The sequence below is a fragment of the Quercus lobata genome, chromosome 3, assembly GCF_001633185.2.
Source record: "Quercus lobata isolate SW786 chromosome 3, ValleyOak3.0 Primary Assembly, whole genome shotgun sequence".
Taxonomy (NCBI): Eukaryota; Viridiplantae; Streptophyta; class Magnoliopsida; order Fagales; family Fagaceae; genus Quercus; species Quercus lobata.
This window is the reverse complement of record NC_044906.1, coordinates 597,906-720,337: the sequence shown is the minus strand read 5'-3', so window position 1 is coordinate 720,337 and position 122,432 is coordinate 597,906. Positions and strand designations below refer to the sequence as shown.

Sequence of the window (122,432 nt, the reverse complement as noted above, 5' to 3'; positions counted from 1 at the left end):
GTCGTGCAGAACGAAAACATCGTCACATCCTTGATGTTGTCCGCACCCTTCTCATTTCTGCCTCTCTTCCTGAGCGCTTTTGGGGTGAGGCTGCACTCACTGCTGTGTACACCATTAATCGTATTCCTTCACCAACTAGACACAACAAATCACCCTTTGAGCTTCTTTATGGTCAAACTCCTGACTACTCCTCTCTTCGGGTTTTTGGTTGTGCTTGTTTTGTCTCTCTTCCTCCTCATGAACGAACAAAGCTCCAACCTCGTACTCGTCTCTGTTGTTTCCTTGGTTATGGTGTGTCTCAAAAGGGGTTTCGTTGCTATGATCCCATTTCTCGTCGCCTTCGTGTCTCCCGTCATGTTGAGTTTTGGGAGCATCGTCCTTTCACGAGTCTTCAGCAGTTTCCTGCATCTTCTTCCTCAGAATCTCCTATTTTTACTGATCTTTTCCTTCCTCTCTATCCTGAACTTGTGGAGGATTCTTCAACATCGGCTGCCTCTCCAGACGACTCATCTCCGGTTCTGTCTCCGGCATATGACCCGCCTGTATTGGATCCTGTGGCACCACCCTCTCCTGAGTCTCCTGTTAGTCCTGAACTTCGTCGTTCCACTCGGGTAAGCATTCCTCCCTCTTATCTCACTGATTATCACTGCTCTTTTGCTCTTGCCACCCTCTATGAACCTCACACCTATCGTGAGGCCCATACTGACCCTCTTTGGCAGCAAGCTATGAACGAAGAACTAGATGCCCTTCATAAGAATCACACTTGGGATATGGTTGATTTGCCTCCTGGTCAGTCTGTAGTAGGTTGTAGGTGGGTTTACAAGATTAAGACCAAGGCTGATGGATCTGTTGAACGATACAAGGCTCGCCTAGTTGCCAAGGGCTTTACTCAGGAGTATGGTATTGACTATGAGGAAACATTTGCTCCTGTTGCTCGCCTTACATCTGTCAGATGTCTCATTGCTGTGGCTGCTGTTCGCCGTTGGCCTCTTTATCAAATGGATGTGAAGAATGCTTTCCTCAATGGAGACCTCCATGAAGAAGTGTACATGCAACCACCCCCTGGCTATCCACACTCAGGCAGTCAAGTTTGCCGCCTTCGCCGTGCTCTTTATGGCCTCAAGCAGGCTCCTCGAGCTTGGTTTGAAAAGTTTAGCTCAGTTGTTGCTCAGCAGGGTTTCACTTCGAGTCCTCATGACACTGCTTTGTTTGTCCGAAGATCCTCTGCTGGTATCACTCTCATTCTTCTTTATGTTGATGATATGATTATTACTGGAGATGATTCTGCAGGTATCCGCTCTCTTCAGCACTTTCTTAGTCAGCATTTTGAGATGAAAGATCTGGGCACTCTCAGCTATTTTCTTGGGCTCGAGGTTACCTCATCCTCTGATGGATACTATCTTTCCCAGACTAAATACGCTTCTGATCTTCTCTCTAAAGCCGGTATCACTGACAACAAGACTGTTTCCACTCCTTTGGAATACAATGCGAAGCTCACACCTTTGGATGGTGAACCTATATCCGATGCTACTCGCTATCGTCAGTTGGTTGGCAGTTTGATTTATCTCACTGTTACTCGTCCGGATATTTCACATGCTGTGGGTATGGTTAGTAAGTTCATGGATGCACCTCGTTCTGTCCACTATGCTGCTGTTCTTCGGATTCTCCGATATGTCAAAGGCACACTTTATCATGGTCTGCATTACTCTTCTCGATCTTCTCTCGAGCTTCATGCTTATTCAGATGCTGACTGGGCAGGTGATCCGACTGATCGATGTTCTATCACAGGGTTCTGTTTCCTATTAGGTACTTCTCTTGTCTCGTGGCGCAGCAAGAAGCAGGATGTGGTTTCCCGTTCCAGTACTGAGGCTGAGTATCGTGCCCTTGCCGACACCACTTGTGAGCTTGTTTGGCTTCGCTGGCTCTTGGCTGACATGGATGCTCCACAGCCTACTGCCACTCCTCTTTATTGTGACAATCGTAGTGCTATCTACATTGCTCATAATGATGTCTTCCACGAACGCACCAAGCATATTGAGATCGACTGCCACATCACTTGCCAGCATCTCAAGAAAGGAAATCTCAAGTTGTTCTCCATCTCCTCTGCTGACCAGCCTGCTGATATCTTTACTAAGACTCATCCGCCTAGTCGTCTTCGAGATCTTATATCCAAACTCCAGTTGGCTTCCTCCTTGCCACCTCGAGTTTGAGGGGGGATGTTAGTGTATAGCTTAGTCTAGTTTAGTCCATTGGGCTTAGCCACAATGAAATTGACATTTCTAATACTTATAGAACTTGAAGTTCTAATAAAATATTTAATAGTTAATTATCATAAATTGGCTCCTAGAAAGGTCAAAAAAAATTGAGAAATGAAGAAAAAATTGAGAAATGACAAAAAAAAAAACCAAACTTTTAGGCTCCTAGAAAGGAAAAATCCCTAGAAAATGCTTATCTAAATTGGCTGAAGATAATTCTGAATCGTATTCTGTTCATATTTTATACATCCAAATACTGTTTCTTAACATACAAGACAATACTAAACTGAAGGCGAAGGATTATCCAGAAGAGGTCAATTGAAGATAAATCAAGAAATAATGGAATGATAATCTATGTATATTCTAACCACATGTACCATAAAAGAGTGTGATGAGCCCACCTCCTACCGATTTGATTTATCCTGGTGAAATAGGACAACTTGAATTTATTTAAATAGTTCTGGATTTTAAAGATTTGGATATCCAAAAAAATCTTTAGAACCGATATTACACACACGCACAGAGAAACACCTAGCAAAGACAAATTTGTGTAAAAGCATTGGTTTATGTGGAAGATAGATGGTGATTTAAAAAAATGAAATAAAACTCTTGGTGCTCCGCTGACAGTCCCAACAGGTAATGCAGCACGCAGAACATCCCAACTGGTTAAATGGTCAAGTAACTCTCCAGTGACCTAAAAAGACAAATCTTGTCATCAAATGAGATAAACAAGAAATTTTTACTAAATGCATTTAGTCAATAAGAATGCACCAAGTGCTTGGAGATCTAGGGGGGGAGGGGAGAAGAAGGATTTGAGTTGCGGGATTAGCAGCATGTTGCAATCATCTCTCAAAAAAAAGTCAATAAGAATGCAATAAATGTTTTGAAGATTCTGTTCTCAAAGTGGTGCAGATACCAGAAAGTCACATGGTTTACTGATATAGGCCACTACCCATTGAGCTCAAGCCAGATTAAATATAAATATATAAAGATTAAAAATATATAGGAGTAAATCTTGGTTATAATAATGTTGTTTTTACTTAAAGTTAGTTTATAGGTATCTCAGTTCATCAAGGTCCGCACCTTGCTTGATTATAAAGAATGCTTCATGACATACATCCCCCTTATTCAACATTGTAGTCTAGTGTAATCATAAATGAAAACAAACCTTTATGTCAAAGTACATAAAATCAGTCTTAGGATAAGATCCAGATGTGAGAAATGAAGCATTTATTTGATTTTGTGTAGTTCACATGGGTTCTTTAAGACCTCTGGATTCTTTAAATGTCAAATGTCTTACATCTGGATTAAAATTAGAGAAAATTGGGGGGATTTAAATGGAAGGGGATCCTTTTCCATCCCATCAAATCTATATGCTAAAACAATCTAGAATCAAATTCATGGTCTTCTCATATTTGATATTCAAATTTTATTATGTTAAATAGACCAGAACCATCTCATGGTCTTCTAATTTTTTAAGTATTGAAATCTTTAAACCTTTCACTTAGTAATAAATCAATTGGCTTAGAAGAAATTATCCTCCTTTTTTAATGAAAAATAAGACATTATACTTCTACAAAGTATTCAAAGGCTATTTGCAATCACTTCATTATCTCGGACAGTGAACTTCTGAATAAATAAACTGTGCCACTTCCTTTATATGAAATAACAAGATATGACTAGACGTGATCAGAGGTGAGTTTTCCCAACTAACAAAAAATTGTATCAGGGAAAAAAAGACTATATTTAATTTGCAAGCACTGTTGATAAAAATAAAAATTTCAACTAAAGAGATGAAGTGCTAGACAACCAACCTGTAATAAAGCTGTTGGAAACAGCTTCCACATATCCTGTCATTGACTGTGCCTTTGTTCTGATTATCTTAGCTTTTTCAACAGAATCCTCAGGCCAGTCAATTTTGGCAATATCCTCATCAGCAACTTCATCCTGAACTTTGCTAGCATTAGAAAGAATGGATTTACCAAGCATCAACAGTTGAGAAACAGCAAAACAGCACATTTCTGAGAGTCTCTGCAAAAAATAGATATATAAATAATAATTTCATTTTTAACTACCAACAATAAAAATTAAGCAACCATATTGAAAATAAGAGATTAGGGTCACATGTTTCCAATAAAATCCCTAATATCTACATACATGAACTCCCTCTGAGTGAAGCGAGTCTATTCTGCCAGCAGTCCTTTGGATCATATCATTAACAGCTACTCCTGCTAATGCATTAGTGAACCTGGAATATTGAAAGCAATAATTGCAGCATAGTGAAAACGGTGTTTACCAAGGTCATGGAGAATTTCATTAACAGTAACCCAGCTGGTATCACCAATACTACAGGACAGAAAACTACACACCCTAAAATCCCTTATGTATGACACAGGATTGAATAACCACTAGACTAAAAATAGCTTCTTCTTTTTTGATAAATTTGATAGTTAGAATGGGGGCTCTTGGCACTACAAAGCTAGTCTAAAACTAACATTCTTGCACTATCTAATTTCTAAAGCATTCAACTGTCCCCAATTCCACCATTTAACTATATGTTTCCTGTATGTGTTGATCCATGCCAAATGTCAAATCAATGTGATGTTGAAACAGACTGAATCCAAAGATAAATTTCTTTAAAGAAACTTCAATTTTGAGTACAATATGGACAAGACAGCTCCCAATTCCAATTACCTAATAGTTGAGAAGGGAAATTGGCACAGAGTAATGACATATTCTAAAAATGGGCTTAGTGCAAAATGTATCACACAAAAAGTCATTTACTGGTATCAAAATATCCACAGATTTACAGCTGGTATAATTTGATCCTGGCTTTGTGTTTGCACAAAATGTAGAACTTGAGGGGAAAAGAAGTCAGAATAAACAAGAGACTTAGAGGTTTTTTTTTTTTTTGATAAGTAATAAGAAAAAGAGACTTAGAGGATTTTATAAAGCAACAGTGATTACAACATGCAGTCATATCAGCTATACAAGATTTGGAAATTAGATAATGGGAACTAAATGAAAAATCATATATAAGTGCAAGCTGAAGCAAGACAACTAACAAACCAATGCAGAATCACATGCAACAGCCATTAACTGTTGAGAAGATGATAACTTTACAAGAAATTTACCCCACAGCCATGTCAGCAGCCGTGCTAACACTTGAGTCGTGTAATTTCTTCATCTCATCATCACTTCCCTCAGCCCCAGTCTCTACTTTCTTCCCTTTGTCTGTCTCTACACCATTTCCATCCATTTCAGTACTCAAACTAAAAATTTGCTGGACCTGTTTAAGCTTCCCATCAAATGCAGGTCTCTGTTCCGATGATAATTTTGCTTTTCTTCGATTACATAACAGGCCATGATGGTTAGACAATGCCTCCAGCTCCTGCCAGTATTAAACTTTAACAATTTCAATGATACTATTGTTTTAACTATCAAAATTCAACTCCAAAGTTAAGAAAATGACCTCCAACTGTTCTGGACCTCCATATATGTAGAAGCATCGATCAAATGTCACTTCCTCGTACAACTGATCCTCATCAGTTTGTTGTTCAGTTTCTTTTGAATTCTTCTCAACTTCAATACCAGTTTCAGTAATTAGTAGATCAATAGTCTCCTTGCCTACAAGTTCAAGCACTTGCATTCCCTTTGCTGTAAAAGCTTTTCCAGTCTGTAACATTGAAGGTAAGGAATAAGCAATTGGGCAACATTGATAAGCAACATGGTATGGATCATCACACTCATGCAAGCCTCTAATATTGACGGTGCAACAGAGCCAGGTGCTGGTAATCCACCATGCTGAATAGATTCTGCCAGGTTAACAGCAGAATGCTCAATCCTGAAGAAGATAAAACATAAAACTCATTTGATCAACAAATGAAACAGCTGGTTGTGACGAGCATAATAACAAGAGACTATCATAAATTCTAATCAAATGGAACATAATTTACTATCATCCAGTGAAAGAAATAAAGAGCTGAATTCAGAAATTGTCAAAATGAAATGATATTAGAAACAAGGCACCTTTAAATCTAAGCAGAATTTACTATCATAAATTCTAATGGAATGGAACTACTCCAAGGGTTTTCCATTTTCCTTCCTTCCTTCCAACCTCCCCAATAGATAGAATATATTAGAAAATAAATAGAGCTGGGGATGCCCAAAATACACCCAAGGTATGGAATGTAAAAGGCACTAACAAACAGTGTTGGTAAACGCATCAAGCATACTTAAAACGCATAGGCCTCTTGGAGTCTAGGCACAAAGCGCAAGTGCTTGCCTTATTAAAGTAAAGCACACATTTTTCAGATATAATATCTTATAACCTCTATTAGAAATATTCATGACATATGATGAAAATTCAAATTCAAATTCAAATTTTTTTTTTATATTTGACCCATTATTAGTGCAATTGTATAATTTGTAAGTTCAAACTTTACTTTAAGTTATTTCAATTTTTTAATATTTTTATATAGTAAATTGAAAACAATTATCAATGAACAATATAGTAATAAACTAGTCGTAAAAAGTTTTAACATTACGTTTTCTATAATTCTCCTGTGCTTTATAAAAATATGTAACCATACTAGTTATGATCAAATGATATATATGGTTTAATCAACATACATCTAAAAGGCAAAGACCAAAAAACATAAGAAGGAATAGTACATTAGCCTTTTTTGCATCTTTTGACATGTAAATAAAAATAATAATACAACACCTTAAGATTGGTGTATGTATAGCAAATCAATGGTCCATGTCATTTCCTTCAAGATCATGCAATTAATTTTATGAATAAATATCTTTTTTAGCAATAAAATCAAAAGGTGTGTCTAGGCATGCTTTGTGCATCTTCAAAAAGCACCAAAAAAAGCATTCCTAAGGCACACTTCTTGAAATGAGCTTCACTTTGGCCAAGCAAAGCACTTAGACCCTGGGCCTCTGAGCTTTTAGACACGCTTTTAATAACATTGCTAACATAGTCAAAACATCTAGAGATGTATCTAACTTCAATACCTGTAAAGAATCCCCACAGAAACTTGAATTCTAATACAACACATTCTAGCCTGATTGTACCTGATTGTACAAGGCCCTAAATCCTACATTTTCACAACTTCAAAATGCACAGATAAAGACACAGAAGCAAGCAACACTGCATCTGATCACGACATACTTGTCTTAAGAGGCATAGAAGTAGCAAAGAATGCCATTAAATTTTTTTTCTAACACAAACTGACTATTGTGTTATGCTTCCCACAATATCTTATATTTCTTCTTTCAGATACATCTAACCTACTTACCAAATTAGCCAAAACAATTATATCTTTTTACGTTACCAAACTTCATAAGATATTGGCTATATCCAGACACACAGATTTCAAAAATCATGAAACATAGAAAGAATACACTCTATCAGCACAGACTTGTTCCCATAATGTGGCAGCAAGTCGAGGGGCAGTAACATCATTTTCAAACCTCTATAAGTCAACATTATTTTTTTTTTGATAGGTAAGAAAAAATATATTCAAAAAACTACTAGATGCCAAATAGCACCAGCATAATAAAGTACAAAAAAGAAAAGCAGAGAACAAAAACAAAAAACATTAATTACAAGGAAAGAGAGCTAAGGAAAAGAGGAAGAGAGTCACTAGATGTGAGCTAAGGTTTCAAAACACAGTAATGCATATTGAGAAGTCAATATTATGGTCCAATTCCATGACTTTAGCACTTACTCAAGGTTCACCAATTTTGTGTTTTTTAGCCCTCGTGTAATGTTTCGGTGGGGGAGGAGGCTGCGGGGCATCAACCTTAGGGTCATCATCATGCTGCAAATTCCATTAGATGCATGCAATCAATATTCGATATAATGGTAAGAATAAAGTGAAGTAGAAAATATATTATTACATTCAAATTAAAGTTATCATACCATAGCAGGGCCTTGGTGTCCTATTTTGTGTCCACTTGTCCCACAAGTCGGTGCTTTTCTACTGCGTTGCGGTCTACCTCGTGGGGGTGAGGGCTCATGAGGGGGATGCTCGTCCGGTACATCAGTATGTGGCTCTATAGTGTAAATCCCAACCGGAGGTCCTAGAGGGTCAGATGAGGATGCGGTAGGTGGGTAATCCTGCTCCATGTAGAGGCCAGGAGTGGGTGTACTAGAGCCGGTGTGTGGGTATGAGGGTGTCTCGGGGAGTATAGGAGGGGTCACATTTTGGTCAATACTGACATCAAAATTGGGCTGCGAAGGTGGGCTGGGTGAAGGGACCTCGGGCTAAGGAGATGCATATGGGATGGGTGAAGGGACCTCAGGCTGAGGAGATGCCTGCGGGATGGGTGGAGGCATCTCAAGAGTAGTTACAACCCGAGGGGTTGTTGCACGCCGACCACGGCCCCTGACTGCACTTGTGCTTGGGGTTGCTGTAGCAGGCCGAAGACGACCCCTAGCTGCGCTTGTACTTGGGCTTGTAGTAGCACGATGACCACGGGTCGGTGTACTTACGGGTGCTGCACTTGTGCTTGGGGTTGCAGCAGCTGCTAGTTCAGTCTCATACCCATTGTTTGCATGCTCATTTACTGTAGGACCACCACCAAGGCCAGCCACATTATTTAGGACATGCCGGACATGGTTGTGAGCTTGGCTGCCTTCAGGAAGCATCGCCAACAGCGCTAAATGGCTTTGAATCTGAAACGGAGAAAGAACTAGTACAATTAGACTTGAGACATTTATGTATCAATTAATGAATGAATAATATAATACTTATGAATCTACTCAAAACTAACAGTTCTATTAGAATACTATATGTATCAAAAACTATTTTATTACATGTCAGTCAAATCAAACCAGATTTGCTGAGAAATTCATAGAAATTGATTCTATGTTCATACATGTACTCAAGTAAAACGAAGTAGGCAATCAAATGTAAGTAGAACACATTACCATAATATCTAATTTAGCGCTGTTGCGGTCGACATACTTTCGACTGACCGGACGATACCAGACGTAATAGGCATGATTGCGGGGCATCTCACCAATCTGAGGAGGTGCATGACAAAGTTGTTGTCGTCTCATTTCCCAGGAAATGATATATGGTCGATGCTCCTCCCTCCAATTCTTTTCCACCTTCCCATGTAAGTCGATTTTATGCAGCCTATCATCATAGACAACATGGTCAGGCCGCTCCTGCGCCAAGCCAAACTGTCGAAGGACACGGTCTGGGTGGTGTCTCTCTACTATACAAAAACACACAAGCGGCACCCTTGCTGTCCACGTATCCCTCCCTGCAACGCAGAACTCAGGAAGGTGGTCGAAGTGTGCCTCGTATGGCTGCCACACAATCTACGATAGAAAAAAAAAAACAATTATCATAGCATCTTCAAAACTAAAATTATAACAAAAGATATGTTAAAGGATGAAGCAATCATATTATTAACGAAGATGATCATAACCAAACAAATTTTTTGAATATTATTACCTGCTCTGGCTGCATTGTAACTAATAGCTCACGATAGTGGACCAAGGCCATGCCGGATGGCCTACTCTTCGAGCTTGGCACCCGCACCCATCTACAATTACAAGCAAGAAAATAACATAAGAACAATAATACAATTTAGTTACTAAGAAGAGTATATTGCAGAACACACTTGGTATCAGGAAAAGACTTACTTAGATGCAAGTGGAGCATATGGCCATGGGCCATAATCACATCTAGGTGGGGGCTCTATCCTCGGGCATAAGAATGGCAACCTTGCCCATGCCCAATTCTGGACCAACGTGCACGCCCCACCAATCTGCGATGCCCCTTTCTCGCTTGCCCGACACAACTCCCTATATAACCAGGCCAGGCAACCACTACCCCAACTATACTGTGGCGGATCACGAAGATTACGCATGAAGTCCAGGAACATCAAATGCACCCTATCTCCTGACTTGTCCATGAAAAGTTTGTCCCCTATTAGCGCTAAAATATAGCACCGGGCATACCGGTGTATCTGCATCTCCGTTGCGTCATGAGGCAATGGCGCTGCAACGGCCTCAACAAGTCGGCTGATGAGAATTCTTTGCCCCACCAATGTTTTATTGTCATTTGGCGGACTAAAACCCAACAACTCCGTACACATACGCCTCCAACCCCCATCATCCACCACAGCAGATGCCCAACCAAGATGTCACCGTCTATAGGAAGTCCGAAAATTACCTCCACATCTTGTAGGGTGATTGTCATCTCACCATGTGGAAGATGGAAAGTATGAGTCTCCAGCCACCATCGCTCAACTAGGGCCGATATTAGGCAATTATCTATCTCTCTTGAAGGAGCTCTAAATAATCCTTCTAGCCTTAGCAATTTGATAATATCAATGACTCGATTATCTTGCATCTAAACGTTTGCCATCTCCTTAGTGCGACCACGGCACGTAAGTGGGCTCGAGTCCTACAAAATCGATCAAAATTATAGCAGTTGTTAGAACTAGAAATACAACATTGAAAGAACTTGCTAACTAACAGTCAAAGACAACGTAAATATTAAAGCAGTTGTTAGAACTAGAAATTTCACCTCGCCATTCCAAATGGCCTTTGATCGATGATATGGCTGTCGTGTCAACAATGACCTCTGACGCGGACCGGGGTCCAAGACCTCTAACTCCTCATCAATCTGAGGCTCCATACTGCAAACAGTGCAACTGTGAGATCATTAATAGTGTAGGGGCAAAGGAGTGCTATTGTAAAATAGAATTTTCTTCAAAAAAGGTAAGTTCGCAATCATACCAAAAAACATGCAAATCGATGATGTTTACACAATCAAAGAAATTAGAATTGGTAAGTTAGAAAAAAACATAATGAATTTTTTGGAGTTGGAATAATTTTGTAAACTTTTACAATTAAAAGAAATTGAATTATGTACCAAATAAAATGATTACTTTCATTAATTCTGCTTTTTTTTTGAATCAATGTACTTTAGAATTGAGTTTATACCCCCACAAGAATAAGCTTGTTCATTTAGACAGAGAGGTAGAGAAGTGACAAAGACACCTACAAGAATGAAACAATGCAACTAAAGGAGACATATCTATACTATCCAAAAAAATAAAAAAAGAGGAGACCCATCTTGACATTAAACAATGCAGTTGTAACAAAACAGGAACAACACAAAAGAAAATTATTTCAAATTTTTCATTGTGGTACCTTCGCATATTTATTCAAAGAATGAGATTAAGAGGTTCTCATTCTCTTTCTCCTCATTCTCATTTCGAATTGGTTAGGGGATATATATATAATTCATTCGGTTATGGTAGCCTATGGTTTTGTCATGTAACACATTCAAGTGAAATTGTAAAATAGTCCGTGTATCGCACGGAACATCATCTAGTTTAAATTAACTATAAGAGCATTATAGCTAAAGTTAATTTTCACAATGATGATGGACAAATTGAAGCTCTCAACATCGAAATCAATCATGAGTCTCAACAGAATTGGTTTATTCCTAACAATATGAAGAAAGGAATGAGGAAGCTACTTTAGCTCTTGAATTAACATCAATAAGCCTATAAAAACAAGAGCAAATTACACTTTTCCACAGTAAACTATTATCTTCATTACACTTAACCCATTGAACTATTAGAAATTGAGTTTTATCAATTATTTCTTTGTTTTCTTTGGTCTCTTTCTGTTTAGAATGATAAAGATTGACAGATATCAATCTATGGAAACCAAACAATGACTCATTCCTTATTCCCATGGCTGAACCAAATGGGGCACAACCCCAAAACCCTGTCCACGCTCAAATACAGATGTTCTGGTGTAAGTTCTCATTTTTTTCAAATGAATATTCTCACTTATTACTTCACAACTCATACACCGTTCATAGAAGCATTTCATCAAACCCATAATTTGCTTTACAAACCCACAAACGAAAATACAATCAGAAAATTAAAACAAACCCAAAACAAATCAGTGAAAATACCATGAAACAAGATACACAAACAAATCAAACAAAACCCACAAACAAATCAAACAAAACCCACGAACAAATCAAATGAAACCCCAACAAACTAGATTAAATATCAATGTAATCCAGATATTAACACTTTTTACACTAATGAAACCCAATCAAATGCTCAATCAGTTAAAAAAATTTAATTTCCCAAACAACCAAACAGAATAATATACATGCATTCACTGAAATGACATGAACCACCAAAACCCAGAAAGATCCGAAATTGAAAAACGAAATAGGAAACATCATGAAATTCCAAAACCTAAGATTGAAGTTGGAGAAAGAGAGAGTACCTTAGGCGCACGGTGGTTCAATGGGAGCAGTACTGACTTTGAGTGCCTGACTGTCAATGGAAGCAGAACTGAGTTTCGGTGGCTGAGTGTCAATGGCAGCAGCACCTTCGGCACGGCGAGTTTGAGAGCGGAGTGTCTGAGAGTGAGTTGTTTTTGAAATTTTTACAGTGAGGGGAAGAGTTTGAGAGAGTTGAGAGAGTTTGAGAGAGCGGTGTCTGAGATTGAGAGATTTTGAACCGGGTCTCTGTAGATTGTTTTAAGTGGGAAGGGAGAAAAAGCGTTAAAGCGAAAGCGAGTTTATAAAACTCGATTTTGGAAATCGAGTTTTATAAACTCGCTATCCAACTGGAAACTTTCGCCATGTCAGCAACTGAAAAACAACAAAAACGAGTCTTAAAAGCTCGATTTTTTAATTGAATCTCGAGTTTAAGAAACTCGAGATGCTATTATTACAAATACTTTCGCAACAGGACAACTAACAAAATACTTAGCATATTACAGTTATTTAGCAACGAAAATCAGGAATGGAATCTGTGCTTTCTTTCTCCGTGTGTTTGTGTTCACAACTTCGTTATCCTCTATTTTAAGTCAAGTCAAAAACTCATCTGCGTCTTAAATGCCTATTTTCCTTTGTTACTGGCTACTGTTACTTTCTCAATCCATTCATTTATCTTTTTTACTTTCTTTAGAAATATATATAAATAAATAAAAGGACAGAGTAATTTCGTGGTGGCCAGCATGAATCTTAGTGGAAATTTCCTTTTTACTAAGAAGTTTCCTTCCTATTCTTCTTGTTCGGACTTCGGATAATTGGTCTTTTTCCTTTTTTATTCCTTTAGAAAAGATATACGGTTTATGGTTCAATTTTTTTTTTAAGAGTTTCATCCTATAGGATCCGTTTTTTATAATAACACTTATCAGTAAACCAAGACATCAATTGGTTTTTGGTGTAGGCAGGGATTGAATCTCATATCTCTTATTCAATTATCAAAGGTTTTACTAGTTGAGCTAACTAGAACCCACATTTTATTTGAAATATGCTATGCTATGTTATGTATACAAACTTTTAACGATATTTTTGTAATAAATTATAAGTGATAGGTTTTTAAGGTTTATTATTAGTGGGTAAAAAATAATTTTAATGGTGAGTTCAAATTAAAACTAGTAACCACTAACAAATTATATTGTGGACGTAACACTTCTTTTCCTATTTTTACCTTCCTTATTTGGAAAACTATTAGGTACTTCTAGTAATATAGTGCTCTATTTTCTCACATTCATAATCTATATATGAAAGTTCAAAAACGTGTATAAACACCTTTGAACGTTTAGACCCCCCAAATAACAACTAGACCAATTCAAGCAATATGTCAAACAACTAGTGTGCAGAAACTTAACATATGCTATAATATGGAATTGGTAAAAACTATCTAAGCCAAAACAAAATATAATCCATAGCAGATAATAAAAAGGCAAAGATAGAGAGGAAGGAAGATGCAAACACAAAGACAACACGCGATGTGTTATCGAAGAGGAAACCGAAGCCCTCAGCGTAAAACCTCTCTGCCGCCCTCCAAGCGGTAAACAATCCACTAGAAAATACAGTTGGGATACATGGACAGCAATAGACCCTCCAAGCCTAATCTACCCAGTGTACCTAAGCCCTCCAAGCTTCTTGCTCCAACGAGGTTGTGCCGAACCTTTTTCTTTTCTAGCTTTCTGGATTCCGCTACTAGACCGTAGTATCAACCAATGAAGATTGGTTCCTTCCTAACTGCTTCCTAGAAATCCAAACAACTGTCTCACAGTAATGATGATGGTGAGAACCAGGTTTGGTATAATGCCTCTCAAGGATTTAACAATGGAGAGGAAGAGAGTTGAGGAATTTGAAGAGACTCTAAGGTATAGATTGTGGGTGAATCAATCTTGTTTTTCTTTAGGGTTTCTCTCTCAAAATTCTCTCTCGAAGCTCTCTTTCAATCGTGGGTAAAAGGGGTATTTATACTAGAGTGGGAGAGGAATGTGAAACGTCAGATTTTACAAAACAGGGGTGGCTCGCGGCTTGATCTCGCAGCTTGACTAAGTCGCGAGATCCAGTCGCGAGATAATCGTATGGCCAGTTGTCCTGTTTTGTCCTGTAGTGCTCTAGCTTGCATGACTGTTCATCTTCCAGCATGCTTGGCACGTGTGCTACGTCTGGCGGCTTGCAACCGCGAGTCACCCGCGAGTCCCAACTGCGAGTCTCTGTTTTCTTGTACACTCTTGAGCAATCTTCACTCTATCTCACTCACTACCCTTACATCAAACCCACCTAAATACAGGGTTACTAAATGCTGAATTACAAGCAAATTTGGCACGGAATAAAGCCAATTAGATGGTTGAATAAATTCAACCTTACAATCTCCCCCTTTGGCTATTCCGTGACAAAACCCTAAAACAGACTCTAGACTTAACATGTGAGTTGGGAACAGTTGAACAAAACTCACTCACACCTAACTCTAGAAGCTGTGAAGCACTTGAATCATATGGACATAATACTCTTGAAACACAACAATACACCATGATCATTGTAAAGCAGAAAAACGTAAAATGCATATGAAACAGGCAATATGTGATCAAGCAAAAATTGGAGTTAAGAAACAAACCATGGCTTGATCAACCAAGTGAACACCACAAGGTAGTGATCACAGTGCTCATTCACACTTGGAATGAACACAAGGACATACAAGTTAACAAGCACAAGGCAAGACACTTGTATGTTCAACACTCAACCAATGCATAATACACAAGGTATATGCATCTAGGAACAATCCTACAAGGGCACAAGAGTGACAGTACATAAATCAAAATGCAAGACATTTATCATTAAAGTACTGATTTCAACAAAGCATAAAGGCTGCAATAAGCAAGGTACATACCATAAAGCCTATAAACTATGCATAACACATTAACCCTAAAAGCTTACAAAAGCACATGGGTACAAACTACAAAGCATCCTGAATAACATCATCAAAATATATTAAAGATTAAACCAAGAGTATAGGTTAGGAGTTAAAAACAACTATACACCAAAAACACAGTGTCTCAAACCCATAAAAAAAAACAAAATACCCAAAACATAAGCATATATAAACAAAGTTTCTGATTTTGATAACTTTGACAACTCCCCCTCAACACAATACTCCCCCTTAAGATTTACTTTTCTGCTTTTCATCATCAATGACATCTCCCCCTTTTTGACCGAAATGGCCAAAGGGTCACTGTTCATGCTGAGTGGTGAAGCTGTCAAGTTTTGCAGACAATACATCAATCTGGTCCTGCATGGCTCTCATCCTGTCAAAGTGCTCAGTCTGGACTTCTCTAATCCCATCAAGTCGTTCCAGAATGATTTGGAAAGCATCTGGAGGTGTATCTGAAGAAGTTGATGCTCTAGACCTTTTGCCACTCCTCCTGGGTGTTGAGGTTGATGCATGTCCTGCTGCCTCTGCTTCAGTCTCCATTGGGACACCCTCTCCTTCATCACCTTCATCTTCTTCTCCAGGAAGCCTAACACTTATCCTTTTGCAGGTAAGCTTGTTAATGGTAGAGGGTGTGGACATGGAACTGATGTCTTGAGGGATTGGAACACCCTTCCTTTTAAAAATCCTCATTAGCAAACTGGGAAAGATTAATTTTGGCCTAGAGGTTGTTCTTGTCTCATCCACAATGGTGTCATATATGTGGGAACTTATGTCTATGAAATTCTTTTCTTTGAGATCCATCAGAAAAACTGCTCTAGCACAGTTGATTGTAGTCAACTTCTTAATGGGATAGAGGTTAAACATCATGATTATTGTTAGACACCTCATGTCCACTGGAAAGGCAGTGGTATTCAAACATTTCCCTTCTCTCTGCCCACCTATCCTTTGTTGAACTGTTTCAATAGAAACACTCCTATTCTTGTAATTGATAAATTCCTCATCTTCTAATCCTTCAAGCCCTAGTACATCATCTATGACATGCGCATCCAAAGTGAATTCTTTACCTCTAACCCAGCAACTTAACTCATTCTCCTTTATCACAGCATTTGAGTAAAATTCCCTAATCAGGAGTTCACACACTACAGGGAAATCACTAAGAAGCTTTTCCCATCCTCTTACTTCAAAACAGCTGGGGATAAAGGTTTGTCTTAAGTCCTCTAAATCTACAAATCTTTCTTGAATAATTCTTGCATTCAAGAAGTTATCCTTGTATCTCTCAAAGTGATGAACTGACCTAAACAGTTTAGAATCCATTTTCAACCTTTTGTCAACCTTCTTTGCAGTAGATTTCTTCTTCGGAGGTGAGGGAGCCATCTGTGAACAATCAGAAGAGGCCACAACAACATAGAACAATATATGTGCAGAACTAGTCAGTACCATGTAATTAACAAAGTGATATCATCCATACAAATGAACTTTGAACACTTAAACAATAAGCTACTTAGATCAATTTCATGGATAAACCAAGCCTAAGATAGGAAACACATGAACAACATGGAGAACAGGCACATTAAGCACAGTAAAACACACAACTTCCAACGGAACATTTTGAAACAACACAACAGCTCAAGATCAGATAAAATAAAAGACACACTAAGCTAAGCACAGGATGAAGACCAAAAAGGAAACAACCATCATCAACACAAACTGTAGCAACAGCATCCGCAAGCTAAGCATGAACAAAGAACAATAGCCAAAACACAAACCCATTTCTAAATCAAGAACATATGCGAAAGATCTAAGGGAAAAAACACAAAATCAAGTAGAAATGATTTCAAAATTGAAAACCCATACCTGAGACTTGAAGAATTCGAGCAGAAAGTATGCAACAATGGAGAATGGAAATGGGAGCACGGAGTGTTTGAGAGGGAGATAGTTTAGAGAGAAGATGAACAGTCACAAAAGTTCGAGGGAAAACTGAAAAAGATTTAAAAACTGCTCCTGTTTCTGCCAAACACGTGTTTTTCGCGACTTGATTAAGTCGCCACACAGTCGCCAGTTCAAGCCGCCAAAACACTCAAGGACAAAAATTTGAAAAATTTTTCTAAGTGTTTTTCGCGACTGGAAGATCTACCCACGAGTGAGTCGCGAGATGAGCCACGAAAATCTCTAAGTAACCCTCGCGACTGGACCTTCCACTCGCGAACAAGTCGCCAAAAATGACCCGCGAAGACGCGACTGAGGCCCGCGACTTGACATACCTGCGACTAAGCCGCCAAAACAGGGCAAAACTGGATTTTTGAAATTTTCAGATTTTTCAAACAAAATACTTTCCAAAAACACCTAAAACACTCAAAAATCTTTTTGTGCTTGAATTAACAAAGATTGAGCATGTGAAAACACATTTCATCAAGTACAATCACACAAATGAATATGGCATTTATTGAACATAAACTTGTGTGTTGTGTGTGGATATCAACAATGAGATAGTCCTTAGTCTAATGTGAAGCTTCAATGATCAATTCAACCAAGGAATACACAATTAGCACTAGATCAAGTGACCCATCTCAATTATAGAAATATGTATATATGACCTCCCACAAAACTTGATAACATAATTTGGAGCTTTACATTTGACTCCACTTTTAATCATAACATTTGATCTTTTTGATCGATTGAAGCAATCACCTCTCATTGTGAGAGTGATGTTTGACATTTCACTTTAGAGAACAAGCCTTTGGCTTTTTGAATAAACATTCACATTAATATAAGGTCGCTTACCCTTTTTCCTAGTCAAATACTAGAATGTGCGACAGGCTTTTGCAGCTCAATATCTCTTTTCATTTGGAGATTTACATTTGGTGAGCTCTTTTTAGCAAAAAAATAAATAGTGGGAAGATATATAGACACAAGTCTATGCATGTCTCAAGATCAACATAACCATTCACTAATCATTCATGACAAGTTTGAAGATCTATTTACAACAATCACATAGATTTCAAGATTTTTCCCACAGTGATATGAGTGCATGAAAACAAGCAATGCTCGAAAATGCACAAAGCCATTAGCACAAAGGTACAAGGCAAAACAAGTTTTGAGACAAAAACTCAACAAAGTCAATCAAGCTTTTTGATTTTCTAATTTTTATGTGATTTTTGGATTTTTGACACAAGAAACAAAAAGATTAATAAGACAAAATTAAAAATATGCACAAGAAGACAAGCAAACAACCAACAGCAAAAACAGCAAGCAAAACAAACAAACATTGTCACAAAGCATAGGAAGTATTAATGCATGGACATGTTGTAATGCTTATGCATGAGTACCCTTTTTCACCCACACGTCATTTGCGTTTAGGGTGATTTCCTTATAGGATTGGGTACGGGAGTTAGGGCTTTCAAACCTTCGTGAGAAGCTTTCCAAGCAGTTGGTGAATGCACCAATCATCTTCATCACGTTCATCATTCCAGGATCGCCATTCTGATCTCTAGATTGATCACCTGCCCAAATTCTTCTATCATTTCTAGATCCTCCTGACCTTTGAGGAGTTGCACTATTCTTTGCTCTCAGCTTTTGGCAATTTGGTCGAGTATGCCCTTGAATTCCACAATAATGACACACGTAAGTTGCTCTAGGACCTCTTTGTGGTCGTGGACGTGACTTAGCACGAGATTCAGACCTGCCCACAGATTGATTACGGGGATTCAACTTCCGTTGATTCACCACATTCTTCTTCTCCTCAACCTCGAGCTTCTCACCAGTAAGGTCAGCTACAACTGGATCTTTGGCCTTTACAAACTTCACTTCTTTAGTGACATTTCTAGATGAAATACTTCCTCCGGTATATCCTAATCCGGATTTGTCTGAAAGGCTCTTTTGAGATGAGATAACATCATCTAGCTTCTTGGTGGTGACCCTCTCTATTTTAGCATTTGCTTGCACAACCTCATTCTCAAGAAATCTTACTTTTGTGTAAGCTTCGGACAACTCACCATTCAGTGTTTCTATCTCACATTTGGCCTCCCTATATCGAATTAGGAGACTTTTGTAGTCCTCCTCAGCCTTCTTCATTTTTCTCACAGCAGCCTTGGCCACCCTTGTGTACTCTCCCGACTTCTCCAAGAGTGAGTTATAATTCTCTTGAAGATTTGCTGTGCTTTCATCTTCTTCAGCTTCTGATTCTTCAACAATTCCTAGTGATTCATCATCACTATGTTCTCCAAGGTCTCTTACAAGCAAATTCAACTCATCCAAAGACTCAACATGAGCAATAGTCATAAAAGCCGAATAGTTCCCTTCTCCGTCACAGCTCTCTTCAGATTCTGAGTCAGACGAATCCGAGTCACTCAAAGTCGTGGCATACACTTTACCTTTCGATTTCAAATAATTCGGACATTCCTTCTTAAAGTGTCCATGCCCGTTACATTCGAAACAAGTGACACCTTGTGTAGGTTGGGATTCTTTTCCATCTTTCTTTTTGAATTCCCTTTTCTCCCTTCCAGAACTTTGGAATTTTCTTTTATCATCAAATTTGCCATTATTTTTGAATTTCAAGAACTTTCTGAAATTTTTGACAAGGTAAGCAACATCTTTGTCAACCACATCTTCTCCCGATGAGTCTTGATCTTCCACCTTCTCATTGATGGTCTTTAGAGCAAGAGATTTACTCTTCCGTTGATTGGGCAGAGACATTTCATAAGTCTGTAGAGAACCAACCAGCTCCTGTACTTTGATGTCATCAAGGTCCTTGCTCTCTTCAATTGCTGTCACTTTAGCACGAAAACTTTCCAGCAATGATCGAAGGATCTTCCTTACAATCTTTGAGTCCTTCGTTTTCTCCCCCAAGTTGAACTTGCTGACAACCACCTTATTTAGCTTCCCATAGAAAGAGTCAAAAGACTCATCCTCACTCATTTTGAGCTCCTCAAACCGAGTGGTCAGCATTTGCAACTTGGTGTCTTTCACTTTCTTCGTGACTTCATAGGTGGTTTCCAAAATCTCCCATGCTTCTTTGGCAACGATAATATGAGAAATCCTGTGAAATTCATCCGGAGATACACCATAGAAAATAGCATTGAGTGCTTTACTATTAGCATTAGATGCAGCAAGTGCTGCCTTATCCCATGTGGATTTGGCTACCTCAAGTCTGGTCAAACCAATCTCAACAGCATCCCAAACAGATTCATCAATAGAACACAGAAAAGCTCTCATGCGAACCTTCCAAAAAGCATAATTACTACCATCAAAATATGGAGGTGCATTTAGGGATTGAGACCTATCCATCTCAAAAGGGAGTCAATGATCACACAATGGTAATGAAACCAATTAACAGTGTACCCGCTCTGATACCAAATGAAAGTTCAAAAACGTGTATAAACACCTTTGAACGTTTAGACCCCCCAAATAACAACTAGACCAATTCAAGCAATATGTCAAACAACTAGTGTGCGGAAACTTAACATATGCTATAATATGGAATTGGTAAAAACTATCTAAGCCAAAACAAAATATAATCCACAGCAGATAATAAAAAGGCAAAGATAGAGAAGAAGGAATATGCAAACACAAAGACAACAAGCGATGTGTTATCGAAGAGGAAACCGAAGCCCTCGGCGTAAAACCTCTCCGCCGCCCTCCAAGCGGTAAACAATCCACTAGAAAATACAGTTGGGATACATGGACAGCAATAGACCCTCCAAGCCTAATCTACCCAGTGTACCTAAGCCCTCCAAACTTCTTGCTCCAACGAGGTTGCGCCGAACCTTTTTCTTTTCTAGCTCCCCGAATTCCGCTACTAGACCGTAGCATCAACCAATGAAGATTGGTTCCTTCCTAACTGCTTCCCAGAAATCCAAACAACTGTCTCACAGTGATGATGATGGTGAGAATCAGGTTTGGTATAATGCCTCTCAAGGATTTAACAATGGAGAGGAAGAGAGTTGAGGAATTTGAAGAGACTCTAAGGTATAGATTGTGGGTGAATCAATCTTGTTTTTCTTTAGGGTTTCTCTCTCAAAATTCTCTCTGGAAGCTCTCTTTCAATCGTGGGTAAAAGGGGTATTTATACTAGAGTGGGAGAGGAATGTGAAACGTCAGGTTTTACAAAACAGGGGTGGCTCGCGGCTTGACCTCGCGGCTTGACTAAGTCGCGAGATCCAGTCGCGAGATAACCGTATGGCCAGTTGTCCTGTTTTGTCCTGTAGTGCTCCAGCTTGCATGACTGTTCATCTTCCAGCATGCTTGGCACGTGTGCTACGTCTGGTGGCTTGCAGCCGCGAGTCACTCGCGAGTCCCAGCCGCGAGTCTCTGTTTTCTTGTACACTCTTGAGCAATTTTCACTCTATCTCACTCACTACCCTTACATCAAACCCACCTAAATACAGGGTTACTAAATGCTGAATTACAAGATTTGGCACAGAATAAAGCCAATTAGATAGTTGAATAAATTCAACCTTACATATATATATATATATATATATATATATAACCAAAGCCTCTGCTAGCTCCACAATTTTCCATGTCACCTTTTTTTTTTTTAATTATTTTTGATGTTTTATTTACATAGAATTTTTCCATTTATTCCCCCCATCAGCTTTCACGTCACCTTTTTTTTTTTTTTTTAAAACATTTTTGCTAAATAAAATGTTTTTTTAATTCTTCTTAACGTTTTTTAGCTAAAACGTACAATAAGTGTTTCTTTTCTTTTTTTTTTTTCTTTTTTTTTTTAAAATTCTTCTTAACGTTTTATTAGTATTATATTATATTAGAATTATCAATTTAGAACCCTAATTCAAGTTACAACTCTTTCTTTAGCCTTCACGTCTAAACCCTACAACCTCTCTGTTTTCTAATATACACTGGCACGCCAAAACTCGATCCTCCCACCGCCACCGCCACCATGGATCACTGCCACTGCATCGATTTCTCTTTGCCTCTCCATCGTCACTCAATCCAGCCCATCATGTTTTATTTTGAGGTAATTAAAACATGTTTTTTACTCTCCTTAATTTCTATATATTGTTCTCTCTTTATCCGCTTCAATTGTTCATGGAATTTTGTTAGTTTGTGTTGGGTTGCTATGGATTTAAGTTTTTTTGTTTTTGTTTTCATGGAATTTTGTTGGTTTGTGGTTGTGGGTTGCTCTAGATTTAAGTTTTTTTTTTCTTTGCAGATTTCCACGTTTTCTTCTTCTTACTTTGTTGTCAAATCTATGGCAAAGAAGAATCACGAAATTTTTGTAATTAGATTTTCTTTTTCCCTTTTTTTTGTATGCAATTTTTATTGGATTTTTGGTTTCTTGGGATTCTTCTATTTGGTTTTAATTCTGGGTTTGTTTTAGTTGACATATAGTGTTTTTCTCATCTTCATTTTACATTGGTTTGGATTTTCTTTTTCCCTCCTTTTTTTGGTTATGCAATTTTTATTGGATTTTTGTTTCCTAGGATTCTTCTATTTGATTTCAATTTTGGGTTTGTTTTGGTTTGATATATAGTGTTACTGTCGTCTTCATTTACATTGGTTTTCCCTTTTTATAAATTATTATAATCTCTGGGTTGTCTTATATGATAGCCTACGGAATGTTATGTTAGGGCTACCGCTATTTTGGATTCTTTGGGAATTTTTTTTCAAGGTTGGGGTTGGTTAGTATAGTTGTTTGAGAGTTATATAACTCATTTATATATGATTATGAAAGATGGGCATGGTATTAGATATTATAAATTTGAGGCAGAGATTTAGAGAAAGGGTTAAGAGAAACTTAACAAATAGCAAGCTTTAACAAATACCTCTATCATTATGCAAAATCAAAAGGCATATTACATATTTTTAATCTGTTGACTTCATAACCGAAAAATACATAGGTACCTACAAAAACCTCATTTTATGTTTTCAATTTTTAGGCACAAAGGAGCCTGCACAGGCCTTGAGAGAAAAAACAACCCTTGGTTATATTGATGCTGGTGTTGCTTCAACATGGTACTCTCTTTTCTTTTTAAAATTCTCTCTTTTCATTAAGTTTTTTTTTTCTTACACGTCGTTTGATAAAATTTGTAAGTGATTTTTTGTTGTTGTTCTAGAAGTCATAATACATGGAGAGTGGTAAGGAGGAAGATAAGTAGGGAATGTGATGCTGTGTTGTTGATTTAATCAGGGTGAGATGTATTTGTTGGCCTTATTTTCTCAATGTCATTTTTTGTGTGATGTAAAAACATGACTGTCATTTTTTTATGCTTTTTCAATTGAACTAGAATGGATTTTTTCTCCAACTTAAATGAATGACTAGCTTTTATGTACTACACCTATTCTTTGAACTTGCTTTCAAGTTTCATATGATTATATTCTTTAAGAAAACATGTACATACTCCAAATTAAAAGGTAGACTCTAACTATTTGTGTTAAAAATTTGTTTTTTTTTTCCTCTTGGAATATACTTTTAAATCCTTTATGAGATTTTGTGTTACCAATATTTGCTATAGCTCAATTTGTTGTATAATTTATAGTGGTGGAACTACTGAATGTGTATTTTGGTTTCTACAATGAAAATGGTTGGTTTGAGATCTCTAAATGTGACAAGACTTATTTGCGAAGTTTTGTTTAATGGTGGGGAGAAGAATTTTGTGTTGGGTAGGAAACATAGGCAACCACAAAATTTCAGAGGGTGGTTAGAGATGATCACTAACATCCTATTGCTACCTCGAGTAGAAAACTTACTACCACAACCACGTAATTGCTCCGAGTCCATAGACTACTTCTTTCTTAGATTCCCAGTAACCACAAGTACTCCCACTTGTGTTTTTCTTTAAGCTCTTTATGCAGCAACTGAAACGATCACCAAGCTTTCAACATCAATCTTGATCTTGATAACCCTAAATATGTATGAAGACCTCTAGATCTCACAAGAGATTCATACACACAGCATGAACAACAACAACAGAACGTGGTTAGGGTTTTTCCTTTTATACTTAAGGCAAAATATAAAACCCTGCACGTCATATGGGGTTGGGCTGAGTTGGAAAAATCTATAGAAAAATGATCTGCACGAGCTTCGATTAATCAAGTCTAATTTTCGATCGATCCAGCCTTGCAGAAAGTGAACAGTAATTTTATGCAATTACTCGTTTCCAACTTCACAATAAACATATTTTGAGCAGTCTAAATCTAGACTCTAAGTTTTGATCATGGTTTGCCAACATTACATATTGAAGTTCTAAAACATTTAGATCCTAAATCCTTAGAACCTAACATATGTTTTGTGAAAAGAAATTTATTTTGGTTTACTTGTATCTTCCACACATGCGTTTATGGTTTGTTTAGTGTTTTAGGAATTTACAGGTTAATTTATTTCAAAGCTGCTGTCTACTTTTGCAACTGATAGGTAGTAGTTAGGTTGAATTGTATTTTGGGCAATAATGTGTAATTGAGTTGACTTTTTTTTATTTTTAAAAAATTTGACCATTTTACTTTTTGCAATATGTTTTATCACGGATTGCCAAAAGGGGAGATTGTTAGGTTCTAAGACTTTAGGAACTAAATGTATTAGAACTTCATTTTGTATATATTGGCAAACTATGATTGAAACAATGAGTCTAGGTTTAGGCTTGTTCAAAGTTTGTTTTAATGTAATTTTGGAGTCGAGCAATTGCAGGAAATTACTGTTCAAATTCTGCAAGGCTCGATCGATCGAAAAATAGACTCGATCGATCGAAAATCGCAAATCAGAAATTTTCTACAGTATTTTCAAACCAACCTAAGCCCATAGGATGTGTAGGGTTAAGTGTTTCACTCCAAGTATAAAAGGAAAAACCCTAGCCATGTTTTAGAGGTCTTTGTTGAGTTGTGCATTGAATCTTTTGTGAGATATGAGAGGTGTTTACCTTCATACACACACATAGAGCTATCAAGATCAAGATTTATCTCAAGAACTTGATGATTGTTTTAGTTGTTGTATAAAAAACATTCAAGAAGATCCAAAACCTTTGAGAGGTGTTTCAAAGTCACAAGTAGGAGAACTTATGTTGGTGCAGATTCAAGGAAAGAAGTAGTCTGTAGACTCAGAGCTGTCACGTGGTCGTGGTAGTAAGTTTTCTACACAAGGTAGCAATAAGATGTTAGTGGTTTAAGTCTTATTGTACAAACTTCAATTCTTTCATAGTGGATCTGTTTTTACCTTAAGGATAGTTAGGTTAAATGCTCCCCGGGTTTTTTTACTGGTTAGGTTTTCCTGGGTCATCAGATCTTTGTGTTCTTTATTTTTTCTGCTGTTTAAGTTTATTTGTGTTTAACCTAATCTTGAATAACAATCTTGTTAATCAACTTACTATAATATTAGGTTAAACATATTAAGGTAAGGGGTCTAAACCTAACAAAACTACGAACTATTTTAAAAACTGATGATATGGTGGATGGTTATGGTAAATAAAATGTGATATTAGTGGTGAGCCTAGATGAGAACAAGTGAAAATTTACCATATCAATAGTTTTGTAAAAATATTATAAAATACTTTGTGCCTATAGCATTTATATTTTTTTTTTTATAATTTACATCTAAATTTATATATATATATATATATATTTTTACCAAATGGAAAATATATAAGAGGGAGGAGGGATTTTTGAAAAGTCAAGGGGCTTCTCCCTAAGAAGAAGATCATGATGATGTTGATGGTCCTTGGGTGCATATGCAAACCATTAATGAAAATATACTTGTAAATCTCAAACTATATAATTAAAATTGAATAGAAAGAAATTATAAGAAAAGTAAATTAAGGAAGAAGAATATAATTAAATGTAAATTTACTTGTAAATCTCAAACTATATATAGAGATAAATAAATAAAACAAGTGCATTCAATTAAAACTAAAGTGGAAGAAATTATAAGGAAAGTGTTAGGACATATGTGAATCATGTTAGCAACATGTGTCAATATAGAATTGGTTAATCATTTGACAAAACGCACTTTACTTTTAATTGGGTAGATCTAGGATGTGTTTAATGCTTCAAGGAACAAGGTTTCAAGTTCAAGTGTTAAAGCCACGCAAGTCTGTCCAAGAAGTAAGTAAAGAAGTGTTGAATTTTAAATCTCGACAGCTACTATCTATCAAGGTTTAAAAGGCTGTTTAAGCCCGATGCTTGACAGTTGTTTGATAGATAGGGTATCTATCGAGATTTATGAAAAACAGATTTTCAGTTTTAATTTTCATCCAATCCGTGAATAGATGTTTGGGCTTTCTTTTCTCACAACCCTAAACATAAATAAGGATTATTTTAAGGACCGCCAAAGGTTGCGCAAGTGTGAAGCAAAGTTTTGTTCATGCAAATTGTGACCAGAAACAGAATTTGCCCGAGTTCATCTTTCTCTTAAAGAAGCTACTGTGTTTGTACACCGTTGAGTTTTGTGACCAAGGAGCTTCGTGATCTTCATCATGTGATGAACTGAAGAACTTTGCAGCCAACATCTTTCTCAAGTTGGTGAGTATGTCGCGTATTGGGATCCACGCGTCGATTGGTTAGTCACGTATTGGGAGCCATGCATTAAAAGGAGAAATTGTCACTACAAAACAGGTTCAATTGGGTATTGGGATAAGCGTTCAATTGTAGGTTGGTATAAGGCATTAGGATTCCTTTACTTGTAACTGCTTATTGTGATAATAGTGAATTCTCGAGAGTGATGACTTTAAAATCACCTTGTGGAGTTTTTGCCTTGGAGGTTTTCCCTATTCGTAAACAAGTCACCATGTCAACTTTATTTTCCGTTGCATTTTATTTTAGTTGGTGATTTGTTTGTGCTGCCATGCATATTGTATGTTAATCTAATTAATTAATCAACTTGGCTAATTAATTGGTTAATTCATCACAAGGGGTCAATACATTCTTGGCCTATCAGAAAGTAATTTAAGGAAGAAGAATATAATTTGATGAAAGTGTTTTGGACTATTATTCTTTTATTTTGAGAAGTACTAGGTCCACAATATTTTTACAACATTTTTATAGTAAATTCTATGTGACAGATTATTAGAATTTACAAGAAACGACTTGCCATTTAAGATCTATTATGAAAGTGTTGTGTGTGTAGAATTCATCTTTCATTTTAAGGACAAAGCGAAAGGAAAATAATAAAAGTGAAGAACATGTGACTTACAAATTTGGAAATTGAGATCATAGTAGTAGTGATTGTAGTGCTCGAAAGTCGAAACCCTCTTGAAACAAAGCCAGACTCAATTCTTATTAGATAATTTCCCGTTCGATAGGCTTCTGGTTGGTCTTAAATGCCCTTTCTCTTTTGTCTTTTAGCGTGGCAAAAGGGTCAAACTTAGCTCTTCATGCAAGTCAATTTATTTATTTATTTATTTTTATAGAGTTTCAACCTATGATGCTATTTCTGATGATTATGTTCTTTATTATCAGAACAAGACACCAATTGGTTTTTTATATAGGTAGGGATTGAATTTTAAATCTCTTATTTAATCATCAAATATTTTACCAATTAAACTAATTGAAACCTACTGTAAGTTAATTCATTGATTGCTCATTCATCCCTTGCTCTTTGTAATTTAGTTCATTTTACCTTCTTTATTGACCCTTTCAATTTTTTTATTTTTATTTTTAGTATTTACTACAATGTTATAGTTTTTTTTTTTTTTGGGGGGGGGGGGGGGGGAGAGTAAAAAACGAATATATTAACCTTTTGGGTAATTTTTTTTTTTTTTGTGGGGGGGGGGGGGGGAGAGTAAAAAACGAATATATTAACCTTTTGGGTAATTACAATCCCCTCACTTGAGGTTTGGAAAAATGTCATTCTACCCCAAACTTGAAGGAAAAAAATATTTTTCCCCTTAACATCCGATTGACCAAACTTTGTTAAATTAATATTAAAATTTTGTGCACTAAATAATTAAAATTCATTATTTCAAAATTTTAATTAAAGTGTATTTTAAAATATTAAGTGTGGATTTTGCTTATTATTATTTTTCTTTTTTCAACAGGTTATTGAGAGATTTTCCATTGCAAGTGTTTTGGTACTTGATCAATTTTGTATTTTTATTCTAAATTTATTAGTTATTTTTTTACTAACCATGGTTGAACTTGTGTAAAAAGATCTTATAAAAATTTAAAATATTTCATTACTAATATAAACAAAGAGGGGGTTAGAAGGGAGGAGTGTTAATTTCTTCAAATCTCAAGGGAATAGAGTATATTTTTCCCCGAAGGTTTCAAGTGGAGGATCATTTCCTCAAACTTCAAAGGAAGGGAGTGTAATTATTACCCCCAACCTTTTTATTAGTACTATTTATTTGACCTCTCTATGGCTTTTCTTTTTTCTTTTTCTTTTTTTTTTTTGGAGAGAAACTCTTTGGCTTTTCCAATGTTACACTTTACCCCTGGGTATTGGATTAAAATAAAAAGGTTCACCTTCGAATTACTTTTTGATACGATTATATAGTATGTAGAAACCTACAAAATAGATAAGAAGAGAGTGGGATGTGAAAAACCAGGAATTTTGCTGCTTTAATATAAGTATACTTTAAGCTTTCCAAAAAAAAAAAAAAAAAGGTATATTTTAATAGATTTATGTTGCTTAAAAAATAAATTGAGTAAATGTAAACAAAACCAAAAAGAGGTAACATATTAAAAAATTGTACATAAACTAGCGGTGAAAAAACAGGTTGATTTTAAGCTTATCCAATACACACTTTTGCAATTGCCAACAATATCAACGATCCTGACTTTTCTGCAAAAGAATTTTCAACGATCTTGACTTTTTTCTCAAATAATTCCAACAATCATGATTATTAGTTAGGTTAAATATGATATCATTATTTTTTACTTGCTTTTTTGTATGTGGTTGATTAAGGCATATGTATATCTAGAATACAAATTCTCGTTCCACTTTTTGTGTTCTAGTTTATACTCAACCAATTATACAATATTTTTTTTTAATGTTATTAGTTCGGTTGAATATAAGAAATTATTCATTCATGTGGGAGGAGTTCCCTTCACTCACAAGGGGTGGTAGGGAGGACATTTCCCATATGAGTGGACAATTCCTAGCTTGAATATATTGTCATTATTTATGACTTGTCTTTTTGTATGCATTTGATTATACACACACACACCTACGGACACAATATAACAAAAAATTGTACTAACTCTACCATTCCTCTTACAAAAATAGCATAAACGGTGAAAGCTCAAATTAGTGTGAAAACACACGAGTTTGTTTAGACCCCAAATTAAAAATTACGATTAGATTGCTTTTACTCAAACTTAACAAAGTGCGGAACAAGAGTAAATTTGTGCAATAAACTGATAGCACTACTCTAAGCCATATCCATCTACAATGAACAATATAATGAAAGCTTAAAGAGTAGGGAAGAGAGATGCAAACACAAGATAACACCAAAGTGTGTTATCGAAGAGGAAACCGAAGAACTCGGCAAAAAACCTCTCCGCGACCCTCCAAGTCAAAATCGATCCACTAGTGAATAAAGTTAGAGTACACGAACAACAAAAAAACCCTCCATGTACTTGAGCCCTCCAAGCTCCTGCTACCAACTGACTTCTCAAAGTCTAGTCTTCACAAGCTTTCCAGATCCTGCAATTCAACCCGATTGCATCTGCCACTAAATGACTCTTTCCAATGCTTCCTAACAACATCAAAACCTCATTTAACACTCGGATTGGGTGTGGTAAGTGTTTGGATTAAGAACCTCTCAAGGATGAGATGAAGAGGTAGGAGTAGAAAAAAACCAAGAGGAAATGTGTAGAGGATTGTGGGTATAACAATCTCTAACTCTCAAGTGTATTTTCTAGGGTTTTCTCTCTGAATAGCATTCCTTACAATTCGTGGGTAATGAAGATATTTATAGTGTGGATAAAAAATTTGGTAAAGCACTTTATCTTTTTGCCAAACAGAGATTTTTGTGGTACCTCATAAGATGGTCTTTCTCACAAAGTACTCGCAAACTTGACAGTCTAGCGTGACTCTTTAGCTTCCAATCATGTGCTTCACACATGGCTTTTCACGGGTTACTCTTCTCGCGAGCTAGTCACGAACTGCACTGATTCATCTTTGAAGCTTGATTCTTCACCAATCTCTCACACTCATCCCTTACAAATAAACCCACATAAATATAGGGAAATGATTGAAGAAATTACAATTAAATTTGGCACGGAATTAAAGCAAACAAAAGATGGTTTGAAAACCACAACTTTACAAATGACATTATTGTCTTTATAAAGTAATTAAAATCTTAAAATTCTATAATCTTACACAACCAAACAAAGAGTTCCGATCCCAAAAAAAATTTCCTCTTTCAAGTTGTGAGAAATGGAATAGTCAGGGGCGAAGGTATTGCAATGCTTGGGGGGGCCATTCTTCACCCCCCCCCCCCCCCCCCCCCCGGTCCCCAAATTTTTAAAAATACTTTTATTTTATGTATATGTACTAAAAACTTTAAATATTTAGCTATAAGAATAGAATTCCCCCCCCCCCGCCCCCAAAAAAAATGTTTGAGTTAATTCAATGACGCTCATAAAAACCAATATAATTTGTCAATAGATCTAATAATTATAAAAACAAGGTAGTTTTTGTTTTCTCAATTTTTTTTTTAACATTTTTAATATCAAACTAGATAGCTTTTGTATTCTCATTGGAGCTTAAAAGATGATAAGTTTTCCTAAAACTTATCTTGCGAAGATACATATATGAAAGTTGTTAATTTTATATACAATATATTTTATAAACTATGACCAACTTTAGTATCAAAATATTAATTTTTATATATGTGTATGTTCGAATGTGTGTGATGATTTATCTTGACTCATGACTACTATATTAGTACCAAAATTTGGCCCCCCCAAACAAAAAATCCTAGCTCCACCCTTGGGAATAGTGATATTATTGTGTTTTCCTTTCATATGTTGGATAAAAATTAGTACTAACCAAACTAGACTCCTTGAAACATCTTACAAATAAAATATCTTGTCCATTCCTTAATCAACTCTGAAGTCCAGACTAAATATCTCCATCAAATATCCTCTCTCTTGCTTTTGATGCCTGAAACATCAACATATATCCAACTAAGCATTCAAAATTAGTTTAGTGTAATATTTTATCCATTCAACTCAATTAGACACCAATTATTTCAGTCATAAATAATTGTAGAAAGGTGTGAAATAAAATCAATTATATAGAAGGAACAATTTTTGTTCTACTAACCTATTTTTGCCAATTTGGAAATTTGTTTTAACTGCAAGTAGAAATGCTTTTACAACAGACCCTATCAATAGCTTCCTGTGTTGGGTAGCATTAGGGGGAAAAATATGAGTCAAAGAAAAATTATCTTTGGACAATAGAAATCCCTATTAAAAATATGCCTTCTTTTTAGAGATTGTTTTTTAATAAAATTTTCTAAAAAATAACTCTATCTCATAACATACAGAAGAAAGGAAGTTAAGAGGCAATATGTGAAACTACTGAAACAAAGCCAAGAGCTCTGTGGGTGTAGGTGTGTAGCTCTTTCTATCACTCACTTGATATTGATATTATTATTTATTAGTTTAAAAATTGTAATTAAAAAAAAGTGATGGACAGAGAGAGAGAGATATGAAGTTTTTTTTTTTTTTTTTTTTGCTGAAAAAAAATTCATTAAAACCAACAAAACAGAATTACACAGTACAACAAGAAGAGACCCTCTCAAGAGCAACAACATCAGAAACAGAAATTGGGAGAGTCTCAGCAACTAAACTACCAGAAAAAAAATGAACGTGAGGCCCATTTAACCAATGCATCAGCACTTTTGTTCAAAATCCTAGGAACCCAGTTAAAACAGAATTTAGGAGTCTCACTCTCCTTAACTACACTTCTAATCATTTCAACATACTGATGAAGCTCCCAGCATACCGATTGACCAATGTTGCAGAGAGCATCAAAAACAATCTTTGCATCCCCTTCTATCTTAACTTGCTCATAGCCTTCTTTGATTGCAGCTTGAATTGCTAGTCCAATAGCCAAGCATTCAGCTATTGCCACAGAATCAGCATCCACCTGTTTAGCCCATGCCTTCAAAACTTCACCTCTACAGTTTCTTGCCAAACCAGCAACACTTGCCTTCCCTTCACTCCAAGAAGCATCAGCATTGATCTTGGAGGTGTACACCACCCTTCTTCCTTCTCTCTTTCTTTACATTGCCCATCATTTTCCTTTCTTGGAGAAAATCTTTCCAAAGCAGACTTAATTCTCCAAGGGAATTCCATTAGGTCAAACTTTACATTTTTAGAAAGCATCAAATTTCGCATCCTCCATGTTTCGTAGCAAATCACAGCTGCCATTAAAGGGAACTTATTTTGATTTAAACCATCAGTTCTTAACTCCTTAGGGGGGTTTAATATCTTTTGTACTAACTCCACAGCAGAATTAGCCTCAAAATGATCCCATCTCAAGCCAATCTCAGAGGCAAACCACAACATTCTAATCACTATACAATCACGGAACACATGTAGCTCTGATTCCTCTGCTTCCCCACACAGCACGCAAGATCCTCACACCCTATGCTATTATTTGCCAATCGGGTTTTAAGGGGTGGCTCTCCTTTTGCAAGCCTCCACAGAAACATATTTAGTCTTCCATGCAATTTACTTTCCCTTAACTTCTTCCAAACTTTGTCATACTTCCGATCAAATCTACCACCGTGCTCTGTTAAGTAGGAAGATTTCAATGAAAAATTTCCTGATGACATTAATGTATTGGGACTAGCCAATGCCAATAGCATTTCATTAGTAACCTCTTTCCACTTAACGACATTAATGTCATGGCTAAAATTCATAGCAGCCCCAGCCAAAACATCATTGCCAAAAAAGTCACTAAAATCAGGATCTTCAGATAAAGAAGTCGTACCAACTATAGCTTGTTCTTGACTGGGTTGAGAAGTAGTGCACCGAGGATCATTAAGCGCAAACGAAACATGAATGTGAATTTTATGACGCCCTTCATCTTCATATGCATCAAATATACGTAGCATATCAATATCATTATTCACATTCATGATGTCCATTGAATTTGGTATTTCACACTTGATGTTGGTGTCTGCACTTATGTTTGTAGGCAAGTCCACAAGTGCAGTCTCTAATACATCTTGACACATATCCATATATAAATACGGATTCCTATCAACATCATGAATGACCGATGTTGTTGGATCATGATGGACAAGCAAAGAAAACAGAGTTGGTGTTGCTGCCATTGATATCTATAAAACAAAGTTTGAAAAAAAAAAATCAGTAACTAAGATACAAAGTGGCATTGAACACACTGGGTTTCTTGGCATAAATTAAACTTAAAAAGGAAAAAAAGAAAACAATAAAAGACTCTACAACTGTTACGTGCATAGCATTTGGATATTTTGTGTAATTTAGGATCATAATAATTTGTTGCATGATATTAGGATTTTTTGCATTTGTATTTGCATTTTAGTAGGGTAAGGGAATATGTTAGTCATTTGATTGTATTTATTGAGGATATTTCAGAATCAAATTTTATTGACCATTTATCAAGCACACATGAATCAAAGGATCCATAAATCAAGCAACTACACCAAGTCTAGCAGCCAAAGTCAAATATGTGCTAGATAAAAGAAATACTTAAATGATATCATTTAGAATATCATTTCATCTAAATGGTATTCATGATGAATAAACTTTGATTCCAAAATATCTTCAATAGGATTGTAACGGCTAGTGGAGGTCTTTGATTTTTATTAAGATAATTTGTTCCTAAAATGCAGGGGTTATCTTGTACAAAAGTAGTAGTAGTTTATTGGAATAAAATCATTAGAAAAACCACTTATGCAAAAAAAAAAAAAAAAAAAAAAAAAAAAAATGTTAAGGTAAAGGATTCCTTAGTTGATCTTAATTTCTTTTTAGTGTTTATCCTTTAATTTCCATAAAGATCAAGTTCTTTGCATACCAAAAGCTATAACTTAGAGAAAAAAAAAATCCAAGATTACACGCCAGAAGAGTCGAAATTACCAAGCAAAAGAGCCAAGTTGCTAAAAGAAGAACCTACAAAAGAAACCAAAACAGAAACTAAATCAACTATTTTTCAAGTAATTGATACTTCTTCCATTACAAGAAGTTTAGCTATATTTTGATATCAAGAACTAATTTGTACCTTTCTTCAGATTAAAACTTGAACAAAGCCCTCTTTCTCTTTGCTCAGAGTTGAAATTCTAACTCTGATGAAGTCTAAAAAGAGCCATTGAACCAATTGACTTGGGTTACTTTCTTCTAGTTTATATTAAGAGCCCTTTGTCCCTCTTGGGAAGAGCAAAAATGATGAAAACGTGTTGGACTCAAATGTGATGATTTTGGCCTGTGGGAACAGATGGTGTGGGGTACATTTTCTAAACTTGTTGCCTTAGAAATGAAAAAAATAAATAAATAAATAAATAAATAAAAAATAAAAAGGTGCAACTTTTGTTTTGTGCAGTGAACAAACGGCTTGTAATGGCGTTTGTCTTCTAGGACTAAAATGGTTGCTTTTTAATTGTCTTGGATGTGTTTGGTATTACTCCAAACCTCAAGATAGTTATCTGGAATTTATCCTAAATTTTAAAATTACAAATGAAAAAAAAATAAAGTGGTTGAAGTCATAGAGTCTTTTTTGGTAGAAGAAGTCATAGAGTCATAGCCCTCATGATACCTACAATTGACTATTAAGTAAAACCAATGATATATTTCAATTTTATAAAAATAAATAAATAACAATGATAATAGATACAATTAACTCATCTCATAGCCAAGCGTTGTGTGGGTGTAGGTATAAATTTGTGTGTTAAATGCAAATTGGAAATGGGTTGTTTGAAGATGAAGTAGATCATCAATAACACCTGTGGTTGTAAATTTGAATAACTAATAAATAATATTGGAAAACTAATTTACAAATTTTAGCATAATTAAAATGATAATCTATTAATTGGACAATCACGATTATCTAACAAAATTAAAAAAACAAACAAACAAACATCCATGCTTGTGTATGCAAAATAAATTAAAACAAAGAAAGAAACCATAATGGCTAATAATTATTTTACGAGATAATTGTCATGTGCAATTTTACTTAAGCATATTCAAATTTGAAATATATATAGCAATACCTCAACTTGGATTCCACTAGATAAAGGTCCACCTCTTCAAATCCTAGAACTAAGATAAGCATTTTTTATCAAATGTAATATCCTGGTAACTTCCTCCATATTCATTCTTTCTTTTGGCGACTGCACTGAACAAGCCAGTCCAAGTTTAAGTATTGGGACTAAGCACTCACGCACAATAGCATCCATTTGGCACAGGTTGACAATATCATGAATTTCTTCATTTGCTTCCATTTCATTTTCATTATTATCTTCTCTATTTACTGTTGTTGTTGGCATTTCTTCAACTTCTCTTCCAAGGATTGGATCTACAATTTGAACAAGTCTTTCTGGCTGTGCCACTGCCATCTTAGCATAATAGTGGAGATTGAGACCATCTTTAAACATTTTGTCAGTGGGCCGCTTCCCTAAGAACATCTCTAATATAATTATTCCATAGCTATACACGTCTCCCTTTGTTGAAGTGTCATAGCCCATGCCATACTCTACACGTTATGTAATGTAAGGAGATATTGAAATTCTTGTTGATAATGAAATTTGGGATTTGAGGAGTGTCCATCAAAAAGTAAAAAGAAATTGAACATAAGGAAAACGTGATGATAGATGCCACAAGTTCAATATTTCAAGTTTAAAAAAATAATAATTTTGCATCAGAATAATACTTTTGAGCCCACTAGAAGGAGGCAATATTTATGGTTTAGATGTAGTAATGGAAATATGGTTAATGGTTAGAATTAGGATAATTTAATCAAACTAATTTATAATTGGATTGGTCATACTGGACTCATTCGATACTGGCTCCACAATTCACAAATGTTCAATACAGAATCATAAGTCCTATTATTACCCACTACATAATTCACATGTGTAGTTTTTGTTTACAGCTTGTTCAGAGCAAGATACGTACATCAATAAAATACACAATATTGTAGAATCGGTCTATCTTAAGAGCTGCTATACCAAAATTTGATATAGCCGATTGGCAAGCTATCATCTCAAACAGAGTGTTCAGCATAAGTGAATGGATAATCAGTAAAACCTGTCAACTAATCAAATTTATCACTCATCATGGCATAAATCATGTTTTCTTACTTAGATTTTTTTATTTAAAAAATAAATCGAGTGTGTGTATGCGTGTTTTTGTGTTGCATGTTGTGAGAAAGAATCTTTTGCTGATATGGCAATTGCTAAAACAAGAAAACCAATATGTTTTAAACAATTGATTTAACGATATTTGTTAGGACATTTTAGGATTTAGAAATGATTGGAAGGAAATTACCTGGAGCAACATAGCCAATAGATCCCTTTAGCCCACTTGTAATAGTTTCCTTTAAACAAGAATCTTCAATAGTTGAGCCGAACCTTGCTAAGCCAAAATCACTTATATGAGCAACCATGTCATTGTCAAGAAGAATATTACTTGGCTTTAAATCACAGTGAATAATTGGTAGCACAGAATGGTTGTGAAGATAATTTATAGCAGTAGCCACATCAATTGCAACATTTAGTCTTTGAAGAAGGCTCAAGTTCCTTGATTGATTTTCGTTGTCTAGCCCTGGATGCAACCAAACATCTAAGCTCCCATTTGTCATGAATTCAAACACTAGAGCTTTGAATTCATTTCCACAATGATCCATGTGAGAGCAACATGTTATTATTTTAACAAGATTCCGATGCCGAATACTTCGTAATGCATTGCATTCAGCCATGAAACTTTTGGAAGCTCCCCTCTGTTGAAGGTTAAGGACCTTTATAGCAACTAGAGTTTCATTCCCATTAAGAGCTCCTTTATATACAGAGCCAAATCTGCTAGATCCAATTAAATTATTTGAAGAAAATCCACTAGTTGCCTGATAGAGTTCTTTGTAAGTAACATTACGGGGTTCTAGTGCTTGATAATGTTCTCCGTATATAAAATCACGGGGGACCATTGAAACCATAGATAGTGAATCCCTTTTTGATTTTTTTATCCAATAGAGAACAAGAAATGATGGTAGCAAGCAAATAAATAGAATAATGGGAATAATAATAATTGCTACTCTGAAGCCACTGGACTTCCCTCGTTTCATGACTTTTACAAGACATTTTGGCAACTTCAAGTTTGGTATACCACCACAAAGTCTAGCATTTCCAATCAATGATATTGCATTTGTGCTATTAAAAACTCCTTCAGTTGGTACCTCACCCTCAAAATTATTAAACGAAAGATTTAAACTTTCTAAAAAAGGAAGCTTCTTGAAATCGTCTGGAATGGATCCTGATAGGTTATTTTGTGAAACATCTAGAAGTTGAAGACCTCTCAAAGAAGCCATAGATGATGGAATGGGTCCTATAAAGGAATTCCCTTGCAGGTTAAGGTGTTCCAAAGTCAAACAAGCTCCGATAGATGGCGGAATTTCACCCAACAAATTATTGTTAGAAACATCCAGTTTGTTGATATTTTCCAGGTTACCTACTTCAGATGGCAGTTTGCCAGTCAATGAGTTGTAAGATAAATTGAGGAAAATTAGCGTAAGGGAAGAAGGACCAATAAGCTCCAGGGGTATGGATCCATTAAGGTTATTTTGTGAAACGTCCAAGATCTGCAAATTTGGGCAGTGTACAATACTTGGAGGTATGGTTCCTTCGAATCTGTTTTCTTGTAACTCGAGTCGGAACAACTGAGTAAGGTTGCCTATGAAGGTTGGTATTTCTCCAGACAATTTGTTTCCACCTAAAGCCAACAGTTGCATCTTCTGAAACCTCCCGAAGCTAGTAGGAATGGTGCCACTGAAGTGATTATAATCCATGCCTAAGCCAATTAAGTTGACAAGATTCTCTAATGATGCAGGAATAGTTCCAGATATTTCATTGCCTCCAAAATATAATTTAGTGAGGTTGGTTGACAAGTTGGCTATAGAATTGGGCAAAACACCTTGAAATTGGTTTTCTCTTAAATCCACGGAGACCAGTTTGCTACAATTTGTTAGCGATGTTAAGAAATGGAGGCTCTTTCCTAGGTAATTGCCATTCAAACCTAGCCAGAAAAGATCCAACAAATTTCCAAGATTAGTTGGAACTGATCCCAGAAAATTGTTCATACCTAAATCAATTTTTTGAAGGTGAGTTGCATTGCATAATGAAGTAGGGATTGGCCCAGAGAACTCATTCCCACCAAATTGAAGAACTTGGAGATTAGGAAGATTAAGGCCTATGTTTGTTGGAAGTGTGCCATTAAGTTGGTTGTCTGCAACTGAAAATATTTGGAGAGATGACACGTTGTAAAGAGAGGAAGGGATCATACCTGACAATTTATTCATGAGAATTGAGAAAACTACTAAGCCTTCTAATCGGCCTATGGTATCTGGAATATTTCCCTCCAGGTTATTGTACTCTGCAGCGAAAGATTTGAGCGAAGAAAGATTTCCTAGGGAAGGTGGGATCCCTCCTGCCAAATTGTTTTTGAGGAGTTGAAGTTCTTCAAGTTTCATTAGAGAGCCTAGCTCCATTGGAATTTTCCCTGTAAAGTTATTCACATGAAGATGTATGAATCTGAGATTGGAGCAGTTGGACAAGTCGGGTGGTATTTCACCATAGAATCTGTTGTTTTGGAGTTTGATGGACCTAAGAAAGCTTAGGTTGCCGATGTAAGGTGATAGAGATCCACCAAAGTCGTAGCCCGGTAGGTCCAAGGCCGTGACTCTTTGGTGTCGAACATCGCATGTTATTCCAAGCCAATTGCAGAAGTTCACAGAGGCATTCCATGAACTCAAAATTTGATATGGATCATAAGTTACAGATTCTTTAAATTGGAGCAAAGCCAAACGATCGGTCTCATTTGTTGGAGCAGGGGCTGCAGTGGTTGGTTGCAAGCAGAGCAGGATTATAAAAAGGAAGAGAATCACATGAAGGTATATGGAACAAGATGCACACGAATTGGTTTGGTGAAGCGTCATTTGGTTTGGAGAAACAGGAATTTGGGGAAAATGAAATATTTGATGCCGTGCAATGAAGGCTGATTATTAGCAGATTACTCCTTTGGGTGAGAGAGAGAGCTCCGGGAAACGGGCAAAAGATAGACCCCAATGCCTTTTTTTCAAGAGCTGCCAGTCCGGAGGAAATTGATTAACTATGCCCACGGCCCCACCTTATCCTTGTTTTGTTGAAATTTGTTTTATTACTTTCAAATTTTCAATTTGCATTTTCTAATATTCTACTTTCCAGCGACTTTCCAAAATATCTCATCGCACGGTGTTCTAATAACCACACACTTCTTATCTAGTGCTATCAATCTCTCTCCTCTCTTATTTCTTAAAAAAAAAAAAAAAAAAAATCTCTCTCCTCTCTTATTTCTTAAAAAAAAAAAAAAGAATCTCTCTCCTCTCTTATTTCTAAAAAAAAAAAAAAAAAGAATCTCTCTCCTCTCTCTCTTTCGTAACAAAGAGTTTTCCTAATTAAAGTTAAGGAAAAATGGTTTTTAATTCTTGAAGGTACAAAATATTTATTCTCCTTTTTCATTTATATTTTACTCAAATTTCTTTTTACTTATCTAATGTTAGCTATTAAACCAATTTATATTCTTCTTTTTTCTAATATACTCAAACAAGCAGATAAAAATAGAATTTGGTATGACAAACACATTTGGCGCTAGATTACAACATAATTCTTAATAATCAAATATATGATATTACTAATTTTATTTGAAAAATCTCATAAACATGCCAAAATTAACAAATTTGTCTTTGTTTTAACATTTGGAGAAGCAAATCTTGAAATTGATATATATATATATATATATATATGTATGTATCTCTTTTAATCTTGGCCCCTCCAAACAAAAATTCCTGATAGTACCTCTAGAGATAGAGGCTAATAAGTTTTTTATTCTCCCAAAAGATTAAGTATACCAAGATAAATTACTGATTCTCCTAAAAGATTAAGCCATTAGGAAAGTTGTGAATTTAATTATTTAATTATAATTCTAACCATCGCTACAACATCTTTTCTCAGAATTGATCTTGCTCAACTTGACCTCCACTCCATTTGCTTCCCTCTTGGTATTCATGGCATCTTATTTGACCCCCAATCTTAAGTTATGGTACAAATTCAGGTGCCCATCAAAAAAAAAATTATGGCACAATTCTGTTATTAGTCATAATGAATTAGGAAAATGCTAAAAACATTACAAATTTTATTATAAAAAATTTACAAACTGATGTGACAATAAATATAATTAGTAGGTTTCGATCACTGTATAAATGAGTATTTAAAGGTCTCTTTGTAGTTGGTGTCACATCATTTCATAAGCTTAATGTAATAAAAGTTGGTAATACATGCACCACTAATCAATGAATTATGGCTATGAAGATACCGTAGACAACCTTTTCTTTCCAAAAGACCATTAACCAGATTGCTTTTTTTTTCTTTTTCTTTTTAATTTATTAGCAAATTATGTTTCTTTCACCAGCCAGTCAACAAAGCTGTCAATCATCCTCTAGAAAACTTAAACACAATTAAAGAAAAAGTTTAATCAAAATAATACCAGGTGAACACGCTCTAAAGTCATTCTCCGAAACTCCAAGCCATGTTTTATCAACAGCCCACACGCACAAAACAAAGTCCGCTTTTCACACTACCGCGCGAAATACTCTAAAAGGGAAGAAACTCAGCGTATTCATGGCATCTTCAAAGCAAAAGGGAAAGAAAAAAAAAATGGTATGAGTATGACATTGAAAAAAAACTATTCTGCGAATTAATATGAGAGCCCTTTTTCCATTGAAAACTCTGTTTCTCATGTAATCATCCGCTATATCAAGAATTTGGAAATTCGTTACCAATTGTTAGGTACCAATGACTCAATTTACCAATTCTACACTTGACAAATTTCTGTCTATTCATAATTCCTTCAAACCCTACTAATTACGACAATGGAAGAATCTTCAAAAGAGCAAGGAAACCATATAAACTTCTCCGAAATTCACAACTCATGCTCTCATTGAGATTAACTCAAATACACTACATGAAAGAAATGTGAGAAAGGTACCCAATAGTACATCTTGTTGGCGATACGACAACAGTAAGCTCAATCGAGCTTTACTATATTTTATGAAAATCATAATAATTGAAACCATATAAATCATATCTGATAAGGACTAGAACTCATCAAAGAAAAAAAAAACACTCTATACACTACTCCTACACCAAACTTGTCACTCTATTTCCCATACTGACTTGTAATCGTGGCATCTCTCTAATAAATATATTTATTATTTGTAAATGACAGTAATCTTAATTAACTAAATAAGAAACCGTCTCCTTAAATTTTTATAACATTGATTAATGAAAAGATTGCACTTTTCTTTACCCAATTTTTGTCCATGATGCAATCAAAATTGTTACCTTGATTTCTCGATCAAGAATCTTTGAAATTTGATTCTAGAAAAAAATAAAATAAAATAAAATTTTGAACCACATCTAAAAATTCTATAAACCAAACACTTCTTAAGGCCCATTAATGAGGAATCACTATGTGACAGGCCCAGAAGTGAGCTAATATTTTGTTGCACCATACCAAAATTTTGTACCTCCTAAATCCCAAATTAAAAAAAAAGAAAAAGAGAAAGAGAGTCGTAACTAAATAAAGGAACAGAGCCCATTATTGAAAAATAGCCCAAATCCAAAGAAACTGATCTGAGAGGGATGAAAAAAAAAAAAATTGCAGATCCGAAACCTGTTAAAATAAAAATAAAAATCTAATCCTAATTCCTAACTCTAAACTTAATCCCGCCACCTTTGGCTTTGTCTCTATTTCTATCTCTCAAGTCTCATCCCCATTCCAAATCCAGAAGATTCGTCTATGTCAGGTGGGTCAAGTTCAGGGTTAGAGTCAGGGGCGAAGGAGAGTTTTGAGATCGTTTTCTGTGGAATAACTTTGGTGAGAGTCCCTTCCGCTCTCTAACAGGACATTTCCTCTTGAATATATAGGCCTCTTTTATAATCTAAAAAGAATATTACTTTACAACTGAACTTGTTTGAAACTTTCTCCTTTTGAATTGCAAGGAATATATTATTTCATAAAGGTTATCTCAAAAACACATAGAAGGCAGAAATGTGACAGTGTTACCTGAAAGTATTGCTCGTAGGCCATCCAATAGCACTAGCCCACTTGAAATTCATCCAACAAAAAAATATTATTACAAAAACCATGTAACTCCTTTTCTGTCAAGAGCTGGATCCCCTTTAAAAATAAATAAATTAATTAATCTTAAACTCCATTTTCATTTTGAACTCTAATATCAAGCCCAAACATACAAGAAGCACAGATTGCGAATCCCATCCACCAACTATTACACCAATTTGGAGACAGCTTTATGCTCATGGAGTTCCCCAGCCTTTGATGACTTAACCACTGCGGAATTCGAAATCCAGGAATACTTATCTGAAATTCAGTTTTAGATCCATCCTCTTTCCTTTTGGGGGAAGTTTCATATCCAGTTTTACGACAAAGGAGTCTCTGCATTAAAAAAAAAAAAATATATATATATATATATATATTTGTGATACTCCATTTAGCAAAGAGAGAGAGAGTGAGTACCTGTAGGTAACGGTTCAGTATTGTAAATGCCACTCCGCCACTGCTCTCATCATAAGACTGGGAAGGAGGTCGTGACAAACTGCTCTGTCTAAGCAGTGCTGGTAATGGTTCTAGAGAAGTACATCCTTCAGCTTTTATATATGTCACACTTGCTGGAAGCTCTGGCACTGATCGAAGCTTCACACAGTGGGAAAAATCAAGAGCTTCAAGGTGGGAAAGTTGACTGATGCTTACAGGCAGGGTGACAAAATTGATTCCACTTAGTGTTAAATATTTTAAGGAGGACAAACACTTCATTGATGTGGGTGGTAGTTCCTTAATAGCAGTCCAACTTAAACGAAGTTCTGATAGGCTTTTCATAATTCCCTTAAATTTGGGAACCATCCTCAAATTTGAGCAACTACCAAGATTAAGAACTGTAAGGGACTCTATTTTAGCAGATATGCTGGGAAGATTGGCAAGAGAACTGCAGAACGACAGTTCTAAATGCCTAAGCCTGCTGAGTTATCCAATTGATGGGTGGATCTCAACCAAACTATGGCACCCAGAAAGATTTACTTTCTCAAGACTCGGAATCCCTGAAAAGTCAGGTGTCCTAATAAGGTTGGAAGAGGAAATATTGATGTACTTTAACTTGCCTAAAATCTGTTACAAACAAATAGGAAAAAAAAAAGCCCCCGTTAAACATATAATTTAGTTTAATAAGTTAAAATTATATTAAATATAAACAACTTTCTGCTTCAAAAAAAAAACAAGTTTATTGATGGAAGGAGGAAACTGAAATAAACCAGGAGTGTATTGTAGCTACACTTGAAGAAAAGAGAAATAACAAATACTCTAAATAGTAAGGCAGTTAAAAGAACAAAATTACCTTTACTCCTTCCCAAAGATATTTGATTCTGCTATACTTCAAGTCAAGTTGAACAAGCTCCTTTGGTGGGAAACCGGATGGCAAACATTTTAAAGAATAACACTCCCGTTCAAGATATCTTAGCTCATTGGGATCACGATTGAGAGTATTCTTGGAGTGCAAGTGACAAATACTTAACAATCTAAGATTAGACATCTTTGAAAAAACTTCAGAAAATTCTCCATGACTGCAATCCTCTTCTTTGCAGTTGACGACTATGGCTTGAATTGCGTTTGTTGCCTTATATTTTGAAAACAAAGACTTGGTGAGTTGCACAGGCAAATGATAAGAATAATAGAATTACTAAAGTTTTACAGTGTTAAAGCCTTAAAGGAGATTAAAAAAAAAAAAATTGATTCCCTGAGTTTTCCATATATATAACCACCTTTTAAGTCTTAAAATACCAATTAGTAGACTCAAGAAGGATACGGATAGGGAAATTTCCTCGGTTAACCTGAACAAAAAATAATTTAATTTTTGCATTCCCCTCCCCTCCCCTCCCCAAATGGTGGCCCAACATAATAGAAAATAGTAAAACTGACTACATATTACCATTTGGAATGGCAAGAGCAATTTAAATGAAAATGCAAAAAGATTGCCGTTCGGCTTTGCATTTTTAATAAAATTACATTTTTATAACAGGGGAAAAGGTGTGTTTTCAAATTGCAGATCATAAAAACTGCCAGAAGATTGCGTTTTCACACTGCAAATATTTCATATCAACAATACTTTCCACATATTTTACCGAACACTTAATTTTATTCTAAAAAGCACAGTTTTCAAAACACAACTTCTAAAATTTTCAAAAACCTAACCAAAACAGATACTAATAGTAACTAATTAGTAACTAATAGATCATAGTTAAAAATCATATGTTAATAGTAAATTGTAATACATATTAAATCCTATTTATAACTAATAGATCAAAGTACAACATCATATTTTAAAGTATTTTTTTTCTTTTTAATCTGTTTAAAACTCATTCATTAAAAGTTTAAAACTAGAAAGGTGCACTTCTACCGTTTAGATATTCAAAACCAAGAGGGTGAAAAATAGGAAATTACAACATTACTTTTAAAGTGAGGGAAAAAGAAAAAATAAAAGAAAATCTACAAAATGAATTTTTTATATAAAAAAAAAAATGTTAAGATAGCCTTATGTTCTAGGTAGTAACCAAGAGGTGGATGATTAAGAGGCTGTTTGGTTTAAGTGTTTCCGTAACTCAATTCTCAGTTTCCATAACTCAAGAAAGATGAATTCAAATTTATAAAAATTTACAAAGAAAATTTTTTATTTTTTCAAAATCTCAAAAAATCGTCATTGACAAAATATTAGCATGGTAAATGAATGTTTCACTTTTTATTTTGTTACTTAAAACTTAGGTAATCGCTTACCAATTGGATTTAAAAAAATAATAATAATAATAATTTATTGAACAAAATTATGTCACTAATTTGCTGAGATAAAACTATAGTTTTGTCGTTGTTCTTACCATATTGTTCTTCAATACACAAAGCAAGTCCTCATTGAGCCACAACCTGCTCTGCTTTCCAAGATTTCCACCAGATTTTAGACGAACAATTTTTTGACCCATTTCTTGTAGTAGATCATGCATCCCTAAATGTTCATTGTCATCCATGGTAATGAGAGATTTTTCCACAAGAACACTTAAACCAATTTTTGCATCAAAACCTCTATTCTTTAACATCTCTAGTACTTCATCTTTCGTATTCCCTCTAAAGAAACATGTAATATCTAAAAATATCTCCTTCCACATTTCCTCTAGTCCATCGTAACTTATTTTAAGTATATCATAGATCTCTCCTTTAGTTTCTTTAAAATTATTCAATGTACTTTGCCATTCATCAATTGTTCTTTCAACCAAAAAGGAACCCAAAGTAACAAGAGCTAGTGGAAGGCCATTAGCATATTCTACAACTTTTTGGGAGAGCTGCATATAACCTTCTTTGGGCTGCTCCATTTTGAAGGCTTTCAAACAAAAAAGTTTTAAAGCATCATCATTATTTAATACCTCAGGCTTATATCTTCTAAGCACTCCATGTTGGATCAACACACGTTCATCTCTAGTTGTTATGATGATCCAACTCCCCAATCCAAACCAGTTTTTCTCTCCAACCAATTTTTCTAATTGGTCCAAATAGTTGACATCATCTATAACAAGTAGAACTTTTTTATGGCATAGCCTTTTCTTAATCATGTCAACTCCTTCATAAACATTCTGTATATTTATTTCTTTGTCCTTCAAAATGTCAACAAGAAGCTGCTTTTGTAATCGTGGCAAACCGTGTTTTTGTGAATCTTCCCTAATATTAGCAATAAAGCTAGAACCTTCAAAATGAATATGAAACTCATCATAAAGAATTCTAGCAAGAGTTGTCTTTCCCAGACCCCCCATACCATGAATCCCTATCAGGTAAACATTATTCTCAAAACCTAAATACAAAGGGATCATTTTTGCAATAGTAGATTCCATTCCTGCGAAATTTTTGGTAATGCTTGAGGATTTTGAACTCAATTTCTCCATCATCTCTTTCACAATTTCTTGGATAAATTCTGCCTCATGCCTGCAAAGATGATAGAAGACATTTACATGATGGTCCAAACAAATTATAAAATCATCTTTTTCACAATGTCTTGGATCAATGATTTTGAAACCTAGACTATTCAAAGAATCAGAGAAGGAAGAGGTTCAAGGTTTTCGATGTCAAAACATGATGATGTCATAATTAATTTAATAGTTATTTAAAATATAGATAAATATAATAAATTAGTATAAATAGAAAAACAAACTAAAATAATTCAAATAAATATAAAGACCATCATTCAAATGTATTTTTTATATCATAACTTTCATTATGATGTTTCAAAAATCAATGGAATATTATTATTAATTGTTAAAAATAATAAAAAATTTATTAATTTACATTATACTATCAGTATAAAATAAATTTATATTATAAACAAAATGAATGTCTACAACTTTATATATTTTTATGCAAATATGTAAAATATTGTACAATTTTTTTATAAATTTATGTAATATTATACAGATTTAATCTATAATATAAATCCTAATTTACAATAAGAGTACATGAATGGATGTTGAGAAGAGCAGTACATGAATTTAATACGAATATGTGGGTTTGTAGTACTAATAAATAATGCAATTAAATATTTAAATGTCCTATAAAAAATGCATTTAAAGTTTTGATTAAATGTCCTATAAAAGTTTAAAAAAAATTAAAAGCAAATGAATGGTTGAAGCATGGCCACATGTCCAGCTTTTTCATGGGGAAGGGGTAGTGTCTGCCATATTGGTAGATAGCTTTATTGGAAAAGAAAAAATCTTAGACTTTTGATTTCTTTTGGTTTTGGGCACCAGCAACAGAAGAAGAAAGGAAACGCCAAAGAAGCAAAAGAAGAATAAACGCAGAAGAATGGAGAAGAAAGGAAAAATTGGAAAATGCAGAAGGGGTAAAAATAAGGTTTGTGCTTTTCATTTCTTTTTTATTTTGTGGACTTAGGGTCCGTTTGGATACAGCTGAAAACTGAAAACTGAAAAACACTGTAGCAAAATAATTTTTAAATGTGTGAATAGTATCGTGGGACCTATTTTTAATGAAAAAGTTGCTGAAAAGTGAAATTTGTGGGTCCGTGAACAGTACACGATGTGCTGTGATTGGTCCAAAAAAATTTGAAAAGTCAAAGTTTGCGGCTACTGTTCATTGAACAGTGCATGAACAGTAGCCGCAACACCCAAAACGCTCCAAAACGCGTGAAAAAAAAAAAAAAAAAAAAAAAACGTTTTGGAAAAACGCAAACGCAGGATTGGGCAGAAAACGCTCAATCCAAACGCAACCTTAGTGTGTTTTGGGAATGCATTTTCGGATTTGTGGTGAGGATGAGAGATAAAAAGACAAAGTTCAACAGAGAAAATGGCACAACGCTTCTTCTTTTTCTTCTTTTCTCCAGTTTCGGCCTAACCCGTGAGACCCGGCCACAGTTCTCCAACCCGAGTTGTTTAACTGCAGTTCAAACGGTTCACTGTGCTCTTTGTGTATAGCAAGTTTTGGGGTTAAAAGAGCCGTTTCAAGGACAGTTCCCGGTTAACCGGGTCGGACCGTACGGTCCGGTCCGTATTTCAAAACCATGGGATCAATTTTGACTCATGCCTGTTAACAAGATAGAAAATAATCACATGATGGTCCAAACCAATTATAAAACCGCAGAGGATGAAGAGAAATACTAGGCAAGAATACACCTCGCACAAGCATGTATTTATGAATTCATCAGCTCGTGGATAGAATTACTCATATAGAATTGTATAATATATTAATAGCTATAGTTATCGTTATATTTTGTTGAAACGGACGCATTAAATTTTAAGATTGCTAGACTACAAATAATAAAAGGTTAAGCCTTAGTGCTAGCACAAGCACAAGTTTTTACCTCTTGAACGGAGACTCAAATAATGGTGTATTTTTTTTCTTTTTCTTTTTCTTTTCGCTTCGCTTAAGAAGAGGTGTTCTTTGAATTTGTATTTAGGCACTAATATCATTATAAAATACTAATGCTCAACTTCTTCAAAATTACATATTTTTTTATTTTTTAAAACAGTTGATTTATGAATAAAAGGGTTAAAATGCGCATTAAGGATTTTATTTAACCAATTTAACCAAAAACAATGATTGGACAAAAACAAATTCCTTTTAAAAAGGACTTGCATGCGGTAAACTTAATCCAATCTATAATTTGGCAAAAGGTAATTTTGGGTTGTTAAAGCGTCACATTGAATTATTAAAAGTGTTATAATTTTCTCTAAAATTGGACTTTCAAGTCTTCAATTGACTTAAATTCTTAAGGGGCATGGCTAGAGTAATTGGCAAGGTTTTAAAAACCGGTGTGGACAAAGAATTGTAAAAGGGATTTGTGGGTCCGAGAGGTCTGCAATCCGGCCCAAACTCTATCTGGGCCCAGGGCCCGTGCCGAGGAGGTATCTTGCCGAAGACGAATGATCAGTGGCCGAGGTAGCAAGGGGAACGGCTGAGAACTTACCCTGTCCTCGGCATTCTAGAGCTTCAATGGGAAGACCAACACCATGGTGTAGGCAATCCCCAAACAGCCCCCTCAAGGGGATGTGAACGGAATGGGGCCCATAGGGAAGCAGGGTGTGAAATTGGACCAAGGAAAATGCGTCCCCTCTTCAGTAAATGCACCTGCCAATACCCAGAGCTGATTAATGAGAAAAGACGTTTGGACGGTGTAAACTTCGATCCATGCAACTAATAGAAAGTTAGACGGGACGGTTGATGGGATGGATACAGAAATAAGCTCCTGCCTGACCTACAAGTGGAGGGTCAGGATCAACCAAGACGGACTATATAATAAAAAGGAAGGTGCACCAACAGGGGGCTGGGAAAAATGGCCAAAAAACCAGAGCCTCCCAGCCCACCTCCAGGAGAAAGACTCCATGGGTGAAGATAACCTAGACACGCACGAATACCACGAAAAACCCACCGCCTGGCGATCAAGGCCTAGCCTTTCAAACCCACGCTCTACAAATGATATTGTTATGGCCTTTTTACGTGCGAACCCGACACTGTCACGGTCCGCCATGAATCGTGTCCTTACAATTGGCGCCGTCTGTGGGGAAGGCTTGTGTGTTGGCATAGGCGGTAGGTCGAAATAGTTCCTTTTTTATTCCTAACAATTGGTTATAGAGTTTCAGCGTAAAGTTCCGTTAGGGGCTATGCTTCTTGATTAGGGGCTACGTTTGTCAGCGTTAATCGCGCGAATAATTCTAGGGGCTTGGCCGAGGAGCTAACTCCCGTAAAACCAAGTTCCAGTGCCAAAGAAAACTAGGTTTTGGACAGAACCAGGGCATTGCATGGTCCACGGACTCAAGCCTATGGGGAAACCAACTGCCTGGATGAGGAAAACTAGGTTTTGGACAGAACCAAGGCATTGCATAGTCCTCGGACTCAAGCCTATGGGGAAACCAACTACTTGGATGAGAAAACTAGGTTTTGGACAAAACCAAGGCATTGCATAGTCCACGGACTCAAGCCTATGGGGAAACCAACTGCCTGGATGAGGAAAACTAGGTTTTGGACAGAACCAAGGCATTGCATGGTCCACGGACTCAAGCCTATGGGGAAACCAACTGCCTGGATGAGGAAAACAAGGTTTTGGACAGAACCAAGGCATTGCATGGTCCACGGACTCAAGCCTATGGGGAAACCAACTACCTGGATGAGGAAAACTAGGTTTTGGACAGAACTAGGCATTGCATGTCCACGGACTCAAGCCTATGGGAAACCAACTGCCTGGATGAGGAAAACTAGGTTTTGGACAGAACAGGGCATTGCATAGGTCCACGGACTCAAGCCTATGGGGAAACCAACTGCCTGGATGAGGAAAACTAGGTTTTGGACAGAACCAGGGCATTGCATGGTCCACGGACTCAAGCCTATGGGAAACCAACTACTTGGATGAGGAAAACTAGGTTTTGGACAGAACCAAGGCATTGCATGGTCCACGGACTCAAGCCTATGGGGAAACCAACTACTTGGATGAGGAAAACTAGGTTTTGGACAGAACCAAGGCATTGCATGGTCCACGGACTCAAGCCTATGGGAAAACCAACTACTTGGATGAGGAAAACTAGGTTTTGGACAGAACCAAGGCATTGCATGGTCCACAGACTCAAGCCTATGGGAAAACCAACTACTTGGATGAGGAAAACTAGGTTTTGGACAGAACCAGGGCATTGCATGGTCCTCGGACTCAAGCCTATGGGGAATCCAACTACTTGGATGAGGAAAACCAGGCACTAAGCGAGATTTAGCTATTATGCGTGACGTCGAAAATGGTGCTTATATCTTCGTAAGACGAAGGTTAGAAATGAATCTAAGGCCTCTGTGGGTGCAAGTAAATTAGGGTTTGGGGAACATGATGATAAATGTATTGCATGCATAGCTATTTGTACATGTTAAAATGAATCAGCGCAGAGTTCATAAGCAAATAGTGCGCATCAACGAGGGCGGTTAACGATGTAATCAGAAGGAAAAAGGAAAAACAAGATTTCATATATACATGTTCAAATGCTTGTAAACCATCAATAAATTAGGAAGTTTGTGAAAGGAAAAGAAACAAGTTAATCATTCAAATAGAAACGAATACAAAAGCCCAACCAAGGCTTCTACTTTTCTGCTTTTTTGTCGGTGACATCTTGGGAGATGGGAACAAGATCAGCTTCGATGCCCGGAATGACGGTTCCTTCTGGGGAAGGCTGAACAGGGCCAGCACTGGTACTCTGAGGGACCACAGCAAGGGGAATGGCCTGTGGCGGCTGTGCAAGTGTGGCTGGTTCTTCTGTACTGGACACCTGAATGCCAACCTTGGGCTCAGTAACCTCTGTAGGTGCCCCAGGATCCACATGCTGCGATATCACTATCACATCCTGAAGTTTTCCCTCTTTGGGCGCCTTGCTAGAGGAACCACTGGCTTGTAAGTTTTCCGACGGGGTGACCTCTTCCTCGAGTTGATCATCCGTGGTCGCAGAGTTGGTGGAAGTGGTCTCGCGGATGGCCGCCGGGTAGAATACGCTCTCTGCCTTCCACAAATCTGATGAAGCGTCCACCCCAGCTCTCGTCAATGCTTCTTCCCAGACCTGGGAGCAATAAAACCTGCACACTCCAGGAATCTGCGCCTTAAGGGTGGCTTGGGTTTCGGCTACTCCCATGTTGTAACCATCGTCCTCGGCCGTATTCTTGGCAGCCTCTGCCTCATTCCTGGCAAACTCGGCCTCCTGCTTTGCCCTTACGGCTTCATCACGGGCATATTCTGCCACTCCTTTCTCATGCAGAGCCGCGGCCAGCTGCTTATTTAAATCCTCGATCAGATCTCTGGCTATTCGCAGCTGGTCCTCGGCTTCAATTGCACGCTTGGTTTGGTCCTTGGCCTGTTTTTGGGCACTAGCAAGGCCCGCCGAGACGTTATCCCTCTCGCGGGTAGTCATTGTTAAGTCATCCTTGACTTTGGCAAGTTCCTTTTCAGAAGCTTCGAGAGTCTTTGAGGCCGTTATGCGCTTCTTGCGTTCGTTCTCGGCCACCTTACTCCTGTCATGCACTTTTCCTCCATCCTATAGGTTGCCTGGAGAGCCTGTCAAGAAAGATGAACGTGTAGTGAGTGACAAACCGGTGACAAGAGTTAGTAAAGTGTTAGGTTTCAAGAAATCTTACCATGCCCAAGTATCTCTTAGTACTGAGAAAAACCTCCTGCATCCTCATTCTCTTCAGCTCATCCATGTCATTAGGGAGTAGCATGGTTCTCCCTAATGCATCCGCCACGTATCCACCCTCGCCGTCTCCAAGGTCCCTCAGAGAGGCAGTTTCCAGTAATGGACCCCCGTGAAGCATTGGGGCAGGAAGCCAGGCGCTCGGTAGGGATTGGGAATCAATTCCTTTTCCCTTGCCTTGAGAGGTTTGAACTGCGGGTCCTTTGCCCTTGCCTTGGGGTCCGATTTTCAGTTATTTTGTGCGCGGAGTCTCATCCTTCTCCTTAGGAGGTTGGGATTTTCCCTCGTCCACGATGTCCTTGCCCTTGGGGCTTCTCTTTCTCTTGGAATCAGCACCTTCAGGTCGAGGAGACCGAGCTGGTTGGGAGGAGGTGGGAGGTTCGGGACAGGTGGATTGTGGCTGGGACTTGGTGGAGGATGGCCTGGTTTGGATTGTAAGGGGCCGAGGTGGTGGAGGAGGAGCATTGGGTTGTGGTGCCTCCTGGGTATCCTTCCCTGGTTGGTCCTCGAGGAGTTGGAGAAGGGGGGTTAAAGGTATTCTTTTGACTCCCATCTCGGCTTGAGAAGAGGTGCCTATTAATGATAATTCCGCCTCGGACAAGGCTGGGTCACCTAGGTCACCAGGAGGGTCCTCGGATTGGTAGACTAAGTCAAATACCCCGAACCCTTCCTCCGGCTGATCTGGCTCACCTTCGTCCTCTGCTGCTTGATGAGATGAAGAGGGGCCCACCAGGGGGATGTTCTTGGGGACAGCTGGCTCCTGTAAGATTAAAAATCCCTTCTCTACCACGGTAATTTTTGAAAGCCAAGGACGGCGGGCACTGATCACGTGCTTCGCGTCCCCGAATGACTTCTGAATCGGAGGGTACCCTAGTATTTTGTGAGCTGCACGGACTTGGCCATCACTGTCATTCACAAAAACCGCCGCCTGTAAAACGGTCTCCAAGTCTGCCCGATTGACTAAATGAAAATGCCGTGTATAGGCGCGTTCATCTACAAAAGCAACAAACATATACGCATGGTTAGTTATCGAAAGACGTTAGGTTAGAATGGTTTAAAGGGTTATCCCTCTTCCATTCCTAATACTCCACCTGGTTCTCCTTCTACTACGGGGCATGGATCGCCATCATGCCACTCCCCAGAGACGATAAGAAAATCCTTGTTCAGTCCCTTGTTGGAATCAGGGAGGCACTGGATCAACCGAACCCTATCATCCCTCGACCTCATGTAGTAGGTTTTTCCTTTCAATTTCTGAAGGTTATAGCACCAGTTTACATCATGGTGGGTCAGTCTTAAACCCATCTTCTCGTTTAAAGCGTCCACGCAACCCAAAATCCTAAGAACGTTGCCGGCGCACTGGGTAGGGGCTAAACGGAAATGCCGGAGGTAACCCCTCGTCACTGGTCCCATAGGGATTCTCATACCTCCCTCTACAAAGGCGAGGACGGGAATTACAACCGCGCCCGTTCCCCTCTTAATGTGCCATTCCCCCATCTTACAGTGCTCCAGACTTACGTTGGGGGGAATCCTATAATCAACGATGAACTTATTCATCGCCTCTTCAGTATCGACCAACTTCCTCAATCTCAATTTAGTCGCCTTTGTCATTTACTAAAACAAACCTAACCCGCGACGGAAAAGAAAGGGAGCCAAAGAGAAATAAACTCAGAAAAGAAAAAAAACGCGAGGTAATGGAGATAGGGAACTTACATAAAAGGAGAATTACGCTTCGGATGGGCTATATGTGCTTGAGATAGACTTGAATTTGGGCGGAAGTTCGGATGAACCCTGGATACACGCACTAAAACTCTTAAGTACAGAACTGGAGAGACGGATCCATCTCCAAAAAATCTTTTATACTTTCTAGGGTAAACTGCACGCCCTTTTTCCCGCCCAAAGAGGCCAGAAGATCACCACCGTTCGATTTCCATCACACCGTAGAACGTGGGAAGCACCAAGCCGCCCGTATTTAATGAGGCCACGTTTCGCCTTCCAACGGCTCTAGGAACGTGCCTTGGGCAGGTGAAAAACCTCGGGAATCGATAGATGACAAGGATTGATAGGCATTGGCAGATCCCTGATGTCATCAAAACCCTCCTATCCGTCCGAGGGGACGGATAGCAGGATTTTGAGGGGCTATTGTGGGTCCGAGAGGTCTGCAATCCGGCCCAAACTCTATCTGGGCCCAGGGCCCGTGCCGAGGAGGTATCTTGCCGAAGACGAATGATCAGTGGCCGAGGTAGCAAGGGGAACGGCTGAGAACTTACCCTGTCCTCGGCATTCCAGAGCTTCAATGGGAAGACCAACACCATGGTGTAGGCAATCCCCAAACAGCCCCCTCAAGGGGATGTGAACGGAATGGGGCCCATAGGGAAGCAGGGTGTGAAATTGGACCAAGGAAAATGCGTCCCCTCTTCAGTAAATGCACCTGCCAATACCCAGAGCTGATTAATGAGAAAAGACGTTTGGACGGTGTAAACTTTGATCCATGCAACTAATAGAAAGTTAGACGGGACGGTTGATGGGATGGATACAGAAATAAGCTCCTGCCTGACCTACAAGTGGAGGGTCAGGATCAACCAAGACGGACTATATAATAAAAAGGAAGGTGCACCAACAGGGGGCTGGGAAAAATGGCCAAAAAACCAGAGCCTCCCAGCCCACCTCCAGGAGAAAGACTCCATGGGTGAAGATAACCTAGACACGCACGAATACCACGAAAAACCCACCGCCTGGCGATCAAGGCCTAGCCTTTCAAACCCACGCTCTACAAATGATATTGTTAGGGTCTTTTTACGTGCGAACCCGACACTGTCACGGTCCGCCACGAATCGTGTCCTTACAGGATTGATTACTGGTTTTTTGGTTTGACCGAAGTCAGATTGATGGTCGAACCAGTGATGTCATAATTAATAATTAATAATTTATAATTAGAAAAATAATAAATAAATTATATAATAATTTTATAGTAACTGATAATATTTACTTTAAAAAATTTATATCATAAAAGTTTAATCACAATCATTAAAAACAAACTTATAATGAAAAATATAAATAACTAAATAACTTCCCTACTATCCCACCTACCACCATTGACATTAAATTTTCTCCACCTTACCCCCACTTTCTTCTCTTTTTGCTCATTGAATTTTCTCCACCTACCCCCACTTTCTTCTCCTTTTGCTCTTTGGAATATGGAATACCACCTCAATTCAAAATTTGCTTCTACACAAAATTCGAATCTAATTCTTCACTCTTCATTTCTTCTCCTCATTTTACACATCTTCCTCTACCTCTCTCTCTGCCAAGCAAAGTTCAACCTCACTCCACAGCTAGCATGTTCCCAAAATATCATTTCTTTTACAACAGATCAGCGTTGCTTCTTCCCCAAATTTCATTTCTTTTACAAGAACTGAAGATGAGAAAAGATTAAGTGTTCTTCAGTTCTTGTCCTTTAAAGCTCGTTCATCTACTCAAAATACCATAAGGTCAAGAGAAAAAGGAGGCTAAGGCAGAGGCACCGACCACCAAATTCCAAAGCCGAATAGAGAAGACGAGAAAGTGTGAGAGAAAAAAAAATTCAATGGAGGTTGAGAATGGGTTGTGAGGGAAAGAAAAAGAGAGGATATGAGTTTTTAGGTTGGGAAAAAGGTAAAATACGGTGAAATCGGCCGGTTTTTTAGTATTCTTGATTTTTAGCTATTTTTTAGTTTTTAATTATAATTGGACCAGATTAGTGGCCGGTTCTCGATTGAACCGGTCAGACTGGCCGGTCCGGTCTAGTTTTTAAAACCATGGTAATTGGTGAATGTTTGGCCATAATATTAAAGCATCATGTGACTTAATAATAATTTTTTTTTTTTGAAAGGAGTGACTTAATAGTTGATTACCTCTTCATAGTAGAATTTAATTTTTTTAGTCATCATAATGTGTAGTCTTTCAACCATTTTTATAGGTAGACTTTGACTAAAGAAGCCTGTGAGTAAACTTCTCCTACCAAAGGAACTGAAAAATTACAATTTACCTTTGGGTTTGGCCCTTTCACAATTTAGTATACGAAGCTTCAATTACTACATTTAAATCCGTAAAACACCAAGTGTTCCATATAAATATTAGAGATTTTTCACTCACGTGGGACTTGTGAGCAATTTAAGGACTAGCTTGACGAAACAACCCCACACAATTCCAACTATATTCAATTCTCCAATTTTTGATTTTTTTCTTGAAAAAAGAGAGAGAGAAAACAATAACAAAAGTAAAGTTAAAAAAATAAAAAATAAAAAATGGAAAAGATGAATTAGGCATTTTAACTAGCATACCATGATGTAGTTCAATACATGCATGTTATGTTATATTCTCATAGATAATTATATGATTCATGGTATATGAAAGAAGCTTATCATTCAGAATTCATGGAAATTACCTATTTTGTAGATGCCAACCAGAGATATTAGCCACTTCTCTTAAAGTAGCTCTCCATGTTTCCACCTTCTCTATGTTATCTTTAAAGCGTTTCTGGTGATCAGTAAAGGCTTGTTTAAAAGTTCCTGTTTGTTTCCGTACATCAGTCGGGTCAACATCATAAAAAATTGGCAAAACTATCAGTCCCATTTCTTCCCTGCATTTGACAATCTTGGCAAGCTCATCCAAGCACCATGTAGAAGATGCATAATTTTTTGAGAGAATGATTATAGCAAACTGTGATTCTTCTATTGTTTTGAAGAGCTCAGAAATAGATTTTCCTTTCTCAAGTTCTTCTTCATCCCTAAATATTAAAATGTCCCTTCGTTGCAGAGCAACATACAGATGGTCAGTAAAATTATTACGGGTATCCTCACCCCTGAAACTAAGAAATACATCATATTTCCATTGACGTGTTGAAGAAGAAGATGGTGACAGCGAAGACTCTCTTTTACACTTCATTGAAGCTGTTGGAAATTTAGATATAAAAAAAGTACACCCAATAAAAAATAAAGAAAATAAAATAATTAAATTAGGGAAGAAGAAAACGATGTGAAGTGGGATTTTAGTTTCAGGCAGGGAGTGAAACGGTAATAATAAATAGAGATGATTGTGTTTGTGTGTTAAAACTTAAAAGTGGGAACTTACCCATTTGTGAGAAGGAATTACAGCAGTGATGATCTCCAACGACTCCTGTTTCGCGCTTCTTTTTTCTTTTTCTTTTTCTTTTTCTTTTTTTTTTTGTTTTTTTTGTTTTGTTGTTGTTTTGTTTTGTTTCTGTTTTTCCAAAGAAGGGACGACTGAAAATTATTTAACTAGAGGAAATAAGACAAAGATAATTTAATAGATTTTCTTTTTTTTTAAAAAGACTACGGAATTTAAGCACTCTTATAAAAACTCTAATCTTAGAAAGCAAACTTTTGTTTGGAGCTTTATTCATTCATTTCATTGGTAATGAGAAAACCAACTCGAGGTTCAAACCTTGAAACAAACAAAAGTTGAAACTCTTGCTTCACGGCAATTAGGAAGAAGAAAACAATTTGATATGGATTTTTCATTTCAAGAAAAAAAAAATGAAAGGGAAGAAATAAAAGGGATGAATAAGTGTGAAAAACGACAACTTACAGATTTGGAAATTGAAATTAGAGTAGAGTAGTAGTGATTGTTCGTAATGCTCGAAACCCACTTGAAACAAAGCCGGGTCCAATTGATATTTATAGGCTGTTTAATAAAGGATTGTACTCTGTTCTTTCTTTCTCCGTGTGTTTGTGTTCACAATTTCACATCCCTGTTTTCAGTCAAATACCTTTTCCCAGTCTCAGTTGCCTTTTCCCATTACTTTTTTTTTTTAGAGACAGAGTAGTTTCATGGTAACCAGCTTAAGGGCTGTTTGGTAGGACATTTCAAACATCCATTTTCAGTTTTTAATAACATTACACATATTTTTACACACTTTTTCACCCACATGTATTTCAAAAAATTACTCAAATGTGGTGGGCGTAATGCATATGAGAATTGAAGAAGGAAAAAAAAAATCTTTTTTATTTAGCTAAAATTTATGGTGAAAAATAAAAATTATCATTAGATTTTGCGATACTATCAAAACTCTTTAAAGAGTACAAAGCTTACATAAAGCCATTAGAAAATTTCTAAAAAAGAGATTTTAGAAAATCTCTTTTTTATATTTTCAATAAACTTCCTTCTTCATTTCTAATTATTATTTATTTTTAAAAAATTAATTGTTATTTTTCTATTATGGATTATTCAAACACTATTTTATGTATATAATATGTTGAGTAGATACGAATGAATAAAATTTCACATTAAATGATAATGAAAATAGTGAATTATTATTATAATATAAGTTGATCCAAATTCATAGACTTATTTTTTTAAATTAAACTGTGTACTTTATATTATATTTTATGCTCAATTGGAATTTGTTATTTCTCCTATTCGTGTATGTTCACAATTTCATGCCATTCTTTCAATCCAATCAACCACACTTTTACCCTTTAAAAAAAAGTGTAAATTGTCTTATGTGCTTGAGCAAATTGAATATTTTAAAAAAATCATGATAGCTTATGATATTAACTCCAATCTCAGAGGCAGATTGGATTCATTTTCATTTTAGTTTTTAATTAAAAAAAATATCATTTAGGTTTAAAAATTTTAATTTTGTCCAATTACTCCTTTACATTTGCAATAGTTGTGCATGTCCTCATCTATACTACTATTTAAGGGGCTTTCCCTGTTTGGATTCCTCATTTTTTTTAGTTCAAAAATACCCCTATACCCCTATATTTAAGTAGAGACAAAACTAAAAGATAATCCGCTAAAAACGCAGCTCTAACTCCCACTAAAACATTACCTAAAAAATAAGACCACTTTCCTGTTAATTTTCAAATTACTTTATCCACTTATAAATTAGATTTTTAAAATAAAAATTATATATATAAAACATTTTTTTTTTAGCTAAAAAAAAGTCTCATTGCACGCGCAAAGCGCGTGTGATGAGGCTAGTTCCATCCAATGCCTTTACAGATTTTTTTTTTAATTTTTTTCCAAAATTTAAAATTAAAATAAAATGAAAGTTTTTTCTTTTATTGAAAAAAAAAATACTAATGCTTAGCTAAAAGATAACACTAATTCCCTCAATCTAATATCATAGATTCACAGCCACCACACAGTATCAGCACATCGCCACCACACAGTAATATTATTACATAATTGCCTGTTTAATAAATGAATGCACTCTATTCTATCTTTCTCCATGTGTTTGTTTTCACAACTTCAATATCATCTGTTTCAACTCAAATCAACTACTCTTTTGCTTAGTGAGCGTTTAGATTCAGCGTTTCCTTCACGCTTTTAAGGGAGCAAAATTTACTGTTCATAGACAAAATTTACTGTTCACGCACTGTTCATACATTAAAAAATATTAAAAATAGGTCCCACAGTACTATTCACACATATAAAAATTATTTTGTTACAGTGTTTTCAGTTTTCAGTTTTTAGTTTTAGCAACAATAAGTTCAATCCAAATGGACCCTTAGTCTTAAATCTTAAATGCCTATTTTCCTTCGTTTCTTTTTTGGCGTGGCAGAAGGGTTGAGCTTACCGACTATTGCTAAATGAAAGTCAATTCATTGATATTGATTCCCCCATTTTATCTTTTTTTCTTTCTTTAGAATTATAAATAACTAAAAGGGGCAAAGTAATTTCATGGTAACCAGCAATGGAGCTTATAATTGAAATTTCATTAAGACATGAACACATGATAATTATTTGACATGTGTCCAAATCCAAATGGATCCAACACACTAAATTTAAGCTGATTCCTTTACTTTGAAGTTTCATTCTTAGTCTCCTCAAACTTGGAAAAGTTGGTCTTCTTTTTTTCTTTTCTTTTTTAATCCCATTTCCTCCAAACTGAAGTGAGATGAAGCACATCTATTTCTTATGCTGTCTCTTGTGCTATATGATCCCCAATCTTAAGTTATGGTACAAATTCCGGTGTTCATCAAATTTTTTTTTTAGGCACAATTTTGTTATTAGTCATAATGAATTAGAAAAATGCTAAAGGTCTTACAAGTTTTATTACATAAAGTTTACAAATTGATATGACAATAAATATAATTGGTAGATTTCAGTATATTTGAAGGTCTTTTTGTGGTTGGTGATACATCATTTAATAAGCTTAATGTAATAAAAATTGTAATAAATGCTACACTACTCAATGAATTATGGCTACGAAGATACCATAGACAACCTTATCTTTCCAAAAGACCATTAACCAGATTGCATTTTTCAAAAAAAATTTATTAGCAAATTATGTTTCTTTTACCAGCCAGTCAACAAAGCTGTCAAGTGTCAATCATCCTCTAGAAAACTTAAACACAAAGAAAAAGTTTAATCAAAATAATACCAGGTGAACACTAGTCATTCTCCGAAACTCCAAGCCAAGTTTTGTCCACAACATGTCAGCAACAGCCCACACGCACAAAACAAAGTCCGCTTTTCACACAACCGCTCGACGCGAAACACTCTAGAAGGGAAGAAACTCAGCGTATTTACGTCATCTTCAAGGCGAAAGGGAAAAGAAAAAAAAAATGTTATGAGTATGACATTGATGAATTGGTGATTTACTTGGCACATACAAAGTCTTCTTTAGTTTAACAAAAAAACAAAAGTCTTCTTTAATTTAACAAAAAAACAAAAGTCTTCTTTTATGTTGCGTAACATGATAATTAATAATTATTAATCCAAAATAAATTATACACTAACCAAAAAGATTTAAAGAGTTGTTTGATGCTATAAAAAAATTTTAGTAATAAAAAATATCATAAAGTCACAATTAATTTGGTAGCAATCAATTTGATTTTTACTTATTAGCTCACTAATAAAAATGTCATGTCATCATTTGAATTAAAAATGTCATGTAATTTCACTAATGAAAATGTCATGTCATCATTTGATTTATAATTTGGGCTTTATATGAGTGTGGGCTGATTGGGTTTTAATTTTTAAGTGTGAGTGTTAATGTTTTAAGAGAGATCTGGCTGAATGTTTGCAAGTTAAAAGGGTTTGGACCTAAAATTATGTTGGGCTTGAGTTGGTTAAGCCTAAGTATTTCTGGACCTGGGTGTAAATTCGTATGGGGTAGTCGTGTTAGTGGGCTGGCCTCACTTTGAGAGAAACTCAATGACAATGAGATGAGTTAGGCCCAACTCAAGCCCCAATCCTTCAGAAGCACTGATGGTGGTGCACCTAACATCGAGTAGGTGTGGCTTTATTTTAAGGTGGTGAGACTTTGCACGTGTTGCTGGGTCAGCAGGGACGGAACGTGTGGGCTTAGGGGGCCATTGCCCCAGAACGACTAGTATATAGCTACACAAAATTTTTGACTTTGTCCCTCTCTCTCCATATTGTTTTACAAATTGACACAAGAAATTTTTCATTTTTTATTTTTTATTTTTTATCAAACAATCCCTTTGCTCAATTGCCCCAAGAATATCAAGAAAATCTTTTAGACTAACCAATAAAACAATTCATAAACCTAGATAATAAGAAAATCCCTTAGACAAATGACAAATCCAGTCTAAAAAAAAAATACCAAAAGGACAATTACAAATGACAAATCCTTAGCAAAACAATCCTTTAGTGCAACACCACCACCATTATCATCTTCTTCTTTGGCCAGTTGCCGTACTAGTACCACCATCGTCGGACAAAGACTACCATCAACATTTTCTTCATGCCTCATCTTTACTTGCTTTCGTCTTAATTTATTTTTCTAACTTCACAACCTTCAGTGCATGTGTTCATCTCTCCTCTTTGTTAAATGACTATGTAGAAAGTTTATCTCCAAACGAGTTTGGAAAGAAATTCTTCAAACTCTCCTTATATTTTTTTATTGAATGTAAATTTTGACAAAACCACAGTTAGATTGCATTTTCTTATCATATCTTTCATACATATAAAATTTCAAGAAGTTCAAAGATCAATAGCTATGTCATCAATAAATTTGTTAATTTTAAGTTTTTGTTGTCTTAAATTATGTATAAAAAAAATTTATAGATCGAATAGTAATTAACATCCGATTTGAAAGAAATTTAACATATATATTAAAAACATTAAGAATATGCAATTCGATGGTTAGATTTTCAAAATATGTACAACACCATGTGTAGAACTAGAGTAAAAGAGATAGAAAGAATGGCTTTTTATTTTTTTTTTTATTTTTTTTTTTATAATGGATTCGGGCTAAATCATCCTTGGGTACTCTTTGGAAATTGTTGTGGAGGTGATGTGTCACGGGATATCCTAAAGCAATTTCCCATTGAGAAAGGCAGAGGAAGGTCGAGATAGAGAGAGAGAGATAGTTTTAGCTTGTAGTGCTTTTGAGAATTTTTATAATCTTCAATTTAGTTGCAAGAGCATATTTTTATAAAAAAATTCGAGAAGTTTGATTTCAACTGCCCTACACTGCTTTTTTCTTTTTTCTTTTCTTTCTATTTATGCTTTGCTTTTGCCTCTTGGATAGTCCCGGGCATCATTCTTCTTTCTCTTTTTGCTTAGATACGCTTTTGCAAAGAGAGAGAGAGAGAGTCAACAGTCATTACTTTGATTTATCAAAAAAAAAATGGCCTTCAATGTGGTAACGAATTTTGCATTGTCTCGAATGTCTAATTGCAAATACAACAACATTCATTGATTCACAACTAGGTCCTCTTATAGAATGAGGAACCATCTTTGTTTGAATATTTTTCTCTTGTAATTACATTATCTAACAAGAATTTAGAAAGGCATTCATTGATTCACAACTAGGTCCTCTTATAGAATGAGGAACCATCTTTGTTTGAATATTTTTCTCTTGTAATTACATTATGTAACAAGAATTTAGAAAGGTCATCTAATTGCAAGTTGTGTTTGAAAACTTGAATTTGGATATGGATTTTGATTTTGATTTTGAATCAATAGATTTGAAATGCCTCAATTTCGAATCCATTGATGTGGCCAAAAATCCTGGGATATGAATTTGGTCAAGAAGTACCTCCATTCATGTGGCCAAATAAATTTTGCATCTCTCCAAACTTTGCAAATTGGTTTGATCTTGTGATAGTCACCATAACTTTTTTAATAGCTACAAATAAATTAATAATAATAGAATATGTTATCTGATAGACAAAATTGCTATAGGTCCTGTACAACTTTTTATTCAATTTAATTATAATAGTGGTAATAAAAAAAAAAGGGAAAAAGTTAATGTATGCCCTAAGGGCATTAGTTTATGAAATATTTTTGAAAACTTTTTTGGAAAGAGAAAAAAGAAATTAATTTTTTTTATGGTTTTTTATATTTCTCACGAAAGTGGTGTCAAAACTTTACTTAAATATTTTATTAACAATTATTCTAAAAACACCCGCTAATAATAATTTAAAAAAAAAAAGAAAAAGAAAAAAAAGACCATCTATGTCTCACAAGCATTGAAGCACCTTAACCACCTAACAAGTTCCACATTGTGTCTGAGTTTCTATGATTTTGTTCTATTGGAGCTAAAACTATTCTACAAATTAATATGAGGGCCCCTTTTCTGTTGAAAACTCTGTTTCTCATGTAATTATCTGCTATATCAAGAATTTGGAAATTGGTTACCAATAACTCAATTTTCCAATTCTACACTTGACAATTTCTTTCCATTCATAATTCCTTCAAACCCTACTAATTACGACAACAGAAGAATCTTCTAAAGAGTAAGGAAACCATATAAACTTCTCCGAAATTCACAACTCATGCTCTCATTGAGATTAACTCAAATACACTACATGAGAGAAATGTGAGAAAGGTACCTAATAGTACATCTTGTAGGTGATATGACAGCAGTAAGCTCAATTGAACTTTATTATATTTTGTGAAAATAGTAAGCTCAATTGAGCTTTAATATATTTTATGAAAATCATAATAATTGAAACCATATAAATCATATCTGATAAGGACTAGAACCCATCAAAGGAAAAAAAAACACTCTATACCAAGGGAGTTAATTTCGTACCAGAGATTGTACCGGTTTGACTAGTGGAACAATATATTTCAGTATCGGTCAATACTGGTGTATCGTTTCAATTTTACCGTTATTTTTTATATTTATAAATATATATATATATATGTGTGTGTGTGTGTGTGTGTGTGTGTGTGTATTATAATAAAATAAAAGTTTACCAAAAAACATTACCTCAATTCAGAACAAATTATTCATAATTTAAACTTTAGCATCAATTAAAAGGGAAAAAAAACACAATATAAAAATAGAAAGCTTAATTGTTCATTGCATACTAAAAAGACAAATAATATTAATAAGTTATGTAAGTAAGTTACCACTTTGTTCTTACAAAAATTAAAAAATTACAAAACAAAAATAAATAAATAAATAAAGCTTTTTTTTTTTTGTACTGGCCGGTACACTTAGTACTAGCTGATATTGTCCGAAATCGGCCGATACATGGCTGCTATTTAAACTGGTACGAACCGTTGGCATTTCGATACTGGTATATGTACCGGTACTATACATACCAGCCGGTACAGTATCGACCAACTTGCTCTATACACTACTCCTACACCAAGCTTGTCACTCTATTTCCCATACTGACTTGTAATCGTGGCATTCTCTAATAAATATACTTATTATTTGTAAATGACACTAATTTTAATTAATTAATAAATAGGAAAACGTCTCCTTAAATTTTTATTACATTTATTAATGAAAAGATTGCACTTTTCTTTACCCAATTTTTGTCCTTGATGCAATCAAAATTGTTACCTTGATTTCTCGATCAAGAATCTTTGAAATTTGATTCTAGGAAAAAAAAAAAATTTTTTTGAACTCCCCCTAAAAATTCTATAAACTAAACACTTCTTAAGGCCCATTATTGATGAATCACTATGTGACAGGCCAAGAAGTAAGCTAATATTTTGTTGCACCATACCAAAATTTTGTACCTCCTAAATCCCAAATTTAAAAAGAGAAAAAGAGAGTCGTAACTAAATAAAGGAACAGAGCCCATTATTGAAATATAGCCCAAATCCAAAGAAACTGAGCCGAGAGAGATGGAAAAAAAAAAAAAGAATTGCATATCCGAATCCGACCCACGATAGTATACATAGATTGGGAGATTCGAAAACCTATTAAAAAAAAAGAAAAAATCTAATCCTAATTCCTAACTCTAAACTTAACCCCGCCACCTTTGGCTTTGTCTCTATCTCTCAAGTCTCATCCCCATTCCAAATCCAGAAGATTCGTCGATGTCAGGTGGGTCAAGTTCAGGGTCAGAGTCAGGGTCGAAGGAGAGTTTGAGATCGTTTTCTGTGGAATAACTTTGGTGGGAGTCCCTTCCACTCTCTAGCAAGACATTTCCTCTTGAATATATAGGGCTCTTTTATAATCTAAAAAGAATATTACTTTACAACTGAACTTGTTTGAAACTTTCTCCTTTTGAATTGCAAGGAATATATTGTTTCATAAACATTATCACAAAAACACATAGAAGGTAGAAATGTGACAAAGTTATCTGAAAGTATTGCTCGTAGGCCATCCAATAGCACTAGCCCACTTGAAATTCATCCAACAAAAAAATATTATTACAAAAACCATGTAACTCCTTATCTGTCAAGAGCTAGATCCCCTTTAAATTTTAAACTCCATTTTCATTTTGAAACAAGATGATTAGATATGCCACTTGAACAACTTCCCAAATCATTGTAATTGAACCAAATACAAATTTAAAACATGGTCAAGCTCATTGAATTACATGTGCACATCTAGTTGTCAAAGCCTCAATTGATATTCATCCTATGAAAAATAGCTAGTCAAAGTATAAACAGGACATGAGGGTCATCTTCTGTAGTCATGTCAATAATCATCATCATCATCATCTTCTGCATATGCATCATCATCTACATATACATCATCATCTGCATATGCATCATCATCATCATCATCTACAAATACATCATCATCATCATCATCATCATCATCATCTGCATATGAAGCATCGTCATCATCATCATATTCATACACATCACCATCATCATCATCTGCATATGGATCATCATCATCATCATCATCATTATCATTTGCATATGGATCATCATCATCTGCATATGAAGCATCATCATCATCATCGTCATCTACATATACATCACCATCATCATCATCATCATCATCATCACCATCACCAGCTGCATATACATCATCACCACCAATTCCATATTTGTCAACATCTGAGTTAGTAAGGTACTATAATAATAATAATAATTCACTCATTACAAACTAGTGTCATTGGAGTTTCTTGTTATCTATTTTATAGAGCATGACACCATTGATTATCAAGTATACACATGGTAGGGAAGGAAATACTATTTAGTCCTTAGTTTTCAAGTTTCAAGAAGTTATCAGGAAAAATTGTCTTGCGTTTGCCTGCAGAAAATGAATAGGCAAAATGGCATGATACTCTGATAGTTACATGCCAAATTAGGATTGAACCATTTACATTACCAAAATTCTTGGTCCTTGGAGCAGTGTAATGAGTAAAGCTTTAGAATGTATTTCCTATTAGATCATATTCTTAACTTGCCTAAGGTTCTATACTAGTTATTAAGCTTCCTGAAAGTGATGATGATGTAGAGGCCTAGAAAATATAGGGTGATTGGGATTGCTTGTGGTTAGCTAAAAAAAAAAAAAAGGCTGGACTATACTAATGAGCTGTACAACAAGTAAAATAAAATAAAACAGGGTTAGACTTATAATAGGAAAGATATTGGAGCAAGTCATTACCATTGTATGAAAAGAGATCACTTTCCTCAGGTTCAATATCGCTATAGTCATCACAGCTACTTGTTGAATTGTCAAATCCATGATGGACACCATCCCAACCTTCATAAGTAATGACACGGCTACTGCTTTGTGCAATTGCTTGGTTTAACTCTTCCTTGTCTTGCTCATATACCAAACTGAACCCACGTTTCTGCACACTGGCAAATGAGCTTGAGGATTTTGAACTCAATTTCTCCATTATCTCATTCACAATGTCTTGGATAAATTCTGCCTCATGCCTGCAAAGATGATAGAAGACATTTACATGATGGTCCAAACCAATTATAAAATCATCTTTTTCACAATGTGTTGGATCAATTCTGACTCATGCCTGTTAACAAGATAGAAAATAATCACATGATGGTCCAAACCAATTATAAAACTGCAGAGGATGAAGAAAAAATACTAGGCAAGAATACACCTTGCACAAGCATGTACATATGAATTCATCAGCTCGTGGAGAGAATTACTGATATAGAATTGTATATTATATTCAGGGCTATAGTTATTGTTATATTTTGTTGAAACAGACGCATCAAATTTTAAGATTACTAGAATACAAATAATAAAAGGTTAAGCCTTAGTGCCAGCACAAGCACAAGTTTTTACCTCTTGAACGGAGACTCAAATAATGGTGTATTTTTTTCTTTTTCTTTTTCTTTTCGCTTTGCTTAAGAAGAGGTGTTCTTTGAATTTCTATTTAGGCACTAATATCATTATAAAATACTAAAGCTCTACTTCTTCAAAATTACATAATTTTTATTTTTTTTATTTTTTAAAACAGTTGATTTGTGAATAAAAGGGTTAAAATGCGCTTTAAGGAATTTATTTAACCAAAAATAGTGATTGGACCAAAACAAATTCCTTTTAAAAAGGACTTGCATGCGGTCAACTAAATCCAATCTATAATTTGGCAAAAGGTAATTTTGGGTTGTTAAAGCGTCACATTGATTTATTAAGGTTGCGTTTGGATAGATTATATTTGGCAGATTATTTTACTATTCAACTTGTTTTTGTTACTATTCATGGTCCCATTTCACTTTTTGATACTATTTATATGTCCTATTGTACTATTTCAATTAACTTTTAGCTTTAACTTTAGTTTTTTTAGCAAAAAAAATTTTAATTTCAGCTAAATAAGTTGTTCTCAAACGATCCCTAAAAGTGTTATAATTGACACAAGCTGGTTACATGACAGGATCGAGGAGTAATTTCTGCCACATGAAGCAAGGGCTATCAATAGCAATCCCCTGAGTGTAAGCCGTGCTACTGATTGCCTCATCTGGTTTGGCTCTGAGGACGGCAACTACACAACTAAAAATGCATATAGATTGCTTACAGAGGCAGAACAAAGGACAAAACCAAGATCGTCAAACTGATCTTCTGAGGGAACCTTCTGGAAGGACTTGTGGGACCTTGACATCCCAAGCAAAATAAAACACTTTCTGTGGAGGGCAAGCAACGAGTCACTTCCAACAAACAAAAACCTGTTTCGGCGACAAGTAACGAGAAATGCAACTTGTGATTGCTACCACGACGGGCTAGAAGACACTATTCATGCTCTTTGGGAGTGCCAAGCAGTCAAAGAAACATGGTGGGAGGATGATTATTGCCGACAGCAACTATCGGTCCACTTTGCAAACTTCCGTGACCTCTTTATGGGAATTCTGAACGTCAAGAATGGGAACTTGGCTGAGAGATTTGCACATATTGCCTGGAGCATATGGGCCAAAAGGAACGCTTCTCGACCGGATCTAAACTACCTGCCATATTCTAAGATTTATTCTGATGCGATGGAGCGTGTACAAGAATTCCAGTCAGTACAGGGGTCGTTTCAAGGTGCGGAATCAATATCACCACCAACGGCTCACTGGTCACCGCCTCCACAAGCTCTTGACAAAGCCAATTTCGACGGAGATATTTTCCAAGACATATACTCCGCAGGTATTGGGGTCGTAATCAGAGATTGCTCAGGCGAGATTATCGGTTCTTTAATGGAAAGACTGGTGCTGCCACCAACGGTTGAAGATGTGGAAGCTCTAGCGTGTAGAAGAGCGATATCCTTCGCCCTTGAGATTAGTCTCCAGGAATTAATGTTTGAAGGAGATTCAGACATTGTCATCATACGAAGTCTCAACTCGGAATCACCATGCATGGCTCCCTTTGGACACATCATTGAAGACTCGCGCTGCATAGCTTCCTCTCTTAGATACCATTCCTTCAGTCATGTGAAGCGAAGTGGTAATTGTGTAGCTGATAAACTGGCCAAATTGGCAAAGTATACTGTTATGGCACTCAGATATGGATGGAAGACATTCACCGAGAGGCCCACAACCTTGTATTGTTTGACAAAAGTTTGGTTAATTGAATAAACTCATAGTATTCTTTCTCTAAAAAAGAGTCTCCAATTGACTTAAATTCTTAAGGGGCACGGCTAGAGTAATTTGTGAATGTTTGTCCATAATATTAAAGCATCACGTGACTAAATAATTTTTTTTGTTTCTTTTTTTGAAAAGAGTGACTTAATAATTGATTACCTCTTCATAGTAGAATTAAATTTTTTTAGTCATCATAATGTATAGTCTTTCAACCATTTTTATAGGTAGACTTTGACTGAAGAAGCCTGTGGGTAAACTTATCCTACCAAAGGAACTGGAAAAGTACAATTTACCTTTTGGTTTGGCCCTTTCACAATTTACTATACGAAACTTCTGGGTCTGTTTGAATACTGTTTATTGCTAAAAATTAAAAACTGAAAACATTATAACAAAATAATTTTTAAAAGTGTGAATAGTGCCGTGAGACCTAATTTTAAAATTGTTTTTGTTGAAAAAAGTAGTTTGCAATTCCTGTGAACAATGCACAGAATCCACTAAAAAAAAGGCACCACTGGAAAACGCAAAATGCGCTTCCCAAATGGAGACTCAATTACTTCATTTAAATCCATAAAACACCAAGTGTTCCATGTAAACTTAGAGATTTTTCACTCGTGTAGGACTGAGCAATTTAAGGACTAGCTTGACGAAATAACCCCACACAATTCCAACTATATTCAATTCTCCAATTTTTTCTTGAAAAAAGAGAGAGAGAAAACAATAACAAAAGTAAAGTTAAGAAAATAAAAAATAAATAATGGAGAAGATGAATTAGGCATTTTAACTAGCATGTTATGTTATATTCTAATAGCTAATTATATGATTCATGGTATATGAAAGAAGCTTATCATTTGAAATTCATGGAAATTACCTATTTTGTAAATGCCAACCAGAGATATCAGCCACTTTTCTTAAAGTAGCTCTCCATATTTCCACCTTCTCTATGTTATCTTTAAAGCATTCTTGGTGATTAGTAAAGGCTTGTTTAAAAGTTCCTGTTTGTTTTCGTACATCAGTCGGGTCAACATCATAAAAAATTGGCAAAACTATCAGTCCCATTTCTTCCCTGCATTTGACAATCTTGGCAAGCTCATTCAAGCACCACGTAGAAGATGCATAGTTTTTTGAGAGAATGATTATAGCAAACTGTGATTCTTCTATTATTTTGAAGAGCTCAGTAATAGATTTTCCTTTCTAGAGTTCTTCTTCATCCCTAAATGTTAAAATGTCCTTTTGTTACAAAGCAACATATAGATGGTCAATAAAATTATTATGAGTATCCTCACCCCTGAAACTAGGAAATACATCATATTTCCATTGACACGTTGAAGAAGAAGTGGGTGACAGCGAAGACTCTCTTTTACACTTCATTGAAGCTGTTGGAAATTTAGATATAAAAAAAGTACCTTTTGTTACAAAGCAGCATATAGATGGTCAGTAAAATTATTATGAGTATCCTCACCCCTGAAACTAAGAAATACATCATATTTCCATTGACACGTTGAAGAAGAAGTGGGTGACAGCGAAGACTCTCTTTTACACTTCATTGAAGCTGTTGGAAATTTAGATATAAAAAAAGTACAACCAATTAAAAATAAAGAAAATAAAATAATTAAATTAAGGAAGAAGAAAACGATGTGAAGTGGGATTTTAGCTTCAGGCAGGGAGTGAAACGGTAATAATAAATAGAGATGATTGTGTTTGTGTGTTAAAACTTAAAAGTGAGAACTTACCCATTTGTGAGAAGGAATTACAGCAGTGATGGTCTCCAAAACCTCCTGAAAACACTCCAATTTTAGACAATCCAACGACTCCTGTTTCGCTTTTTTTTTTGTTTCTGTTTTTCCAAAGAAGGGACGATTGAAAATTATTTAACTAGAGGAAATGAGACAAAGATAATTTAATAGATTTTCTTTTAAAAAAAAAAAGACTACGGAATTTAAGCGCTCTAAGAGTAACCACACCAGTATGTGTAAAGTTTTACAAAATAGAAAAAGGCACCAATTTTACACATTTTGATCCAAAAAAACACGCACATTAGTGGGTATAAAATTATGCATTTATGCATAATTGTTACAGTAACTGCGCATATATGCACAGTTATTGTAGCTCTTGCATTTATTATTTTACATTTTTTTTCTCTCCTTCACCTCACTCTCTCATTTTGGTGCCTTTGTTTGTGGTGTTTGCCGCCAGTCTTTTTCTTTTGCCACTGCCAAAAGAACAAAACACAAATTAGAAAGAGTGTTGAAGTGAAGGAGAGAACGAGATGGGTGCGATAAAGGCGGCAATCGGGGACGCAATACTGACATTCATGTGGGTATTTCTCTCATCAACCATGGGTGCAATGCTTGAGCTGATAGCCACAGCTCTCGGTTTAGAAACCCTTGTCTGGCCTTCTGTCTTAATCACCACCTCCATCGTTTTTGTTCTTGTTTTCATCTTCAACTTGATTGGGGATGCCTTGGGTGGCGCTAGCTTCAATCCCACCGCCAATGCCTCCTTATATGTCGCCGGCCACGGCCCCGACACTCTCTTCTCCATGGCCCTCCGCTTCTCCGTCCAAAATCACTGCCCTTAATCAAACCCAACCCAAAATCATCATCTATAATAGAAGTATAAAACCCAAATTGTAAAAGAAGAAGAGGAAAGAAAAAGATTCTCAAAAAAAAAAAAAAAAAAAAAAAAGAAGGAGAAGAAAGAGAGGCGGAGATAGAGATATGGACAAGAAGAAGAAAAGGGAGTGTATTCAGAGAAAAAAGTAGTAAGTCTGAGGTGGGGATAGGTGGTAAATAATAAAAAAAAGTGAGGAAAAATAAAATTTTAATAAAAAGGTGCACAATAGACCAACTGATGCAGATGTTTTTGTAAAAATGAAAGTATAAAATAGAAAAAGTAGGTTTTAGATGTGCAAATTTACAAAATTTTTGCATCATGCGGATGCTCTTATAAAAACTCTAATCTTAGAAAGCAAACTTTTTTTTGGAGCTTTATTCATTCATGTCATTGGTAATGAGAAAACCAACTCGAGATTCAAACCTTGAAACAAACAAAAGTTGAAACTCTTGCTTCACGGCAATTAGGAAGAAGAAAATAATTTGATATGGATTTTTCATTTCAAGAAAAAAAAAAATGAAAGGGAAGAAATAAAAGGGATGAATAAGTGTGAAAAATGACAACTTACAGATTTGGAAATTGAAATTAGAGTAGAGTAGTAGTGATTGTTCGTAATGCTCGAAACCCACTTGAAACAAAGATTGATATTTATAGGCTGTTTAATAAAGGATTGTACTTTGTTCTTTCTTTCTCCTTCACAATTTCACATCCCCTTCCTGTTTTCAGTCAAATGCCTTTTCCCAGTCTTAATTGCCTTTTCCCATTACTTTTTTTAGAGACTAGTTTCATGGTAACCAGCTATGAATATGAAGCTCTGTTTAAATTTCCTTTTTCATTCATATGTGGTGGGCGTACTATGTATGAGAGACTTCCATCTACATCTACAAGGAAGTTTCCTCCCTATTCTCCTCGTTCAGAGAATTGAAGAGGAAAAAAAAAACTTTTTTATTTAGCTAAAATCTATGGTAAGATATCAAAATTATCATTAGATTTTGCCATAATATCAAAACTCTTTAAAGAGTACAAAGGTCACATAAAGCCATTAGAAAATTTGTTTGCTCTTGCTTTCATCTCCATTTTTTTTTTAGGGTAAATTGCAAATTAAACCTCTAAAGTTTGGGGGTGATTAGATTTTACATCTTGAAGTTTCAAAATTTAGATTTTACCCCCTAACGTTTGGGGGTGTTTGGATTTTACATCATGATGTTTCAGAATTTGGATTTTACCCCCCTTATATTTTAGGGATGTTTGGATTTTACTTCCTAAAATTTTGGGATATTTGTATTTTACACCCTAAAATTTTGGGATATTTGTATTTTACACCCTAAAGTTTTGGGATATTTGTATTTTACACTTTAAAGTTTCATAATTTGGGAGTGTAAAATCTAAGCACTACTAAACTTTAGAGGGTAAAATCCAAATTTTGAAACGTTAGGATATAAAATCCAAATATCCTAAACTTCAAAGGGTAAGATCCAAATTTTGAAACTTTAGGGTGTAAAATCTAAACACCTCCAAATTTTAGGGGTTGCAATTTGCAATTTATCCTTTTATTTATATAACCTTCCTTCTTCATTTTTAATTGTTATTTATTTATTTAATTTTTAAAATTTTAATTGTTATTTTTCTATTAGGGTTATTCTGACACTTTTTTATGTATATAATGTGTTGAGTTAATATGTGTTAGTAAAATTCACATTAAATGATAATGAAAATAGTGTGTGATTATTGTAATATAATTTGATCCAAACTTGTAAACTTTAAGTTTTTAAATAAAATGGTGTACTTTAACTTTATATTATATTTCAATACTAAATCAGAATCTGTTATATCTCTTATTCATGTGTGTGTTCACAACTTTACATTTGTCTTTCAGTCAAGTCAACCACACATTTGCCTTTACTTCTTTGGTGGTTAGTCGAGTGCACTTTTTCCAGTCCCCCCGTTTCTTACTCCTTTGCTTTATTGTTTTTTTTTTTTTAATTTAATTATTATTATTTAAATTAATAGAGGTGGACTAAGGGTCTGTTTTGATACAACTTATTTTGCTGAAACTGAAAATTTATTGCTGAAAGTACTGTAAATAAAGGTAAAAGTTAGTTGAAATAGTACAGTGAGACCTATGAATAATACCAAAAAGTGCAGTAGGACCCATGAATAGTAGTAAAACTAAGCTGAATAGTAAAATAATTTATAATTTTCGTCCAAATCCAAACGCACACTAAGTGTTCATCTTGAGATTTTTTTTTTTTTTTTTTTTAATGGAAAAGGGGACTTCTAGGGTGGACTCATTGTCATCGATCTCATGCTATGTGATGGTAAGAATAATATCATGAGTACTATCGGAGCCTTGATGGGGCTACTATTGTGGGCATAATACATTCGTTGAAATATTACTGCTTGAATCGTCTTGAGATTTGGGTTAATTGTTAGATATATCAATTTTTTTTTTTTAAATATTCAGTTTACTCTATAAGCTTAAACAAACATCATTTAAACAATTTGAAAATTCTATTGTTCTTCCTTCTCCATCTTAAACTTTTATTTATCTATCACTAGCAGCTAGATACTCTTTCGCGCATATATTTGGCATAACCTAATTTGGTTCCTTCTCCATCTCTAACAATTATCTATTTACATTGGCTACTAGAAACTCTTCAGCGTATATAATTGCCACAATGTGAGACATATGCAGTTAAGACAAGCTATTGAAAAGAAGCAAGGACTTAGAAGAGCATGGATTTTTTTTTAAACAGTGTAAATTGTCCTATGAGCTTAGGGAGCAAATTGAATTTAAAAAAATAAATAAATAAATCTTGATAGCTTATGATAACCCCAATCTCAGAGGCAGATTGGATTAATTTTCATTTTAGTTTTTTTATTAACAAAAACTATCATTTAGCCTTAAAAATTTTAATTATATACTGATATACTTTTGCTAAAACTCTGCCTGTTCACAATTTCACATCCCCTGTTCTCAGTCTAGTCAACAACTTTTCCTGGGCCACCCTCAAGGAAATTTATTCCTTTTCCCACTACATTTTTTAGTGCTTTAGCTTGGCACTTACTCCTTTCCTTTATGGCCTTTTTTTTTCTTTTTCTTTTTTAAATCGATGGAGGAGGACAGGGTAGTTTCGTGGAACCAGCTATCAGCTAGCCTATGACTACGAACCTCTGCTTAAATTTCTTTAAGAAATATCTATTACATTCACCCATTTAAATACAAAGTACACACGTTCAACTTTTTGAACTAAAATTGTGACTTGAAATAATTGAAAATTGTAACTTTCTATGCAAAAGTGGCAATCGTGTGGACCATGTGTGTAAGTGTGTGAAATAGACATATATCACGTATGAGATATTTCCATTAAAGAGAAAGTTTCCTTCCTAGTCTCCTCATTTAGAGAATTGAAGAAAAAAAAAAAATTTATTTAGCTAAAATTTATGGTAAAATATAAAAATTATCATTAAAACTTTTAACAGTACAAACAAATGAAATTAATGATTGATAATTATTAAGATAATGATTCCCCCACTATCTTAATCATTTCCGGTAAAGAAAGAGACTCAACACAGATGGAATGAAAGTTCTTATCAGAGTACAAGAAAAAGGCGCCAAAACAGCAAAAATAACTAACCTAACAACTTAACTAACAATCCAATTCAACTAATCAGTGCTTGACAGCGGGACTTCCTAACAGACTTCTTTCTTTCCTTCACACGTGCTAACTGTGCTGAATTAGTTGATGTCGTTTGCTTCACTCTGTCGTTTAGCCACAACTTCAGCTTCAACATTTCCCTTATCTTTTTACCTTTTTTTTTTTAAGAATTGTAAACAAATAAATAACTAAAACGGTCAGAGTAATTTCATGGTGACTAATGATGGAGCTTATATTTGAAATTTCATTAAAATGTAAACACGTGGCAATTATTTGATATATGTCCAAATCCCAATTAATTCAGTGTACTGGATCTAAGCTAATTCATTTGCACAAAAGTCTCATTCTTAGTCTCCTCATTCGAACTTGGGAAAATTGGTTTTTTTTTTTTTTTTTTAAAGAAAGATATACCTTGTATAGTTTACTTTATTTTTACCTTCCTTATTGAGAAAATTTTTAAGTACTCCCCGCTCAATTTTCTCACATTCATGATAGATCTTCATAATTCCTACAAGCATGAGTTTTTCCCAAATAGAGGTAGAAATTTTATTAAATAGAATAATGAAAGATTACATCAAATCACAGTAGTACAGTATGGTGCTTCACCTTGCCACAGTTGTGAGGGACTTAATATAGTACTAGGCATGTTTAGCCAAACACAGTGGCCCTCTAATGTTTTTAGTGAGGTTGAATTTAAGACATATATTATTCATTCCTATGGGATGACACATAGGAGTGAACAATTCGTCGAATATGTTGTCATAATTTATGACTTACCTTTTCGTATGTATTTGATTTTATAGATACACACACACACACTTAAAGATACATATAACAAAAATTTGTAGCAATTCTATCTTCACTCTTACAAAAATAGCAAAATTGGCATTAATGTCTTTTTAAAGAGGTTTAAATATTAAATCTCTAAAATCTTCCACAACCAAAACATTGGAAAGAGTTCCAAAAAAAATTATTGAAAAAATTTTCCGCTTTCAAGTTGTAAGAAATGGAATGGTGATATTATTGTATTTTCCTTTCATACGTTAAAAAAAATTAGTATTAGCCAAACTAGACTCCTTGGGAACATCTTACCAATAAAAAATCTTGTCTATTCAACTCAATAAACTTTGAACTCTGGACTAAATATCTCCATCAAATATCCTCTCTCTTGCTTTTGATGCCGGAAACATCAACATAAATACTACTAAGCATTAAAAATGGTTTAGTCTAATATTTTGTCCATTCAACTCAATTTGACACCAATTATTTCAGTCACAACTAGTTATAAGGTTCTCAATTTTCATACAATATGATCAAGTTGAACATGAAATTTAGTTGTAGAAAGGTGTAAAAATAAAACCAAATATATAGAACGGTAGATTTTTTTTTTTTTTTTTTTGGGTACTTGTAACATGTTTTTCCCAATTTGTGAAAATAGTTTTAAGATCAAGCAGAAATGCTTCTACAGTAGACCTTGCCAGTATTTCAATCCAAAGACCCTTTCCTTTTAAGTGTACAGCGAAGGCCAAAACAACACCTACTGGAACCCCAACCAGATAATATGCCTCAAGATTTACATAGGCGCCAATATCCTGCTAGCCACTTCCTCTAGGGACCCTGATGCATATATAGCACAAAATAACTTCGTGAGTCAATGGCAAGCAATATCAAGGAAGAATCACCACTTTACATTGGTATCATATGCTGATCTATTTTGAAGAAATATACACAATATGATTATGATGGTTATGACTATGGCATAACTACTACATAAACATTTCCTAATAAAGATATAAGGCTATTTTATAACCCAGAAAGAAGATTACTTCCAAGAGTAAGCTTTTTAAATCTTTACACACCATTAGTGAACTTTTTAATTGCAAAGAAATATTGTAAATGAATAATGAACTAATGTGTATTTGATAGTATAGCTAATAGTATCGCGTGAATTGATAAGAACTAAGAAGTTATACATTTCAAAAGTTTAGCTCCAACTCAAATGTGAGAAAGTTACCTGAAAGATGACTATTGAGAGACAAAGCAAAGGATCCATATCTACAATTTCCTTCTTACTGCGAAAGGCATAGACCAAAACACGATGGCAGAAGAAGAGAATCACGGGTACAATAAATCTCTGCAACTACAAGAACCATTATAACAGTCATTTAGCTGCTTGTGCATTCCCATCTCCCAACTCATTCGAAACCCGAAAACCTTGCTGTTGCTACAAATCCATATAGTATGTAGTAGTATAAATTAGTAATTGTGAGACTGCATGCAGTGAAAAATTAGAAGCATTCTGTTTTAATCTCATATAGTAAATATGGAAAAGAAGCATACCATAGCGAAAGCACTGAAGTCTCCAATTCTGGATTAGGTAAAAGTCCAGAAAGCAAAATAAGACCCTCAAATGACCACAATCAAGAGGATTATGATTGGCATGCAAAAGAATGCTAAGAGAAAAATGCTAAGAGACTTAATACATGTAGCCAAAAAATGAATACAACAAAAATCATGAAAGACAGAACAAAACAGGAAATTACGCATGAGCACATCCAATAACTATGATGAAGCAGAGGCTAATGCAGCTGCACTGCTTCCTAATTTTAATTTAAAAACGAGAATCCAACAAAAAGGTATATGGAAACATAGAGCTGCAAATGAACTAAAGAGCCTTGGAAGGACTAGGCTCTGAATCTCGTAATAGCGAATTAGTGGTTGAAGTATACCTAATGCATACAGGTTAGGGATGAGGCATACACAATGTGTCTGCTATATGTGAGATTGTTGGATCTTATCCTATGAGTATAAGTAATTTGTCTGTGAATATCCATAGGGTATATATAGGGATACAAACCAGAATAAGAGAGATGATGGTGGTGTAAGTATAAATTCCTATTTTTGACATTGCTCTGCTCCATAGGCTTGTCCGCAGAAAGTCTCTAATGCACCAGCCATCCCACACTGCTTAGCAGTGACAAAAATTCACTTATCATAATGATAAGTGAATTATATACCTTAATAAGACATATCAGATTCTCATACTGGCCGACATCTATGGTGACATAATGATATAATGATGAAAACAACAACAATAACTATAGATTTGATAGGCATTTGACAAAGAATTATTCTTTTGATTAACTAATTTGTATAAGTAAATAAACAGATTTTAGGCTGTTAGTTTTAGTCAAGTTAATCAAGTTCAATAATGCTTGTCAAGAAGCTTGAGCTCTACCAACACAAAAGATAGATAGTGCATTAGGATGCGCTTTGCTGATTGCTTTCTTGCTGAAAGTTTAAGAATGAAAATGAGTTTTAGTCCTACTTTTATTATTTTATAAAATACACTTTATTCCTTGCCTTTAGGTTAAACCGTTTTACCTTTAATGCTTTTTTCAATATTACAGTTTAACCACTGTGCTTTAGGGTAAAGTAAAAAAATTAATACTTTTGTTGTTATTCATGCAATTACACACATGATACATATAAAAATGTTCTCTCTCTTTCTTTATGAGAGATGTCTATATCTTATTTGTGAATCTACAGAATGCCTCCTCGTAATGTGTGGACACCACAAGTGTGTAGGGCTCACCTGTTGTGAGAGGAGGGCTGCATAAATCCGTGTTATAAGATATTGTCTCTTGTTTGGACTGTGTATCCCAAGCAAGAACACATTCAACCAATATGATGAACTAGTGAATACTGTAGCTCCAGTACTTCCTAACTTTAATTGAGAAACTATAGACCAACAAAGGGGAATATGGAAACAAAGAGTTGCACATGAACTAAAGAGCATTGGAAGGACCAGACTCTTGAGTCTGGAAGTAGTGAGTTAGTGATTGAAGTATAGCGTATGAAACAGGTTAGGGATGTGGCATATGGAGTACATGTGTGCTATGGTGAGATTGAAGGATCTTGGCCTATGAGTATTAGTAGCTTATTTATGAAAATTCATAGGATAGATATTGGGATACAAACTAGAATAAGAGAAGATGTCAGTGTAAGTATAAATTCTTAGCTTTTGATATTGCTCTGCCCCATACGCTTGTCTGCATAAAGTCTCTAAAGCCCCAACCTTTCCCACCCTAATTTGCAATCACAAAAATTCAATTATCGCTATGCTTGAATTATATTCCTTACTCTAGCATATCAGTTTCTCAAACTAGCAGACATCAGTGGTAAAATAATAATAATAATGATGTGATAATGATAACAACAACAACAACGGATATGAAAAACATCTATGACAACAAATTATGGATTTGGGTTGCGAATATGTATAAGTAAATTAATAGATATTAGATAGTTGATTTTAGGGAAGCTGATAAAGCTCATATACTAAGCAAGCTAGCGGAACTTGTTTGATGCTTTCAACAGTGTTTGTTGACTTTTAATTGCAAGGAAATATTCTAGAATGGAGACTGAATTAATGCTTAATTAGCTAATCATATGGCATGATTGATAAAAAAAAATAGCTTCTAAACTTGTCCAAAATTCACAATGAATGCTCTCATAGACATCAACTTAAATACACTACCCTCTCCTCATTCCTTAGCTCTCTTTTTCTTTGTAATTAGTTTTTCCTTTATGTTTCTACTTTTCTTTCCTTTTTTCTAATCTTTGATTTGCTTTGTGCTTTTTTACATAAAAAAGTTTTTTGAATATACACATTTCTTGCTTATCAAAAAAAAAAAAAAAACTTAAATACGCTACAATGTATGGGGAAAGAAAAAGGTATAGCTTGTGGGAAAGCCACCTGAAAGTATAGCTTGTGCCTTGTAGGCTATCCAATAATAGTTATGAACATCATTGGTTCATCCTATGAAAATCATCATAATTGAAACCATATAAAAATAAAAAATAAAAAGAAGAATATGAAAGAAAAGATCCTATCTCTACTGTCTTTATGAAACAACATACAAGGATATGTCACTTGAATACATTTCCAAATCATTATAACCAAAACCATATATAAATTTGATACCACATACCAATTAGACTGACAGAAATGCTTATGCACATCCAGTAGCCATAGCCTCAACTGAAATCCTCCAATGAAAATCCTCCCCATTTCGCGGCTAGACAAAGTATAAACAGAACACAAGTGTCATCTTCTACTGACATGTTAATCGTTATCATCTGCATATATGTGAAAACTTCAGTTAGTATGGTACTATAATCAAAACAAAAAATATTAGCAATTTACTCATTAATAATCAATATAATTGGAGTCCCTCCTTGCATTTTCTAGAAGGCATGTCACCAATGATTACAAAATATAGACATGGTAGAGACTACACAGTCTCTAGTTTTCACATTTAAAAAATTTATGAGGATAATTTCTCTTGCTTCTGCCAGCACCACACAAGGTGAATATGAAAATTAGAATAATACTTGTACACTTACAAATCGGATGCCAAATAGGATTGAGCCACCTACCTTACCTAAGCAATTTTGCAACTTTACTATGGATAACTATATTTCATTAGCAATTCGTAATCTAAAGGTGTTCCTTCTAATCTACACTGATAAAAGCAGGGCATTAGCACAAATGCAGAAGCGGTTGGAATGTAAAGAAAACTGAAGCCACCAATATGACAGCATGTATAGATTAACAACTCACTCTCTCATATAGATTAACTCAAATACACTACATGAGATAAATGTGAGAAAGGTACCTAAAAGTATAGCTTGTAGGCAATCCGATAGCAGTAGGCTTAATTTAACTTTACTTCATCCTATGAAAACCTAATAATTAAAACAATATATATCATATCTGATATTGACTAGAACCTGTCAAAAAGGGGGAAAAACGGAAAGGAAAAGAAAAGGTCCTTACTATATTCTCACCATGAATACATTTCCAAATCATCATAATATATAAATTCATTACAACATATCAGGATTTTTATCCAAAAAAAAGAAGAAGAAAAAACACAGTTAGATTGACAGAAATGCTTGTGCACATTCAATATTAGTAGCCTCAATTGAAATTCATCCTATGAAAGTCCTCCTCCCTATTTTACAGTCAATCAAGGTATGAAAAGAACATTGGCGTCATCATCTGCAGACACGTCAATTATAATCTGTATATATGTAAAAACCTTGAGTCAATATGGTACCATAATTATTGACTCATTCCTAATGAGTGTAATTAAATTTGCTTCTTGACTGTTTTTGAAGGCATGGCTCCAATGATTCTAAAGTATAATCACGTTAGACGTGCCAAAAGGTATGCAATCTATGGTTTTCACATGTCAAAAGTTTATTTGGCAAAATTCTCTAGAATTTGCAGCACAAGGTGAAAATGGAAATTAGCATAATAAGAGTGAAGCTACCTTAGACAATGACAAATAGGATTCCGAAATAGGACTGAACAATCTACCTTAGCAAAATCCACAGAGCATTATAAGAGTAAAGCTTGAGAATATATTTCCTAAAAAAAAAAACTACTTGGAAGATAAATATCTATTAATTTGGACAGAATCATAACAGTCTCATTTTAGGGATTTAAATTTAATAATTGAAATTTTATGGATTAAATTGTAGAATGGTCAAATTGCAAAACTCAAATACCAATTTACCAAAAAAAAAAAATATATATATATATATATAATGAAGATAATAAACAATAAAAATATACTTATAATTCATAGAATGTTATGTTCTTATGTTAAATGCACCACCAACACTTTTAATAACAAAAGGGCAGGGGTCACAAACATTATGTAATAGTATAAGCACTGATTACAACAGAAATTTAACTAGTACATGTTGTAATGTTTCAATCCATGCATATTATGCTACATACTAATAGCAATTTATATACTTCCATCGTATATGAAAGAAAGACTTGTCATTTAAATATCAACAGAAATAAATTAGGAATGAAAATTAGCTATCTTTGTAAATACTAACAAGAGAGATTGGCCACTTCTCTCAAAGTAGCTCTCCACATTTTTTGGGTTCAACAAAAGCTTTTTTCTAAAACTGAAAAACACCTTGTATTTCCACTAAAACTGAGGTGTTGAAGAAGAAGAAGATGATGGTGATGACGTAGACCCTCCTTGAGTTCTCATGGAAGCCATAGGAAATATAGAGATAAAATTTGAAGCACAATATGTATAGAACTGTAGAAAAAAAGGAACATACATAAATTAGTGAAGAAAAACAGTTTGAATGCAAGTGAAAAGTGATTTGGGAAATGAAAAATAGGAGCAGTAATTGGGAGAGAGCAAAAGGTAGAGGAAATCAACGCTGGGCGCCCCTGTGTGTGTGTTTGTTTCTTGAAAAAAAAAAGAACGAGTAATTGTCTCATGTTACTTAAGAGAGTGTGTTGTGTGTAGTATAATTTGCCCCACCCTTCGTTAAAAGTTACTATGGCTTTTGAGTGGAGTTGTGGTGTGCCTTTATGTTAGAACTCCTTTCCCTCTCCCTATGTGTGTTTGTTGGGCTGAAACCGACAATCGGTCAATAAAGTTAAGAATAAGCTGAATTTATAGAAAGGCCTGGTTAACATGCCTTTAAGCTATCTATTATTCCATTAATCATTAATTTTAAATTACGTAAAAGATAAAGTTTAGTTATAAACTTAGTTGTAACCTAAAATTACAACTTACATTTAAAAAAATTAACATTACTAGTGTAGGGTCACAATTTGGGGCCCAAGCCCAACAAGTATGAGGTCTTGGTCCAAGGAGCCCAGAAACAATAAATTTACAAAGAGTGGACTACAGAACTGGGTCTTGGCGAAGTGGACAGTAGTTAAGGTTGGGCTACACAACAATTAGACACAAATAAATCCTGTTAATGTCCCTATATTCTCAGTCCGAGGAAATGGGATGGGTGTCTACAGGTTCTTGCTCTAAGTCTCCGGTTATTTTTTCTGTTCCTCTCTTCTCCTCCTCTTTTTCGGTCCCTTTCCTCATGAGGACTCCCTTTCTTATATAGTCCCCTTGAAGCCATCATGGTCTTACACTTGTTGATTATTTGGACCCTCACTTGAGTGCTTTTCCCATCAGACACCCCCTTCATCTTTCTGTGAGTTGTGGTAGTCAAGGCAACACTGTTCACAAGTCTTCTCTACATTAATACAGCCAAAAAAGTAGCTGCAATGCATTTAATATGGCAGTTGTAGCCTCTCCTTGGGCATCTTACGTTTCCTTCTTTGCCACGGGTCTGTGAGACTCGTCCTTGTTACTAATGTCCGTTAGGTTGGGTCCTTTTAGTAGGCAAAGTGTATGTTTGAGCCATACTCGTCACGTCCGAGGAAACATTTCTCCTCAGACTGCCCTTTAAACGTCTTCAGGCTCACGAGAACTGGGCTAGGAGCCCTTTTGGCACCCACGTCTTCTCCTTGGACGTGATTGATCTTCACGTATGGGGCCCAAGGCCCATTGTATGATTTTGGGCCTTTGCCCCTACAACTAGCTATTTTGAAACTCCAATCGTTGGATTGCATATTCTTGATGATTTTAATACACATCAAATTTTGTGTCATTCAAATATTATTTACTATATGATTTATAAACTTATATTGTATGTATAATTTTAAAATACAAAAACTTGCAATTTAAACAATTTATTGATAATATAACTATTGATCTTTAATTTTCTAAAAATTTGCAAGCATAGAAAATATGAGAAAAAAATGTAATCCAATGGTAGATTTGTCAAAATTCATTTCCAATAAAAAGATATTGAATAAGATTGTAGCCTTAAGGTACAACAAACTTTGTAGTTAAATTTTATCCTTAAGTAAAATGATTTTATTAGTGGATACGCATAGAAAATTTTTTAATGAACCATTTTAGAAAGTTTTAATACCACTTTTATGAAAAATATAAAAAAAATTGTAAAAAAGTTAGTTATTTTTTTCTTTTTCCATAATAAAATGGTTTCCTAAGATAATTTATTAATAGATGCCCTAGGGCATCCACCAGGAAAATCCTTTCTCTAAAAAAAAAAAAATTCCTCTCACCCTTTTCTCAAAAAAAAAAAAAAAAAATCATCTCAATTTTTTTAGAAGAGTTTCATCTCTCCTTGTTAGGAAAATTGAGGGTTTTTTTTTTTTTTTTTTAAAGAGTATAGTAAATATAAACGTTGTATTTTTCTATAAAAAATTATATTTTAAGTGTAATTTGTCAAAATAATCTTATAATTTTAAAATTAAACCATGGGAGGTTTTTTTTTTTTTTTTTCTCCTTTGTGAAGAAAACCATAGGAGGTATATAATAAGACTATATTACAAATTAAACTTGATAATTCTGCTAATTTAAAATTAAGCCCTAAACTTTTAAAATTGCGTCAATACAAACCCTAAACTTTTTTTTGGTTGGATTGTGGATTTTAATTTCTTTTTTGTTTTCCTCACAAAATGGAGCTTTATAAAAAGCTAACAACACCCAGAGGAATCATACATACAAGTATACAACAGGGCTTAAATCGTATCTCCATGAAAGCTGCTAGGGAACAAAGGCCCTTCAAAATCATGCTCTAAAGTCCATTTACAACAACTATGACCAACTAGGATTTTCTTGGAATAGCTTGAACTACCTGTAGAGCATCTCTCTCTACAATAACATTATTGAAATTTTCATTTTTAACAAGGTCAAGGAGGATAGCTTGTCTAAATGCTAAAGCATCTATCACTGTTTGATTGACTTCAGGAATCAATGATACCCAAACTTCTAAAACTCTTTCATCTGAGCCTCTTAGCACCACACTAGTGGTACTTACCACAAAAAATTCTGGAGTTGGTTTCCAGGTTTCCTTATTTGCTTTCTCTGTAGGTATTTCTTGCCATATGACCTGATAGCATTCAATAGAGGACTCAACTTGGTCCTTAGCACACTGCTTCATTGTGTTCTTTCATCTATTTAGAATGAAGTATTATTACATATCAAAAGAGGACTCAACTTGTTTTATTGCTTCTGTGCAAGGACTGTTCTCTATTCTAAGCATTGATGAATTTCTAACTTATAGATATTGAAACAATCTAGAATTTGATTTGAAACTAACGAAATTATAGGGTTTGATTTGAAACTCCCCTAAAGTATTTGGTTTAAAAAATAATACTTACCCAATACTTTATTTACCCAACATTAAAAATCAAACATCCACCCACCAAATGGACAAGAAAAGCAAGAAAGATTTGACACTATTCAATAATTCCCAAGATAAATTATTCTGGACTAAAATGTTTCCAATGTTTTGTTAGCGTCAATCATATTCATTGTAGATTTGCCTAGAATCAACTGAAATTTAAGCAAAAGAAAGGGAAAGTAATTTACAAATAATTTGCAAAGGAAAACTTGACAAATTGTTTTTTTTTTTTTTTTTTTGGTGTAGGCGGAGATCAAAGCCTAGATAATTTTTATTTGATGACAAAAAACTTAACTAGTTAAACTAACCAGAACCCACCAACAAATTGTATTATCATCTTACTAAAGACTCTAGTTCTAATACCCCAAAAGCCCAAAATCTTCACAAAAAGAACTTTGGAAAGACAAAAAAATAAAATAAAAATAAAAATGATTTCCGCCTTCAAACTGTGCCAATGGTAGAATAATGATATTATTTATTTATTTTTTTAATTCCTTCATAAAGCAAAAATGTTCATTTCTATACAATTGGATGAAAATAGGGACTAGCAATTTTTTTTTTTTTTTTTTGAAAGCTGGATTAGCCAAATTATATAGTCTCTGGAATCACAAATAATATATTGTCCATTAAACTTGATCCACTCTTGAGTCCAGACTAAAAATTACCATCAAATATCCTCTCTTGCTTTTGATGCTTGAAATATCAGCATAAATCCAACTAAGATTTCAAAATTGGTTTAGTCTGATTAGCCTAAAATATTTCACTAACCACCAAATTTAAAACATAAAGATCAGACACGAGTTATTCCAAAAATAATAATAATTAAAAGATTCCAAATTTTCATATTATATGATCAAGTTGAACATGAATTGTAGTGTTTGGTGCGAGAAAAACCAATTATAAAGAAAGGGAAATTTTTTTTCTTGGCAATAATAAATTGTTTTTGCCAATTTGTGAAACTTGTTTTAAGAGCAAGCAGAAGTAGAAATACTTGTACAGTACACAATGTCAATAATCCAATCTACAGGCCTTTCCCTCTTCAGTGTACAATAAAGGCCAAATCGACGACTAATGGAACCCCAACCAGATAACATGCCCCTAGATTGACATAGGCTCCTATATGCTACCAGCCACTTCCTCTAGCAACCCCTGATGCAAAGCAGAAAATAGAATTGTAGGGTTTATGGCAATGCATCAAGGAAGATTGCAACTTCAACATTGTCTTGATATGCTGGTCTGTTTTGAAGAAAGATACTGAATGATTAGGCCACAACTATTATAACCCAAAAACAGAAAATTATTCAAGAGCAAACTTGTTTGATACCTTTAATTATTTATTTTTATATTTTATTTACTATTAGTTAACTTCTAAATTCTAAAGAAATTATTCTAAACTGAATAACGAATATATGTTCAGTTGATGGTATACATTGAATAAATAAGTTAGAACTTCAAAAGTTTTGCTCCAAGTAAATGGCCATTACATGAGAGAAATGTGAGAAAGTTACCTGAAAGTACTGCTAGTAAGCCATCCATGGTTATTGAGAGACAAATCATGATCCAAAACTTCCTTCTCACTGCTGAAGGCATAGCCCAAAACATAGTGGCAAAAGAAGAGAATCATGCTATGATAACCACCTTTGCAACTACAAGAACTATTACAATCTTGAAAGTCATTTTAGCTGCTTGTAGATTCCCACCTCTCAACTCATTAGAAGCCCGAGTGCTACAATGTGTTTGATGCATTCTTTTTCAAAACAATTGTATACCATGCTTAGGTAAGTTCAGACGTAAGGAAACACGTTTAGAACAACTTTTCTGTGGCTCCAAATGCATGTGGTATGTAGTAGGCTAGTAGCACAAATAAGTAATTTCCAAGCTGCATACAGTGAGAAATTAGAAGTTTAGTAAAATGATTGGCATACAAAAAATCGTTAAGAGACTTAATACATGTAGCCAAAAAATGAAGACTACCATTTTCTTGACAGAAAGAACAAAAAAAACCAAACCATTCCAGCAGAAGGAACGGCAAAGCGTAAGAGCTCCCATACACAGAAGAAATAGCTCTGCCCCATTGGCTTGTCCGTACAAAGCCCTACATGCACAAGCCATCCCACACACTACTTAGCAGCCACAAAAATTCACTTATCATGATGACTGAATTATATCTCTTAGTCTGACATTTCAGATTCTTAAACTAGAAGACATCTATGGTAAAATTATAATTATGATGTGATGATGATAACAACAGCAACAATGGATTAAACAAACATCAGTGTCAAAGAACTATGCTTTCGGATTGGCAATTTGTATTAGTAAATTAACAGATTTTATGTTGTTGATTTTAGCAAGTTAATAAAGTTTACTTAGGTTGTGAACAAGCATGAGCTCAAACCAACATAAAACATAGACCAAGCAGGCTAGCTGAGGTTCAGTCAAGGACAAAGGTAGTCTAGTTTCAACATGACCAAAGTTTGGAAAGCCCAATTCTGGATTGGGCTGATACATATATTTCATCAGCAATTGGTAAATCTAAAGGTGTGCCTTCTAATCCATGCTGATAAAAGCAGGGCATTGGCACAAATGCAGAAGTGATTGGAATGTAAATAAAGCTGAAGACATCAATTTGACAGCATATATGGTTGGTCTGAACAATCAATTCCAATAAGTGGCAAGCCACAATCAAGAAGTGGTTGGTCTAATTGTAAAGAACCTAAAGGTGGAGTAACTCTAGTGAGAGTCCCTTTCATGGATAAGAAATTTCATCAATAATAAACTTAAGAAAGTAGAAGCAGCAAGACTAGAAACAAGAAAATAAAAATAAAAATCTACTGGGGAAAATCATCTGATTCTCTCAAGCTATTACAAGACTTGCATTCTATTGTTGGCTAGTAATGAGGAATAGATTAGGCACTCCAGACAGAATGCTGCATTGGAGATACACAGGTGATCTAAATTATGTATTCTACAAGAAAAGTATAGAATGTAGACCACACTTGAATTTTGAGTGCCCATTAAATATATTGAACATAAATTGCACAATAAGAGGGAAATGATGGGTTAGGGAAGCAACTTTAAAGAAAGGAACAACTTCAACGATTGCCCAGTGACCTGTTTTTGCCTATTAATTAAATTTGTTCCAAGAGCAAACAGAAATTCTTGTTCAATAGACCTTGTCAAGAATCTGATCCAAAGGCCTTTCCCTCCCTAGTGTACAACGAATGCCAAAAAGGTACATACTGCACTGCAAGCAAGGCTCCTAAATGTTGCCAAACACGCCCTCTAACAAACCTTGATGCATAGTAGAATATAACATAGTTTAAAGGCAAGCATAACTACTAACAGGACATTTCCTCTTGAATATATAGGGCTCCATTATAATCTAAAAATAATATTACTTTACAAGTGAACTTGTTTGAAACTTGCGACTTTTGAACTGCAAGGAAAATATTCAAGATTGGATACTAAAATTAATGCTTATTTCATACCATAGCTAGATTGATAAAAACTTATAACCTTAAAGTTCTACTTCAAAATTTGCAAATCACTTGTCTCATAGACATTAACTCAAATCCACATAGAAGAGAGAAATGTGACAAAGTTACCTGAAGTAATTCTTGTATGCAATCCAATAGCACTAAACTCACTTGAAATTCATCCAATAAGAAATATTATTAGTAAATAACTCATTATCTGTCTATACCTAGATCCCCTGTAAAAGTAGATCTTCAACTCCATTTTCATTTTGAAACAAGATGCACAGATAAGCCACTTGAACAAGTTTCCAAATCATTGTAACTGAACCAAATAAAAATTCATTAAAACATGGTCAGGCTGATTGAAATGCATGTGCACATCTAGTTGCCTAAGCCTTGATTGAAATTCATACAATGAAAAAAAGATAGTCAAAGTATAAACAGCACTTAGGTGTCATCTTTTGCAGTCATGTCAATCATTATCAGCACCAACTCTCTGTATCATCACCATCATCATCAATAACTGTATATGCATCATAATAATAATCATCATCATCATCACCAACTGTATATACAACATCATCATCACCAACTGTATATACATCATCATCATCTTCATCATCACCAACTGCATATATGTGAAAACCTTAGTTAGTATGATGCCTATAATAATAATAATAATTCACTCATTACTAATGAGCATAATTTGAGTTTTCTTCCTACCTATCTTGGAAAGCATGACACCAATGATTATGAAGAATATACATGGTAAAGAAGGAAATACTATACAGTCTCTAGCTTTAACATTTCAAAAATTTATCAGGAAAAGTTGCATTGCATTTGCCATCACAAAATGAATATGCAAAATAGCATAATATCTGATAGTTACAAAGAGGATGTAAAATTAGGATTGAAAGATCTACATTAGCAAAATCCTTAGAGAAATGTAATGGGTGAAGCTTGAGAATGTATTTCCTATGTAGATCATATTCTCAACTACTTGACTTATGTTTTATTAATTATTAAGCTTCTTGTAAGTGATGATGATATAGAGGCTTAGACAACTGGCAATAAACTCATGGCAAAATCTAAGTTTAATTTTAAGGAACTCAGAAAGTATAGGGTGATTGAGATTGCTTGCACATGGTGAGCCAAAAGAAGAAAAAGAAAAATGACTTGACTTACTTGCCAATGACAAAACCAGATGTATATATAGTTAGAAAGAAAATAAGATAGAATAGGATTGAACATTATGGGAAGGATGGTTGAGATGGTGATTACCAGTTAATTTATAGATGGATACTTCTTCCCCAAAGCTCTCAATCAAACATTGTGCATTTGTTTGGTTGAACTCGTCCACATCTTGCTCGTATATCAAACTGACCCCACATTCCCTCACATCAATGGTTCTTTTATCGTTCTCAAATATAACCTTAATCTGATTGCATTCACCATTCCCAACAGTAGCAAACCACTCATCACGAGACAAATACAATAGGCCAATTCTGACCTCACAATGTATCCAGGTAGTAAAAAGTTTAGAGTCACAGTGATTTAGAGGCATATCACCAAGGGCTATCACACGAGCTCTAATAATACCATCTTCAAAGTTTATAAAACCTGATACTGATGCCCAGAGAGCGAATCTTATCCATTTACTATTATACCAATTTGAAGGCAGCTCTATGCTTATTGAATTCCTCACACTTTGATGAGTTAAACATGATGGAATTTTATAAACGGTTTTATGACAAAGGAGTTCCTGTAGCCAAAACACAACTATTGTTAACTATTATTATTAAACAATGAGAGAGAGAGAGAGAGAGAGAGAGATTACCTGTAGGAAATGGAACAATATTGTAAATTCCAATCGACTGCTTCTCTCATCATACGGACACCATTGGGAGAGAGGTTGTGACCAACTACTCAATTTGACCCGTGCTGTTATCCATTTTAGGGAATTACAATATTGAGCATTTATAAATCTTACAGTTGATGGAAGCCTTGGCAATGACTTCAGTTTTTCGCATCCATAAAGAATGAGTTTTTCAAGAGACCTCAAATTATCCATGTTGCTTGGAAGATATTCTAGATTTGTGCAAAAACTTAGATCTAATAAAGTAAGGGCAGTCAAACACTCGATTGATGAGGGTTCCAGTTTATTAATATCGGTATAACCCAAATTGAGTTCCGATAGGCTTTTCATAATTCCAGTAAATTTTGGAATTGTACTGATTTTTGAGCAATCACAAAGAGCAAGAACATCAAGGGACTGCATTTTAGCAGACATGCTGGGAAGATCGGTAAGAGATTCGCATTTCCGCAGATGTAAATACCTAAGCTTGTAGAGTTGTCCAATAGACGGGTGGATCTCAACCAAACTAACGCACCCAGAAAGATTTAGTTCCTCAAGTATTGGAACACCAGAAAAGTCAGGTGTCCTAATAAGGTTCTTAGAATCAGAAAGATCTATGTACTTTAAACAGCACGAAATCTGTTGCCAAAAAATAAAAGTTTCCATTAAACGTAGAAATTAATTTAATAAGTAAAGAATTCTTTTAATTAAAAGAGATTTATAAATGAAAGGAGGAAGCTCAAATAAACTGGGAGTGTATTTCTATTTGTAGCTAAACTTAAAAAAAGAGAAAATTATAAATAATAATAGAAAGGCAGATAAAAAGAACAAAATTACCATTACTCCTTCCCAAAGATATTCAATTCTGCTATACTGCAAGTCAAGTTGAACAAGCTTCTTTGGTTGGGAACTGGATGACAAACATTTTAAAGGACAACAGTTCCATGAAAGATGTCTTAGTTGATTAGGAACAAAAAGTTGTCTTTGGTCATTAGGAACAACAAGATGTCCTTGGTCAAACAAGTAGTCCGTCTTATCAATTATCATCAATCTAAGATTAGACATCTTTGATAACACTTCAGGAAATTCTTCGAAGTAGAAATCCTTTTTCCTGTAATGAATGACTATGGCTTGAATTGCTTCTATTGCCTAAGATTTCAAAACAAAGGATTGGTGATTTGCACAATACGAATACTAGAATTATGCAAGTTTTATATCGCAATTTTCCATATATGAAACTCTCTTTTTTTTTTTTTTTTTTTTGTTCCTCCTCCCTTTAAAGACCCTCCCATATGGTGGGCCCAACCTCAAATTTAATGGTTAAAAATAGTCAAATGTACTTCACAATGCGAATTTTTGGAGAAAAAGAGAAATAATCAAATGAAAATGCAAAAGGATTGGAGTTTGGCTTTGCATTTTTAAGAAAATTAAAATTTTTATAATAGGAGAAAAGTTTTGTCTTCAAATTACAACTTATGGAAATCACCAGAAAACGACAATTTCACACTACATTTTTTCATATCAATGATACTTTTCTACGCCTTTTACCAAACACTTAATTTCATTTTAAAAAACACATTTTCAAAACACAACTTCTAAAATTTTCAAAACTGATAAGGCTGAGTTTGGATCCACATTTCTTGAGTCACGTTTGTGTTTTTTTTTTTTCTTTTTTTTTTTTCTGCACTTGTGCCTGCTTTTAGAGACAAAATCCACTGTTCATGAGACCCATGACCACTTTATTCAAAAAATATATATTAAATGTGAGTCCCACAACACTATTTACACATTTTAAAATTATTTTGCATTAGTATTTTCAGTTTTCAGTTCAGCAAAATAAGTTATATCAAAACGGACCCTAAGAGTCCCATTAGTAATTAATATATCGTAGTACAACATCATATGTTAATAGTAAAAGGTACTCTTATAATAGATTGTATTACATTTATGTCTTATTTAAAAGTTTTTTTTTTTTTTTTCTTATTAATCTGTTTAAAATTCATACATCAAAACTTGAAAGGTGCACTTCTACCTTTTAGAAATTCAAGAGCAAGAAGGAAGGAGAGAGGAGAGAGGAGAGAGGGGGGGGGGGGAATCACAACATTAGTTTTGAAGCGTTGGAAAAAGAAAATAAAGCCTATAATTTTTTTTTTATATTTAAAAAAATGTTAAGATAATATTATTGTTTTCAAAATATAAGAAATCATCATTGACAATATATTAGTATGGTAAATGAAGGTTTTATTCTTTATTTCGTTACATAAATACTTAAATAACCACTTACCTATTGGAATATATTTTTAAATAACTAAATTATTGAACAAAATTATGTTACTCTACCTACTCAATCTTATTCACTGAAATAAAATTATAGCTTTATCATTTTTCTTACCTTATCGTTCTCCGATACAAGAAGCAAGTCCTTAATACGCCACAACCTACTTTGCTTTCCATGTTTTACATCTAATCCAAAATGAACAATTTTTTCTGCCATACCTTGTAGAAGATCATGCATCCCTAAATGTTCATAGTCACCAATGGTTAGTAAAGATTTGTCCAAAAGAACACTTATACCAATTCTTGCATTAAAACCACAATTCTCTAATATTTGTATTACTCGATCTTTCGTCTCCCAACGTCTAAAGAAACATGCAATATCTAAGAATATCTCCTTCCACATTTCCTCCAGTCCATCATAACTTATTTTAAGTATATCATATATATCTCCTTTAGTATTTTTAAAACTTTGCAATGCACTTTGCCATTCATCTATTGTTCTTCCAACCAAAAAGGAACCCAAAGTAACAAGAGCTAATGGAAGGCCATTAGCATATTTTACAACTTTTTGGGAGAGCTGCATATAACCTTCTTGGGGTTGCTCCTTTTTGAAGGCTTTCAAACAAAAAAGTTTTAAAGCATCATCATAATCTAATCCATTAGGCTTATATATTTTAGGCACTCCATGATCAACCAACACATGTTCATCTCTAGTTGTTATGATAATCCAACTACCTAATCCAAACCAGTCACACTCTCCAGCCAATTTTTCTAATTGGTCCTTGTGACTAACATCATCTAGGACAAGTAGAACTTTTTTATGACGTAACCCACTACTCATGATTTTTTTAACTCCTACTTGAACATTGTCGATCTTTGTATTACTTCCTTCCAAAATTTCATCAAGCAATTGTTGTTATAATTCATGTGGTTCACCATTTTTTGATCTTTCCCCAACATTGGCAATAAAACTAGAACCTTCAAAATGATCAGAATACTAGGAATATCTAGCACGACCAAGAGTTGTTTTTCCTGGACCCCAATGCCACAAATCCCCATCATGTAAATACGAAGGAATCAATCCTGCCACCATACAATTTATTCCTATCAAATTTTTTGTAAAGCTTGAGGATTTAGAACTTAATTTCCTCATAATTGTTTTCACAATGTCTTGGATAATTTCAGACTCAGGCCTGCAAAGAAGATAGAAAATAATTACATGATGGTCCAAAACAATTATAAAAAGTTCAGGGGAGAAAGAAAAATATTAGGCAAGGATACTCCTTGGGAGTTATCTTTTCATGAATTAGTCCGCTAATTTTCTTTGGTTAGCAATGATACTAGTTCCACTAAATCCAAAATCTATTTCGTCTAGATATAAATTGATTGAGCAAAAAATTAAGCATCTCATTTCATGCTTGATTGCTGAGAGAAACCTCACTGGAATATTTTAAGTTGAACATGGTAAATATAAATGTTTAAGACCCTTTGAGGCTGCTTGAGTACAAAATATTAATAACAATGCAATACTCAAATTTTGCGAAGTAGGCAATTGAAAATGCTTTGTATACCAGGTAAACGAGTGAAGAGGAGGTATTGGTTTCTATTAATAAAAAATAAATTTTAATGATTTATATCTTTGTGCCAACACAAACCCAAGCTTTTACTTCTTCAGCCAAAGCCCAAAGGCAAGAGATGTCCCTAATATCACCCTAAAGGCAAGAGACAAAATCATTCAAAAGCACCCTAATATCAACGATAAACCCATCAAAGCTATACTTCTTCAAATTAAATTATGTAAACAATTGGTTTGGGAATAGGAATAAAATGGATAAATTGGTTTGAGAAGTTTTTTTTGACCAAAATAATGAATGAGCCAAAAATAAATCTTTATGAAAATAATTGCCATGCCCACCCTGAATCCAAAATATAACTTGGCAAAAGGTAATTTTGGATGGTTGCGCATGTTGAGTTATAAAAGTCTTATAATTCTCCAAAAGTTCACTTTGATTGACTTCAATTCTTAAGGGGCCAAATCTAGAAGAATTTATAAAAGTTTTCCTATGAAATGAATGATCCAATTGTTTTAACAGAAAATATTTGTTAGAAAATTGACTCGTTGTTATGTATTTGGTTGCAATATTGAAATTGTGCTAAAAAAATATTTTCTATTGTTTGTCTTACTGTTGCACCATTCTTTTTAATTCAAAATACTTATATGAACAAAAAATTTCGTTGACAAAAATATATCCCAAATGTTAAAACATTTTGTATTTTTTGGGTCAATTGAGAGCCTCATGTGTGAATATTGACCCTAAAATCTGAATTTATTTGAAAAATTAACTGGAAAGCCGCTTGTTTAATTATTAAAAAAAGTGGCATGTGGGAAAAAATCAACAGTTAGTCAATAACGGCCAACTGCCAATTTCATTGGTGCAAAGTTTCTAACTTTGGAGAGTTTATTTGTAAAGATTTGTTAAGTATATAATGTTTTGGAAAACCTTTTTATGTTCTGTTGGACTTGTTTTTGTTTATTACTGAATACATTTTCTATGAAATTACATTTTATGCCTTATCAAACAATAGAAAATGCAAAAAAGAAAAAAGCTTTGCGATTAAATAAGTGGAAGCAAAAGATCCAGCCTTAGGCCATCTAATATTCTAATCATGTTGAGTTGTCACGTCACTCAATAATGAATCATCTCTTCATGGTGGTATGATTAGTTTCCTTAATTATAGTCACTAAAATGAAAAAAAAAAAAAATATATATATATATATATACACATATATATATATGTAGGTAAACTTATCTTACTTTCCGGTGAGAGACCAAGGCAAGTGTAAAACAATGTAAACAATAATTGTCAGCTGATTTTATTCTCCCAAAAAAAAAAAAAAAATTAAAATGCCAGCAGATTTATAACTCCCAACAAGTGATATATATTCTTTAATCAGGTAATTCCTTTTTAATCTTTTCACACAGCTTCCCTAAGCCCAAAAGCCGGTGTCATACCATGATATAGTTCAATCCATGCATATTGCCATATTATGATATATTCTCATAGCTATTTATATGCTTCATGGTATATGAAAGAAGCTTAAAAAATGGTCCATATCAAGGATTTTCATAGGCGGGTTTGACAAGAAGTATGTAGGTAATTCCGTTATTGATATTTTCACACAGCTTCCCTAAGCTTAAAAGCTGGTGCCTCAAACTGTTTTATAAGTGATTATATATATATATATATATATATATATATATATCAGCTGATCCACAACCACTTCTTCTGTTCCCAAAAATTTAACAAAATTTTAACTAGCAGATTCAATCCATGCATATTATGATATATTCTCATAGCTAATTATATGCTTCATGGTATATGAAAGAAGCTTATCATTTGAGGTTACCTATTTTGTAGATGCCAACCAGAGATAATAGTCATTTCTATTAAAGCAGCTCTCCATGTTTCCACTTTCTCTATGTTATCTTCAAAGCATTTTTGGTGATCAATAAAGGCTTGTTTGAAAGTCCCCATTTGTTTACGTACACAAGATGGTTCCACATCATAAAAAACTGGCAAAACTATTAGTCCTGTTTCTTTCCTGCATTTGACAATCTTGGCAAGTTCATCCAAGCACCACGTAGAAGATGCATAGTTTTTTGAGAAAATAATTATAGCAAATTGTGATACTTCTATTGCTTTGAAGAGCTTAGAAATAGGTTTTCCTCTCTTGAGTCCTCCTTCACCCCTAAAAGTAACAATGCCCCTTCGATTCAACACATCATATAGATGGTCAGTAAAATTACGGGTATCCTCACCCCTAAAACTAAGAAACACTTCGTATTTCCGCTTTTGTGTTGAAAAAGAAGATGGTGACAACGATGAAGCTGTTGGAAATTTAGATAGAAGAAGTACAACCAATTAAAAATAAAGAAAATAAATTAAGACAAAAATAATTAAATTAGGGAAGAAGAAAACGATGTGATGTGGGATTTTAATTTCAGGCAGGAAGTGAAAGGATAATAATAAAAGAGATGATTGTGTGTTAAAACTTTAAAAGTGAGAACTTACCCATTTGTGAGAAGGAACTAAAGCTGCGAAGGGCTCCGAAACCTCCTGAAAACACTCCGGTTTTAGACAAGTCAACGAATCCTGTTTTGCTTTTTCTTTTTTTGCAAAGAAAGGACATCTGAAAATTACGAAACCACCTGAAAACACTCCGGTTTTAGACAAGTCAACGAATCCTGTTTTGCTTTTTCTTTTTTTGCAAAGAAAGGACGACTGAAAATTACTATTTAACTATAGGAAATGAGACAAAGATAATTTAATAGATTTTCATTTTTAAAAAAAGACTACATAATTTAAGCTATCTTATAAAAACTCTAATCTTAGAAAGCAAACTTTTGTTTGTAGCTTATTCATTCATTTCATTGGTAATGAGAAAACCAACTTGAGGTTTAAACCTTGTAACAAACCAAAGTTGAAAACTCTAGCTTCACAGCAATTAGGAAGAAGAAAACAATTTGATATGGATATTTCATTTCAAGGAAAAAAAAAAAATGAAAGGAGAGAAATAAAAGGGATGAATAAGAGCATTCACATCCGCTCTTTTAAATGGTATATGTTGGTATAATTTTGCATGAAAGCACAAAAAACCACCATTACTCGGTCTTCCAATTCTAAAAAAATTTACAATGTTGCTACAGTGCCTTCTTACTTATACAACGGTACTATAGCTCCATTGTATAATTTTCAATATATTTTATTCCCTCCATAATACCATATAAATTTATACTTTTATCTCTCTTTCTTTCATTTCTCTCCGTCTTCCATCTCTTCTCTCTCCCTTGTTCTTGTTCTGCCCTCTCTACTCCTCAAACCAGAAACTACCTTTTCTCAAACCCAAAACCCCATGTGGTGGTGGTAGCGGCAGAGGTAGGCGTAGCATAAAAGTTCCGTTGGTGTGGCAGTGGTGGCAATGTGGGTCTGGGTCGGTGGTGCTGATCGGCGTGGTGGAATGGCGAGGTGGAGATCAATGTGGTGGGTTTCTAGATCGGCAAGATCAATGGTGGTGGGTTTCTGGGTTTCAGCGTTGTGGTTGTCAGCGAGATCGATAGTTTCTGTGTGTTTTTTTTTTTTTTTTTCCCCTCTTGGTGATTATGTGGTGGTTGTTTCTTGTGGATGTGGTTGTGGTTGTTGTTGGTGGTTTTTGAAGGCTTCTTTGTGTTTTTTTTTTTCCTTTGTGGTGGCTCTTTCTTGTGGTTGTGGTTGGAGGTGGGTTTGGTGGTCTGAGTTGTGGGTTTGCTCAGATTGGTGATGGGTTTGGTGGTCTGAGTGGTGGGTTGGTGATTTCTATGGTGGGTTTCCTATGGTATTTGGCAGTTTGTGTTTTTTTTTTTTTTTTTTTTTTTTTTTTTTTTTTCTTGGTGGTTCTTGTGGTGGTAGTTTCTTGTGTTTGTTGTTGTTGGTGGTGGGTTTGCTGGTCTGAGTGGGTGGGTTTGCTCAGATATGAGTGGCAGTGGTGGTGTCTGGGTTTTTAAAAATATTTTTTTTATGGTGTATTTTAGACACAAAAATGAAGAGGAAAAGAGACTGGAGAGAATGATTGAGAAAAGCAAGGAAGAGAGAGAAAGAGGAGATGAAATTAATATTTTATTGAATAGATGATATAAATAAGAAATGGGATGTTAGATGCATTGTAAAATGGAATGGTATAATAGAGAAAATAACTTTTGAGATGGTAAAATGGAATAATTTGTAAATACCGGATGTGAATGCTCTAAATGTGAAAAATGACAACTTACAGAATTGGAAATTGAAATCAGAGTAGAGTAGTAGTGATTGATTATGATGATCGAAACCCAATTGAAACAAAGGTGGATCCAATTGGTATTAGATATCTATTGGCTGTTTAATAAAGGAATGGACTATGTTCTTTATTTCTCCATTTGTTTGTGTCCACAACTTCAATATTATCCCTATTTCAAGTCAAGTCAAGTCAACTACTCTTCTCTATATATTGCTTTTTTTTTAGGGTAAATTCCACCCCTGAGGTTTCGGCTAATGCCAATAAAATCCACAACATTTAAAAAGTGACCATTTTAATCCAATGACCAAACTATTGTACAAACGACGTTACTTTTTTTTTCTTCTTTCTTCTTTCCTCTTTCTTCCTTTGACCCAGAATCACCTCTCTCTCTCTCTTCCTCTAACCATCTCAGTCCATAACCTCTAGCTCTCATGTCTTTCTCATTTCTCTTTTTCTATCTCTTCGTCTTTGCGGTGGCGCCATGGTGGTGGGTTCTCGATTTCTCTTCTCTCTTCGTCTTTGCAATGGCACCATGGTGGTGGGTTTTCAATTTCTCTTCTCTCTTCCTCTTTGCGGTGGTGTTGTGGTGGTGGGTTTTGTAGTGGGTCAGTTTTGGTTTGGATTGGTGATAGAGAATTTGGTTTTTTGTGGGTTTTGGTTTATGTTTCTGGTTCTTGGTTTGTTATGGGGTGGTCGGTGGAGAACGGTCACAAAGCCACAGAGAAGAGATGTGATGAAGATGTTGTGGGATTGACATGTTTGTGAATTTGTTGATGCCAATGGTCTGTGGTCACTGGTTCTGGGTTTGTGGATCGGTATTGCTGATGGGTTTGTGGGTTTTGTTGGTGGTTGGTGGTTTTGGGCTTGTCGATTTTGTTAATGTCGTTGCTTTGCTGGTGGTTAGTGGTCGCAGGGTTTGTGGGTTTTATTGGTGGTCGATGGTTGGTGGTCGCTGGCTTTTGCTCGGTCGGTGGGCGCTGGCTTTATAGGTTCTATTCTTCAATTTTTTATTCTTCTCGAAATCAGAGAAAGGGAAGAGAGAAGACTTAGGAGAGGGGTGAGAGAGAGGACAAAGTGTATGTAACAGTGTTACAAACCGTTTGGGAATAAGGACCAAAATGATCACTTGTTAAATGTTGTGGACTTTATTGGCAACCACTTCTACTGTTCCCAAAAATTTAATAGAATTTTAACTAGTATATCAAGATATAGTTCAATCCATGCATATTGCCATATTATGATATATTCTCATAGCTATTTATATGCTTCATGGTATATGAAAGAAGCTTATGACACCGGAAAAAAGTGAAAGCATACAAGGCCATTATTTTGAATGAATTTCCCCACAATTTAATTTAGAAGAAATTTGAAGATTAATAGGTTATTTTGTCAAAGAAATCAAATAGCATTTAATTGGGGTTTTCTTGGGGAATATTTAGCTTTACCGTTTTAGTTCTCTTAGGCAGCAAGTCATTTATTTTGTTTATAGTTCCTATAAGTCAAGGTTTTGAAAATGTAATGTTTTTTATTGCTCTTTCGTTCTCCCATGCTTAGAAGGTTGTTCCAAGCATTATATAAGTCATTTGGCTAAATTGAATAAAATCATATTATAGTGTTTTTAGAATTTGTATTTGTGCTTTTCAAATGATGGATTTCTTCTAAATTAACTCTTATCCCTCGGATAGATTCCTTTGGGTGATGAGTTTCGGTTTCTGTATCTCTTTGGGTGGTAATATTCTGTATCCCATTAAGTGGCGAGCCAATCTAGTTTTGTATCCTTGGTTAAATTCCATGGGTGGTGATATCTATGTCTCTTTAGATTTGCTTTGGTGGTGAGCTTAGTATTTTTCTTATTCCATATAACCAGAAAATATAAAAGTATATACATCCACCCAGCCCTCATTTATTATTTCGGATAAGTTAGGGTTGCCCCATACGATTCTGGTATCCTTATAATTTGAAATTCATAGAAATTACCTATTTTGTAGATGATAACCAGAGATATTAGTCGCTTCTCTTAAAGTAGCTATGCTTGTTTCCATATCACCAATTGTATTTACATCATCATTATCATCACTGACTGCATATATGTGAAAACCTAAGTTAGTATGATGATGATGATAATAATAATAATAATAATTCACTCATTACTAATGAGTTTAATTGGAGTTTACTTCCTACTTGTTTTGGAAGCATGATACCAACGATTACGAAGAATATACATAGTAAGGAAGGAAATACTATACATTCTCTAGCTTTTACATTTCAAAAATTTATAAGGAAAAGTTGTATTGCATTTGCCAGCACAAAATGAATATGCAAAATAGAATAATATCTGATAGTTACAAATAGGATGCCAAATTAGGATTTAAAGGTCTACATTAGCAAAATTCTTAGAGAAATGCAACAGTTGAAGCTTGAGAATATATTTCCTAGTCTAGATCATATTCTCAACTATTTGCCTAATGTTTTACTAATTATTAAGCTTCTTGTAAGTGATGATGATGTAGAGGCTTAGACAATTGGCAATAAACTCATGTGGCAAAATTGAAGTTTAATATTCAGGAACTTAGAAAGTATAAGATGATTGGGATTGCTTGTGCATGATGAGCCAAAAGAAGAAAAAAAAATGACATGAGTTACTTGCCAGAGACGAAACTAGATGTATAGCTAGAAAGAAAATAAGATAAAATAGGATTGGACATTAATGTGAAGGATGTTTGAGATGGTCATTACCAGTTAATTTATGGATATTTCCTTTCCCAAAGCTCTCAATCATACATTGTGCATTTGTTTGGTTGAACTCTTCCACATCTTGCTGGTATACCAAACTGACCCCACAACATTCCCACACACGAAATGCTGAGTAATAATAGGTCTCAAATATAACCTTAATCTGACTGCATTCACCAATCCCAACTTTAGCAAACCAATCATCACGAGAGAAATACAATAGGCCAATACTGTCCCCACAATGCATCGTGGAAGTAAAAACTTTAGAGGCACAATGATGTAGAGGCATATCACCAAGGGCTATCACACGAGCTCTAATACCATCTCCAATGAATATAAAACCTGATGCCCAAAGAGCTAATCCTATCCATTTACTATTATACCAATTTGAAGGCAACTCTATGCTTATTGAATTAACCTCTTTTTGAGTTAAACAAGATGGAATAATTATCTGAAATTCAGTTCTAAATCCATCCTCTTCCCTTTTGGAAGAAGTTCCATAAACAGTTTGACGATAAAGGAGTCCCTGTACCCAAAACACAACTATTGTTAACTGTTATCATTTAACAATGAGAGAGAGAGAGAGAGAAGACAATACCTGTAGGAAATGGAACAATATTGTAAATTCCACTCGACTGCCTCTCTCATTATATGGAAGCCATTGGGAGAGAGACTGTGACCAGATACTCAGTTTGTCCTGTGCTGGTGACCATTTTAGGGAAAAACAACCTTTAGTATTTATATATCTTACAGTTGATGGAAGCCTTGGCAAAGATTTTAGTTTTGAGCATTCGGAAAGATCGAGTGCCTTAAGAGACCTCAGATTATCCATGCTTGGAAGACATTCGAGATTTCTGCACTCACTTAGATGTAAAAAAGTAAGGGCAGTCACACACTCGATTGATGAGGGTGCTAGTTTCATAATAGCAGATTTAGCCAAACTGAGTTCCGATAGGCTTTTCATAATTCCAGTAAATTTCGGAATTGTACTGATTTTGAGGCAACCATAAAGATCAAGAACCGTAAGAGACTGCATTTCATCAGACATGCTGGGAAGATCGGTAAGAGATGCACAGTGTCGCAGATGTAAATACCTAAGCTTGCTGAGTCGTCCAACAGATGGGTGGATCTCAACCAATTGAAAGCACAAAGAAAGGTCTAGTACCTCAAGTATCGGAACACCTGAAAAGTCAGGTGTCCTAACAAGCTTCATGGAATGACTAAGATCAATGAACTTTAAGTTGACTGAACGCTGTTACCCAAAAAAAAAAAAAAACAATTTTCATTAAACATAGAAATTAATTTAATAAGTAAATAATTCTTTTAAATTAAAACAGCTTTATAAAAGAAAGGAGGAATCTCAATTACACCGGGAGTGTATCTGTATTTGTAGCTAAACTTAAAAAAAAAAAAAAAAAAAAAAAAAAAAAAAAAAAAAAAAAAAAAAAAAAAAAAAAAAAAAAAAAAAAAAAAAAAAAAAGGAGAGAGAAATAATAAATAATAGAAAGGCAGTTTAAAGAACAAAATTACCATTTTTCCTTCCCAAAGATATTCAAATTTGTTGGACAGCAATTCAAGTTGAACAGGCAGCATTCGTTTGTGCCTGGATGCCAAACATTTAAAAGGACAGTTGGTCCACCTAAGATGTCTTAGGTTATTAGGAAGAGCAAGATGTTTTTGGGCATTCAGGATGTTTAGCTTCTTTCCATGTAGGGAGTCCTCATAAATTATTAACAATCTAAGATTAGACATCTTCGAAAATCCATCAGAAAATTTGCACTTGAATGGCTTCTCTTCCTTGTTTGTGACAACTATGGCTTGAATGGCTTCTGTTGCCTAAGATTTTGAAAGCGAAGGCTTAGTGATTTGCACAATCAAATGATAAGAATAGAATTATTCAAGTTTTATACCGTTTTTAAAGCTGCAAAGGAGATAATAAAAAAAAATCTACTCCCTAAGTAGTTTTCCATATATAAAAGTCTCTACAAATATATATATATATATATATATATATATATATATATTAATTCCTCCTCCCCTTAAAGCCCCTCCAATATGGTGGGCCGAACCTCAAATTTAATAGTTAAGACTTAAGAATAGTAAAATGTACGTACTTCAAATTATATACCATTTGGCATTGTGATTTTTGTAGAGAAAAAGAGAAATTTAAATGAAAATGCAAATGCAAAAAGATTGGTGTATGTATGGCTTTGCGTTTTTTAAAAATTACATTTTTTTTTTTTTTTAATTATAGGACCAAAAGTTGTGCTTTCAAATTGCAGCTCATTGAAATCACCAAAAAAAACTGCATTTTCACATTGCAATTTTTCTTATTAACAATATTTTTTTACATATTTTACCAAACATTTAATTTCATTTAAAAAATATATGTTTTCAAAGCACAACTTCTAAAATTTTCAACACATGAACTTTTTAAAAATAACTCAAACAGATATTAACAATCCCATTAGTAACTAATAGAACGTAGTACTCCGTATTAAGTCCTATTAATAGATTGTATTACATCTTTTTTTTGAAATCTTTTTTTCTTATCTATCTGTTTAAAATTCATACATTAAAACTAGAAATGTGCATTTCAACCTTTGATAAATTCAAGACCAACATGGGAAAAAAAATTAGGAAATCGCAACATCACTTTTAAAGTGATGGAAAAATTCAGCAAAAAAAGAAAAGGTCACGGAAAAGGGAATAAAGCCTACAGAATGATTTTTTTTTTTTTTAATTAAAAAAAAAATGTGAAGATTGCCTTTTGTTCTAGGTAAAAACCCAGAGAAGAATGATTAGTTCATTACATCAAGATAATTTAATTTAATTTTATAAACAATTACAAAGAGATATTAAATATACTTAAGTAACCACTTACCTATTGGGATTTTTTTTTACTAGACTAATTTATTGAACAAAACTATGTTATTATACCTACTCAATCTTATTCACTGAAATAAAATTATAGCTTTTTCATTTTTCTTACCATATCGTTCTCCAATACATGAAGCAAATCCTTGACAAGCCACAACCTACTTTGCTTTCCAATCTCTCCACCTGATTCAAGATGAATAATATCTTGACCCATTATTTTTAGTAGATCATGCATCTCCAAACGTCCGATGACATCCATGGTTAAAAGAGATCTTTCTATAAGAACACTTATACCAATTCTTGCTTCAAAACCACAATTCTCTAATATTTGTATTACTTCATTTTTATTCCACCCCCTAAAGAAACATGCAATATCTAAGAATATCTTTTTCTCCATTTCTTCTAGTCCATCATAACTTATTTTAAGTACATCAAATATTTCTCTTTTTGGATTTTCTTTTAAATTTTTCAATGCACTTTCCCACTCTGCTACTAGTTTTCCAGCCAAAAAGGAACCCAAAGTAACAAGAGCTAATGGAAGGCCACTAGCATATCCCACAACTTTCTGGGAGAGCTGCATATAACCTTCTGTGGGTTGCACCTTTTTGAAGGCTTTCGAACAAAAAAGTTGTGAAGCATCATCATCATCTAATCCATTAGGCTTATATATTTTAAGCACTTCATGATCAACCAAAACATGTTCATCTCTAGTTGTTATGATGATCCAACTACCTAATCCAAACCAATTATGCTCTCCAGCCAATTTTTCTAATTGGTCCTTCTGATTAACATCATCTAGGACAAGTAAAATTTTTTTATGACGCAACCCACTACTCTTGATTTTTTTAACTCCTCCTTGAACATTGTAGATCTTTGTATTACTTCCCTCCAAAATCTCATCAAGCAATTGTTGTTGTAATTCATGCAGTTCACGTTTTTCTGATCTTTCCCTAACATTGGCAATAAAACTAGAACCTTCAAAGTGATCTGTATACTCATCATATATAGCATTAGCAAGAGTTGTTTTTCCTAGACCCCCCATACCACAAATCCCCATCATGTAAATATCATTCCCAAAGCCTAAATACGATGGGATCAATTCTGCCACCATAGATTTTATTCCTATCAAATTTTTATTAATGCTTGAGCATTTAGAACTCAATTTCTCCATAATTAGTTTCACAATGTCTTGGATAATTTCGGACTCAAGCCTGCAAAGAAGATAGAAAATAATTACATGATGGTCCAATCCAATTATTAAACTTTAGGGGAGAAAGAAAAATATTAGGCAAAGATACTCCTTGGGAGATATCTTTTCATGAATTAGTCCACTAATTTTCTTAGGTTAGCAATGATATTGGATCCACTAAATCCAAAATCTATTTCTTTAAGAGATACATTGATTGAGCAAAAAATTAAGCGTCTCATTTCATGCTTGATTGCTAAGAGAAACTTCATTGGAATATTTTAAGTTGAACATGCTAAATATAAATTTTTAAGACCCTTTGAGGTTGCTTGAGTACAAAATATTAATAACAATGGCAATACTCAAAATTTTCAAAGTAGACAATTGAAAAAACTTTGTATACCAGGTAAATGAGTGAAGAGGAGGTATTGGTTTCTATTAATTAAAAATAAAATTTAATGATTTATACCTTTGTGCCAACACAAACCCAAGCTTTTACTTCTTTAGTTGAGGCCCAAAGGTATGTTATGTTTCTCTTTGAATAAAATCATTCAAAAGCACCCTAATATCAATGATAAACTCCTCAAAGCTATACTTCTTCAAATTAAATTATGTAAACAATTGGTTTGGGAATGGGAATAAAATGGATAAATTGGTTTGATAATTTTTTTTAACCGAAATAATGAACGAACCAAAATTAAATCTTTATGAAATTGGCATGCCAAACTTGAATCCAAAACATAACTTGGCAAAAGTTAATTTGGGATGGTCGCATCATGTTGAGTTATAAAAGTGTTATAATTCTCCAAAATTTCACTTTGAATGACTTTAATTCTTAAGGGGCCAAAGAAGAATTTATAAAATTTTCCCTACGAAATAAATGCTCCATTTGTTTTGACTAAAAATATTTGTAGGAAAATTGACTCATTGTCGTGTATCTAGTAGCAATATTGAAAATGAGCTAATAAAACATTTTGTATTTTTTGGGTCATTTGGGAGCCTCAAATGTTAATATTGACCCTAAAGTCTGAATTTATTCGAAAATTTTATTTTAAAAAAAAAGCATTGGGGAAAAAATTCACAGATAGTCAATACCGGTCAACTGCCCATTAATAGCGGTCAATAGTCGAACCGTGATGAGAGAGGAATTGTCTTTGGAGTTTGGAGAGTTTTTGACGTTGCAAAGTTTATTTGTAATGATTTTTTAAGTAAAATGTTTTGGAATCCTTTTTATGTTTTGTTGGACGACTTTTCAAACAATAAGAAAACTTCATCCACTTATATAAGAGGAAGCAAAAGATCTAGCTATAGGCCATCTCCATATCAAGGATTATATTACATTCAAAAAGAATATAATATAAAAAATTAATGTCAGCGGATTTGATTCTCAAAAAAAAAAAAAAATGTCCGCAAAAGTGAGATATATAAATTCATGAATCAAGTAATTCCATTTTGATCTTTTCATAGAGCTTCCCTAAGCCCAAATTCACCACCACTTCTACTGTTCCTAAAAATTTAACAGAATTTTAACTAGCATACCATGATGTAGTTCAATCCATGTATATTATGATATATTCTCTTAGCTAATTATATGCTTCATGGTAAATAAAAGAAGCTTATCATTTGAAATTCATGGAAATTACCTATTTTGAAGATGCAGATCCCAACCTTTGATATCAGCCACTTTTTTTAAAGTATCTCTCCATGTTTCCACCTTCTCTATGTTATCCTCAAAGCGTTTTTGGTGATCAATAAAGGCTTGTTCAAAAGTTTCTATTTGTTTTCGTACAATAGATGGGCTCACATCGTAAAAAACTGGCAAAACTTTCAGTCCTATTTCATCCTTGCATTTGATAATCTTGGCAAGCTCATCCAAGCACCACGTAGAAGATGCATAGTTTTTTGAGAGAATGATGATAGCAAACTGTGATTCTTCAATTGCTTTGAAGAGCTCAGAAATACGTTCTCCTTTCTTGAGTTCTTCTTCATCCCTAAAAGTAATAATCCCCTTTCCTTTCAAAGCAACATATAGATGGTCAGTAAAATTAGTGCGGGTGTCCTCACCCCTAAAACTAAGAAATACTTGGTATTTTATTTTTGGCTGACGTGTTGAAGAAGAAGATGGTGACGGCAATGACTCTCTTTTAAGCTTCCTTGAATCTGTTGGAAAATTAGATAAAAGGAGTACAACCAATTAAAAATAAAGATAATTAAATAATTAAATTGGGGAAGAAGAAAACGATGTGAAGTGGGATTTTAATTTCAGGCAGGGAGTGAAAGAATAATAATAAAAAGAGAGGATTGTGTGTTAAAACTCAAAAGTGAGAACTTACCCATTTGTGAGAAGGAATTACAGTAGCGATGGCCTCCAAAACCTCCTGAAAACACTCCTGTTTTTTATTCTTTTTTTTTTAACAAAGAAAGGACGACTGAAAATTATTTAACTATAGGAAATGTGACAAAGATAATTTAATAGATTTTTGAAAACAATACTACGGAATTTAAGCACTCTTGGTAATGAGAAAACCAACTCGAGGTTTAAACCCTGAAAGTTGAAACTCTTGCTTCACGGCAATTAGGAAGAAGAAAACAATTTGATATGGATTTTTTCATTTTTCAAGGAAAAAAAAATGAAAGGAAAGAAATATAAGGGATGAATAAGTGTGAAAAATGACTACTTACAGAATTGGAAATTGAAATAACAGTAGACTAGTAGTGGTTGATTGTAATGATCGAAACCCAGTTGAAACAAAGGCCGATCCAATTGGTATTAGATATCTATTGGCTGTTTAATAAAGGTATGGACTCGGTTCTTTATTTCTTCGTGAGTTTGTCTCCACTACTCCTCCTTTTTATATTGCTTTTTCTTTTTCTTTTTTTCTTTTTTTTTTTTAAATCTATAGAGGAAGGAGACAGAGTAGTTTCGTGGTGGGCGTATGACGTACCTACCACGTATGAGAGATTTCCATCTACAAGGAAATTTCCTCCTACTAGTCTTCTCGTTCATACCTTTAAAGAAGAAAAAAGTAGTACTTTTTTATTTAGCCAAAATTTATGGTAAAATATAAAAATTATCATTATAAAAATTTATTGCTCTTGCTTTCATCCTCATCTCCATCTCTTTTTTAAATTTTCGATAAACTTCCTTCTTCATTTTTAATTATTATTTATTTTTAAAAAATTAATTGTTATTTTTCTATTATAGATTATTCAGACACTTTTTTATTTATATAATATGTTGAGTAGAAGTAGATATGAATAAATAAAATTTCTCATTAAATGACAATGAAAATAGTGAATTATTATTATTGTGGGGCCCAATAATTTGTGGCCCTGGCCCATTTATTCATTGGGGCCCAAGGCCCGAGCCAAGGAAGGTTGTGGCTCAGGATCAGTAATACAAAGTACAAAATAGTCCTCGGACACAGCCGAGGACGATTCAGTCCTCGGCATGTCCGAGGTCTCACTGAAAAGAAGGGCAAAAACGGTATAAGAACAGTATGAAAAAAATCTAAAATATCTAGGTCAATAGAGAAGGATACGCTGGAAAGTATAATGACCGGGGATAGCTGCTCTTACTGCCATTCAATACTCTGCACCTGACAAAGCCATACTCTCCAGCTTTTACAACCACCCCCAACCACTCTAGATATGGGCTGATGGGACAAGTATCAGTCTTGGAAAAGTCGATCCTACACGTGGACAAAGGATAAGGAACGCATGCTAGTATAAAAGGAAAAGTAAACAATCCAGAGCAGGGGCTGGGAAAAATGGCCAAAAACCATAGCCTCCCAGCCCGCCTCCAGGAAAGAGACTCCTAAGGCAATCACGATTTAATTATGTATGAACACCATGAAAAACCCACCGTCTGGTGACTAAGGCCTAACCTTTCAAACCCACGCTCTATAAATGATATTGTCTAGGCCTTTTTACGTGCGAACCCAATATTGTTATGGGTCGTCACAAATCGTGTCCTTACAATTTTGGCACCGTCTGTGGGAAAGGCTTGTGTTTTGGCACAGGCAGTGGGTTGAGACAATCTTTCACATCATTTTCAGTAGCTGGATATAGTGTTTTAGGGTAAAGTCCCACTAGGGGCTACGTTTCTTCACTAGGGGCTGCGCTTTGTAGCGTCAACAGCACGGAGGGTTCTAGGGGCTTGGCCGAGGAGCTAGTCCCCTTAAACCAAGGTCCCACACCATAGCCGAGGGGATAATTCCCCCAACTATCAAAATCAAGTTTTGGACAGAATCAAGGTATTGCATGGTCCTCGGACTCAAACCTATGGAGAAACCAACTACTTATCAAAATCAAGTTTTAGACAGAACCAAGATATTGCATGGTCCTCAGACTCAAACCTATGGGAAAACCAACTACTTATAGAAATCAAGTTTTGGATAGAACCAAGGTATTGCACGGTCCTCGGACTCAAACCTATGGAAAGGTCGGCTACTTAATAAAAATTCTAAGTTGCTCAATCCTCGGATCAAATACCAGAAGAGGTTAAAGCTATGAAAGTTATTAGGAAGATAGTGAAACACCTTATTACTCAGCAACTTGTAGGGGCTGTTCAGTTTTGGGTTATATGTCTTCGGATGATTACCTCCTACATCGCACCAAGCATTCAGCTGTCATCTCGGCTATTTTGGGGTAAGTGTTGTTTTCTCAGGTCGGCATTATTATGCCAAACAACTCTATTAAGTTCATAATAATATCTTTTCCTTAGCAAGGGTTTTGACCCTAAGTGTCATTTGTTCAAGTTGGTATTATTGTGCCGAACAGCACTCGTAAGTTCATGATAACGTCTTTTTGCTTGGTAAGGGATTTCGGCCATAAGTATTGTGTTCTTAGGTCGGCGGTATTGTGCCAGACAGCCCTAATAAGCTCATCATAATATCTTTTCCTTTTATTCTTAATAAGGATTTCAACCCTAAGTATCGTTTGTTCGATTCAATATTATTAAGTCGGATAGTTTCAATAAGCACAGAGCAAGATCTTTTTGTTAACTAGGATTTTGGCCCTAGGCATCGTTCAAAGTATAGAAATAAAAGAGAAGTCACAAAGTAGCGCGTCTATTTACGACATATCCATTCCACAAAGAAGAGATAGAACATACGAAATAAAGTAATGATAATTTTTATTAATATAAAGGGGTATTACAGTGTACAAAGAAGGGCTTAAACAAGCCTATATAGAAAACGAGTTACTAAAACAATAAAAAAAAAAACAACAACACAAACGAACAGCCAGAAATCTTTTTAAGCTCTGCTCCCAAGTTTTTCCAAACTCTGCTCCATTAGCATCCATATTGAGAGGAGGACCTTCCTTGGTGGGAGAGGAGAAGAAGAGGAAGAAGGAAAAGCACCAGGATGGATCTGGTGGTGGAAAGAAGAAGAAAGAGAGGCAAAAGGAGGCACTAGTGAAGGAAGAGGGGAAGAAGCAGGGATACTTTGTTCCTGCGTCAGTCCTGACTCCTAACACGCTGGTGCCATGTTAGCTATGCTCATAAGAGAGTGGCTGCTACTGATAATGGGTGACCCCAGCTCAGTCGCACCGAAAGTTTGACGCGACGAGCCCCTGCTTCGGATTTTGACTGAAAGGAGGGTAAGAAGGATCTTGAGTCTCTGTCATCCCTGCCCTGACCGAGCCATTTTGAGCTTCATAAGAACATGGTATTTCTGGGAAGGGTGTGGTTCCTTCATTACTTACTCCTATCTCGAACGTAACGCAATTTAAGGTGTAACTAGCGGATAAAGTAAACTCTGGAGGAGGCTAAGTGTTTCAGATTTCAGAAGGATTAAAAGGGTCTCTGTACAAGAGAAATAACCTCTTGCTTTTCTTCTTATATGAAGGGCAAAACGGAAGGTATTTAATCTGTCCAAATTTCCAAGAAAATCTATAAACGAAAATATACCTGTTCCACTTCCCCACACCGTCAATAACCGTCGAATTTAAATGATCTCGTAAAGGGAAATCATTAAAGGCGCGTTTCGGATAAGCAAACAGCAGGAACGCATTGTGAATGAATTTAAAGGAATGTCTCGTAGCCCGGTATGTTTCCTGGGTAGATGAAGAGACACCAACATTAATGAAGGACCGAGTTAAACGAGCCGTAATAAAGGCTTGGCATTACCAAAACCCTCCTCTCCAACCAAGAGGTCGGACAGCAGGATTTTGAGGGGCTATTGTGGGGCCCAATAATTTGTGGCCCTGGCCCATTTATTCATTGAGGCCCAAGGCCCGAGCCAAGGAAGGTTGTGGCCCAGGATCGGTAATACAAAGTACAAAATAGTCCTCAGACACAGCCGAAGACGATTCAGTCCTTGGCATGTCCGAGGTCTCACTGAAAGGAAGGGCAAAAACAGTATAAGAACAGTATGAAAAAAATCTAAAATATCTAGGTCAATAGAGAAGGATACGCTGGAAAGTATAATGACCGGGGAAAGCTGCTCTTACTGCCATTCAATACTCTGCACCTGACAGAGCCATACTCTCCAGCTTTTACAACCACCCCCAACCACTCTGGATATGGGCTGATGGGACAAGTATCAGTCTTGGAAAAGTCGATCCTACACGTGGATGAAGGATAAGGAACGCATGCTAGTATAAAAGGAAATGTAAGCAATCCAGAGCAGGGGCTGGAAAAAATGGCCAAAAACCAGAGCCTCCCAGCCCGCCTCCAGGAGAGAGACTCCTAAGGCGATCACGATTTAATTATGTATGAACACCACGAAAAACCCACCGTCTGGTGACTAAGGCCTAGCCTTTCAAACCCACGCTCTATAAATGATATTGTCTGGGCCTTTTTACGTGCGAACCCAATATTGTTATAGGTCATCACAAATCGTGTCCTTACAATTATAATATAATTTGATCCAAATTTATAAAATTAATTTTTTTAAATTAAACCGTGTACTTTATATCATATGTTATACTCAAATTGGAATTTGTTATTTCTCCTATTCGTGTGTGTTCACAATTTCATACCATTCTTTCAGTCGAGTCAACCACACTTTTACCCTTTTAAAAAAAAGTGTAAAATTGTCTCATATGCTTGAGCAAATTGAATATTTTAAAAAAATCTTGATAGCTTATGATATTAACTCCAATCTTAGAGGGAGATTGGATTCATTTTCATTAAGTTTTTAATTTAAAAAATTATCATTTAGGTTTAAAAATTTTAATTTTGTCCAATTAGTCATTTACATTTGCAATAGTTGTGCATGCCATCATTCCATCCAATGCCTTTACAGAGTTTTTTTTTTTTTTTTTTTTTTCCAGAATTTAAAATTAAAATAAAATGAAAGTTTTTTTATGAAAAAAAAAAAATACTAATGCTTAACTAAAAGATAACACTAATTCCCTCAATCTAATATCACAGATTCACAGCCACCACACAGTAATATTATTAGATAATTGCTTGTTTAATAAAGGAATGGACCATGTTCTTTCTTTCTCCGTTTGTTTGTTTTCACAACTTCAATATCATCTGTTTCAACTCAAATCAACAACTCTTTTGCTTAGTTCACAAATTCAATATCATCTGTTTCAACTCAAATCAACAACTCTTCTGCTTAGTCTTAACTCTTAAATGCCTATTTTCCTTCATTTCTTTTTTGGCGTGGCTGAAGGATCGAGATTACCGGCTACTGCTACATGAAAGTCAATTCATTGATAATGATTCCCCCACTTTATATTTTTTCTTTCTTTCTTTAGAATTATAAATAAATAAATAACTAAAAGGGGCAAAGTAATTTCATGGTAACCAACGATAGAGCTTATACTTGAAATGTCATTATAAAGAATACATGACAATTATTTGATATGTGTCCAAATCCCAATGGATCCAACACACTAGATTTAAGTTGATTCCTTTACTTTGAAGTTTCATTCTAAGTCTTCTCAGACTTGGAAAAGTTGGTCTTTTTTTTTTTTTTTCAAACCCATTACCTCCAAACTGGAGTGAGATGAAGCACATCTATTTCTTATGCTGTCTCTTGTGCTATATGATCCTTAATCTTAAGTTGTGGTAAGAGTAACACGTGATGGTAAGAGTAACACCACAAGTATCATTGGAGCCTTGATGGAGCTATAGTAGAGAGCACAACACATTTATTAAAGTGTCATTGCTTGAACAGTCTTGAGATTTGAGTTAATTATGAGATGTTGTCAAAAAAAAAATTTAAAATATTCAATTTACTCCATAAGCATAAACAAACATCATTTAATACAATTTTTTGAAAATTCTATTGCTCTTCCTTCTTCGTCTTAAAACTTTTATTTATCTATCACTAGCCACTAGTTACTCTTTCGCACATATAATTGGCATAACCTAATTTGTTTCCTTTTCTGTCTCTAACAATTATTTATCTACATTGGTTACAATTTTCTTTTTAACGGTGTAAATTGTCCTATGAGGATAGGGAGCAAATTGAATATTTTTTTTTTTAAATCCTGATAGCTTATGATAACTAGGCAGATTGGATTAATTTTCATTTTTAATTTTTTTACTAAAAAAAATATCATTTAGCCTTAAAAATTTTAATTATATATTGTAGGGACACGATTTGCAACGACCCAACACGATACTGGGTTCGCCTGTAAATAGGCCCTAACAATATGATTTGTAGAGCGTGGGCGTAAAGAACTAGGTTAACTTTTCCTCTAATAAAAAGACTCACCCTCACGTATATTGAAGGCCCACAGCTGGCACAACGATCGTTTTGTTTGGTAATCGATACAGTTCTTTTCCTCTATTCGTTCTTCTTCTTTTTTCTAGGTTTTCTTCCTCCCTTCTTTTTTGTTCCGATCTCCTTTTGCATGTTCTTCTTTCAATTTATATACCACCCTCTGTATTCTATCCTCACCGCACACGTGTAAGTTGGGTTCGGTGGATTTCTTTTTTGTCCCATCTAGCACCTCTTGGAACTTCCTATGGGCAGCTGTAAGGCTGCCTCCTTACTGTTCAGGTATCACCTCCACATTAATGCGGCCAGAGAGTTGGTTGAGAGGTAATTAATGCGGAGGCAGTTGTAGTTTTAGATATTTGTTTTGTCTTTTCTCTTTTACCCTTGGTCTGATATCCTATCTTCAGTGGTGACATAATTCTGAGATCCGGTTGCAACAAGGCCACGTCCTGATCATCCTCGGAAGTATACTGCCGAGGAATATGGCGTCCTCGGACGAATACAGAACTCCACCTTGGTGATATTGACTGGTGACCTGACTTGGCCTCCTCGGACGGATACGCATCCTCGGATGGGCCACAGGCCCAACGATTCTGACCTTAATGGGCTTGTTGACAGACAAGCCCCCACATATACTAATATACTTTTTCTAAACTCTGCCCGTTTAATCATTGATTGTACTCTTTTCTTTCTTTTCTGTGTGTTCACAATTTCAAATCCCCTGTTATCAGTCAAGTCAACAACTTTTCCTGGGCCACCCTCAAGGAAATTTATTCCTTTTCCCGTTACTTTTTTGACAGCTTTTGCGTGGCACAAGTAATTGACTACCATTCCCCCACTTTTACTCCTTTCCTTTATTGCACTTTATTATTTTCCACTTTTAGAGCACTATTATCAGGTGTGCCAAATGCCAAATATTTGGCATTTGGCACACCAAACAACAAAAATAGACCCTCATGAGATGTGTTAAATGCCAAAAAATTTGACACACCGCTACAGTACCATCTCAAATATGAGACGGTACGGACACATGTGCTATAAATTTTTTTCCTTATTTTATTCTCTTCTCTCTCTCCGCGGCACAGTTCTCTCTCTTTCTCTCCTTTTTGGTCTCCATCTCTCCTCTCCATCTCTCCGTCTCTACGCCCCTTTCTCTCTCTCTTTTTTTTTTTTTTCCCTGAGAAGGCGATTCCGATCTGAACCTCTGCTCGCCGATTGAAGCTCACCAATCTGAACCTCTGCTCGCCGATCTGAAGCTCTGCTCGCCCAGGGGTGGTCACCGATCTTTGCTCGTCGTCCTCCACAGTCACCGTTCTTTGCTCGTCGTCCTCCACAGCTCTTGCCGCCAATCTCGTTGCCGATGGTTGGTTGAGTTTGGTCATTGATTGATCTATTGGGTTGGGGTTTTGTTGAAGATTTTGAGTTTTTTTTTTTTTTTTTTTTTAAGGTTTTTGGATTTGAAATTTGTTGGAGGATCCGGTGATTGTGGTTGTTATGGCGGTGGTTGTAGTGGTGGTTGTTGTTGTGGCAGTGGTTGTAGCAGTGGCTGTTGGACCTGGTGGTGACTGAACTGTGCATTTGTATTTTTGCTGTGTTTTGGATAAATATATTATTTTAATGTGTAGGAATATTATTTTAATGTGTAGGAATATTATTTTAATGTATAGAATTGAAGAATAGAACATCTGATAAATGATATGTTGTAAAATGATGTTCTAAAATGATAAAGTGGGTTTTTGGTGTGTTAAAATGGCATTTTTTTTAGAGAGCTAATGAGAATGCTCCGAGGGTGTGAGAAATGAAATTGTGATGTCATTGTATTTTCCTTTCATGCGTTGGATCAAAATTAGTATTAGCCAAACTAGATTTCTTTGGAGCATGTTACGAATAAAAAAGGGATAATTACACTTTGCCCACCTGTGGTTTGTCTCTAATTCTATGTGCCTATCCATGGTTCAAATTTTGACACTTTGCCCACCTGTGATTGTCACTGTTAATGTGCCGTGTACCCACCTCTCCCTTCCCGTTACTCTAACACAAAAATATGTAAAAACTCACTCTCATCTAGATCAAAACACTCTCACTCAAATCTTAAACATGAAGAACATACCCAAATTTTGAAACTTGAGTTGGCTCACTAAACCCAAAACATGAAGATTAACCGAAAACTAAGATGAAATAGCATTATGCAAAACAAAAGTAAAGGAATCATACAAGAGAGAATAAATTATTCAAATTTCCTCAACCAAAGATTTCACTCTCATTCTCTTAAATTATTTAGGACCCGAAATACCTGAACTATCAGGAATTTTAATTTTTGGAAGCCCAGAAGAACAAAATTCATAAGATTGAACAATTCAATTTCTTTTCTTCTCTTCCACTACTGAGCATCCAACAAAAAAAAAAAAGCGAAAGCTGGAATTCATTTGAGAAAGCTCTAATCACTGATAATTACAAAGTCCACGGCAGAACTCATTTTCCCAAGACAACCCTCTCTGCCTCGTCACCTCCGATCTCCCCTCCCATCTCAAAAACGATGAGAACGACCCGTTTGAGCCCACCGGGTTCCTCACCGCCTTCTCTACCTGGTCCATCGAGCCCAACCCCCTCTTCCTCCACTCCTCTCTCTCTTTCTCCGGCCACCTCGCCGAACTCGAGCGAACTCTCGAATCTTCTTCTTTGTCCTCTTCGTCGTCGACCGTCGTGGTCGAATCTTCTTCTTCGTCCTCAAAATTTCCAAACTCTCTCTCTCTCTCTTTCTCTGAAACTCAAATCGAAACCCTAGCTCAGCCACAATGAACCACTACCACATCTACTAAGCCATTGGCAGAGGCAAATATTAGGTACCGTTCTTGCTCAAATCGAAGTTTCTATTTTTAAATTTTCCCAATTATAGTAACTTAACCTAGTTTGATTTATTTATTAATGTGTTTGTTTGTTTCCAATTTTTGGTTCACTGGATGAGAAATATTAATTTTTGGGTTTAATTTTTGGTTAATCTTCAAGATTTCTGGATTTAGTTTTAGGGTATGTTCTTCTACTTTTCTTCAAACTCATTAAACCCAGAACATGATTATGGGTTTAGTTTGGGTACAATTAGTTTGAACATGAAAAACTAAAAAATCTGGGTTTAGTTTTTGGTTAATCTTCATGTTTTGGGTTTAGTGAGCCAACTCAAGTTTCAAAATTTGGGTATGTTCTTCATGTTCTTCATGTTTGAGATTTGAGTGAGAGTGTTTTGATCTGGATGGGATTGAGTTTTTACATATTTCTGTGTTAGAGTAACGGGGAGGGAGAGGTGGATACATGGCACATTAACGGTGACAATCACAGGTGGGCAAAGTGTCAAAATTTGAACCACGAATAGGCACATAGAATTAGAGGCAAACCACAGGTAGGTAAAGTGTAATTATCCCAATAAAAAATCTTGTCTATTTAACTCAATAAACTTTGAAGTCTGGACTAAATATCTCCATCAAATATCCTCTCACTTGCTTTTGATGCCTGAAACATTGAGATAAATACAACTAAGCATTCAAAATGGTTTAGTCCAATATTTTGTCCATTCAACTCAATTGGACTCCAATTATTTCAGTCACAAACAGTTTTAAGGTTCTCAATTTTCATAAAATGTACCCATTTGGATTCAAATGATTTTGGCGTTTGCGTTTGCGTTTTTGTTATGTGTTTTTCTCTTCTTTTTCTTCTTTTTTTTTTTTAGCTCACAATAGTTGACTTTTCTACGGTAAATAGTGCACCCATGCACTGTTTACAAACCCACAAATTCTACTTTTTAGCAATTTTTTCATTAAAAATAGGTTCCACGGCACTATTCACACATTAAAAAATTATTTTGCTACAGTGTTTTCAGTTTCAGTTTTCAATTTTAACAAAAATAAACTCAATCCAAACAGACCCTATATGATCCAGTTGAACATGAACTTTAGTTGTAGAAAGGTGTAATAATAAAAACAAATATATAGAAAGGAATAATTTTTTTGTACTAACAACCTGTTTTTCCCAATTTGTGAAACTTGTTTTAAGAGCAAGTAGAAATGCTTGTACAGTAGTCCAAAGATCCCTTCCTTTCAAGTGTACAACGAAGGCCAAAACAACACCGACTGGAACCACAAACAGATAATATGCCCCAAGATTTACATAGGCTCCTTTATCCTGCCACCCACTTCCTCTAGCAACCCCTGATGCATACATAGCACGAAATAACTTTGTGAGTTAATGGCAAGCAATATCAAGAAAGAATCACAACTTCTGCATTGGCATCTTGTGCTGATCTATTTTGATGAAATTAATATGCACAATATGATTATGATGGTTATGACTATGGCATAACTACTAACTAGACATTTCCTGTTAAGGATGTAAGGCTATTTTTTAATCCAGAAAGAAATTTACTTCCAAGAGTAAACTTGTTTTAATCTTTCCGAAGCACTAGTTAATTTTTTAATTGCAAAGAAAATATTCTAAATGAAGACAATTTTTTTTTTTAATGATTGTATTTTCTTATTGAATTCTTAATAGAGTAATGCAAAAGACACAACAAAAATTATTTTTAATAAATTATAAAAACCAATAAGTTATCAAAGTTGAGTTAAATTGTTAAATATAAGAATTAAAAAGAGTAAAGACAAAAATTAATAAATAATTAAAGTATTCTAAGCAGTAATAATTAAAATTCACTTAACAGTAATAATTTATAATTTTATTATAGTAAGAGACAATAGATGATTTCTAAGATTTAATCTCAGCAACAATAATTAATATATTCATTATATCAAGAAACAATATGAATAATGAACATATAGTTTATCATTTATTTTCTGACTGGTATTATGCATAAATTTGTTCTAAAAAGTAAATCACGAGTACCGCAAGATTCATCTCCTAGTTAAGATTCATCTTCTAAAAGAACTTGTGTTAAGTTGAAAAATCTTTCTTTAAATTATAGGTTACGAGAACAGATTTCATCTTATCATTTTAGTGATCAAGATGAAATAAAAAATAAAAAATAAAAATATTAAGATTATTTATAAAGAGGTACTTGTCAATTTCTTCAATTTGAACTTGAATGATCCCCTAAAAATTATTCTTAAAGCTACCACTAATGAGAGGCTATCCAAAGCATTATCTCCCTAACAAAATAAAAGGAAAACTAATGAGGGCAGAAGAAATTGATTTGTTGGAGATATTTTATTTCAAGAAGGGAGCGACGAGGAGAAGAAATAAATGATAGGAGTATTTATGTGTGCATGAAAAGTCAGTTCGACAGTTCCTACCATGTATGATTTCTTGGTCAAAGAAATTAATGAGCATTCACATCCTCTGGTTTAAGTCAAGTGAGACAAATTCATTTTATTATCCCATCCGATTCACTTTGGGTCTGTTTGGATTGAATTTATTGTTGCTGAAATTAAAAACTAAAAACTGAAAATACTGTAGCAAAATAATTTTTTTTTTTTTTAAGAATATAGCAAAATAATTTTTAAATATGTAAATAGTACCGTGGAACCTATTTTTAGTATTTTTTAATACATAACAGTATATACACAGTACATGAACAGTACATATACTGTTCATGTTATCTCCCAAAGTCAACAAATGTAGGCAAAAAAAAAAAAAAGAAGGAGAAAACGCGCTTTGAAAACGCAGACACCGGGTTAATTGCTATCCAAACGTCCTCTTTGTGTTTGTTCGGTTTGAAAAGTAAAGTTTTTTGAGGGAATATTATTTATTGTCTTGTCTATCTTTTAAAAATATATAAATTTTTAAAACTATCTTTAAATAAATTTATTAAAAAATTAAATTATTAATAAAATAAGGATATAATAGAAATATTAGTAAATTAATGACTTTTATTTTTAAAAACATAACAATATTTTGGGATATCTCAAAATAGAATAGAGAACAAACAAAATGAAACAATATATACAAGCATATTCCAGGGAAAACGAAGAATAAATTGTATAAAAGGATTAAGGAGATGAAGGTAGTATTCGATTAAAGAAAAAACAGAGGAACCACGAAGTTTTGGCCATTTGTCTTTCAGTCAATCTACCACGCTTATACCCTTTGCTTCTTTTTGAGTATTAGATCCGGTTTCTATAAAATATCTCATTATTTTATTTATCATACCATACTATTTTGTAACACACGTAATATCTTAATTTAATAAAATAATATATTTACACCTTAAAATAATATATAATACATTAAAAAAGAGATTCAGAAGAGGGAGTGAATAAATATTTTTGGTGTATAGAACCTTGCTACGGTAGTTTCTATAGGGGTGTCAATTCGGGTTAGCATGTCGGGTTCGTGTCGTGTCGAGGTAGGGGTATTCGACTAAATGACTCAACCTTAACCCGACCCATTTAATAATCGTGTCATGATCCTTCAACCCTAACCCGACCTGTTAATAAGGCGGGTTGACCTGACCCAACCCATTTGACACGCTTAATAAACGAGTCGTGTTGGGTTGACACGAATGTAACACAACCCATTTCAACCTGCATAATATTAAATATAACATCCATCTAGAATTTTTTTTTTTTTTTTTTTACATCCCAAAAAGCAGTGCATATACCTTAAGTCTTCAACCCACATTCAAAATAATATAGTTCAACAAAAATATAACATTCATCTAGAAATAAGTTCTTTACACTCCAAAAGAAGTGCATACACTTCAACCCAAATTCAAAATAACAAAGTTTAACAAAAATAAAATAACATAGTTCAACAAAAATATAATATCCTTAGAACTCGACAGATGCTAAGTATCAATATTGAAAGAATTTGAGCAAACAGTAGACTAATCCTAACTATGACCACGATTATCATCCATAGATTCTTTGTTGATGTCAAAATTCATAACATCTTCCACAAGCTCATCCAATTTTATTTGTGCAAGTTCTATGCCAAAAAAAAAAAAAAAAAGGTATTAGTAGTTCTAGGATTTGAAAGTTTCAATTTCTAATTATATCCCTTGTAAATTTTTGTAATTACTCACTTTGCTTTTTAAATTTAAAATATATGTTGGATATAAAAGATATTAAATCTAAAATAAAATAAATATTTATTTGTTATACGAGTTAAACGAGTTGTGTTAAGTGGGTCATTTCAGGTTGACACAAATAAATTGGCGTGTCAAACGTGTCTATTGTGGATTACACGAGTTGACCTGTTTATGACACGTTTCTTATCGTGTCGCTTTCGGGTTGACCCATTTATGACCCAAATCCATTAAGGCCCAACCCTAACCCGAAAAAACCCGTGTTGGGTTCATGTCGTGTTCGCGGGTTGGGTCAAACATGGACACCCCTAAGTTTCTAAATTTAAAGGAGTATTGCAGCAGGATTGTAAAAAAAAATTAAGAACCCGCCCGAATTAAACTTGCATTTTAGTGTTCAGATTGTAAAATACAATTTTTGGGGGTTTATATTACACACCCGGGTACTGATGCTTT

General features: G+C 34.9%; 7 protein-coding genes, 1 long non-coding RNA gene and 2 pseudogenes across 12 annotated transcripts; 1 reads left to right on the top strand and 9 right to left on the bottom strand.

Annotated features, from left to right (window-relative positions):
* Window positions 1-4,040: 4,040 nt before the first annotated feature.
* LOC115979695 lies at window positions 4,041-8,916 on the bottom strand. The gene is made up of 7 exons (XM_031101760.1): window positions 8,566-8,916; window positions 7,278-7,360; window positions 6,012-6,099; window positions 5,728-5,931; window positions 5,390-5,646; window positions 4,413-4,503; window positions 4,041-4,286 (listed from the first exon to the last, which is right to left on the bottom strand). Exons 1-7 carry the CDS (start codon window positions 8,914-8,916, stop codon window positions 4,041-4,043), a joined length of 1,320 nt encoding a protein of 439 aa, XP_030957620.1.
* Window positions 8,917-9,634: 718 nt separating this feature from the next.
* Window positions 9,635-10,379, bottom strand: LOC115979692 (serine/threonine-protein phosphatase 7 long form homolog). Its single transcript, XM_031101755.1, has 3 exons — window positions 9,925-10,379; window positions 9,734-9,824; window positions 9,635-9,640 (listed from the first exon to the last, which is right to left on the bottom strand). Exons 1-3 carry the CDS (start codon window positions 10,377-10,379, stop codon window positions 9,635-9,637), a joined length of 552 nt encoding a protein of 183 aa, XP_030957615.1.
* Window positions 10,380-22,315: 11,936 nt separating this feature from the next.
* LOC115979252 lies at window positions 22,316-23,743 on the top strand. The gene is made up of 3 exons (XR_004089006.1): window positions 22,316-22,482; window positions 23,405-23,480; window positions 23,582-23,743. It is a non-coding gene; the product is annotated as an uncharacterized LOC115979252 (long non-coding RNA).
* Window positions 23,744-32,162: 8,419 nt separating this feature from the next.
* On the bottom strand, window positions 32,163-39,763 carry LOC115982617 (putative receptor-like protein kinase At3g47110). 3 transcript variants are annotated; one of them, XR_004089687.1, is made up of 4 exons: window positions 36,933-39,763; window positions 35,657-36,138; window positions 34,530-34,562; window positions 32,163-33,751 (listed from the first exon to the last, which is right to left on the bottom strand). XR_004089687.1 is itself a non-coding variant. In XM_031105261.1 (3 exons), exons 1-2 carry the CDS (start codon window positions 39,586-39,588, stop codon window positions 35,693-35,695), a joined length of 3,102 nt encoding a protein of 1,033 aa, XP_030961121.1. In that variant the 5' UTR covers window positions 39,589-39,763; the 3' UTR covers window positions 32,163-33,751; window positions 35,657-35,692. The 3 variants fall into 3 exon arrangements, 2 of the variants coding, with proteins under 2 accessions (XP_030961121.1, XP_030961122.1); XM_031105261.1 differs by lacking the exon at window positions 34,530-34,562; XM_031105262.1 differs by lacking the exons at window positions 34,530-34,562; window positions 35,657-36,138.
* A 3,133-nt stretch (window positions 39,764-42,896) lies between these two features.
* LOC115979690 lies at window positions 42,897-57,381 on the bottom strand (annotated as a pseudogene).
* An 8,945-nt stretch (window positions 57,382-66,326) lies between these two features.
* LOC115979686 (secreted acidic protein 1A-like) lies at window positions 66,327-70,823 on the bottom strand. Its single transcript, XM_031101751.1, has 4 exons — window positions 70,536-70,823; window positions 67,251-67,528; window positions 66,620-66,697; window positions 66,327-66,415 (listed from the first exon to the last, which is right to left on the bottom strand). The coding sequence occupies exons 1-4, from the start codon at window positions 70,721-70,723 to the stop codon at window positions 66,327-66,329; spliced, it is 633 nt and encodes a 210-aa protein (XP_030957611.1). The 5' UTR covers window positions 70,724-70,823.
* A 17,289-nt stretch (window positions 70,824-88,112) lies between these two features.
* On the bottom strand, window positions 88,113-94,555 carry LOC115979710 (TMV resistance protein N-like). Of its 3 annotated transcripts, XR_004089163.1 has the most exons (6): window positions 93,770-94,555; window positions 92,215-92,526; window positions 91,360-92,016; window positions 90,804-91,284; window positions 89,652-90,114; window positions 88,113-88,141 (listed from the first exon to the last, which is right to left on the bottom strand). XR_004089163.1 is itself a non-coding variant. In XM_031101777.1 (5 exons), the coding sequence occupies exons 1-5, from the start codon at window positions 94,493-94,495 to the stop codon at window positions 90,005-90,007; spliced, it is 2,286 nt and encodes a 761-aa protein (XP_030957637.1). In that variant the 5' UTR covers window positions 94,496-94,555; the 3' UTR covers window positions 88,187-90,004. The 3 variants fall into 3 exon arrangements, 2 of the variants coding, with proteins under 2 accessions (XP_030957637.1, XP_030957638.1); XM_031101777.1 differs by lacking the exon at window positions 88,113-88,141 and having other exon boundaries at window positions 88,187-90,114; XM_031101778.1 differs by lacking the exon at window positions 88,113-88,141 and having other exon boundaries at window positions 88,187-90,087.
* Window positions 94,556-97,059: 2,504 nt separating this feature from the next.
* On the bottom strand, window positions 97,060-97,880 carry LOC115979683 (TMV resistance protein N-like). The gene is made up of 2 exons (XM_031101745.1): window positions 97,729-97,880; window positions 97,060-97,544 (listed from the first exon to the last, which is right to left on the bottom strand). Exons 1-2 carry the CDS (start codon window positions 97,844-97,846, stop codon window positions 97,060-97,062), a joined length of 603 nt encoding a protein of 200 aa, XP_030957605.1. The 5' UTR covers window positions 97,847-97,880.
* Window positions 97,881-101,439: 3,559 nt separating this feature from the next.
* Window positions 101,440-109,071, bottom strand: LOC115979681 (TMV resistance protein N-like). The gene is made up of 8 exons (XM_031101742.1): window positions 108,948-109,071; window positions 108,599-108,667; window positions 107,909-108,425; window positions 105,192-106,290; window positions 103,730-104,035; window positions 102,798-103,451; window positions 102,203-102,725; window positions 101,440-101,546 (listed from the first exon to the last, which is right to left on the bottom strand). The coding sequence occupies exons 2-8, from the start codon at window positions 108,600-108,602 to the stop codon at window positions 101,440-101,442; spliced, it is 3,210 nt and encodes a 1,069-aa protein (XP_030957602.1). The 5' UTR covers window positions 108,603-108,667; window positions 108,948-109,071.
* Window positions 109,072-118,414: 9,343 nt separating this feature from the next.
* LOC115979680 overlaps window positions 118,415-122,432 on the bottom strand; it is a 14,979-nt pseudogene continuing 10,961 nt past the window's right edge.

Bases quoted from the DNA above. Each gene is read 5' to 3' on its own strand.
- LOC115979692 (XM_031101755.1), bottom strand. From the start codon at position 10,379: ATGTGTACGGAGTTGTTGGGTTTTAGTCCGCCAAATGACAATAAAACA. The intron at 9,825-9,924 runs GTAAGTCTTTTC...TTGTAATTGTAG, and splicing joins TATGCTCCACTTGCATCTAA to ATGGGTGCGGGTGCCAAGCT.
- LOC115979681 (XM_031101742.1), bottom strand. The intron at 104,036-105,191 runs GTAAGAAAAATG...TCAAAATCTTAG, and splicing joins ATGTATTGGAGAACGATATG to GCAACAGAAGCCATTCAAGC. The intron at 101,547-102,202 runs GTAATGACCATC...ACATATATGCAG, and splicing joins AAATATCCATAAATTAACTG to TCAGTGATGATAATGATGAT.
- LOC115979710 (XM_031101777.1), bottom strand. From the start codon at position 94,495: ATGAGTAGTGGGTTACGTCATAAAAAAGTTCTACTTGTCCTAGATGAT. The intron at 91,285-91,359 runs GTAATCTCTCTC...TTTTGGCTACAG, and splicing joins TATTGTTCCATTTCCTACAG to GAACTCCTTTGTCATAAAAC. The intron at 90,115-90,803 runs GTAATCACCATC...ATGTATATACAG, and splicing joins ATCCATCTATAAATTAACTG to TTGGTGATGATGATGTTGTA.
- LOC115979683 (XM_031101745.1), bottom strand. From the start codon at position 97,846: ATGTCCTTTCTTTGCAAAAAAAGAAAAAGCAAAACAGGATTCGTTGAC. The intron at 97,545-97,728 runs GTAAGTTCTCAC...AATTTCCAACAG, and splicing joins TAGTTCCTTCTCACAAATGG to CTTCATCGTTGTCACCATCT.
- LOC115979695 (XM_031101760.1), bottom strand. From the start codon at position 8,916: ATGCTTCCTGAAGGCAGCCAAGCTCACAACCATGTCCGGCATGTCCTA. The intron at 6,100-7,277 runs GTATTGAAGTTA...TATCTTCTTCAG, and splicing joins TCTGTGGGGATTCTTTACAG to GATTGAGCATTCTGCTGTTA. The intron at 5,932-6,011 runs GCTTGCATGAGT...TCAATGTTACAG, and splicing joins TTGCACCGTCAATATTAGAG to ACTGGAAAAGCTTTTACAGC.
- LOC115982617 (XM_031105261.1), bottom strand. From the start codon at position 39,588: ATGACGCTTCACCAAACCAATTCGTGTGCATCTTGTTCCATATACCTT. The intron at 36,139-36,932 runs GTAATTTCCTTC...CATAACGTGTAG, and splicing joins TATTGGCTATGTTGCTCCAG to AGTATGGCATGGGCTATGAC.
- LOC115979686 (XM_031101751.1), bottom strand. From the start codon at position 70,723: ATGGGACTGATAGTTTTGCCAATTTTTTATGATGTTGACCCGACTGAT. The intron at 66,698-67,250 runs GTAATGACTTGC...TTACTAACTCAG, and splicing joins TGATCTCTTTTCATACAATG to ATGTTGACAAATATGGAATT. The intron at 66,416-66,619 runs GTGATGTATATG...ATGTATTTGTAG, and splicing joins TGATGATGATGATGATGATG to ATGATGATGATGATGATGCA.